The 114,317-nt window shown below is 37.4% G+C and overlaps 1 protein-coding gene across 7 annotated transcripts; it reads left to right on the plus strand.

Moving 5' to 3' along the window:
• Positions 1-30,710: 30,710 nt before the first annotated feature.
• On the plus strand, positions 30,711-113,111 carry IRAG1 (inositol 1,4,5-triphosphate receptor associated 1). 7 transcript variants are annotated; one of them, XM_015888273.3, is made up of 23 exons: positions 30,711-30,833; positions 39,781-39,898; positions 42,132-42,282; positions 50,726-50,813; positions 59,265-59,456; positions 62,866-62,966; positions 65,685-65,755; positions 66,419-66,592; positions 68,039-68,116; positions 69,743-69,789; positions 74,958-75,557; positions 79,514-79,592; positions 80,292-80,412; positions 83,201-83,231; positions 87,555-87,695; positions 91,262-91,393; positions 92,278-92,419; positions 93,201-93,250; positions 94,518-94,616; positions 94,985-95,049; positions 100,855-100,974; positions 106,403-106,531; positions 109,452-113,109. In XM_015888273.3, exons 3-23 carry the CDS (start codon positions 42,176-42,178, stop codon positions 109,699-109,701), a joined length of 2,817 nt encoding a protein of 938 aa, XP_015743759.1. In that variant the 5' UTR covers positions 30,711-30,833; positions 39,781-39,898; positions 42,132-42,175; the 3' UTR covers positions 109,702-113,109. The 7 variants fall into 7 exon arrangements, with proteins under 7 accessions (XP_015743759.1, XP_088002063.1, XP_088002062.1 ...); XM_025167379.2 differs by lacking the exon at positions 39,781-39,898 and having other exon boundaries at positions 30,772-30,833; XM_088145935.1 differs by lacking the exon at positions 39,781-39,898 and having other exon boundaries at positions 30,772-30,833; positions 50,729-50,813.
• The last annotated feature ends 1,206 nt before the right edge of the window (positions 113,112-114,317 follow it).

Consider the following 114,317-nt stretch of genomic DNA (forward strand, 5'->3'; position numbering starts at 1 on the left):
TTGAATTAGTTATCTTAATGTAAATACAGTATATGTACACGTGTATACATGGGCACATACAGACACGGTGCACTTTCCCAGGGTTGCTTGTAACAAAAATCTGACACCCACAACAGTTCAAAAAACAAATGGAACGAATCAAACTAAACTCTTTCCATTCTTCGTAAACGCTGAATCTGTTGGGAGTTAAAATAGCGTGGTCAGACTCTGTTGGTGGAGCAGTTGATCCATAAAAATCCTGATCAACGTGCCTCTCATATTGTTTCCAAAGCTGTGTAGGATTGGTTATTGCAGATGCAAGACGAAGCCCTCGCTAATGTTTGAAAAGGGTTGTAGTTGCTTGAAAATTAATCCCTGACTGAAAATAGGAATTATTTAGTATATCACCATATTCCTTTTTTATCTTGAAATATTGGAAAACGGGATTATTGTGTAATTAGCCTCTGCAAAAAGATTTGTGGATAATAAGATATGTGAGCTGTAGAAATACGTATATAAAAAGCTCTTAATGCTTTACTGGCCTCTAGTGGCTATTTGGAGTTTTGCATCCTATATATAGTAGCCCTAGTGGGTAATACAATATGATTAAAGTGGCTTTCCTACTCTGTTCCAAGAATTAGTAATTATTAAACAATAATTAAGTAGGTTAATCAGATGTGAAGATTCTGTCTGTAGCCAGTATAGTAACCAGTATATCTGGTGAATGATTAATATCTCTATTCTCAGCTGATTAAAATACAGATTTAAGGTGCTCTTAAATAACAATTACTGGTAATCATCCTACCTTTCTCACAATATTTGACCAGATTCAGGTGATGGCATCTTTTATTTGCAGCCTATCTGCATTTTCCAAACATTACTTCCATTTCTTATCATGAGGATTCTGTTAAGGATGGAAAGAAAGAATAGCTAACAAGGATTTGCGACTGGAAATATTACAGGTTTTCCATTGGGAATCATCTGTGTGCAACATTAGCTGCTGAGAGTCAACAGCCCTAGTTCTACAAAGAGGTTCAGCACTATGTTTTAAGTAAGCAAGCGTCTTAATGTATTTAGACATTAAGACTTTTAGATCAAAAGTAAAACTTTAACTTGGAAGGAAAGTAAAACAGAAATAAATGCATGATTGAATATTTACTATCAACCTTATAAAGGAGCCTGTGAACTACATTCTGTTAATTGTAGAAGCATCCAGGAAGTCTAATGTAATAATTTAATAATGCAATAAAATATAGTGCTTGGACTTATTCTAGATCAACATATATAAGACTGCACTGCAGAGTAATTGAAATAGAAAGATATGAGGGACAAATATATAAACATATACTAAGAAAATGTGGGGTTAGGTAAACAATTTTGGACTGAATTTGTTAATTGGTAGTTAGCAGTGTATAAATCAACTATTATCAGTTTCTTGGGAAGTAATGTATGCAAATAGTAGGTGGCAAAAGCTATTTAGCTTTACATTTGCAAGAAAGCAGTTTGGAATTTCTATTCTGTTTTAAATATTAAAATTGCTTTTAGCAAAAATAAATTTGGCACCATTACATTTTAACAATTATATAAGATATCTAAAATGTTCTAGTTGTTATATATATGAAATTGCAATTCTTTCCTGTAGACTGGTCCTCTAAAAAGCAAAGTATGAAAAGAAGAGGAAAACAAGCAATAAAACATCCATTCCTTCTCTGCTTGGCAGAGGTAACTTAAGTTGACTTTTCTCTTGCCATGATACTAACCCTAACATAACATCATTTTGACTTAGTAACTGATGTTGTAAATCTCTTACCCCTCACCAAAAAGTGCCTTTTTGAGGTTATAGTGAATAATTTCAGTTAGGAGGGTTAATAATACAAAACCTTTCTAAAATTACTTATATACCTACTTTCACATATTGATTTAAATCATAGTTGGATTACCAGTGTTTACTGAATAGACCATAGTTGATCAAATTCACCCATCATGCAAAGCCAAAACTAAATAAAGCACATGATGGCTTAAGATATGTGAACCAGACCACATTGTATGGTTAAGATAATTGCTGCCTTTGAGAATACTGTTTTTCTGTAATATCTGTTTTAAAAGGAAAATATTGACTAAGTTCACCCATAGTGCTATACCCTGTTATGATTCCTTTGACTTTGGGTTGGATTGTTGTGTGAATTTAGTCATTATGTTTCATAAACCATGGCTTATGGTTAGCCTAACAGTCTTTTGGGCTTTGTGGCATACTTGGAATTTTGAGAAAATGTTCTTGGAAATAACTTATGACAGGAGCATGACTTGTCTGTACACAAAATAATTAATAATTACAGCCTGCCAGATTTTCATTTTTATAGTTGACTGGAATGTATGGTGGAAAGAGAGCTAAGGAAGTTCTCTGCCTGAGGTGCCACACTGGGAGTCCCTAATTCAATGTGTGAATTCAGTCACATATTTTAAAAAAACAATACAGCTTTATGTGTAAACACAGCCATTGTGTGGAATTATGAAGGGAGTTTTATTCTGTTACTGTAGCATTTGCAACATATAAACAAGTATTTGTTTACCCACAGCTTCAAATTTAATTGAACATCTTTTGCTATATGTGATAATTACATAAATTACATAATTGTGGTGTTAGACTATTAATGATTATTTTAGCATCAAGTTACTCTCTAACACTCAGCATTAGGTTTAATTTAATTTTAAAAACCAGGGGAAATTATTTTTCTGTCTTAAAGTAGACTATTATGTTTGTATACAAACCAACTTAGATTTGTGGATGTAAGATTCCTGGGGAATATTTTATGTGGAAGAATGGCATAAAATGAATATAATTTAAAAAAAAATCTCTGCTTTTTTGAAATACTTTGGAGATGCAATTTTCTTGGAAATTTGCATCTCCAAAGTATGAAAAAAATCCAGTTTCTTCCTGATGTTTTCTGACTTCTCAGTTTCATCTACAGATCTAATATTTTCGACTTTCTGTAGAATGTGTGGTCAGTGTTTTACAAATATGTGAACACTGGGCTGGAATAGGTAATAAAAGAACTCTGAAGTCTCAGGATAATGCTCCATGTTATCTATGTGATTACATATTTTCAAGGTTTCCTTTAATTGTGGAAGGGTTGGTGGATAGGCAGAGAGGGAAATCTGTTTAATATCTCCTACATTCGCATGTAATTCCTGTAAGTCAAGCTCCCCCCCCCCCCCTTGGTGGCCTTGTTTTAGTTTTGGAGGTAAGCTTGGTGGTTGGATTTAGAGCTGTGGGGAGTCATTTTACAAATACAGTACAAGGAAGAAAAAGTAGGCTCAGTAACATATTAAGTACTCTCAATTTTTTTTCAATTTTTATATGTTTTCTTAAATCAAGGTTGGAAACAAACTTGCTCTTAATGTCATTTCTTACTTGTTTCTCAAAACTATCTATAAGCCACTTACTTGTCTTCCATTTCCCACCTTCATAGCTTCTCCTTTCATAAACAGCTATTGTAGTGAGTTAAATTCTAAACCCTATAAGGTTACACATAAAGGAACTAAAGAGTACTGGGTTTTAAATGTTCTTTTTCTGGTTTAACAGATTATACAACTGTTGGCTTGGATAGAGTTGTACATTCAAACCTTTTTTTCAAGGGGTGAGCTGGTAGGCATTGTTCTTAGGCATACAGTTTCTGATAACCTGATCTTTTCGTGAAAAATAAAGAGATTATCCTTCAGGATATGCTATATTTTTTGCTATCTTTGTTTTAGGGAATGCCAGTTCTACAGTTGGCGAATGAATAGCTAACAACATGTCAGTCTTTGATGAATTTTCAGAAGACGATTTAATCAATATTACTTTTGAAGTTTGTGATGCCCAAGAAAAAGGTATATTTGATGCTATTTTAGATGTTGAACTTGAAGGCAATTCAATTTCTAAATCTTGCTGATGTGAGTGAAAGCCTTTGCATGTTAAGCTTTTTGGTTGAACTTTTGTAATATGTAATAAAGGCAAGTCTAGATCACTGTTTATCTTGCAGCTTCTTCTTCTCTGCCCCCTCCCCTTCTTTTTCTAACAGGAACAGTACCTGCATCTGTTTTTATAAAGTATTTGGAGGATGTGACAGGGCATAGCCATGATAATGGTAAACTTCTCTTGCTCTACAATATGCTGGATCCTAAAAGACTGGATGTTCCTGTTGCCCAAGAAATTTTTCATGCTACTATGAAAAAATGGATCGCCATATGTAATCAAGACTGGTAAATGAAAGTTCACTTTTAATCTGGTTGTGCTTCTGTAGATATTAATGGATGTAGATAGTCCACTCTAGTCACTGGCAAGATTACTGCCTTGAAGTACATCTTTCTAAAGTAATCAAGTTGTGGAAAACGATGAAGCTGTTCCTTTTATCTTTTTCTCATTCAATTCATCCCCTATAGTCCAAAACGTTCTGTGGGGCCAGAGCACAACAGGGTAGGCAAAGCTGCTATTAATCCACCTTTTTTTCTATAGCCAAAGATTTTTAAAGCAGTATCTCATTTGTAGCCCAGCTACACAAGCCAGGGCAAATCTAGATCAGTGGAATTATATGTTACTAAACAATTTCATATTTTCCATGTAATGCTAATTGGATGTGAAGGGGGAACATATTTATCCTTCCTAAATATGATTTCCTAAGCATGCTATACTTTTGAGTAGGTGGGGGGAGATGTTAAGCAATTTTTTTCTAGCTGGACTCTGAGGAGAAGAACAGCTGGGGGAGGGGATAGGTTGGCTGAAAGTGGATGCCTCTACTTTCTGAAATATTTTCCCCCTGTAATTGTCTTCTATTCTTACACTTAACTGCATTCAAATCAATTACCAAATGTCTATTTGGAATATCTATGCTTGTTTTTAGTATACAAATTCAATCGCATTTGAACTTAAACTTCGTGTATTTTAAACAGTAACCCTTGATCAATATGTTTACTACTTTAGGATGGATTTTTACCATCTGAGAAAGAAGACAACAAGATAAATGATATGCTGTATAGTGCTTCAGTGTGTATGTTATTCTCCAATAAGGCAGGGTAAATCCTTCAAAAGAAGTCCTTTGTCATTTACAGGCATGCATTTGAAGCAGCTCTTTTCAAATCAAATGTTCTTTTAAAACATCTGCATCTTTTTCTGGGCTGATACAACTGCTTTTTCAGAAGTAAAGTGGTTGCCTGTACGAGAGAAATTTCAGGAGTAGCTGTGTGAGCCTGAACTTTCATGGGTGCTTTAACGATTTCAGAAGATTTGCCCAGACTTCTGTCTAATATGTAAGAAGAATTAGGACAGAAACAGAAGAGTACTTTCTATTCAGTTCTGTGCATGTTCACTTCAAAGTACGCTCTGCTGAGAGCCAAATTATATAATAATAGTAAACCTGGGGCTCTTCCTTCTGTGACTGCTATTTGTAGCTTTAAAAACGGTATTCTCCAGTCCAAAATCCAATCAAAGCCTGCCTGGAAGCCTGTGTGTGGAAACAGGATGCTGTTAATCCAGTATAATTTTTAATTGGTTGAATAGGGTATGGGATGTAGCTTCTGCCCTACTCTAGTATTTCTCAAGAATCTACATGGGTGGCCGCCTAGGTATGTTTGCCGAGAAGAGGGCATTGTCAGCAAAAATTCCTTGCCCCATTTATGCCAGCAAAATATTCTTTGCTTTGAGGATGCTCCCAGTTGCAGATTAAAATTCTAGAATCAGTTCTATCAGTTCTTAACTGCTAATTTGACAGAGCCACTCTCCAATAAGGGTATTTTCTTATTCTATGTGTGGAGAAAACTGTAAGCATTCCAAGACTGCTGTGGACTGAAATACAGCCTTTATATCATTAATAACTAGAAGACCTTGATGACAGCCTCCTTTCATTATATTGCATCACATTATCTCTAGGTATTCTGTCTGATTTATATAGTTTATGCTCAATCTAATTTAATAATTACACTCAGTAACAGAAATATATGTTTGAGAGACTACGTTAACACTATAAAATGCACTCAGCTGGAATGAGATTTCTTTTTAGTATTTCAGAACCAGAAACCTACAAGGTCAAGGCTGAAACCACTAGAAACCAGCAGTACAAAGGTGTGTACCATAAGATAGGTTTTCTTCTATCATGCCTAATCTCCATAATTCCCCACTAAATAATAGAGTTGATAGGGTTAGTTTACCTAAGATTGAACTGGTTGTTATCCCAGAAAATATGGTCAGAACCCTTAGAGGGTGCTGTAATTTAAAAATCTAATTTGCCACTATTTCTATAGTCAATGTGAAGATCATTATCTAGAACCATTTGGATACAAGCAACATAACATTAAATTTAAATCAGCTGAAATATAGATTAATTTCTCACTGAAATTGAAATTCATTGCTTGACCACAAATGCCTTTGACATTTGAAGTTGTATATACATCTACTGGAAATAGAATTCAGTGGGATTTATATATACCTGCCTACTTGTAAGAATATGTTATAAGTCTCATACAAGCACTATATATCTCTTCTACCAGGTTTTACAAATACAGAATGGAATATATATGTGATGATTGTATTGAATTTTTATTTTATTTTTGAAAATGAGACAGTAGGATCAAATTTTTAAAACTGTATCTAGCCTTGTGGTCAACATCTTTATATCATCACTTTATTACTCCACTTTTAAAGCAATACTTCCACCATGGTTTCATTATGAATTGCAAACAATATTTTATTTCAGACTTTTTTCCCTCTTTCAGATTCAAGGTTGTTTATATCTGATGAAGATGCTGAGATATTTGAAGGAAGAACCGAAGATTATCAAATGTGTGTTTCCAGGCAATATTTATAAGTATGAAATCAAGGGAATCCTTAGTTTCTCTGTGTTGTGCTGATTTGTTAGAGTGCATCACTTTTAAGCTATGCTTTGCCATGCTTTTAAAAGAAACATTAGCAACATGTAATGTGACTTTAAGCATTAGTACAAAGGGGTGGAGGAGCAAGCACCCATCAGCCGTCACTGCTTTTTTCAAAAGGCTCAGTGTATACTAGCTTCAGAAGTGGCATGGTCACACAGGTTTGACACTATTTAAATACTAAGCACATTTGATTAGCAGATAATGGCTTGAAAATTTTACTAAGAACAAAATGAATACTGAAAAACTACATTTTATTTCATTAAGGATGCTTGACATAAATAGCAGCATTGAAGATTTAAAATATTTGAATCAGAAAATGTCTGAGCAATTGATGGGAATGAAGAAATCAATAGCATCTGAGGAAATTTATCTACAGTTGACAGATGATATCGTGGAACTGCGAGACAGATTAATGAGGTATTATTTTCAAAGTATATGTATCTTATTTCTCATACTCATACATACATATACATATTTGTATGATTTTTTAAAGCAGACTATTGTAAGAGAAATGTTTGGATTTAGAGAAGGGGGAGAGAAGTAGACCCAACAGTTGATAATGAGATATGCTGTGGTTTAAAATAACATGTGTAATTGTGTTGGTTCTGTATTATTCAGTTAGTTTCTATTCTGAATTTAGAAATTGGTAGAATTAATTGTGTGCATGATTTCTCATATTTATCTATTTTGGCCTGACATTTTTTGAAAAAACCCAAAGCTGGAAATCTGCCTAAGATTGCAGTTTGCTGGTATTATGTAACGTATTATTTGTAATGTATCTTCTACCAAGTCTTAAAACAATCTTCTCTGATCTTCTGTAAGTATGTTGAATACACCACTGAGCATCTACAGCCTATATAATCATGACCTTTTGTCTGGGAGTGCTGGGAGTTATAATTCAATATATACTGGGGATATCAAGTCAGAGTAAGCAGGCTTAGTCTTGGCTGCAAAACCTTTTCAAATCTCTGCTACAATTTTTCTAACTCTTTTTAAGCATGCAGAAGCCTCTAGGAAACTTCAAATACATCTGGAAGGAACTTGAAGATACCAAAAGTAAAATGGCCCACATGCATGAGGAGAATGATCTGATCTGTAAATGCATCACAAGTCTGGTATTTAAAAGTTGGTTTTTGTTACCAAGAATGCTGTTTTAAAGATATGATTGAAATCTAATACACCCAAGTTTGTAGCCTCTTAATTACCAGTTTTTTACCATTGCAAAGTAGTGTTTTATAATGTCAAAGCAGAATGTGGTATGATCACTGAATATGTATTCAAAATATTCAAAGTCTGAATTCAAAATAAGCTTGTTTGTAAACTGTATAAGGATTTCTAGAATTAGCTGTCATTGCCTTCCTGTGGAATTTGATAAACCTGGGTTTGTTGGCATATAATACGTGAAATTGCTATTGATGGATAGAAGTTGGTTTCTTTTACCAATGTGTCCACCTGCCAGTTTTAGTTGACTTGATCTTATATACTGTAGCTAGATTAAAATTATTTGTCAGTAGTTTTGCTTTTTGCTAGCCACCCAAGAGCAAACTGCTACTGAAGCATAAATAGGTATGTTATGTGATGCTGAGTGTCTACTAGTCAAGAAGCCAGCCATTTTGAACCTGACTCTCTCGCATAGAGGATAACCAAACTTGATGTTGAAAGTTACCAAGGCAGTGTCTGTAATGGTACACAGGCCAAATGCTAATGCAATTGCTTTAGGGCATTGGGATAGTAAATCAAAATATGAATCTCAGGAAAGAAAAGCAAGAATTTTACTCTTGAATTGGGTAGGGTAATCAGTTGATATTGGGGAAGAGGAACTTTTAATTCCAATTCTCACGCTGCATTCTGTAGACATTTATAAATGCCCTTTGGCTTGCATTTGACATGGGACTTACTTCTAAGTAGACATAAGATTGCATCTGTTATAATGCTATGGTTGTCTACCAGGAATCCCTTCTGCATTCATTTTTCTCAGGTAAGAGTATATAGGATTATAGGCTTAATAAAAAAGAAAATTGATTGATGTATTTATTGATTAATGTGGTTTTCCTTTTTTTGTCATAGAACAAAAGCATTGAATCACTGACTACTAAACTTAGTTTTCTGGAAGAGGTATGTTCAGTATTTCCACTTAATGAAAGAGGCTATTGAAATTATGATTTATCAGATTATTTTAATTCAGATAAGAGCTTTTGTAATAGTAAAATCTATCTCTGCAAGAAGCCCCTGACATTGTCCCTCACCTCAAAGTCTAATATATTCTCATTTTGTATTCTCTATAAATCATAATTCTCAGAAATTTTCCCCATGTTTCTTTCCCCTGTCCTTTTTTAAATCTTACTTTTGGAATTTTCAACATTTGGTAGATAAGGTAAAAAGTAAGAAAGAACAATCTGGTTGACATAAATAAGTTGAAAATTCATTCTAATAACGAAAGATGCTTGTTAATACTTGCTGATTTTATATCTAAATTGGAATTGAACATTATTTTAGTCTGTTGCATAATATCTACCATATTCTGGGAAATTATAGTAAATCCACTTGTCATGGGAAATACTGTATATATGTGTGCATATACAGTGGGGCAAAAAAGTATTTAGTCAGCCACCAATTGTGCAAGTTCTCCCACTTAAAAAGATGAGAGAGGCCTGTAATTTTCATCATAGGTATACCTCAACTATGAGAGACAAAATGGGGAAAAAAAATCCAGAAAATCACATCGTCTGATTTTTAAAGAATTTATTTGCAAATCATGGTGGAAAATAAGTATTTGGTCACCTACAAACAAGCAAGGTGTCTGGCTCTCACAGACCTGTAACAACTACTTTAAGGGGCTCCTCTGTCCTCCACTCGTTACCTGTAGTAATGGCACCTGTTTGACCTTGTTATCAGTATAAAAGACACCTGTCCACAACCTCAAACAGTCACACTCCAAACTCCACTATGGCCAAGACCAAAGAGCTGTCGAAGGACACCAGAAACAAAATTGTAGACCTGCACCAGGCTGGGAAGACTGAAACTGCAATAGGCAAGCATCTTGGTGTGAAGAAATCAACTGTGGGAGCAATAATTAGAAAATGGAAGACATACAAGACCACTGATAATCTCCCTCGATCTGGGGCTTCACACAAGATCTCACCCCGTGGGGTCAAAATGATCACATGAAAGGTGAGCAAAAATCCCAGAACCACACGGGGGGACCTAGTGAATGACCTGCAGAGAGCTGGGACCAAAGTAACAAAGGCTACCATCAGTAACTCACTATGCTGCCAGGGACTCAAATCCTGCAGTGCCAGACGTGTCCCCCTGCTTAAGCCAGTACATGTCCGGGCCCATCTGAAGTTTGCTAGAGAGCATTTGGATGATCCAGAAGAGGATTGGGAGAATGTCATATGGTCAGATGAAACCAAAGTAGAACGTTTTGGTCTAAACTCAACTTGTTGTGTTTGGAGGAGAGAGAATGCTGAGTTGCATCCAAAGAACACCATACCTACTGTGAAGCATGGGGGTGGAAACATCATGCTTTGGGGCTGTTTTTCTGCAAAGGGACCAGGACGACTGATCCGTGTAAAAGAAAGAATGAATGGGGCCATGTATCGTGAGATTTTGTGTGAACACCTCCTTCCATCAGCAAGGGCATTGAAGATGAAACGTGGCTGGGTCTTTCAGCATGACAATGATCCCAAACACACTGCCCGGGCAACGAAGGAGTGGCTTCGTAAGAAGCATTTCAAGGTCCTGGAGTGGCCTAGCCAGTCTCCAGATCTCAACCCCATGGAAAACTTTGGAGGGAGTTGAAAGTCCGTGTTGCCCAGCGACAGCCCCAAAACATCACTGCTCTAGAGGAGATCTGCATGGAGGAATGGGCCAAAATACCAGCAACAGTGTGTGAAAACCTTGTGAAGACTTACAGAAAACATTTGACCTCTGTCATTGCCAACAAAGGATATATAACAAAGTATTGAGATGAACTTTTGATATTGACCAAATACTTATTTTCCACCATGATTTGCAAATAAATTCTTTAAAAATCAGACAATGTGATTTTCTGGATTTTTTCCCCCATTTTGTCTCTCATAGTTGAGGTATACCTATGATGAAAATTACAGGCCTCTCTCATCTTTTTAAGTGGGAGAACTTGCACAATTGGTGGCTGACTAAATACTTTTTTGCCCCACTGTATATATGCATATATAATCATACACATTGTGCTCTGAATAATATCTGTTAATATTTGCTTTTGGTAATTAGCATTAATTTGTCTCTGGAATTAGAATATAAAGGCTCATGAGGAAAGATATACTTCTGTATTTGAAGCTTTATTATTTCTCTCTATGTTGGAACCTTTCCAGAATTTCTTTCAAGAAACAGAAGAAATAAAATCTCAGAAAGAGAACATATTTCAAGTGCTTATGGAAGAAATAGTAAGTATTCCTCTAGAGTCAGCTGGAGGTCAAATAGCAACACTGAATGTTTTTCTTGGCATTTCGTATTGTGAGGAATATTTAGCATTTAACATTCATTCTCCTTTCTTCTCTCTGTCCTTTTTAAACTCTGCCTAACTAGGCTTAAACTGAAATATTTCATATTTCATTCAAGACTTGTACCTTAAAGGGCTGAAATAATAAAAAGTTGAAGAGATATAAGCGCATGCATGTCTGGGATATTGCAAAAATTATAGAAATAAAGCAAATTTTAAAATTCTATTTGTACAAAAAATTCATGCAAGCTGTGTCAGAAGAGGGCAGCATCAAGTTATATTGTCAAAATAGAAAAGTTAATAAAATTGTAACCATTTAAGCTTGTGTCTGCCCATTTAAGCTTTAACCCATAATAGATTAAATTTACCAGAAAAATAGAATTTAATAACCAATGAATGCAAGTAATTTAACACTAAACCTAGAATCCCATTATAGTGCCAGCAGCATATAAAGGGAAGGAGCTTTATTTATTTAGATTTATAGGCTATCAAATAAAAAATCTCTAATGCATACAAAATTAAAACAACTTAAAACAGGCAATGCACTGGGGAGAAGAATAGGTATAAATGCCAATTAGCCATCATTCACAGCTCAAGATCACAAATCATCCTCTCCTCTGGCCTGTTTGAAAAGCCAAGTTTTTAGGGCTTTTCTGAAAGATAGCAAAGTCGGGGCTAGACAAATCTCTGGAGAGATGGTGTTCCAGAGGGCAAAGAATCATCAGAGAAATCATGGCTACAGGATTCCATGCAATGGCATTGTTTAGTCATTGGGACTGCACCTGCCCTCTGGAACACACCATACTGCCCAAGATTAAGTTGGCCCCAACTCTGTTCGCCTTTCAGAAAGACTTGAAGACCTGCTGTTTTCCCGGGAATGGAGATTGGGAGAGTAATTGAGCCCACATTATTGGTGTATGGTGTCTTCAGCAGCCACTGTGTTTTAGTTGGTTGTGGAATGTATTTTTATATTGTATATTTTTAAATCTTTGTCAACTGCCCAGAGTCACATTTGAGAGATGTGTGGCCATATAAATCAATATAAATAAATAAACTCTTGAAAGAAACTACAGTATTTTTCCTATACCATGACTTTTTTAGGTCCTGAAACAGAAAACAGGTCACTTGCTTGCATTTGTATTACAGATACTGGCCAACTTACGCCCATTCATCAAGACCTGGAAAAAGGTCCTACAGAGATTAGAAATATTTCTGGAGAGTTCACAGCATTTGACAAAATTATCTTGGTATGTTTTGTTTTTTGTAAGACTGTAGTCTTACATATATGCAATTTTATATGTGTGATTAATCGGAAACAGCATCTTTAACATGGCAAACCTGATTGTCAATGTTTACACACTGTTCCAAATTGTAATATTATTATTGTTTTTTGGGTTTGGGGGTTAGCATGATCATGAATCCAGTCATTGCAGTTTATAATCCATAATTTAATTAAGTTTATGGTGCTGGGTGAATAAAGCCACTAAGACTTATTATGATTGTTATGATTATTATTTTATTATTTATTTGAATTTATAAGCCGCCCATCTCCAGTGGTCTAAAGTTTGTTCAAGAAGTCATGATTTATATCTACCAGAAGCAAGATACAAAGTATGGAAAACAGAATTATTCTGTTCATTACGGTACTGTCTACATTTTTTTGCTTAACTCCTGTTGTAGACAAGTATCTTGTAGAAGACAACCAGACATTATTTAACTGGCAGATTTAGAAAGTAAGAGACACTATTAGGAATCCCTAAGTTTAACTGTTGATTGTCATGATTAAATTGCTTGCTGTACAGCATGGCTCACCAAATGGCTCAGGCAGAGAGATCTGGATACTTCGTTATTCCTGGTTTTGTACAAGGTCCAGGCTGATAATTACATGGAGGGGGTTGCAGGTCACAGAATCAGGCTGAACCTACAAAAATGGCAGGTTTTTAAAATCACAAATAATGCTTGATTGAAAAAAGCTAGAGAAGTTTGAAGTGGGATATAATAACAAATATTTCAATCTTTAAAAAGATGGTGCACAGAAGCAGGTTCAGACTTGTTTTTGGTCATCTCAGAAGGCAAGCCACAAAATAATGGTTAAAGTTGTGGGAAAGAAGGTTTCAGTTAAATCTTAGGGGAAAAAACCTATTACCAGTCAGAGTGGTTTGACAGTAAAACCAGTTTCCCAGAAAGGTTATGATTGAATGAGATTATCTGTTGGGGCCCTTTTTAATTTGGATTCAGTAATTTCCATTTGGGCTAATAATTCAAGATTGCTATTGATTCATCCATTAACCATTCAGCTTAAACTGATTTAAAATAAATTGATTGAAATAATGCATTTATATAATAGACTGGAAATAAATGGGCAAACTGAACTTAAGTAAACTTGAGTAGAAGCCAGAGATTTTAAAGAGCAACAGTTATGTTTCAGATTGAGCCAAAATAGTATTTAAACCACTCCAGTTTCTCTGAGCTTTTAAGGGCAGCTATTTATAAGTAAAAGTACTCTTTTTTTTTTAATTTTAAAGGTTGTGCAGCATATTTTTAGAATATTTACTTTTTTTAAAAAAGTAAGATTTTCATCTTTCGGTGGTTAAGTAAAATAGGAAGGGGAAAGAACAGAAACAATAGCACAAAGATAAACCCTTCCATCCGGGAACATTTAATCATATGTATATTTTTCATCTTTTCTAGGCTTGCACTCTTGTCTGTATTATGGATAGTGTTTTTGAGTTTCATCTTTGTCTAGCATTGGACATAATTCATTAGAGAATCCATTTTTAAAATATAAAAAAGTTGTGTTGGATGACAGTGCATTTTTAGTTTGAAAAGAGACACTTCTTAGTGCTGTTCTCTTGAGCTGATAGTGGCATTCATGACCCCTAATTCAAGCTCTGCATAGAACAGTGTATTGATGATATAAGGTATTGTTGTTAATCGTGATCTTATATGTATGGAGTTGCCCATATTATTAGGACATTTGATTTTACCATAAGATGCTTTAACAACATGAGCAACTGAATGGTACCATAATAAAATAAGCTCATTAAACATTTGTAGTAAATGCACATGAGGTAAAACCGTTCCTCCTAATCTTGATATCACCTCCTTCATTTGTTTTTAGCCTTAATATTGAACACCATGAGGCAGAACAAGTGGATGAAACAGAACACATGGAACAAAGTTCACTTGAGGAAGAGATGAAAACTTTCTCCAACTATATGGTAAATTGTTATCATTGCTGCTTGAGTGAGCAACGTGGGTGTTCCCAGATACCATCTTGGACTTCATTTAAGCAAAACAGCTTTGTAAATGTTAATGCAAATGTTAATACAACCTGAAGAAAAAGACCAAATATTGATACATCTGGGAAAACTGTTAATGAAAAAAAGGGGAAAGACATGAAGTCATATCAGAAATGGTTAAGAATCTGGCATGAGGGAAACTGTCAAATTAAATTAAATAGGCTTCAGAACATAAAAATCAATCTGAGCAGTAAAAAGAAAATCTGGTTGCTGCTATAAAATTTGAAAGAATCAGTTCATGTAATTCTGTGAGACTTAATTGGAAATAGTAAGAGAAATATTCAATGGTTTATGAAAGCACTTCAGTTCTGATTTCTGAAGGTAAAAGGATATTTTCTGTTTTAAGAAAATATTAATCCTACTTCAAAATGAGGGAACACAAAATTTCATGCAACTGTTGTATCAAATACAAATATTTACTTTAATGTGGAAGCTTGGCATCCAGTTAAGATTATAATCCAGTGAGTAACTCTCACTGAGTTTATTTGGGAAGAGAAAATATATTTAGTTGAAGAAGCAGGCAGTTCTCATATGCTCCAGCCAATATGACAATTATTAGAGATTTGAGAAACTGTAGTCCACAATATTTGAAGTGCACAAAACTGCCTATATCTGCTTCACGACATTCCATTCATCTAGCCTGAATTAATAAGCAACATTAATAGTTACCCAATTTAAATGTTTTACAATACAATTGAAGTGAAGATCATCTGGTCCTCTAGATATTGCTGAAAAACTCCAAGCAGCCCCAGCCAACATGGCTATTGTTGAGGGTTAATCCGAGGGTTCCTGAAGAGGGAGGGACAGAATCTGTAATCTGTAGCCTTGTAAGCAGGCTACATTCACAATGCTGTCTCTCTCTACCCACAGAGTTATTTACACCAATGAGGATATTTGATTATAGAGTTGGAAGGGGCCATTTAAGCCTCTGAACCCAATTCCTGCTCAAAGCAATAACACAAAACATACCAGGTGGATGGCTAGCCTCCATTTGAGCACATCTAATGCTGGGGAATCTACCACTTTTGTGGATGGTTGATTCTACTATTGAACTACTCTCAGTGTTAGGGTTTTTTTCTAACATTGAAATCACCCTTTGCCCCCCCCCCCCGCCATGGCAGCCACGCACCCACCCGCACTCCATAGTGCCTGCCTGCAGCAACAACCCCCTGTGGGCACCTGCATACTCACCCACTGGCCTGTTTGCCTGGGAGTCCCACCTCTTCCTGCTTAACGACCCATGTGGTCCTGAGGTTATGACAGCAACTGGGACTGCTGGAATTGCTGTGCTAAGCAATGTGGTCAAGTGACGTTGTGTTTTACGACCACATTGTTTAGCGACTGAAATTCCGGTCCCAATTGCCGTCATAACCCAAGGACTACCTGTATTTGGTGTATTTCTGAGGTCAGATTGCACGTATGGATTTAAATTACAAGGAAGTAATTGGAAGGTTAGACATCGTGAAAAATATCTTATCTGTAAGAGCTGTTCAGAAATGGAACAGCCTGCCTTGGGAGCAGAGGATTCTCTGCTGGAGGTGTTTAAACAGAGGTGCTGGCAGGGATGCTGTAGCCCAATGGATTTCTGCATTGGGCTAGCTAGCCTCCAAGATCCCTCCCACCTCTTATATCCTATGATCTGGAGGAGGGTTTCTAATGTACAGCTAAGGCCATGTGGAAGAGGCTAAAATTACTTAACAGCTGCAGAAAAGACTATTATGCTGCACAAGCTATCTAGTCTCAGTTTTCATATTTACTTGCCCTGTGACTGTTACTTGAAAGTACTATGGTATGTTTTTGTTTGTCTGTTTGGGTTTGGGTTTCATAGTGTGGTTGTATGCTCTGAAGCAATCAGAAGGTTTGGCTGAACTTTGATGAAGGGCCTTGACCTCCAAACTAAACAAATAGAACTTATTTCTTCTGAAGTTTTCACTTTCAAGCTTTTCAAAATAACTACACTAGTACTGTACACTATTTTAAATATTTCTTTCAGTTTGCCTTTATGGTGCTATGAATGTATTACATGTATGTTTTCACCTTAAATTGAAGAGTTCTTTGGGGCAGAAACTGACTTACACATTTTAATAAATAAATTTCGATGTGGAATCCAGTTTTTTCAGTATTTCTGATCACGTAAAAAATCTGAGCAGTACTTTCCACATGTACAGTTACAGGTAGCGCACATAATTGTGATGCCTTTGCCTGTGTAGACTTGGGCTACTGTTTTTGTTAAAATGATTTAATAATGACACTGTAATGAGGTTGAAAGCCTAGATAAGAAATGATTAATGGATCTAGAATGGCTACTTTAAATTGCCTTAATAAATGACAAAAGATGGGACATCTTGGTACACAGTTATTAGATGGTAGCATCTGTAGAAGGTAACAGTTTTTGAATTTGTAGTTTTTGAGTTGGACAGAGAAAGAAGCAGAATATTGGCTGTTGGGGGGGACTAACTATCTGGAGTTCTCATGCTGAGCAGTAAATTTGGTTTGTTGGAATTTTTAAACCATTTGTGTCTATCCATTTACATCTGTAAATATAGTAAGTCCAAATTACAAATTGCTAAGGGTGCTTAAATATGGTTGGCTTCTATCACTACCAGTAAAGCAATAGTGTGAATCTGTTTCATCTTTTTCATTTTTATAGTAGGAAAGAAGTCTGAAGAAGTGGTAACATAAAAATGAAAGGTGACCTCTACACTCCCTCCCCACCCCTCTCTGTGAATATGGAAGCAGTAGCAAAACAAAGAGGGTTTCTGAAAACACACCATGCTTCCAGTGAGCTTTCATTCCAAAGAAAACCAAACCCAGATAAATAATAGTCTTTCCAAAAACAGAACCAGTGCATTTGTGTTATTGAGAATCCTAATCAGTGAGATCTTGAGGCAGGCTATCTTGCACTGATTTAAACTGAGTATTTCTGAATTAAGTAGGTCTGATCCAGACTAGCAAGGTTGGTACTGGTGAAATCCTAGTTAGATAACATAGGACAAAACAAGTGAATTCACTTCCCAGTGGATTCCAGCAGTTAGTAATTAGGCTTGTAAAGAGCTGGCTGGGCAGTCAACTGAGGTCTTTAAAAAGTTAGCAAAATGTGGTATTCCAACGGTTTCACCCCTGAGAGATGCTGGCTGCAATTCTTAAAGGGCTTATGGCTGCTTCTGAACTGTTCCTATGGCAGACCAATAGGAAAAGCTGCAGGGATGGGGGTCGTCTATGGAGTTGGAGGTTGATGGTGGGATGGGGTGTTTTTAAGGTTAGAAAGGGAAGCTGAGGTAGTCTGTGACCTATTTAAATCTTAATCTTTTTCAGAGTGATGCTGGATTCTGGGAGCGTGGGACAGGTCTCTAAATGCTTTCCTGCCTGCTAGATAGATAGCATTTTTTCATGGGAAAACTACTGTCAGCTATCTTCCCCTTCTCACTGAAAAACCAACTGTAGAGATAGAGCTCAGTGACCCTTTGGATGAAGATGGAAAGCTCTCCACCAGCCCCAGTTGCATGGACAGTGATCAGAAAGGCCAGGTGTGCTAGTACATCAATATTTAGAAAGCAGAAGTGCCCCACTTCCCTTCCTAGGTGGCTTTTATATTCATGATGCTGTAGCTTTACAAGTGACACAGACTACTTTTGGACAGTGTCTAGAAGCTTAATTACTAATTGGTCCCTTTATATGCCCTATTTATGTTTCTGAACTAAAAAAAAAACTTGTGATGCTGCAGAAAATAGAGCACTTCCTATTTTCTCCACTTGAATCAAAGCATGAGAAGATTACACATGAAGGTGGCAATGCCCAGGCCTCCTCCCCAGTGAAATCTGTGAGTAAGGCGGGATGATTTTACAATAAAAGCCTTGTTTGGAAACAAGGGATATGAAACGTAGCTCACTGTATATTTATTGAGAAAAACCAACTTCATGATTACTGTTGACTTCAGAGTTAGTAATGGTGTCAATAGGTTTATTTAGATTATATATATTTAGAGATGAGCCTTTTCTTCTTTTTATCTGGGCTTCTCTTTTTATGAGATGCTTAAATTTCCCTGTCTTCTAATATTCATAATATTAATAAACTATGTATGTTTAGTCTGCAGAACCAAAAAGTGAAAGGAATTCATCTATGAGTATAGTGGAACTAAAGCTCTTGTTAACATGGAAATAATCTATCCCACTGTTTTTTAGTGGCTCAAGAATGTACAATACATGAAGAACTTGACAAAAATACTGGGTGGGTGTTTGAAAACTATTTACCAAGAAAAGGTAGACTATGACAATATCTGCCTTTCCATATTAGCTTTAGCTTGCTTGGTGGGCTGGGATTGCTCTTTAATCTTTGACCACAGCTGATCTTGCAAAAACTAAACAGGGATTACTTTACTGCTTTAGTGATGTATGGTCATAGACCAAATAAAGAATATAACAACACTCTGATGTACAGTATAAAACAAATAGCAAGACTAATTAATGACAGAATTCTAGGACTGTTGTTGGTAACTCCTCCACTAAATGGTCATCAGGCCCAATGGAACTTGATAGTAATGGCAATTGAGCAAACTTCACTACATTCTGGGAGATTTCTGGTAAGAGGTCTGCAACTAAGAAGTATGTAATTGCTGTATCTGACTAACCCATGCAATAGGAGAGAAGCAGGCCAGACTTGGTTAGTACCTAGATGGGACACCGCTAAGAAATCCCAAGGCTATAGACTAGACTCAGGAATCAAAAAATATCCTGGAAGAATAATGGCAAACCACTTTTCTGTTGCCAAGAATGCAACAATGAACATGTCTGTGTAATTATTAGGAGTATCTGTCTTGGCTAGATCCTTAAATGATCTGTACTCTAATACTGTGAGAAGACCAGGAATCTCTGATGACAGTTGACAGTGATCTCATAAAACTATAGTGCCTAGAATTCCTTGGCAGAAGGAATTTCGAGTTTTTATGACACTGACTTCCATTGTATTTCATCAACATCAAATAGAAATGAATATGACATGATTCCTTAATGTTGTAATATAAAACAATCAATTTCTATGACAAGAATAAGGAATCTTTGGCCCTCCAAGTTTTACTGAGCTGCAACCCAGTACTTTTATAATCAGTTTGAATTATCTGAGTAGGAAGATGAGTGAAACTGTTGCTAGGTATAATCAGACTGGATTGTTAGATTTCTTCTGAAGGGTTTTGGTTGCCAAGCTATTGTTGTGTGAACTAGAAGACAAATGCCAAATCGGTATTGTTGTAAAGATGGTATTGGCGCTATTTCCACTAAATTGTTTGGTTTCTCGCGTTTATCATCTTAATAATTCTTCTCTTACATTTTTGAATTATCCTGATATGAGCAGAAGACAGATATTCTTTACAGAAAGAAGTCATATTGGCTATGAAAAACAAAATATCCAATAAGGTAAGAAAGTAAGACTGAAATAATCTTGTTGGTGTTATATATTAGAATGCATTTAGATTCATTTTAATGTAAGGCAGTCTTTGGATTTTCTTACGGTGGGATAATCTGCATCTCTAGGGGAGTCAGAATTATTTAAAAATTTACATCTTGGAGAGTAAAGGTTATTCTTTTACAATGATGTAATATATCTGAAAGGATTTCTTGATGTTGACAGTAAATACATATTGTAGGGATTTAAAAAAAAAAAAAAATTAACAGTAGTAAGAATGACTCTCTTTAAGACATTCACAGCATAGCCTTAAAGGCAAATGAGCTCTGCAAGCTGGATAACACTACGGAGTAGGCAGTACTTGATAAGAAACTACTCATGGATCATAGCTGTGCTTATTTATTTATTTATTTATTTAATTTATTTATTTATATTTATCCAATTTCTATGACTGCCCATCTCATACCAGGTGACTCTGGGCAGTGCACAATAAAACCAACTATTAAAATAGAATGTAAAGTACCAGTTAAAACAATTAAATAATTCACATAAGTAAAAACAAGATTGCGGGAGGGTTAAATTAAGATGTTATATGTGGTGCAACCAATGTATGGGCTCTCTGCTGCCAGGGGATCCCCCGGCCTGTTGAGAAAACCATGTTTTGAGGGCTTTCCAAAAGGCCATAAGAGTTGGGGCTAACCTCACCTCAGGGGGGAAGATGTTCCAGAAGGCTTATACTCTTATACTTAGTGGCAAATGGTTGGATATACTTTGTTTGTTTGTTTATTTATGAAATTTATTTATGCAATTTATATGGCTGCCCACTTCACTCACGGTGACTCCAGGAGGCTTTACAGGAATAAAAATCCCAAATACAAAACCCACTACGCCCCCCACTCCCCTGGTGACAACAGTATAAAATGGCTGATAGTCCAAATATCATCACCAATAGGAATGTTTAGTGGTTTGCAGAAATGATTATTGGATAAGTACTAAATATGTAGGCACACATTTCATTTATATTACTATAATAGTTCTCTGGAATTATGCGTTTGTTTGCTTTTTCCCTGAAGATTTTGACAAATCTGCAGATATAGTAGTAGACATCACTCATATCTAGACACCATTGCGTTTAATATATACCAACTTTAGAAGCAAGAATTTCATAATGCTGAAGAGAAATAACTTAAGTAGAGAAAAGAATGGCATATAAGTGACAGTCACTCAGAGCTCTGGTGTTAGGAGTTGAACTAGGAGATAGAGAAAAAGCCAGAAACGAAGATACAGGAGATGCCTAGATCAAAGGACAATTTGGGAGGTAAAACCAGAGATCACCAGAATTTGTGAGTAACAAATTGCTGAATAATGAATAATCAGGCATAAAACCAAAATAAATATCATATGTTCCTTCTGGTGAAAGATTCAGTAGCAAATTTATGCAAGGCAGGGGTGAGTTTTGTCTAGTCATCCTTTACAACTGTCATGCAGAATAAGATATCATGAGAATTCAAAATACAGGTTGCCATGTCCTAAGCAGAACAGACTGGTAGTTTGTTTGCATATTAAACTAATCAGATCACACAGAATTCCCATTCTGATTCACAGAAGCATTTGGCAGAAAAAAGAAAAGGGAAGGAAAAATATTTTTGATTCAAGCACATTGAACTTTTAGGGCTACCCCCCATCTTTCATCTAAGGTGAGTTCTCATACCACATAACTTTACTATATTTAAAAGTAGGCTATTTGCCTATAAATTCTACACTATAATTTAATTTAATGGGTGATCAGCAAAACCAAACAGAATATCTAAGATAGATTGTGGCATATGATACTGACAATTGGGCAATATTTAGCAACAATAGAGTCAGACTGTGGGAGATAAAAAAGCCTAAGCAACCAGAAGGTATGAAAGTAACCCTAATAATAGCCCGGTAAGTTAATTCCATTATTACTACCGTGTTTGCAGTTGGGGCATAATTTCTATCCCGTACGCTGCACCCAGAAAACTCTGTTGGTATCCTGTAGTTCATATCCAGAGTTTGTTAGTATGGTTCCAAATTAGGTCAACTTCCGATATTGTATGTAACTTTGAGTCCTATGGAACTTTGCGTCCCACCCTTCCACCCCCCACCCCCATCTTTTTAGCACTGACAAAGCCTCTGCCTCTGGCCTATTTTAAAACCAAAATGCAGTCTAAGATTTATTATCTTTTTCATTTAAAATGTGACTATAAAATTAATAGCCTGATCAACAGATAAATGATTGTCCGTACTTTACTAATGTACGGTAAAATCATCCAAGCTTCCTCACATCAAGATTTTTAAAAAGTTAGCTGTTTTCAGCTTTATTTAATTGGAGTTTTAGCTTTGGGATAACATTTGTAATTCAGCTGGCATGACTTTTCCCTGGGAATAAATTTCCTTGCTAATGAACGGTGAAGAGTGATCTCTTGGCCCCCGTGAGTTGGACTAAGAATAACATCTGTCAAGAATCTCTGTGTAAAATTAGAATTTCTCAGGGCAGATTGAGAACCAGATTTGTTTATGCTTGTGCTTTTAAAATAGGATTTCATTGCAGAGCTCACTTTATTGTTAGAATGTACTTTCTAGGCATGTATGGAAGATTTTCTACTGATTTTTTCCTGTTTCACAAAGTCTCCACAATATTCTAACTGGATAAACTAGTTCAGGTGGCAAAGTTGGATTGAAAGACAACTGAATAGCTTGAAATCATTCTCAGAGTGCTCATCAGTGATATGGCAACAAATTGAAGTGAATTGCATTGAGTGGGCTTCATACCTAAGTCTTGTACTCTTTTATAATGTGAAATACTTTAAACTGATAGTAGCATTAACATAAGATTGAGTAGAAAGAACTTTTAACAGACCTGAACTAGAATTAAGCTCATGATTTAGAAATTTTAATTTTGATGTTTTACAATGTAATGTCTTGAAATGACCTCATACTCTTTCTGTCTACTGCTATATGTTTTTTATAGTGCCATAACTTTTGAAGGATTTGGTGTCCTAGGCATTTTTCCATGTTTTGAACTCTCTGAAAACCTGTCAGATTTTATTCTTCTCTTTGTGGTAAATTTTCTTTAAAGTAGTTGGTGGTTTATTTCTTCTAGGTTCTTGAGGAGATACGTTTTCTTACTCTGTAAATAACTACTAAAATGTTACTCCTAGTGATTGCATACAGGAATGCTGAATTGGCCCATACCCTGTGTTTACTTTTGAAATGCAATACACCTTTGGCGGGCTATCTCCATTTACAGGGCACAGCAGACTACCCATACGTGGATTACTGTTGTTTGCTGACATTGACATTTCAAGCTTCATCTTCAGTTTGTCACTCTTTGGGGATCTCAAGTTCATGATGAACTATGTGAAGTCCTATCTTTTCTCCTTCCAAATGTTCACTTTTACTGGAGCAAATTTGTTTGAATCCCATGAAAGGCCTTTCTTCCATCCCATAGTACAGACAGACTTATTTCTGGAACTTTCTGTACATCGAAATACCAGTCTGCTTCATGTTCTGCACACTAGGTTGCATTCCTTCCACCCAAATGGACCCACTATTTGTGCAATCCTGGTATATCAGTTCAGGATTAGCTGACCTCAGTCTCTCTCAATTTCAGCTCTCCATACCACAGATGGCAAAGGATTGCTTTCAGTAGTGGACTGTCATCCTCTGTCTCAGTAGTCTTGATGTATTAGCTTTGCATACATATCCATCACGTATTCCTTTTGCATAAGCAGTGTTATACCGAGCTCAGAAAAGAAGTAAGAAACAGTAAGACAGAGAACTTAATGGCATAGTATTAGAAAAAGAAAAGGAAACAATACTCAAACTAATCTATACCAATACTATTCATTATTTTTCTCCATATGTTTGCATCTTTGCAAACCCTCAAGCTTCCATCGCATGCATGTACTGATTCATACGTTGCCTTTTGTTCTTTATACCTCTCTCTTTTTTAGGATCTCATAAATTCCCTCCAACCACAATCTTCTTGGTTTTCGCCTTCCTCTTGATCCATTCATTCCTCCTTCATGTATTTATTTTGCAATTTGATCCTAAATGATTTTGTTTATACAGTATGACCAAACCATACAAATCACTCACTTTTGTATTCAATCCCCATTCACTCAGCAGTAATCCAATATATTCTTAACCCTTCTCTTACTTAATCACCATGCATAATTCTTAATGCCTTCTGCATTCAACTTCTGTGTTTATATAAAGAGTAAGGATGGAGATATGCAAGCTCCATTCCCAATGCAACAAGGGGTTAACCATGTTTTAAGTCCAGAATGTCCAGATAATATTTGGAAGCAGCTCAGATGGACATGTCCCTAATTCACTGAATGGAAGAAACAGAAGGAAGAAGAGATACAGCAAAATCAGACTTGCAAGATTTTATTATTTGTCAGGTTCAGCCCAAGAACAAGAACAAGGCAATCCAATCCAGCTGTTGTTGTTGTTTAGTCGTTAAGTCGTGTCCGACTCTTCGTGACCCCATGAACCATATAATCCAATCCAGTACAGTTCCTTTATTAGCTTGTACCTAATAGACAGAATCTTGCCAGACTAAACCTATGCTAAAGCAACTAGTGGCTATTCCCTGTGAGACTCTAGGGAGGGGCTAGTCTCATCCTTTTCTTCTTCCCACGTTCCTGCTGCAGACTGAGAAAGTGCTTGTTTTGGAATGTCCCCCCTCCCTCCTGATAACCTTAATCCTCCATTCCAGTATCTTCCTGGATCAAGCCTTCCATTACAAATACAATACAAATACAAAATACTTTAATGACCAAGTATAAAATATATACAAGGAATTTGTCTTCGGTGACGAACAGCAAGATCAGCGGTGCATTTGGATAACAACAGAAAATTAATAAACAGTAACAATAACACTGCCCAGTAAAATAACTTTTCCAAAAGAAGAAGCCACTGTCCAATGCATATCAAATCATATAGTATTTAACAGAGCAATGGCACAAGGGAAAAAACTATTCCGATGTCTAGATGTTTTAACATATGGAGCTCTATAGCGCCATCCTGGAGGAAGAAGTTGGAACAGATTATATCCAGGATGAGAAGAGTTTGCAGATTTCCTCTCTGCCCTCCTTTTGACCCTTACAGTATACAGTTCTTCTATAGAAGGCAGGCGGGTTGCAATTATCCTTTCTGCAGACTTAACTATCCGTTGGAGTCTGAGTCTGTCCTGTTTGGCTGCAGAATCAAACCAGACAGTTATAGAGGAGCAGATAACAGACTCAATGATTCCCCTGTAAAACTGTACCAAGAGCTCCTGGGATAATTTAAACTTCCTAAGTTGCCGCAGGAAAAACATCCTTTGCTGTGCCTTTTTAATAATGGCTGTAATGTTAAACGTCCGTTTCAGGTCTTGGGAAAGTATAGAACCCAAGAACTTGAAGGACTCAACCACTGATACTAGGCTGTTGAGTATGGTAAGGGGAGGAGTATTAGAAGGATTCTTCCTAAAGTCCACAATCATCTCCATGGTTTTAAGTGTATTCAATTCCAAGTTACTACAACCACACCACAAGACCATTTGTTGAACCTTCTGTCTATAGCCAAGGCCCGTCCACGCCTTCCATTACACCATTATAGCCAATCTTAATAAAAGTAGTTTAGATATCTTATGGAGTTGATTTCTTGGTCTGGTCTACCCAATAGGGCTGACTGTCTTCTTCCTCCTCCTACTGACGAGGCGTGCCCAGACGAGGCAGCTGCTGGCCCTTCATGAGACTGTCTGCTGGCCATGCAGAGGCTTTGTGAAGGCCCAGCAGCTGCCTCAGCTGGATGTACCTCATCAGCAGCAGGAGGAAGAAGATGGTAAAGATCAGCTGGGGGTGGCAGGGGCAGCAGAATGCATGATGGCCAAAAGGGCAGAGATTGGGGGAAGACAGGCAGGTGGGAGTTGAAACGGAGGCGAGTACAGCAAGGCAGGAGAAGTGTGAGGTCCTCACCTAACAGCCGCAATGGGAACTGCCATCTTTAAGCGGTGTAGTCACATGATGTTTTGCCTAATGACTGCTTTGCTTAGTGACAGAAATTCCAGTCCCAATTAGGATAATTAAGTGAGGACTACCTGTAGTTAAATGTGGGCTGTATGATATGATAATCAAATGGATACAAGCTGGCTCAAAATTCCTATTCAGAGTGTGCTCATCAAAGTACCGAATTAAGTGCCATAAGATTCAGTTCTGGGCTCTGTAGTTCTTAATATTTTTATTAATGATTTGGATGAAGAGATGTAGGGAATGTTTATCAAATATGCTATTGATGTAAACTGCAAGGATAGCTAATATCTTGGAAGGCAGAAAGTTAGGACCTCTAAAATGTTGTCCTGACAGCTCAGAGAAATGGGCTGAAAATAATACAATGAAGTTATATTGAGACAAATGCAAAGTTTTTTACTTATGAACCAGAAATCAAATGCAAGTTTGCCAATAATATTTGTGAAAAAGATCTTGGAACAGTAGCTGATCATAAATTAAATATGAGTCAGCAGTATAATGTGGCAGCAAAAAGCTAAATGCAATTTTAGGCTGGGTCAACAGATAGTTTCCAAATCATGGAAAATTGGAATTCCACTTGGTCAATCCCTACCACAAGTTTGTGTTCAGTTCTGAGTATCACGCTTTAAAAAGGATTCAGACAGTCTGGTTCAAAGAACAGGCTGATCATGGGACTGCAAGTAAAGTCCCATAACGAGACTGAAAGAATTGGGAATATTTAGCCTTGACAACAGTACGCTGATAAGGAATATGGTAGCACTCTTCAAATACTTAAAGTTACATTGAAGGAGGTCAAGTTCTGTTCTTTTGTGTTCCAGAGCACAGGAAACAGAATAATGGATTTAAGTTACAGGAAGACAGATTCCATTTGAATGTTAGAAAAAAAATCCTAATAGTAAAAGCAGTGTAAGCAGTTACCCAGAGAGGTGATAGGCTTCCTTTTTCTTGATATGTTCTAGTGGAAGCTAGATAATCCTTCACAAGATGCACCAATGAATATTATTTCTATGCATTTGCAGCCCAAAAAGATAGTGGATCTGACTGCTTGTGGCTAGGATTATGCCTCCTTTTTCTTCTGTCTCACAGGGTTAAAAAAAAAAAAATCTTATTGATGAAAGCTTTACTGTTGGCTGTGAGTATGACTGTTGAGGGTGTAACTGCCTCCTCTTACCTTATAATGAGATTTTTTAAAAGATTTTCATAACCAATGTCCCTCTCCTTGGCCATTATTCTGAAGCTTCTTGTTAATTGTGGCTATGTTGATCAGACACCCTGTGAACTGTTAGCCCATTGTACCAGCCCTCCTAGAAGAAGGCCACCTTTACTGCAGTCATCTTAGGTAGGCATTCTAGTAAATTGGCTGCACTGAGGCCTAACCTTTCTCCTTGTCCTCCATAAATTTAAATAAGTCCTCCAGTCTGACAACTTATTGGCAGAATTACTATGTGCTTTTCACATCAATCACGGCATCATTCTTTTGACCTATTTTCAGGATTCTGCATCAGCATTAGACCAAAGATTACATGCACATGATGTTAGGGACACAGTTGCCTGTTACACAGAAGATGACCTTGTTTCTATCTGATCAGTGCCTTTTTCTCATTTACTGGAGCCCAAACTGAAGTCAGTTCTACCATAATTCCTACCACTCCATTAGATATTTTAGCTTGCTCTTTGCCTGTAAATCTGGTTTACAGAGACAACAGTGAAGAAGCACTGGTTACTTACTAGTAAATGAAATCATTTTCGTGATTAACTGTGAATTCACAGAAATACCCCTCCTTCCCATTTAGTAGTTTTTCACTGGTTCCAAGGATGCATTTTCACAGTGTTAGGAAATGAGAAGATAGGAGCCATGGCTATCGAGGCAGAGGTACCCCACAAAGTTTTTTCTCTCTTGTGCCTTAAAAATGATTGGATGTCTGATTGCCTTTCTCTTCCTCTTGCTCTCTCTATATCCTCCTTTTGTATCTTGTTCTACATGATCACTGTTTTTCAGCAATAAGATAAATTACAACTAACTTTTCATGCTTATGTTGGATCTGAACTTTATATTTTTACCCTGCCACAATCCGACAGACCCTCAAGTACTTACAAGTACAATACAGGTAGTCCTCACTTAATGATAGTAATTGGGACTGGCAACCCTGTTGCTAAGAGACATGACTGTAAAGTGTGATGTCATGTGACCATGCCAACTTATGACAGCATTTGCAGCAGTTCCAGTTGCCATCATTAGGCAAATTCCGCACAGTTGCAGCATCCCACAGTCACGTGATTGCCATTTGCAACCTCCTGCCAGCTTCCCCATTTACTTTGCTTGTTGGAAGCCAACTGTGAAGCTCGCAAATGGTGATTGTATGACTGTGGGATGCTCCAGCTGTCATAATTGCAAGCCAGTTGCCAAGCACACAAATTGCAGTTGTGGGGATGCTGCGATAGCCGCAACTATGAGGAATGGTTGTAAGTCCCATTGTTCAGCACTGTTGTAACTTTGGTTGCTGAATGAGTGGTTGTTGAATGAGGACTACCTGTAAAACAAAAATAGAAAAATACAAATAAGATTAAAAGCCCATAAAACATATGATACAAAACAAAGAGTCATCACAATGCACATGCCTTCTGGAACAGCTCATTCTTCAACATCTTCCTGAAGGTGGTTAGGACCATCCATGTTGTGGTGACATAAGCTCTATTTAGTCTCTTATCCCATGTGATTAATATTGTGTGGAGAGAGACAAGCCAGTTACACTCATCTTGCTGCTACCATTCTTATTCCCACTCTTGTCTATTGAATAAAGTTCCCTAAGAAGCCTGAATTTAAAAAATTGATAATTAGAAGACAAGTGTGCTAATATTGATGTGAAAAACAAAGGCAACAATATTGGTTAGGGAAGGAGGGAAGATTCCCTCTAGTCAAGTTTGATTCCTGGTGACTTCATAATCATGGCCATGCAGTTTTTTTTGGCAACTCTGTGGTGTCTGCAGGGGCATCAAAACAGGCAAGATGACAGATGGGGCATTGCAATGCAAGTTCCACCTTTTTTGTATGTATGAAGCAGATCTTGTATTGCAGCACCATATCTGCCCTCTTGCGTGTTTTGACCACCACTCATACCCCCTGCCACACACACATATGCATACACTATGGGCATTACTATATTGCAATAATACAGAAATGGTTTGTCACTGCCTACCTCCAGAAAGCTTTTTCAACTTCCCAGACTACCTTACAGTCCTGGGACTTCCTGCTAGTCTCCCATCAAAACCCTAGCCAGGTCTGACCCTGCTTAGCTTCTAGGATTTTTTAATTTTTAATGTTTTTGTGCCTTCAAGTCAGTGTTGACTCCTGGCGACTGCTTAGACCACTTGCTGTAGTTTTCTTGGCAAGGGTTTTTCAGAAGTGGTTTGCCATTGCCTGCTTTCTAGGGCTGAGAGGGAATGACTGGCCTGGGATCACCCAGCTGGTTTTGTGCTCAGATGGGATTAGAACTCACAATCTCCTTGTTTGTAGCCTGGTGCCTTAGCCACTACACCAAACTGGCTCTCACTCTAGGATTCTAGGAATCCAGAATTTATATTAAGGCACTATCTTTATCAAATCAACAGATTGTTTACAAGATAGTGTAAACATTTTCACATTCCCCAAAACCCTTTCATGACAAAATGGTTAAATTTATCAGAAAAAATGTTTAATATGTGGGAGAGAGAAAAAACATGTCAAGTATTTTAAGCCATGTCTGCAGAATGGGTCAGGGGAAAAAAGTCCATATAGGCAAATTAGGTAGGGTTACTTAGTAGTGGGAAGATATGCATCTTCAGACAGTACAGTCCCAGTGTAATGTTATAAAGTCCGTTTTGTTTATTAAATAGCTCAATTTGGAATTTATCCAACTTACTTAAAAACAAAAACAACCATATTAACAGGACTGAGGTATTAATTCCATCTTTGATACTGTGATATGGTAAATAATGGAAGATTTCACTTATTATATTGTCTAAGGCCATAAAAAATAAGAGTTTATGGATCATTTGTGGGGCTGTAAGTAACTTGGAGACTCCAGATTTTAAAATCTGGTTTGTGCTAGGTGAGATCCATGCTATAAAAATAAACTATTGCTTGTCTCTCTTCTTCTTATGCAAGATGCAAATAGCAGCCTCTTGAATATACATTTTTAGTTTACATTATTCTTTTGTAATAGGGGAATACAGTCTTAATCTGGAACTGGGTCAGAGGTTTTTCCTAAACATGTAGGTGTACTTAATATGTTCTTGAAAGCTTTGTTCATAAGAAGCAGCGGAAAGAACATCCCAGAAAAAATGCTTTTGCTAATGTGTACACCTGTGTTAAGAGTTAACACAATCTTGAGATTTCATCTGTTTCCTATGTGCCCATTTTAAATTTAGTTATTCAGAAATGAGTAATGTCCTCGTGTTGTAAACTGTGAGAGAATGCTAATGGGGATCTGCTTCTTGTTCTCAGCATTTCTGCTAAAATGAGGGAAATCTTTCACTTGGCTTTCTGAATAGTTTCTTAAAATCCGTTTTGAATGTTAGAAGCTTGGCTAAGTCTAGCAAGTGCTTTAGCTTAGTTAAGGGAGCCAGATGTTACACATTGACCTTAAATGGTAAAAGCTCCCAGAGTGAGTAGAACAGAGAAAGAGAGAGAGAAGGAAGCTTTGCTGAATGGGGAAAACAAGAGGAATGGCTCAGTTTTAGGTAAGTAGTCTCTGTAAACTGAGAGTATAGCACTTTCTTCAGCCAAGGAACCTTTTTCTACCTTAAAGGTACAGTACCTCATTGTTATGCTTTAGTGAAGCCTTATCGATTGTCCTGGATTTCAGTTTCCTAAACAGGAGTATCTTGGTAAAGTACTTAACTTAAACCCCCTTCCTTCTCCTGTACTAGTTTGAATGTGCATACAAAACCGTGCTCAAGAAATGTCAGTGTAAGTCCAGGTTAAAGCCTGATGTTTAATGAACTAATTTTATTGGTAAATTGTGCTCTTACCTTAATTGTTAAGTGAAGCTCTTCTTGGCTCACAATTTGAGATGTTTAGCTATTACTCCACTTATAAATGAATGTAAAGTGAGCTCATTGCAGCAGTAATGCACAGCTGTACGGGCTTCTTTGCTATATGCTCACTTAGTATATAGTCAAATTGCGTCCTTTGATGAGATATCTGCTTGCCTTTAGAACCTGTCTTTTCAGAAGATGTCTCCAGAACTGTGTCTTTGGAATGATGGTCCCTATCTATTTTTCAAAAAAAGCTATAAGCATACTCAGGAGATTTCTTTAAGGATTTCTAAAATTAAACACAAATGATCTTTAAAAAACAATCTTACTGGAAGGTAGGATTGGATTGTAATTGGTTTGCAGGTAATTAACATTGTTTATAAGCAACCATTTTAAAGTATACATGCCTGATACTTCTGTTCAATTTTTGTTAGCTACCATGAACTGAAAGTTTAAGATTCTGTTGATAGCCTTGATATTTATGCAAGCAAACCAGGGCTGGTTTAAAAGTATTCCATAGTAACTCTTTTATTAGAATTTGCCAAGAATTCTAACTTCTGGAAATATTTATTGTATATTTGTAATCATTTTAAGGGTTATAACCCAACCCTTTTCAATAACTATAGCTCAATTAAAAAATATATTTTGTATGTTATTACAGCATTATAAAAATATGCTGAACAGCACTGTTCTATTTCCATTGGAAGTGCATTATTTCTGTTCTTTCTGATTGATCTCCTTTCAGGAGATGTTAAGATTCTATATTTGCTATATTTGTTTCTGGTGCTCCAGAACTTACCTAGACTTATGTGCATTCTTCCCTTAAGTCATGGCTATATTGGAATGCATGCTATGTCTGTTTGTTTGTTTTTTGTCTTGTTCTTGTATATTCAAGAGCTTGAGTTAGCTGTAAGCTCTAAGGACAGGAAAATAGCTTTGATAAAGAATATCCAGTCCTCTACATCTAGTTTTTGAGACTCAGGACCAAACTGTTCCTGAACACCTTTGATATGTCTGACATTTTATTCTAAACCAAATAATGAAAGCAGGAAACTTCATACTTAAATGCTCACATTTCAACATCTCTTGCTGTTGTATATGTGACTGTGTGAGAAAGAATGCAGAGCACAATAGAATTAGGTGCCTGAAGATTTTCTGAAAGGAGAGAACTTAGTTGTCTCCATTGTACACTATTAGTTAACTCCTTGAAGACCACCAGGCTACCATTTTGCTTTCATGTCTCAAAGGCTGGATGATATTTAATTTGGAACAAGTTTTAAATCACTCAGGAGAAACAGGGGATATTCTTAGCATTTACAGTAAGTACTATACTCAGCTATAATTTATATATTGATAAAATACAACATTGTTTTATCGGCTATAATCTGTTTTATATTCAAAGTATATAGCTTGTAATGCTTATATTTATATTGAAGTGTAGCAGTAGAGATGTGATGTTCTAGAATGATGAATAAGAAAACATTCAAATTGCACTTATTTTCATGCAGGAAAACGAAATTTATTTGGGAGTTGTAATAAGACCTTTAGAAAGGGTCTAATTCTTAATTTCTTTTAAACTGGAATATTTGCTTTGGATCTTATTTTCAGCTGTTTTTAAAGAAATATAAGTGATGGCTTAATGATATAAACCTGGCTTTTTGTGGAAGAGCTCAAGACTGAAAAATGTCTTGTATGCAGAGAAATACTCCAAACAGAAATTAACTCACCTGTAACATCTAAACCATGATGTACAATCAGGTCACCTGCCCTAGTAACCCCAGCACTCATTTATTATTTACTGAGAAGATGTCTTGCTAGCTCATGTAATGTCTGTGTTATCTTTCTGCCTTTATTTGGGTTTTAGGTCCTTTCAATTAGTCCTTTCCATTAGGATTTATTTCCCTCTTTAAAAAGCTGTTGAATGCCAGTCCTTCCAATGAGGATCAAAGGATCTGCAGATCAGTTATATTTCCATTCAGTTTTATTGACAGTAGGAATAGGGGAGTTTCCCAGCCCATCTTTATTTTAAAAAGATTCTTTTCAAATACATGACCATTTAAAATCTGCATGTGGTTTTGTTCACATCTTCTTTCCTATAGAGAATTTTAAAGAGACCTCTCAAGAGGAGTCACAGTGAGTGAGGTCTACTCCATGAGATAAGTGATAGGATCAGCCATGTGCAGGCAGTAAAAAAGTGTGCTGGGATGGAAAAGAAAAAGCCAGGAAGGTGCCCCCCCCCAAAAAAAGTGAGTGAGGTTAGGAAAGGGAAGAAAGCCTCACCCAAACTTCTGGTTCCTGATGTAATTTTTAAAAAGATAATTTTGTTTAAAAACTTTTTTTTTAAAAAAATGTAATCACATATTTTTCAAATTCCTTCCAAAGCTTTTGTTTCATACGAATCTTTCAAAATCTTTTTTTTGGAGTGGGGGTGTGGGGTATGGAGAGGTCCAGTTTGTTGACAGAACAACACTATCTTGTTCTGCCCAGGAAGCTATTATGTGCAGAACTTGCAAAACAAAACCCTGACTGAAATTTCAGGGGAACCTGTGCTAAAAAACCACAATATGAAAGACTGAATTGAAATAAGCCAATTTATGGATACAACTTATTGTTACTCTCAGCCTACATTGTACGGTAAGAACAAACTAAAAGTTGGATGAGAGAATTTATAAATAAAACGTTTTAAAGAATTCATAACTGTTTAGTCATGTTAAACATGCATTTTGTTAGGGGAAGAATGTTTTTGTTTGTTTCAAATAAATAGCAGTTGGAAGACACAGTAGAGCACAATGTGTAGAATCATGGGATATGCTATAATGAAGCTACAGCCTGGTCCTTTGTACTACAGTAATAACAGTTGTGTATTATTTAACATTTGTCTCTCCATCCCTCTTCACTGTTTTAACTGCAAATTCCTACTGATTGATTATGTGCCATTAAGTCAGTGTCAACTCTTATAATAATAACATAATCTCATATAGATTTTCTTCATGACAATCTGTTCCTAATTTGGTCCTTTAGGTCTTCTAATGGTGCACCCATCACAAATGTAACCTAGCCCAGCCACTTTGCTGTTGGTTGTCCTCTTTCCTTCCACCTTTCCCAGCACTAGAGATTTCTCTAGAGAGCTAGGTCTTTGCATCGTGCCTCCAAAGTATGGCAATTTGAGCCTTGTAATTTGTGCCTCATAAATTTTTTAGACAACAAAAATGTCAACATAGTTCTTTGTAAATCTGTAATACACTATATGCTGCAATGGTACAGTATAAAATAAAAATAATAGCATTTGCACATCAATATTTGAAGGCTCAAATTCACATAGATTGACTAAAAAATCAATCATGGGAAGAGCTTCAATAGCATTAAACCCATATTGATGATTAAAGCTTGAACAGTTCATTAAAATGCCAGGAGATATTTAAGCCAGAAACTATTTCCTTAGAAACATCTCTGTTCATATCTTGCTGTATATCCTTATTTACTTCCATCTTGAACCAAACAAATGGGATCCTATCATGTTTATTGCTGTGGCAACTTTTAAAAGTTTTTCCTATATAGGTCTTGATAAAGCCTTGCAAGCTGAATGACAGCCAGGACTTTCTTTTATAATCTGTTTCCAGGTCAGAACCAATGCTCAGCTCTGTAAACCATGAAGTGACAATCGGTATAGAAAACAAACCTCAGCAAATGCAAAGTACAGTACCCTTCTCCCACTACTTCCCATCTGGGAATAGGCCTCCATTGCAGACATGACTTGCAATTAGTAGGGACACTGTACAAATACACAATGTTTTCTCAAAAACAGTTTGGGAGATCTGACTTTGAGAGCAGATTAGAAGTGCTTGTTTGGCAAAAACTTTGGGCTAGATGAGACATCTCTAATGGCTTCTCTCTCTAGAAATGAATACTACTCATTCTTTTTTTAAACACATAGATAAAATATAACAGTAAAAGTTCACACTAAAGACTTTGAATGCTTGTAAGAGTCTGCAAATCATATACCATATCTTTGACAAAGATACCCTCTGTAATTTCTTCCATTCATATTTGACTTATAAGCCATCTTGTATCTGCTCTGAATCTAAAAGCACATGCCAGTTTGACAACCAAAAAGATGCTATAAAAAGTCTGTTGCTCTGTTTAAATGCCTGCACTGTTACTATGGCAATTGCATTCTTTAACTGATGTGAGAATTGACAATAGTTCATTGCCATGCCTCTGATTACTTCAAGGAAACTTCCCATTCATCATATTAGGACTTTATTCTCCCAAAACATTTTGCCTGAAATGCCATAGGTTGCATTTTAGGTCCAAAGTGTGTATACTTGTAAAGCTCATTGAAGTTACTAGGACTTAATTATTCTTAACAATGTCTAGGAGTGGAATATGTACTGGAGTCTTCTAGCTCCAAATAAAGAAATAGGGAAAATACATGATATCCAGATATTTTCAGGATAACAAGAACATAAACTAGACTAAGACCATATTCATAAATGGTTATACAATTTGCATCTTAAGTATTTATATTGAGCTTTTGCCAAACCTGTAACAAAACTAGAACCAGTGACAGACTTGTGTATTTCCCTAGCAGTATTAGTGGCCAGAGTTCTCAAAGTTGGAGGCTCTGGTAGCATAAGCCAAGCATTTTACCTTCTGTCCTGTCATGATTGTTTGCTATATGAGAGAGTTGCTAACCTCCTCTCTCTTGTACATTAGTTCCCCTGGAGATTTTGAGAAGGTAGTTTTGAAATGAAGACTGCTCTCAGGTTTTCTCTTTCTTGCTCCACCACTTTACTACTTGTCCAATAAATAGATACAAAAGATTTCATCAACCTGGTGCTGGATTTCAATTCTCAGAATTCCCAACACTTCTATAGGTTGAGGAAGGGTGCCCTCAGTAATATGCAAATGCCATTTGGAGAGTTGATTGTCATATATTTGAAATGCATTAGGCCAAATACATAATGTTTTGTCATTGGATTGATAGCTTTCTGTCTGTGTTTATTAGTATTTTCTTGCCTTTAGTCTGCCTGGAAGGAAATTTTTGTATGACCTCTTGTTTTTTCTAGAGCAAAAAAACCATCTCCAGTGCCCTGAGCAACAAGGAATATGGGAAAAGAATAGGTATTTGTAAGGCATGTACAATTAGGTCTCCATCAAGATAGCTGCATGTGCAAGTAGCCAGTGAGTTTTGTCTGGGCTTGGCTAGGATCAGGCTTGCCTAGTACTTGGATGGGAGATCTCCCAGGAATGCCCAGGCTATAGGCTAGAGTAAAAACTCGAAAACCATCATGGAGGAAGTAATTGGCAAGTCATCTATGTTACTGCCAAGAAAATTATACGGTTGTGTCTGTGAAGCTATCCAGAATCAAGCTTAACTCAAGGGCATCTTTATATGAAGGCATTTGGCACCCTAGAAAGAATGTCATTTAGTCAGGCTTCATTAGATTTTCTACAAATATAAAAGCTACTCCATCAAATTGAAAGCACGTTTTGGAACGCTGAAGAAGAGACTAAGCACACCAAGCTGTAAACGGTGCTGATAACCACTGGTGCTTGGGATAAGATTCTCATTGCAGTGTCAAATTAATCACTGCTTTTTCTGTTGAACAATATGTTGTCCAGCAGAAATAGAAACTGACCAAACTTTCTCTGCATGAGGAATGTTTAACTATTAGATAGATGCATGTGATGGTAAGGCAGGGAGGCATTTTTTGGCGGAAGACTTTGCTTCTGTGGCATCTCATTCCCATATTAGCACTCAAGGACTTGCTGAATCATGGTTGGTTTAAGATTGCAGTAGGCCCAATAGGTAAATGCTGGAACTTTCTTTAAACAGTAAATGCTGAAGTATTAGAAATTTACTGTCAGGGGTTCCTAAATGACTTTATTGCCTGTAGTCTCATTTTCTTCAAAGCAGTAGGATCCAATGCACCAAAAAGTGTATTTTACTATTTATTTCATGTACTTGAGTTCTTTCTCCCCGTCGGCAATTTTGGCTTTCCTTCTCTTTCAACCACACGCTTTGTAAAAACTAGGGGGAAGGAACAGAATGCTGTTTCTTTTTTCAAATAGACATTAAAAGCTTATAGAGCAAATGGACAGAAAAATCCTAACTAGAATACTATGTGAGTCTTTAGACTAAGTGTTGGTACAAAACGAACCAAGCAATTTGTCATGCAAACAGCCCAAACTTTTTGTAAACAGGCCTATGGTCAAAGAACCCTTGGATGAACTAGAATTAATGCCACTAAAAATAAATAAGCAATGTGGGATAACTATTTTAACATTTTCATTACAATCCCAATGGTATTCCCAAGTGTCTGAACCCATGGGCAGCTAGCCAAATTGCATATTCTTATATAGCTGGCTCTCTCAAATGATCTTTTCAAGTTTGGTGTGTGCTTGCTTCTATGTAAATTAATGTATTTTTGGCAAAGTCTTGGCTTTTAAGTTATATACACACACACACGCATGTATGTATGTATGTATGTAAGATATGTTATCGCTTTGCTCCATCATAAAACAACAGTCATAGAGTTTATGCCATTTTTTCCTAATAAGTGCCTGACTGGAATATTATGAGCAGTTCTCAATCCTGAATTTGTTTCCTTGTTTTTAATATCAGAGTTTCTAACTGGCTATCACTATTGTTGTTAAATACTAGGGATGTTCACAGAAGAGAGGATAAACTCACTGACCTAATTAGGACTTGGAGCATTTAGGTCTTTCTGCATTCCTATATTTTTGTATGCTGTGTTTCCTAAAAATATTGCTGCAGCTTGGGTAGTAAATTGGTTTTCCAAGTTGCAAAATATAGTTGACCATGTACAGTTTCAGCTGTTCTTTATCCAGTACTTAGAACTGAGCCTAAGAATTAATTAGCAGGAATGCAAGAAGAAGGATGGTTTCTTTCTGAAAACCATGGACCACATTTTTTAAAAATTAGCAACATGGAGCCATAGTGGGTAGATTTTTGATCTTTAATCATCATATTCATCCGGATAGGTTCAACACTTGAAGCAATGATGCCAACACATGTTACTAGTCTGTTGGAATGCTCTTCCAAAGACACCACCCTGCGTCTCCTTTGGCTTGTCCTTTGAAATCTCTGTTGGTTGTTTCTAAAAGTGTTAAAAGTAAGGTGGTTTCCTCCTGAAACTAGCTAGGCCTGGGAGAAGTGCAAAGCCGACGTTTCCAAACTTTGCCTGCCCTTTGTGGTAGAGTGTATACATTCAATTTTTTGTGATGTTAGGGACTATTTGGTTTTTCTCATATTTTGACCTTGCAGTAGGGTGTTTACCACCACCACTTGGAGGCTTCAACATCAGTGACATGAGTAGATTGTTGATTAAATTATGTTGCTGGATAGAACAGAGGCAGTGAATTTTGACAGTAAAATCTTGAGCAGTCTCTGTCCTAAAAAAGATGATGCGGATTTGTCCATAGAGCACAGGTTGCCCACATCTATGATAGCTTTCTCCTATCTTGCTAATTCTACTTCAAGTTCATCAGTAGACAATTTTCAGATATTTTCTATGAGCTGAAGTTTCTGAATCATCTCCAGAGATAGTCTGTAGAGTGCACTGCAGTGTATTCACCTGAAAGCCACTGAAGTTTGAAGTAGACTTCTTGTGGAAAAACAATAACTTGAGAGACAGGAAAAGGAAAATTCAAGCTCAGTTCGTAGTGACTTACATAGATTCAGCCATACAGTTCTCTTGGCATGATACAGAACTAGCTTACAGTAGCCTTTTCCTACATGTTTTTTCAGCTTCCAGGCTGAAACTATAACTGGGCATCCCAGGTCATTTCCCCAGCCAAGTACTGATCAGGGCCAATTCTACTGTACTTAGCTTTCTTTTTTCTAGAACACTCAAGTTCATCTTGGTCAGGGTTCTCCAAAGTGGTCAGTATTGACTCCCAAGGGTCCATGGAATTTTGAAGGGGTTGATGTTGTTGTTATTTGTAGTACTATTAGTTAAAGTAGAATTAAATTATTTTCATGTAAAGTTTGGGGGATGATGAACAATCCAAAACCTTATGAAAGGGTTGATGAGCTGAAGAGTTTGGGGACCCCTGATCTAGGTGAACAGTGCTGTATTGTTTTACTATTTCATGCACAGGGAGACACATACTTGTATATGTGTTCATGTGCATGCCCCTGACAAAACTGCAACTAACATAAAAGTATGTTCTGATCAATGACAGCTTAAGCCAGAAGAAATCTGCAAGTTTTTAAGGTGCCACAAAGCTTGGTTCCAACAGCATTTAGAGGAACTCACCACTATCATTAGAAAGATAAATGCTGCATTGCATCACAACTCTGTCCTTTTAAGCACGCGTGTAGCATCATGGCACACGTAGAAAAGGGGTGGAGCTTGCATCACGCTTCTGCTGACGTCAGTCTAATTTTCCATCACATCCCCCATATTACTGCTTGGTTCTGACAGATTAATTTGATTAATTTTGGCAGTATTTGTACAGATGATATTCGAGGGGGAATTAGACTTTCAATATATGCCATCAAAATTATTTAGAATGTATCATGGAGAAGGAGTAGCATACATCTATGAGTCTAACTTGTAAAAGCTGATACCTGAATAAAACTGAGTTTTGTTCTAATAGGTTTTTGTCTTTTTTAAAATAGGAGGGTACCACTTGCTCAAAATCAGCATTTCTGCTACCGATTTGTTTTCCCTTCTTGACTTCCAGAGCCATATTTTCTCTTGACAATGATGATTTCAACTTTCCAACATTACTGATAGGTATGAACAACTGCATTTCTAAACAGTATGTAATATACAAGTGAAAATTAAACAGTTTTTGCTTGTTGGATTTAAAGTATAAAATATCTCTGAATAACATAGTAGTTCTTATACTTGGGGTTTCTTTCCAGTAAAATCATAAAGGGCTACCTGATTACATAATTGGCTTTTTATAACTTCTTGGTTCTTTGTCTTACATTTTTATCTGGATGAATACAGATTAATTAGGGTCTTAGCATTTTCCCAGGTTTTTAAAAATAAAAAAAACTTCATAAACTATATTTTAGCACATTGGCTTGATACCAAGAATACCAGTGACTTCAATCATTCCTCGGGCTTGGTGGTCTTTACTGTGTAGGCTTCAACACCCAGAATTCTCAGCAATAGCTATGCTGGCTGGGGAGTTATGGGATTGAAGTCCACATATCTGGAAGATGTCCAAGTTTGGAAAGGCTGAACTGGTTATCAATCTCATAGTGTCCAAGGCTTTAATTGTCACATGCATTGTGTTTACTCGTCATTTAATTGCATTGTAAAAAGCATATTCTTTTCTGAAATTAATGTTTGTATTTAAATTAATACCCAAGTTAAAATTCATTTTTGTAAATGTAAACGTGCACCTGTAGTTAATTTTATTTCCTCACTTTCCTTACTTTCTTTTCCTCAATTTAATATATACTAGGACTTTGATTTATTCATCAGAGTTGATGCTGCAAAACTGTAATCCAGAATGATAGTCTTTCCCTTTCTCAATCCTACTGTTTTGTATCTCTGTGTGCACTCTCTTTCTTATATGTAGAGAAGAGATTCCATGTGCTCTCTTTATCAGAGTCATATGATAGGCACAGGTCTTTTCTTTTTATCCTTCAACATACATGTTGTGATATAAATGGGTGAACTTTGGTATGCCTTGAAAAGAAACAGAAGATACAGTGAACAGCCTCTTCTGATGTCTCTTTTGGCCAATGCTTGTTATATTCTGGTGTGGTATTCCAACTCCTTTTGACTCTAAATTCAGCACCTCACTTTGGATGACAGTGGTGATTGATTTGTAGTGTGGTACACTTAATGTACACCCTCACATCTAAATGTCTAAAAATGGATGCTGAATTGAGGGCTATTTTCCTGAGATTTCATATGTAAACAGAAGATTTAAGCATGCTACTCCAAAAAGTGAGAAACAGCTATTTCTAATGTGGGGAATAATTTCAATTATTCAAGTCTGGAGTTACATAATTAAATAGCTTTATTAGTACATCTTGCCCCCAGCCCAAGGATGAGTACCTTGTTTCTGTTGAGGGATACAGTGGTGGTGTTGAAGCAAGTAGAGAATGGAGACATCTATTTTCTCATCTGCACTCAGGATGATATAGGATAGAAGGATCTTGATACTTGAATTACAGCTAATTGATGGACCAATAGAAACACTAATCTACAGAAATTCGATAATTCTGTGAAGACTAGTAGCAGTGGTAGATGTGATGATGATGCTGTACCGCAAGAATGTCCAGATAAATCAGTTGGGTAGATAACTTGCTTGGAGATGGGAACGCTTCCCCAGTGGGCTATTTACCCCATCAAAGCTCTGGATTGACCAATATATAGGTAACTTTTTGGTTAGCTGGCAAGATAATGATTTATGTGGCAGTCCTGTGGGTTTAATCAGTTGAAGAAGTACATAATTTATATTTGAGTAGCATAATAGCTGGAAGAATATATACAATTAACAGTAGGTGCCTGCCATCTTGTTCACCTGGGTTTCGGTCAGATCTTCGCTAGCTATAAGCAGTGTGAACTGTATTAGCTGTAGCATATATAATGAAAAGCATCTTAACACAGTTAAAGTATTAACAAAAACTAGATTCTTCTAAAGTATCTTACCAAGAAAAAAAAAAGATGCTTTCATTAAAACTGCTACCATCTATAGAGCCTTCAAAAGTATAAGCAAACTTTTCCAACCTTTAAAATAAGATATAAATTTATTTTCAGAATTGGCTATTCCTTAAAATAATCTTCCCTCCCTCCCCCTTTCTAAATAAGCTTCAACTTGCTGTTTATCCAAAATGTCAGGTTGCATTATATTGGATTTAACGTGTACTTTTAAAATAAGCTGTAATGGAATTTTTTTTGTTAGTGCAACTTTAAGCTTTACAGCAAAAAGCATTTGCAAATTACATAATACACAGTGTTGCCTCCTAGTTTCTGATCTTCAGATATTGTGTGTTAATCATAGATGCACTGAATTTAGAACACATTTCAACTCAGAAGAGATGTTGGATGTTTCCTAATCAGTTCTTCGTGGGTCAAAGATGGGGATTCAAAGAAAATCTCTTAAACAGCAAAAGACATGCATCTAAGACTGAGTATGGGCAAAACAATACAAGGTAAATTGAACCTACTTTTTGCATGAGGATTGGCTTTATAAAATGTCTTGTAAAATTAGTACTTTTTCAAGAAATACTTTATTAGACGGTGATGTTAATGCCCTAAAAGATGTTTCATTTAAAAGAGTAAACTTCTTAAAATTACTCAGCGAGCAGTGTTTTAAAAGATATGGAAAGGAAAAGAAGCAAGGATGAAATGAGCCATTGATGTAGCAAAGTAAGCCGCTGAACTTTTGAGAAGCAAAGTGAGTTAGTATGACAAATGTAAAAAGGCATCATATTTTCCTATCTTTTTGTTTCCCTCTTAAAGTATGTCGTGAATCTGGAACACTGAATGCAACCCTAACAAGGTTCCTATGGTAACTAATTATGCAACCAAATGTTGACTGTTAGATAGAAATATGTATATTTAGATTCTTATTGCCACAGTAAATTGGCCACATTTAAAAAAAAAAAAATCGATGGAGCCTGTCTTTTGTGGGAAGGGTATTTTCACTTGTGCTCCTTTTCTATTTACATTGGCAATGCAAATGTACAGTTAAAAGCTGTTTGAATATTGGTATAGCCAATTAGACATAAGGATATACACTTCTATTTGTAGATTTAAATTCAAAACCTTTGTGCCTTCTTGAATAAACTGAATACATTGATCAGTTATTCAAATTCAAATTATATGTATAAATTATATATTCAAATTGAAAGTGAATATATAAAGACTTACCAGTTTTTCAGAATTAGGTTTACAAATTCAGCAGATACTGAGATGCAATAATTATTAAGTCTATATCTTAATATCACATCTTGTTAATTGTTTTTATTTTTTATTTATTATAACCGTCTAACTCCAATGGACTCTTGTTCAGAACATTTGTATTGTTTAGTTTATATTCATTTTTCATTTATCAGCTTTAACTGTAGATCTGTTCCTGACTGAGCAATAATCAACAGGATATGGGGAAATGAAATTTTACAGGTGATCAAAATTTTAGATTGTCAATATAAGGAAATTTGTAGAGCTAGTCAGACTTAATACCTTAATGCCTTCCAGTTATAAAACTTCCAAAATTCGTGTTGGTTGTGCTTGCTGGGAATTCTGGAGATGGTAGACCTAACATGTAGAGCATAGCTTAGGGAAGGCTGTTGTAGGCTCTATTTTCCAGTATAATGTAGAGAGCAGTAGAAAAAGAAATATGTAGGCAGCTTTCTGCCCAATTGCCAAATGAAAAGGAAACCTTCCAATCTTCTGAATTATGAGTGCACAAGCAGGACAGTGGGAATGTCTTGCCTTCTTTTCCATTCTTCCATCTGTTTCTCAGAGAAGATAAGCAATTTCTGTACTAATTTCTTTGGATATCGTTTTGTAATTGTAATTTTGTTCCATTTGGCAATTACTGCAATATTGCTATGACTTAAAAATAGGCATAGCTTTCAAGACTTCAGTAATATTTTGTAAGGCCCTAAAGACCTGGTTCTGGGGCCTGGGCCTGGACCTGGGGCCCCAAGTGTGTGGTTATCTTCTGGCTGTGCTAGCAACTGTCGATTGTAGTCTCTTCCTTAACTGCTGCGTATTTTAATTTTTCTATTTGTGATGGAAATTGTTTTTAATTTATTTTAAGGTTGTTTACCACTCAGAGACGAATGACCATACAAATTGAATAAATAAATAAATAAAAATATTTGTTAGAAAATTCAGTTCTACAAAAGCTGTTTTTATTAACAAACATGGTTAAAATGATAAAGCATATAATCCAAATTTCTTTCTGCAAAGTATTGCACTAGCAGAATCTACAACCTAAAGTATTAGAAAAGCTGGTCATCTTGAGATTGCCCAAACTATTTTACCCTCTTTGTCCTGCTTACCCTTAGAAAGTTGCTAATAATCACTTCCTGGATTCTTGTAGGTCGCTAAGGGCAGGGAACAGATTTAGCCACCTCCCTAACAGTGTCCTCAAATGTACCCAGTTCCTTTTTCCTGCTTAAATTGCTACTGTTCATTTCAACTGAGAAATAGTAAAACAACAGAAATCAAATTAAGGACAAATGTTTAGTTTCCAGAAACTAAATGCTCCAGGAACATGGATGCTATTGAAAAAGACTATTGTGCTGTCTTCTGAAGGCAGCACCAAAATTCTAGAGAAAATTAGGGTTGGTTTGTTTGTTTTTTAAGTTTTCCTAGGATAGTTTTAGAAGAAAAGAGACCAGGCAGTGTTTGATCAGGGCACTTGCCCTTAGTTACCATCTTCACCCCCAAATCCAGAAAGAGAGTCTCATGCCCCACCCCCACCGTGCCATCTTAACAGTGCTCAGTACTCCCACAAGCTGATTAGCGCTCCCTCCAGCTAAGTAAAGGAGAGCACAAACAGCAGCAGCCAGCCAATTTCCTCCCCCTCATCACCGCCTCACGTCATTTGTTTTGCAGCAAGGAAAAAATGATATTTTGAGAGGGAACTGCAAAGCCATCCCATGCTGAAGTGATAGTGAGGTGTTCTGGCACTCTGACTTCACCACCAAGCAAGGAGAACCAGGGAAACAGGATGAAGCCGGAGTTCTTGCCTATAATTTGAATACATTTTTGCCATTAGTTTGGGTTGTATAGTACCACCACTGAATACTTTTATATGGTGAAGATCCAGCTGAGAAGATTTGTATATTGTCGAAACTGTCTCACAGCCTTTATTTAAGAAAAAGATGCAATATATTGAAGCACTAGTGAAGAAAAAATGCAGATTTTTTTAATGTACAACAGATTAGAGAGACCACAAATGAGAGGATACAAACAGAATATGTTTTCAAGCAATTTGATTTTAGAAATAGTTTTACTTTTTATATTACGGCTGAAAAGTGGATACAATCTGATATTTTTTGCATTGCAATTCTGTAAATCTGTCAAAATGTAACCTTGACTGATTATCTTAAATAGACCTTGGATCCAGATTTTGTCATGTGTTCTTGACATACTTGGCACAAATGGGCCAGGAAGAAAAATGTTTTTTAAAAAACTTTCCTTTTAAAAACCATTGAAGTTCTTACTTGCATCCAGTCATCCTAACAAACAAACAAAATTAAATTCTAAACTGAAATACAAAAACATTGTTCATTATTGCAATTTGTTTTTTTAAAAAGCAAGAGATACACTGGTAAGTTTAAATAACAGTTCAAGGACTTGAAGTTTAAATCGAAGAGCTTAAGTAGGAATCGTAACTTAAGAAATTATTAAACAACAATAAATGTAGCATACTCATCAGAACAAATATCTGAATGCTAATTTCATATTGCAACACTTGGGATTCCAATATCCAATTTAAAAAAATATAATAAAACTGACCAAAATGTCATGAAAATCATAAATCTTGTGAGATCTCAATGAGAATTCTGTAATCTTATGGGATTTGGTGCTCTCTTGAAATCTCAATAATTAAATTAATTAATAAAATTATTTTTTCTTGATGTTCTTAACATTGCTTGAGATCACAGGATGGTTTTCATCAGGGTTCCTCAACCTCAGCAACTTTAAGATAGGTAGACTTCAACTCCCAGAATACCCTAGCCAGCCATGCTGCCTGGGGAATTCTGGGAGTTGAAGTCTACCCATCTTAAAGTTGCTGAGATTGAGGAACCCTGGTTCTCATGACATTGTGGTAAAAGACAACATGAAGAACAGATGTGTGAGCATTGTGATGCTCAACCAGAACTGACTTGAGCTAAGAGCTCTTTCATACACATCTATACTTGTGGCCCATAGGACCATATGTATCATTATGCCAACTGATTCTGTGAAAGAAAGAGCAGTTGTGAGCATACCTAAGATATATGCAGCCTTCTCCAAATGACAACTAGCATATCTAATGGGAATATTCTGTGGGACTGAGATCATGGTTTGATCTCCATCTAGAGGTGTATGATGTTCTCTGTTGTTTTTTGGTTTTGGTAAAATACTTTATGAATTAAATGAGTAGGCAGAACTGAATTGTGGGGCTAATATCATTTGGAACTATAGTATTGCAACGTAACATTAGAATGGTTACATAAATGGTAGGATTTATGAAAACTTTCTGAAGAAACATTTTTGAAAACTGTTTAGGGCATTTGTAAAAAAAAAAAAAAAATTGAAGATAAATGTAAGCAAGTGAGTGATTAGGTAAGCATAATAAATTCAATAGACTTACAGCTGCCCAAACATATTAAATCTTTCAAATGAGTGATAGCTGAGCCAAAGAATAAAATTATAATTGAGGCTAATAAGCTGAAATAAAGGAAAGGAGCTAAAATGACATAGCTAGGCCGAAAAAAGAAAAAAGAGAAAGTGTAGGGCTTTATTGTGTCCATTTAGAATACATTTGGTATAATACCAAATAGCCTTTCCCCCCATGTAAAAGAATAGTAAAAATGCTTCTAGCATTACCCCTCCCTTAGAGACACAGAGACGTTTGGCCAGAAGTGTTTATGTTTGCAGTATACAGCAGTCTGCAATATGCTGGTCTGTGACCATAATAAAGATTTGATTTGATGTGAGCAGTTTCCAAAAGCCAGGAACCAGACTTTTTCACATTGGTTTAATGTTGGTGTCTCTCAGTGGACGAAGAAAGGTACAGCAGGAGAGGATCAAGAAAACCATAGTGTGATAGGGCTCCTGGTTACTAAATTCACTCACTAATGTATTCACAGCACATTGAATCATAAACTAATATGCTAAGCCACAGAAAATTAACCCTGGTTTTAACTAACCAAATTAGGTCAGCAGCTGATATTGGTACACAATTTTGCTGGGGTAACTGTAACTCTGGGGTTTTAAAATTTTCTTTTGAGCCCCAGTACTAGCTCAAGAGTATATGGTACCCCTAAGTCACATTGACCGATGGCATCACCTCCCACCGATGCAAAGATTTGCATTTTTAGAATAATTCAGAAAGAGGGGCAGCGTTGGCACCCTCTAAGCATTGGTCCCCTAGCCTAAAGTTGGCCCTGCTGTGCTGTCAGACATTTGTCTTTTGGCATGCAGGGTAGGGCTTTCTCCGGCATTGTTCCCTAGGGAGTGGGCTTCCTGAAAAGCTGAACTGGCCCCATCTCTCAGTGTTCAGAAAATATGTAAAGATGTATCTCTTTTGCCAGGCTTATAAATGGTTAGATGATTTTAGCATTTTCATTTTTTTTTTTTAGTATTTTCATTGTTATTTTTAACATGCTATATTCTGCTTTAAAACACACACACACACAAATATCTTTTGTAAGCCACCTTGATTGCTCACAAGACGGAATGGTGCATAAATCAAATGAGTAATAATAATTTATGCATATATTGGAAGATCAATAGGACACGGTCGATATTTGTGTCCTACAAGTAATGCTCTTTGCTTTTAATAACTATAGGCAGCTTGCTGTAGACGGCTGTTAACGTGAACCTCATAATGCATTGGCCTTGTCAAGTCTAACATCTTGGAATTTAGGGAAGAGACCATGGGGAATATATAACAAATAGCAGCAACGTTGTTGCCAGTTAGCCTGTAGTGTTGATATGGTGGTTTCTAAATGCAGTAGTAGAAGGAAGTAACTTTATATTGCAGAATGTTAATTTACTGTTCATCTACTGTTAGTCTGATCATCTTCACATTGGTATTTTCTTAATTTCATTATCAATTTCTGCTCCCCTAACTACAGTCATCTTTCATCCTTTCTAATTATTGTATATAATCTTGCTCATCAAACCATTTTGTGTTCACATTGTTTGGCCACGGTTCAGTGAAAACAAAGAAAAATGACTGATATTATTAGCAGTTTAAAATAATGTTTCCTTCAGGCCAAGTTCAACTCCTGATAATGTTGTGGACAAACAACCCAGCAAACCAAGAAAAGTTTTGATTTGACTATCTGTGTCCTTGTTTACATAATAATATCATGTTAACTATTTCATGCCCCATTAACAGATCAACAGTTTTTATGGGGCTAATTTAAGACAATTTCATATTCTTATGAAAACTAGTCTGATCCTTTTGCATGCTTTATGTAAGCATGTTGAGCATAAGAATCTGGATTTTCAACCAAGTATCTTGTGTACGTAGTAATACTTTAACTGTTATCTCTGTTTATTATAGATTCTTATAATCTAAAGATTGGATGGAAAGTACTAATTTTATGGAAGAAATGTTTTGTCTGTGGAAATCAGCCATTCCAAAATTTTTGGTTAACTGCTATGAAATAAATTATTAATATAGAATTTTCCAGTAAAGTCTGTTATATGTAATAATGAAACTGCAACTGTTCTTTCTCAAGATTTTGTAAAAATGCTCAAAATAACAGAGGAAGCTAAAGCCTGTAAAGCTTGAACTATGATTCTAATAACATAATCCCTCCTATCTTTCATCCCAGTAGCATTATTGGATTTGAGACAGTGCCTCGTTAATAATTTCCATTGTAAGAGAAGTAGCCCTAAAGTTAGGGGTGTTGAATGGAACTAGAGCTGAAACTTTAGGGGAATTTAAAGTCATCTAGGAGAGGTTCTGCCAGACAATACCTTTAATGAGAAATCATATGAAATGATTTAAACTGGGGAAGGGGGCAGCCAGATTTTTATTGTCTTCCATTTATAGCCTTCTTACTCCACTTCTGTTGATCTTTTTCCGTACCAGAAAATAAATCCCTCAAGGAAGAAACGAGAGGAAATTTGTGCAATCCTTTTAGATTGGCAGCACTAAAGCTCCAGTCCAATGAGCTGACATTGCTTAAGGACTGGCAGACCCTGCATCTCCCTGTTTCTGGACTATATTCTATCCTTTCAGCAGTTGTACAACTTGTCATGAAATTGGAACACAGTGTTCAGAAATAGAAGGGCATTGGGCATTATGGCTGAATTTTACACATAATTTGGTTTGTGACTTGCCATATTTTGCAAACTGTCAGTGAATAAACTATAGTTTCTTTAGGGTAGTAATCCACAATTTTAAACTTACTGCATATTGCAGCCATGGCTATCTGATCTGCAAATAGAAGCACGTGAATAATTTTTGGTTCCCTGGATTATTCCTCATTTGTTTTTTCCTCTCATCTCTAATAGGATCATACTTGTACATTAGGGTTTACCCTTTTATTTTAAGGGTAAACTAAATAAATTGTTCAGTAAACTACAAACAGCCATTCAGATTTTTCTCATCTCAAGACTGGTTTGTAGAACAAAGTGCAGATAAAACAGAAACATGTTTAGCATGACAATTTGAATGCAATCTGTCTCTGGAAGGCTAATCTTTTGAAAATAATTCTTGCCTTGTAACAGTTTCTCACACAGAGTTCTGCTCAAGAGAATAAAATTTCCTTGTTTATGATACTTTAAAGATAGCAAGCCTTATTTCATGAAAGCTGATATATAGTTCAGCTTTGCTGCAATTGTATTTATCCAAATGCAGAAATTGTTTTAGCAAACTGTTTTCAAGTATGAGAACGACATTAATTCTGCAATCTATAATTATCCATTAGCAAGAAAAGTACCAATTGAACTTAATGTAATTTATCATCATGTTTCTGTGAATCTTCATTTTTCCCTGAATATCTGTTTAACGAGGTAGAGGAAGCATGTCAAACATGGTTTCTGGAATTCTTTCCAACCTCTGTACCAGCAGTGACCATAAGAAGCATCTGTATTTTCTTCCCTGTAACAAAATACATAGTTACTTCTGCTTTCCCTTTGTGTAGCATCTCTGTGTTTGTGTATACGTGTGCACGGGAAAGCACAGGGCAGGTTCCATATACTTCTTCCCCTTCAGGAGGGAGAGGGGAGGGGGCTGCTGCTCAGCTACCTCTCTTATAGGGCTTCACCTGGGAATTTTTTTCTGGATTTCTTTTCTCAGCTATTGCTAGTTGGATCCAGTCCATTTTCAAATTCAATATTTTTTCTTGACTTCTCCCACTATACCAAATTTAATCTCATTCTATTCAGGATTCAGATAATTATCCTGCCTCTTGGATAGACAGTTGGGCAGACAGAGTCCTGAGCTCTTTACCTAATTTCTTTCCAACATTTAGTTGGATAGGAAAGAATAAAAAGGAATATAACACAGAAGACCATTTTAGTAGAGTGCTTGAATTAGGGCAGGCGTGAAGGAAACATTCAACAAAATCCACAAGGGCGACTTTCCAATTCCATTTCTCCATGTTTCTGGCTAAATCATATCCCCATCACAATCTTCAATAAGAGAACCAACTTGAAAAATAAAAGTCACAGGACTTCTCTGTCTCCTCCAAATAGACTGAGAATAGATCTGGCAATACATCCTTAGGTGAACAGTTAGAGGTTATGTGTAAAATTGTTTATACCTCAGTAGGAGGGTAATGGGATAAAGCTATGAGATTGGAATATCATGCCAAAGATGCTATTAAACTGTCAATATATCTTTGCAATCATTTTAAAACTCTTTCCATTCTTATATTTTCCTCTTTTATATTTGCCATGGTAAAGCAGAATCTTTAAGGTCAACACTCAGATTAGCCATGAAAATGGAGTAAATTGCATTCATCTGCCAAGATATTTAGGCGTGACTCAGTGGGTAAGTTTACTGATTATTTGTATTCAACTTTCCTAGCTGTGGTTAAATGAGCTGTAAGACCAGAATGGTTTGAAAGCCAAGCATTTCTAAATACTTTTTCCTTTTATGGAATAGAACTCCTAGAACATCACTTCCTGGATATTGTATTCTCTAAACTGTTCAGTGATTCAAGAAAGTTCTTTGCATCCAACTCTGAGATTTGAGCCTTGGGGTAAAGATTAATATTCTGCCTCTCTATTTTAAGCAGTGAAATTCCAAAACATGAATCAACTAAACAAAACCTATTTATATTATATTGGATATGATTGGAACAACAGAATGTAGTGAGCTGTGGGTTTTCTATTTTGAATTAATTTACAATATGCGTAATCTGCACTAGTTTTATATATTTTATAAAATTCTTTATTATAAAAGCCACTCTGCTGTAAAGGCTGAATGTTTTATTCCCTGGATTTTATATGAGCTAATAGTCGGGGTTTCCTCCTTAGTTTTCTACTCCAGTACAGTCCTAGCTCATTACACTGATGCAAACTAGCATGTTCTAGCTCTATGCCTAATTCTGAATGCTATTTATTTTAAATCTATAAATCTACCACTTCCTCTTAAAAATCTTGAAGATGATTTCAGTAAAATTAATTACATTTGTTCTCTCCAGCCTTATTTTTTCCTCACATTTTAGAATAGCAATGTTGGAATTTACAGACAATTATTATCTAATATTTAGAGGAGAAGGAGTCCTTTAGATGTGATCCAAAACTATCCTTAAATTTAAAGGTGAAAGTAACCACAGAAAGCCGTGTGTTTTCAAAAGAGACCACGTTTTTGGCTCTATTTCAGTTAGGGATTAGGTCTACTTTTGTAGTGAAATGGTCTTAATTGCCTTGTGGAATAATATTTGCATTGTCCTGTCTCATCTGTTTCTGAGCAGTTTTCAAAATCATCAGTCACTTATCTTTTTAAATAGCCCCTGAGTTTTATTTATTTGTTAGATTCATATCCACCATGAGGATTGTTCGATCATCTCATTTTTTTTTTCCCCACTACAATAACAACCTTGTGAAATAGGCTGGGCTGAGAGAGACTGGCCCAAAGTCACCCTGTGAGCTTCCATGACTGAAAATGAAGTAAAACCTGTGTCTCCCCAGTACCAGTCCAACATCCTAAGCACTACAGCACACTGGCTCTCAGCTGGGTTGGGATGGGACCACCTCGCATTAATTTAACATGTGGTGCTAGGGGATCTTCCCGCCAGGATCCCACAGGGTTTCCTCTTTATCCTTAATGCAGTTTAACATTTATCTGAAGCTACTTAATGACACCATTTGGAGTGTTGGTGTGCAATATCATCACATGTTGATGGCAGCCTTTTTATTTTTCCTTCTCTTTGAAATCTGCTATAATTGTGAGTTGCTAGTCTAGTAACTTGCCGTGCTAATAAAGCAGATAAAAGCTAACCAACAGAAGTTCCATTCCAACAAGACTGAATTTTGTTACTGGTAACTTCTTAGTTCAGGTCAATGGGATTAAAGCATGTGGTTACCTTTTCCCCAGAAGAACCAGGTACTGTGGGTACACCTAGATCCATCTTTGTCATTGGGCCTTAGAAGGCTTCTGTGAGGTACAGAGTGCTTTCACCAGATTATTATTTTTTGACTTGATAGTTGATGTCTCGGCTTTGTTAATCATGCTCTCATAATCTCCATATAGACTACTAAAGATCATACATGAGCTACTGCAAAACATGGCAGCAAGAATTCTATTTGGACAAGATATGAGGACATTACTCCTTCTTTTCTCTCTTTCACTGGTTTTTCATTAAATTCTGGGCCAAGTATAAAATGTCTGTTTGGTCTATAAAGTATAAGTGGAACTCAGTTCACTCTGTGTTCTTAACTGGACCTTAAGCATACCCTTCTCAGAGTGGCTTTGAGGAAGAGAGTGTTCTTGTTGGGTGCCCTTTTGCCCCAATTACAGGATGTTCTTCCTAAAAGAGGTCAACAGCATCCATGCTTTTGTCCATTTGGCACAAGTTTAAAGAGTTATTTAAAATTATTCTGCCAAGCTTTTAAGGCCTTCTTTTGTTATTCCAAGTTGGGTATTTAATGTATGACATATTGTAGTATCATCTTGGTACAAACTGTTGTGAAGAGTATGGGTTTATGATGTTACAGTTACAAGGTTTCTCCTGATGGTCTGGACTGGAACTAATTAAACAGATATATAAGAATCAAGGAATTTCTAATAAGGAGATTTGTTGTAGAAAAGCTAAGAATCCATTGCAAAGGAATTCCAATGATTGCTGTGTGGCAAATATGACTCCTATTTATAGTGAAATCAGTGTTCAAATTTTTGTGCCTCTTTCTCCCAGCTGGCTATGAAACAGACTATGCAGCCCTCTCTTTTGGGATGAAGGTGCAGTTTCCATTGGGCTCTTGGTTTGGTAACAGACAGTTCTAATATCAGGTTGTTTTTCTCGGATGTGAGGGAACTAACTTTCATAATAAGTGTCAACCAAATGGTTGTGTCACTAAAATATGTCTGCTGAATTCAGTCTGAGGAAATTGTTCTTTTAACTTCTGGCAAGTGCCTTTGTAGAGTAGTTGCATTATCTAGTTAATGGGGTCTTGGTGTGCCTTGTATTCCAATGAATCACAAAGATTAAAGGGGCCATTTAGGCCATTAAGTTCAATTCCCTGCTCAGTGCAGGAATCCAAATTAAAGCATCCTAGACAGATGGGTATCTAGCTGCAACTTGAACACATCCAATGAAGAGACAACTACCTGGCTGGGTAATTGGTTCCATGTTGAACTGCTCTTATTGTTAGGATTTCCCCCCCCCCCCAACATTCAATCCGAATCTGCCTCCCAAGATTTTAAAAATCTGTGGTCAATGGCTGAAGCTGTTCTATACATTTATTCCCAGATGTATTAGCAGGAAGGGATAATTGTCAATGGACTTGGTAAATCTTGAACATTGTTCTGTCATATTCCTGTTCCTGGCAGACAGCACACTTCAAGGTTTTGAGTCCTGCTGGCATATCTTTGTTTCACTTCTTCATAATAATGAGTCACTAACTACCACAGCTTTTCTCTTTCTCTATTGTCCTGTCTTCCATTCTGCAATGTCAGTTTTCCTTCATCTGAAAGCTCAGAACCGACTTTATCTGCAGGGGCCTAAAAACTGTTTTTGAATTCCAGTGGTCCACAATATCTTCTGTATTTCTTTCTTGTTATTTGCATTCACTGGGCTTGCTCTTCTGTTTGATTAGCTTAAAGAGTTATTTCCACTGTCAGTTTCTGCTGTAGAGCCTCTGTTCTTTGAACTGATAAATCCTTATCTTTTCTTATCAGCTGAATTGTAGCTATTCGCTCTGATTATTTTTTGTTTTCATTTAGAGACCCCTACATTGCTGCAAAATATATTTTAGGTTGTTTTAGGTAGGAAGACAAACATTCCACAAGCATGGCTGGTTACAGTTGCAGATTCCTGTTGATTCAGCTCCACTTTGCTTCTTAAAGTACCACTAGTAGAAAAGCTTTTATTTCTTCTTATTCCCTTGTCAGAACTTCGTTAGCTGAGAGGAGCTCTTATTTAAAAAAAACATTAAAGACTTTCCCATAATCTCCTCTGGCAAACTCCTGTTAGCTTTTCCTGTTCACTGGCTTGTTCCCTGAAACCTAGCTGTCTTGTAATCAGCTTGGAAACAATTACTCAGTCACCTGCTGTGGGCAATAAGCAGCTCTCAGGACGTACCCCATGCAGTCAGAAGATATTCAAGAGATACTATTTTCGTCCCTTTAACCTGAGCATACAGTCTTTCCGAACACAGCTTCTCTGCAGCAGCAGCATCCATGGTGACAAGGGTCAAAAGAAGCAAGAGGGTGGTCCTTGCATCATATGGAACCTTCGTCCCTTTTGTACAAACGTGTGACGCATGTGGAAAGGGGAGGGGTTTCATCTGAGATGCCACAGCTACCATCTTGCCTCTTTGGACATCCCTCCGCCCCACCAGTGCCACTGCCTCTCTGGCCATTCTCCTCTCTTTTTCTTGTTGAAATCCCCTGGCAAATTCCTGTTCGCTCTCCCTGTTAGCGCATTATGTAATTCACTAGAAGCTACGGCTGGCTCTTTAAATGCAGCTTGCCATTTGCCCATTTCTACAAGATTTACAACATGAAATAAAAATTAACCTCAATTCACTGCTGTTATCTATTTAATTTCTATTCTACCTTTCTATCAAGGAACAGGAAAATCCCTCCACTTTATCCTCACAAGACTTCTATCAGATACTACCTTACCACACTAACATCTTTCTTTTCTGTAATTCTGCTTACATTTAAATTATTACTTTCTATTCACTCTGCATTTAGTGTGTTTTTTGTAAATGCTTTTATTTAAAGGGTCAATTTAATGGCACTGCCAATAAGAACAATTTCCCAAGCATAAAATTACAATGCATGTCTCCTAGCAATGAATGTTTTTTTAATTATTTTATTTTAAAAGTTTCCTGAAACTGTTTGTTTTCCAGGAAGACAACTAAAAATATCTTAAATCCCAATAGGCAATAGATGCCATATAAACTGGAATTTGTATGGAAAGGATGCTAGAACCAAACGATAATACAGTCACAATTAGTAAGCATTTATTCCATTTCTAAACAACTTTAGTACTTTAATCTCAGAACTAAATACTTAAAATAAATGTTTACATGGAATTTAATTGTTTCATAGCATAAATAATTCATAGGTCAGGAATCCTAGAGGGTTTTTAAAAGTTAGAATCATATAGAAATGGTGATTCAGGACACCACTGAAAGGATATCTTTGGGAACAGAAGTTAATGATACATAGATGTAAGTAAAACAACTTGCAAATTCCTTGTAGACACATATAAGTATACTTTCCAAGTGATAATAATGAAATTCCAGACTGAGAATCTACCACAGGGGGAAGAACCTAACTTTCTAGTCTACATCAAAGTAATCTTTTTTAAAAGCACCAATTGCCTATCCAGTATGAAGCCTGTATCATAAACTTGTCTTAAAAAGAGCTAATGGCTGTGGAAAAGATCTGAATCTAAAAAGTATCCCTTTGAGCATTACAGAATGTGTACCTGGCTTTGCTAAATAACCCAGACATTTCCAAGTGAAGAACTTCCTTAATATGTTTTAGCTAAAAGGAATAAGGTGCTATCTTTTTCATTTCATTCCCCTGTCTTCTATTTTCTTATGTTGTTGAAAACATTAGTGGACAATCTACCTTTGCCTGTGTTGTTTGTTGTGCCAAATGTATAAGAAAGCCTTAATCCAGTGTACCATTGCAACTCTTGGATCTAGGATTCTTCTGCCCTGCCATCTATCATCTGGACGTCTAGGGCTAAAAGGCAGCCCTTTCCCCCATAGTGTTGCTCTTTATCTTAAGCATATCAGAACATCTTGAAGAAACTTTGTACTTTATGTCTCTTTAAGAGTATAGTGTAGATTATTTGAGAATAAATGATACCCTTTTCTATTCTTCCTATATGACCCCTGCTTTCCTAATGTGGAATTGGATTGTATACTTCCGAAAGCCCAAATTTGTGTCTCCTGTGTACCAGATCATTTATGCTACATCAGAAGTGGGCAAATTTAAGATGAACATGGATTAATTTTTTATTTTTATATTGTATTGTATTGTATTGTATTAATTATAATAATAATTATTATATTATTATTATTATTATTGGTCAGGCAGGACAATGGCATCACATAAGAGAGTGGAGATGGCTTGCTTTCAAGATGACATTGGAAATGTTTATGTTTCTTATGTACAGTAGTTAATGTTTCTTATATAGCTCATCTGAATATTTCTTCATCCCCTTTCTCTGGTTCTTGTTAAATGGTGAGAAATGGTATTCTTAGAATCATGGAGTTGGAATGGATATTAAGAATCATCTGTTCCAACCTACTCTTAAAGATATCCGAAGACTGCTGTTATATTTCCTCTCAATCATCTCTTCTATAGTTGAAACATATCCAGATATTTTAATCATTCTTCATGAGGCTTTATTTCTAGACCCCTCAGTATCTTGGTAGCCTTCCTTTGAACACACTCCAATATGTCACTGTCTTTTTTGAACTGTAGTGCCCAGAACTAGACACATTGTTCCAAGTAAGGTCTGGCCAGGGCAGAGTAAAATGGAACAATTACCTTCTGTGATCTGGATTCGTTCAAGGTCTCTTGTGATTGTGTCATTTGTCTCCCTGTGAATCAAAAGGAATACTTGTCTGGTATTATAAGTAGCCTTGGTAAAATCTCCATCATGCTCTTGTTACAGGCAGCCACAATATTGTCATGGGACTGCACTGAGCTGCTTTAGTTCCTCTCAGCAGGAATCACCCACCACCATGACATACCTATTCTTTCTCAAGATGGCTCTTGGATTTCTTTGATCCATGGAGGCTCAACACTGTCTTCCACAGGGTTCTAGAGCAAGGTTTGTTCAGGTGACTGCGGATCATCTTCTAGGAGAGCCTGATGCTAGTCTTTAGCTCCACTGAAACCAAGTGCCCTTCTGATTATCTTGCTTCTTTGGGTCACTTGCTTCCAAGTGTTTGCCTTTGCCAAAGAGATTTTGTTTCCTATTATCTAGTATTCTTCATTTCTCAGATAGTGGTAGGATAAGAATAGGAGAAGTGTTTCCATTTGGCCTATTGTACAATGTAAGTGCTAAAATTTGCAGCAGTTGTTTTTAGCTGTTATGGACCATTATTCAATTTTCAATGCTACCTCCTAAACTGGCTTACAAGTTTTGGCATGATAAAGACCCTTTCAGTCAAGCTTGACTCCTTGGCAGCAACGTGGAAGATGTATTCATTGTTGTTCTTCAGGATCCTGGTCTAGTCTGCAGCCCTGGGATTTTCTGGGGTCTCCTATCTAAGTGCTAAGCAAGTCTGACTCCTCTTAATGTATTGGGATCAGTCAAAAATAAACATACCACCTCCTGTAGGCTGTAAGGTCAATACTGGGCAATGCATGCTTCAAAAATGCTTCAGAAGAAGTGTTTCAGGCTTACAAGAGCCTAACTATTCTCTGCTTCCCTGGAAAAAAGAATGTGACTCTTGTAGTAATGTAACTCTTTAAAAAGACAATTTGAAAATCAGGCTAATGATCAGTAGAGAAGTGCTGCACTCCCCACTCATGCAAGATACAAAGTACTTCTTCTGAAGCATTTTTGAAGTTATATACAGTGCAGTCCTAAAACATGCATTTCTTTATATCTGTGTGGGATATTATTACTTTTGTCCTCTTATTCTCTCTCTCTCTCTTTCTCTCTGCCTTGTGGCTTTCTTCCTCTTATTTTTCTATCATTTTAAGTTTTCTATCAAATTAAGTATTGATTTTTCTGTTTCATTAAAATAAAAAGATCAGTGATATATAAGATTACATTTAAAAAACATTTAATCCATCAGCCGATACAATCAGCCAATGTGATTAAAACAAATCATCTGGCATTGAAAGAAAACAACCTTTTAGGTAAATAATGATCATACAGGTAGCAAGGAAGTAAATCACATAGATGAGTTGATGATATGTGGCTGTTGAACTGAATATTTTCTGCTTCTATTGTCAGTTCTTTCCATTTGAAAAGATTACATTCGAGCAGATTTCTGGTGAGAGCCACTGCTGTAGGCAACCAAGATTTCCTAAGATCTTTCCTTATGTTAGAGTACTGAAGGCTACCCCTATGATGAAAGGGAGTAAGAGTCCTGTCTTAGTTCTGAATTGGAATTTAGTTTAAAGGATATCAAACTTGGAGCAACTGTCAAGATCTGCATGCAATCCATTCAAGAGAAGAGAAGGGCCAAGAAGTTTTACAAACTCCCAAGGAAGACAGACCATTACACTTGCATAATGGACTTCTCTGGTCAATGACATTATTAATGACTGGCCAGAATCTGCCAATAACTGCAAAGCAATCTTGATTTCTCTCCAAATTGAAGGAAGTAGTTCCAACCAAAGCAGAGAAGAAGATAATACATTTTAGGAATGTGGCAGGTACTCATTTAGAACAGGTTCACCACTGAAATATATTTATATGAACTCCTTTGCCTACACTGACTCTATATCATTTATACAGACATGCCGCTGATATAATACAATATCCAAATTTTATTCTTCCTAAAGTTTTATGAACAACTAAGGGGGAGGTCTAATTCATTTGGAAAAGGGAATGCACTCTCAAACTCGCCAGTAAACGTTTTCGTGCAATTATTCATGGAACGTTGAGCAAATTTCTCTTAATGATGTTATTATGTTACATTAGATCTTGAAAACCATACTTAATAAAACACAGGGAGAAGCATAAGTTGTTACTTTAAACTTTATTGCTGCTTGTTATTATAAAGTGATCCCAGCGTTAACAGTCTGGACTTTAAATGGATTTGATTTTATTTTTGGCATTTACTGTAGTCCTGGGATCATAACACCCCACAGTACTTATCTTCAGAGATTAACTTGAAACAGACTTTCCCATCAGTGCTTGGTCTCTTTAATCTGCATTGCATTCCAACGTGCCCTTCACCTCCCATCATGCCAACCTTACCAGAAGATGTCAGACAGCCAACTGAGACACAGCATGCAAATTTGCCTTCTCTTGTCAAAGTAAGTAATCTTCATATATGTGTTACCTTGATAGAATTCTTGCAAAATTCTTTTACAAAGGGTATGAATATTTATGTAGATGTAGTATATCTGAACCATGCATGGATGTTTACAGCTGCTGTTTTTCTAATTCAGCCCTCTGTGACACTATTCTGCATTTCCACATCATGATTTTTGCTGGGCGGGTAGACAAAACATTGGCATAAACTTCAACTTAATATAACATAAGCTTAATAAAATAATAATAAATTAACATAAACTTGGTGGTAGGGAAAGAAGAGCTATAGAAAAACCTAACTCTCTGTTTTTATAACTGTTATTTTAATATTTCTCCTAGTTTGTCCTAGTTGAGGCATTTCTGACTACAGTCTGACCTACTGAGACTGCATTACTGAATGTAGTCATACCCAAATCCCACTACAGTGTATCTTATGCCAACAACATATTGCATCAATTTTTATTTGAAAAAAATAATTGCATCACTCTAATTGATCTGGGCTAAGTCCCATTCTCAGCACAAATTTTCTTAAATATTGCTAGGTAGGGGGCTGGAGAAATATGTTTTTCACTGTTTACATTGTACTTGAAGCTTCTGTCACCTTTCTAGAAAAACTGGCTAGTATGGGGATATTTTGCTGTTAATTATATTTGGGGATTGGGAAATACTTACATTGAGATATTTCTGTTGTACAGATGGATTAGGTCTTATTACAATTTTTCACCCTCACATTTACATAAATAATACAGCCAGGGGGTTCAATGTACGAAAAGCATTCTAGCATTTGAATGTTATATAAAACTTCCTATCACTAAGAGCGGTTTGATAGTGGGGCCAGTTATCCAGAGAGTTTATAGGCTCCTCTTCATTGGATGTATTGAAGGAGAAGCTGGACAATCAGTAATAGTTACTACCAAAACTGGAATATACCGTACAGATTTGCTTTTTAATTATCACTGTTCCTTTCTTCGTACCAGTCTGTAATTTTTAAAATATTAACAATATGGCACACTGCATCATCCTGTCAAAATCATTTTTCTGTGTGTTTGATAGTTTGTTGATGAACATCATTGCCTTCTAATTTCCTCTGAAAAATATTTTTGAGAATTAATATAAAGTACACAAACTAGAGGATGTATGTGGATTGTTTAAAACAGGAAACTTTCACTTATGTGCAATGGTGAGTTAATGCATTCAATGAGTTACAAGCCTAGAAATCTGCCATATCAGCATTTATTTAGTTAACTGACTTTTTAAAAATTATCGTTATGTTCTCTGAGATGTGTTGAAAACTTTAAGACCAATGTATATCTGGCACATTCAGTTTTGCTTTTATCATTGTCTTCCAAACCTAGGACATAGTATTCTACATCTGGATGAAAACATCCGCTACTTTTCCTTTAGCTTCATAGGAAAAAGTTGAACCCTTAAGTGATTTGTCATGCTTTCTGACACAATTACACCTTTGTGCTAACAGCTAGTTTCCTGGTTGAAGATAAACAAGTCAGTTGTATGTGAATTTAGTAAGCAGTCAGATGGAAGGCATACAGCATATGTCAAAAAGATATTTTCATTCCTTTTCTTCCATGTGGTTATATACCTAAAACGATAATGAGGAATTGTTCAACTGCTAGTCCCCTGCCTATTTCATAACTTCATTTATTCAGTTACAGCTAAGAGTTTTTTGTTTCTCATAATATTAGGCATATTTAAAGTGCAAAGAATAAAACCAGTATGTTTGCCTGATGGTGTTGTAAGTGGAAGCTCAGCCGGTCAGTCTTCCAAATTTTGGGAAGAAACAGGCTCTTGTGTTTCATTAATCCCAGAGAAATTGTTAAATAATATTTTGGCTACTTTGGACCATGAAATGCTAAAGGGCATGCAGTGAAATGGTTGCACACACTTTGAAAACGAGGAAGATCTCTAGAAACTCTTACATCAAAACCCACTGGGAAATTCTCCCGTGAGGTATCCCTACATGAGTATCATGTCTCTTCTGATGCAGAAATATGTATGGGTGTCCTTGTGGGGAGGAAGATGAAATGGGGTTCATAGTCAAAGTATCCTTTCCACTCCTACCTTACACAGAAGAAAAGGGGAAAAAAGCCTAAAATATTATGTTAATAATTATATAAATGTAGACTTGTGTTTTAAGTTATTAGATTCAAAGGCAGTGTTAGCCTTTCAAATCCAATATTATGTCAGCCTGATCTGCAGTACTGACACATGAAGTGGAGCAACTTCAAGAAATGTAGAAGTATAGTCCCTTCTACGTTCTAGGTTTTTAAATAAAGTGCATTGTCTGTCAAAATATAATCCAGTATTTTCTCTTAACTCTCTAAAACTTTGATGTGTGAATAGTATACCTACAGAGTAAGTCATCTTACAAATCTAATGAGGTAGATTCTGGCCTAAAAATCATATTTTATAGTAAATGTATAAATGTATTTTAAGGTATCACAAGATCTGTCTTCTGTTTGCTCAGTAAACATCCATCAGAGAGAATGTTTTAAAAATAGGTTGCTTTCCCAAGGCTGTATAAATATTTAGAATTGATTTATAACTAAGAGGTTTCACTAAAGGCAGTCATCGTGATCAAGTTCTTGTTCCACAGAAGCTTGTTGTTAATAAGAGTCATCACATAAGAATATGTTCACCCTCGTTCAGAGATGATAGTCTGCATTCTCCCCAAGATATACAGTTGACAAGCCCCAAACAGACCGAAAACAACTAGTGCAAGTCTATTTGTGCACGTACACTTTCTTTGCTGTCCTGAATTTCTATATGCCCATCACTTCTCATTCTATTCAGTTGTTACTATTACACAAGCTAAGTGGTTGATATTCTAACATTGAACATAAGAATTCTGTTTTCAAGCCTTCACCATCAGGATAGTAATTGTAGGCTGAAATTCCTAGAGCCTACCCCCCCCAAAATTTATTTGCTCTTGTTATAGTTTTAATTTGCCCTATTATTAATGGAAGTAATTGCATGATTTATCTCGCTTGTCCGATGTGGCAGCAAATCTTCAATTAGTTTAAAAACAGGGTTGAAAGATCTTATAAAACTGTACACAGTTACTAATCAAGAATTAGATAATCCCCCCATGGTATATAAAGCTTTACCGATATTACCTGAAAGGAAAGCAGGATTTTTCCTCAAATAATTTAATTTTAAAATAAGAGGTTCATCTAAGATTTTTGTTGGAATGTGGTAATGGAGGCAGATGAGTTTTTATTTTACCTCATCTCTCTTTCTGGAGGGAAGTATTTTAGCTTCAGGGATGTTTTCCTTTTGTTAAATAGGGTACTTGTGCAGAACTTGGGGGGAGGAAAATTTAGGTTTTCGTGTAAGAATAAACTGATATTTTATTCTGTTGCAATTATCATCTGATATACTTCCCCTGTTCAGGACTCCTCTGCTGATGCAGCTACATGCAACACACCTTCAATAATTCTTCCAGAGTGTGCCGTTAGACCAGTTACAGACAGAGAGACAAATGTAGCTCTCAGGTAATTAATGCTGCATGCCATTTTACTTCCACAATCATTAATTGTACAGAGTCATATGAGAAAAAAAACAGGTTTGTTTGACAAACATTTTGTAATCTATACTTATGTGGAAAGAAAAAAAAGAGGGGTAAATGCACAGTAAGAAAAGGTTACAGGTAGTCCTCAGTTAATGATGGTACTTGGGACTGGGAACTCTGCCGCTAAGCGATGCAGTTGTAAAGTGCAACATCAAGCGACCACACCAATTTATGACAGCAGTTGCAGCAGTTCCAACTGCAGTCATTAGGCAAATCCCACGCAGTCATTAGGCATGATGTCATGTGATCATCATTTGCGACCTCTTGCCAGCTTCCCCATTGGCTTTGCTTGTGAAAAGCCAGCAGGGAAAGTTGCAAATGGTGATCATGTCACCATGGGATGCTGCAACCATCGTAATTGCAAGCCAGTTGCCAAGCATCCAAATCGCAATCATGTGACCATGGGGGTGCTGCGATGGCCACAACTTTGAGGACCGGCCATAACTCTCCTCATTCAATGCTGTTGTAACTTCAAACAGTCAGTGAATGGTCATTAACGAAGGGCTACTTGTATTCCAAAAGTTTTGGAACTGAGTTCTTAAAAGAGAATGTTAGTTCTTGACTGATCTCTGGAGAGGTAGCTTCCACACATAATGGGCAGGAAAGAAAAATGATCAAGGGATTTATGCTGGAGGACCAAGAGCACTCTCAAAAGATGATTAAGTTTAAGGAGAACCATATTTTAATCATTTAGCTGTTTTCCTACCTATGGAAGCATCCATATTTTTCTAACCAGGAAGACAGCTATATTTGCATTGCCTGCTTGCTTTCCTGGTTGTGGAGGTTATGGAGGTATTCACAGAAATACACATACCTCTTTATTACGTTTCAACTTTCCATTTAAGAAAATTAAGTTAAGTTAAGACTGATTCACATATCCATTGTAATGTCTAATTGGAGCCAAAAGATTGATTGATTGCCTGATTGATTAATTGATTTAATTCAATTTTGAGGCTGTCCAAGTCCTTAATGACTCTGGGTGGCTTACAATTAAAAGAGGAAAACAACATAGTTAGAAAAGATCACAACTGACCAGAAGACTACACCCTATCAATAAAACCCTCAAACCATGAGATTTTGCAACCACCCTATCCCAAGGCCTGGGAGAGCAACCTTGTTTTGAATGATTTTCTGAATGCCATTAGGGTGGGAGCTATACAAATCTCTGGGGGATGTCATTCCAGAGGGCAGGCACTGCAACAAAAAAGACATGATTCCTGGGTCCTACAAGGTGACACTGTTTAATTGACAGGACTCTGAGCATGCCCACTCTTCCTGACTTCACTGGATAGTTGGAGACAAGGGGTCCCTCAGCTATAAAGTTATAAAGTTGGAGGAGTGAATGTCATAGCTGCAGTATATAGGTGGTCCTCACTTACTGAGTGCAATTGGGACTGGCAACTTCATTATAAGCGGTGTGGTCATTAAGTGAAACATGACTGCACTGACTTATGGCATCAGTTCTGGCTGCGGTCATTAACCAAATCCATGGTCATGTGATCATTACATGCAACTTCCTGCCGGCTTCCCCATTGACTTTGCTTCTTGGAAGTTGGCTGTGAAGGTCACAAATGATGATCACATGACCACGGGGATGCTGTGAGGGCCGCAACTTCAAGGACCAGTCATAAGTCTCATTTTTCAGCACTGTTGTAACTTTGAACAGTCACTGAATGAGCAGTCGGTAAGCGAGGGCTACCTGTATTGATCTTTTAATGCTACATAGTTTGCTTTCATTTATTATAAGATGCTTTAAGCTTGAGACACACTGGATGAAAAATTGTGTGTATGATGTCATCTTTTAAATTTTACAATAGTCTGAAATAAATAAATTAGTATAATCTAAGTTCTGTACCATTGTCTAAGTCCCTTAACTCTAGAAAATGTTATTAGAGGAGCCAGTTTGATATGGATATGAGTACAATTTAATTTTTTTTTTAATGAAACCTACATGGCTCAAGTATATATAGAACTGTTATGCTAAATATAAAGCAACTATACTTCATACAGATAAAGGCTGTGTATATGAATTAAGGTACACACTTTGTTTTTTTCAAGAATAACACAATTTTAGAAACCTTGGATTTAAAATGAAAATAAATGGGTGCCCTCCAAAATGTGGGCTAAATCCTTCAATATTTATTTAAAGGAAGTACAGCCTCATATTCTGAATAAAGATCAACATCTGAACCTTTGGACAATTGTACTTTCCACAGTGGAACAGTTATCTTCCTCCTCTTCTAACCTGCTCATTATCTGGTCCCTTGCCCACCATCCCACCTCCTATCCTCCTCCCTACCTCTTCCCCTTCCCTACTGCTTTTCCATGTTCTCTTTTTCATCCTTTTACTGCTTGCTTGCTTTATCTATTTTTGCTTGCGTAGGTAGATAAAAACAAAAAATAGGACTGTCAGCCAGTTTTCAAACTAAATAGTAGCTGATACCTATCGTGCCACAATTTTCAAATTTTGTGCTACCCATTGTTATCTTTCACAGTACAAAATAAAGATGAATAGATTTGCAGAAACACTTTCATGCCCACACATGCACATTCACATGGATGTACATACCTGGATGCATATATTAATTTTAACAAGTTTATATTAAAAAGTTTTTCCTTATTGCTGGGCCTTTCCCCCTAGGTCTGTTAGCCCTCATCTGCGGCATTCTAACAGAAATGCTAGAAAATCAGCAAGCTCTTTGACTTCTGTAGGTAAGAAACACATGTTCTTGCCTTATTTTTTTCCTTAAAATTACATATACACATAAATTGGCAGAATTTCAAGTATTACTTCATTTGCTTCTGTGGGATTGGATCTTTTCTGAAAATATTTTATGACTCCTTATATGCAGTACACAGGTTTTTGATCTTATTTTTTATATAGTATAGTCAGAGAACATATAAGACAGGGATGAAAATAGAAGAAAGTAAATCACTCCAATGTCTTTTGGGCTTCATAGGACATCCTCACAAACACAAAATGCATTGATGTAATCCTGAATGTTGTCTATAACAGAAGATTCAGGGGTTGTAAATGTCAAAGAACAAGGAAATATACCACTATCTAACCTAGTAGATGCCAAATACCATCTTAACTTCTCACAACCTTATGTGCTATTGTAGCCAATGTAGCTTCATAAAAAACAAACATTAATATGAGGTTATCTACAGACTCAATTATAATAGATATATTTACAGATAGCAAAAATACTTATGGGGTAGAGAATAAATTGCACTTGTTCAGCTGGTTAGTTGTAGTAGACATTTACTAATACTTTATGTATAATACAATCATTATAGCAGTCAAGAAGAAACACTTCAAATGTGCAGTTACATTATACATACATCATGTTAATTCAGTACTTTCCTACTTAGATAATGAAGGTCATGTAATTGACCTCCTAAATGACCAACTGCCGGATATACAAATATCTGATGAAGATAAAAAGAAGAACATCGAACTATTAGAAGAAGCAAAGAAGGTGAGTGAGAGGTTCCTCACACGTAGAGGAAGAAAATCAAGAAGCAGCCTTTCGGAATCACCCACAGGTATGTATTCGAAAATGCATTCTTTGAGTCTCTGTGCAAATGGAACTCATTGTTAGCTGACATATAAACGTTTATGATCTTTTAATGCAAGAGTCATTGTAGAGGTATCCACAAAACAGGAAATGTGTTTTGTTTCAACCCTGAAACAAATACACTGCATTCCAGCAGTTTATTACTTATTTACATGAATTGCCTAGCTTCCCCAATTCCAGGTAGTTTACCATAGAGTTTCTACCCAATCATCCCAGATTGGCCACAGTTTGACAGAAATAAAACCCAAAACATTTTTGTTCTGGGATTGCTGGGTTCTAGATATGTACCTAAAGATGATCGTACAAGGCAGAAGTGTGTTGGCAGTGAAGAGCAGAAAAACACCAAGGATATTGGCAATGGTAGTTGTGGGGAAGTATTGGAGGGAATATAAGCGTGGTAGGATTTACTGTACTGGACATTGGCTGCAGCTGAGGGGAAGCAGAGGAGATGCTGGAAAGATCAGCAAGACAGGATGGCTTGGTGGGAAATGCTGTATTCTTAGTCAACCAAATCTCCTGTATTTTTCTTTCTATACCAACTCTGGGTCCTCCATCTTTTAATCTAAGGGATCATTTTAACACAAAGCCTACCTACTACATTCTTAAAAATGGGATGGCCCCAAGTTCCTCCATGCCTTTTTTCTGAACTTATAGACAAGGCAAAAATGGAGCTGTGTTTAGTAAAAGATTTGATGCACCAAAATACTTCATGTAGGGATCTCATTAAATTCATATTAATATACAGTTTTTTGAAGCTATGCCTTGAAAAGGCTTAAAGTAGATCATCTACTGCTAATAATACATTACAATCTATTTTTGGAGTTTCTGTTACGTATGGTATTCCATGATTGAGCCATAATATTGTACCTCAATTCAGTGGGTTAGTATGGTGATATTAGAGCTGTGGGAAGCCTGTATGTTCTCTACACTCAAACTTATTTATTTGTTAGACTTATATGCCATCTTTTGTTAAGAGCTCAGGTCAATGTTTGTCTTCCCCTTCCTATTTTATATACAACCCCGTGAAGTAGATTGAGCTAAGAGACAATGAATAGCTCAAAGTCATCCATTGAGCTTCCATGGCTGAGGATAGAACCTGGGTCTCCCTGCTCCTAGTCCAGCATCCTAACTGCTACACCATATTGGCTCTGGGATAAATTCACTGTTTTTTAAAAAATGTTTTTTCGGGGGGGGAGCATTACTAACAGCTCTATTCCATGCAGAAGGATGTTTAGGAAGTACTGTGTTGAACTAAGCTTTTTTACTCCTTCTCTGTTTTGTTCTCTATAACACTGATGTTATAGTGTCATACTAATATATGCTTTGATTTTAATTTCACCTTTATGAAAAAAATTTACTAAATATCTCACAAGTATTAACTGCTCATCACTGTGTTTGTCTTAATTTAATGCAGCTTTATCCCCATCACTAAGCCCCAGTGTTTCACCTGCATTGTCTCGGAGCAACTCGTTGACTCTTCCAAATCCAACAGGTAAAATCAGTGCTGCAACATTCTAATTTAGATTAATGCTTTTATGTTAGCTGACAGCCCCCCCTCCGCTTCACAAAGGTAACTATTAAAAGGTGTTATAAATGAATTTTCATAGAAATCAGCTAGAAGTCTCCCTGGAAAAATTAACAGGAACTATTGTGCAACAGTGTGTTAAAATAAGAAGCATCCTGTTTCCCACCATGGCCAGTCAAATGCTTTCAGCAACTCAAGAAGCACAACTGAAAACAGGGCTTAACTCTATTTTCTTTCAGTGGTATTCACTGGCATGTTGATTCTGACCCTGGAGGTTCCATTGGATCTAGCATCTGCTCATAATTAAGAGATGTCATGAATTCGTCTACAGTACAGGGAGTCCTCACTTAGCAACCATTCATTTAACAATAGTTCTGTGATGGAATGGAATTATGAAGGCCAGGCTCAGGGAGATAAGCATTTTCTTAGATCACTGCAGGAGCGTGGGAACTACAAGAGGATGAGACTGGCACCTCCCTAAGGAATTCACACTGTTGTGGCTGGCTGACTTGGGACCTGGGGTTTCAGTCTGGGAAGATTCTTGCTAGAGGTTGTAGCTAATAAACCGCTGAACTGATTTTGCATTGTCTCTTGGAGTTCGTTGGGCTAGGCCTGACAAGTTCAAAGTTACAGCAGCCTCAGAAAAAATGCTTAAAACCTGTACTCACGCTTATGACTGTTGCAAACCATGGCACCCCCCCATGGTCACGTGACCATGATTTGCAACCTTTGTTACGACAGTCGTTAAGCGAATCACCATGGTCATTAAGCGAATCACATGGTCGTTAAGCAAATTCTGGCAAAAAAGTCCATTGGAGAAGCAGGATTCACTTAACAACCATGTGATTCGCTTAATGACTCTGGTGACTCACTTAACCATTGTAAAAATGGTCGTAAAATTGGGTCAGGTCTCATGGTGAATTGCTTAACAACCGCCCCCTTAGCGACCAATTTTCCAGTCCCTATTGTGGTCATTAAGTGAGGACTACCTGTAATCACTTTTGAAACTAGCTTTCACCAACCTGGTGCCTTCCAGATGTCGAACGCTCTCAGAATTTCCAACCATCCTGGCACTAGCCTGGGGAAGGCATCTTACATCCAGTTAATGTCAACAGTTGTTTCTGCCCGGTGGTAGTGAGTTCATTCTTGTGATAGTGAAAGTTATTGATGATTCTTTCAAAGTATTTTATAACATGTACTAAATATGTTTGCAAATTTGTAATAAAGTAACCATCCTGTAAACAAACAAAATAACAAGCAACACAGGCAGATATGAAGCAAGTCGTACAGCAGCTGATTTTAATTTCTGAGAGAATATGAACTAGGTAGAAGTTAACAGGGAAATTAATAACTCTCCTTTGGGAGGATGTTCCATGACATCAGGGAAGGGCTCCACATACAACAGGATCCAGAGTAGAGCATTCTCGGTAGGTTGTGTTTAATGGAATGGCTGATTCTGTGAAGCAGTCATGCTCATAACAGAAGTCCTAAGGGGTGCAGTGATTTTGTTCAAATTGCTATAACCTCTCTGTTTGATGTATGATATGTTGAAAACAAGGTGGATACTTTTATTGCATATTTTTCATATTATAGATTCTGATATATGCACGTCCATTGTTGAATCAGTGCCTCCATTGCAGGTAAAAATGCTTTAATATCTTTTGTTCATTTAACAAAATCGGTCAGGATAAACTAAATGTTATTTTGAGAGATGGGAATTATAGGGGCAGGAACTAGCTTAGCTATGCCACAGTCAGTGATTGTATCACCAAATCTGGTCTTGTTGTCAGAGTCCAATGTGAGAGAACAGAGTCGAAAACACTATGAAAGATCACTTGCAAGGAACTGTTGGAGGATGAGTGAAAAGTTAAATGTATTTTTTCTATTCACAGCTAGTGCTTTTAACTTTCCCCTTATCTGGTTTGTATTGTTAATACAAGACAAATGCGGGGTTAGGGTCTATAAATTTATCCTCCTGGAGCAGGGAGCCCTGACAATGGTGATTGATGCTTTAATCAGTAAGCTGGCCGTTACTTATAGCTGCATTTGAGCATCACTTGGAAACTGCAATTAGTTCAAACTGCAGCAGCCTACCAGCTGGTGAATGAGGGTCTCTGTGATCATAGAACACTTGCACTGAAGGCACTGCAGTGGTTGCCCAAATGTTTCTGGGTGCAATTCAAAGTGCTGGTTTTAACCTATAAAGCCTTACGTGGGCTGGCTGCAGGTACTTTCAAGACTGCCTTCTCCACATAGAAACAATCCATCCCGTTTGTTTATTTATGAAATTAATCTAGCTGCCTGAACTGGCTAGACTCTAATAGCTTACACAGGTAGAAATCAGAATACAATGATTAAAATAGTAACTAAAGATATTATACAATTGTAAAAAATGAAGTCGCTAATACAATTAATCCTCAAAGGCCCTTTGGAACAGCTACATTTTCACTTGATTCTGGAAGGCATAGGAGTGGGACCATCCATGCTTGGTGGGCAAGCTGTTCCAGAGGAGGGAGTTGCTACAGCTGCTACAGAGAATGCTTGGTGCAGAGATGCTCATGCCATACCTCTTGGTACATGGGAACCCTTAGCAGGCACTTCCTAATTGTCTGGGTTGAATTGGCAGAAACCATTAGGTCCCCAAAATATCCGGTCCCAAGCCATATAGAATTGTATAGGCAGCAACCAGTACTTTGAATTGCATTTGAAAATCTCTTATACCCAGTGCAACTCATGCAGCAGATGTGTAATGTGCACAGCGGTACTGGGATTAACCTTTGAACACGCATGCCACAGCATTCTGGACCAGCTGAAGTTTCCAGTTGTCTTCAGGGAAAGCCCCATGTAGAGTGAATTACAGTAATCTCATCAAAAGGTGACAGGAACATAAGTGACTATCTTGCATGCCTCCTGTTCCTGATAAAGCTGCAGCTAGCATACTACCCCAAGCTGTGCAAAAGCCCTCCTGGCCATGTTTCCACTTGCTGTTTGAGCAGGAGCTCTGAGTCCAGGTGGACCCCCAGACTGCAAGCCCGCTCTTTCTAGGGGAGCAGTCTTATTAAGAGCCAAAGATGATACAGTCCTAGAATCAGTTGGCCTCTGAATCAATAGCCACTTTGTTTTGTTTGAGTTGAGTCTGTGCCTGTTCTTCATCCTCCATTGAAATCCTGGCTGCCTCCAGATAATAGACAATGACTTCTACCACATCATCCAATGGATCCAGGATAGAGATGATAGCTGTGTATCATCAGCATGTTGATGATACTTCAAAGTGGCAGATGACTTCTCCCAGTGGTTTCATGTTTTTGTTGAACAAGATAGGAAAAAGGACTGAACTCTGAAGCACTTCATCACAAAGGGGGGGGGCATCTAACCTCCTCTCCTGCAACCAGTCTCTGCGCCTGTCCACTTAGAACGGAGCAGAACCATCATGATACTGCCTCAAAACCCCACCCTTGCAGGCAGACCAGAAGGATACTGTTGACAGTATCAAAAGCAGTGAAAAATCAAGGAGGGTAAGGATGATTGTGCCACCTCCATCTAAGCCCCTCTAACCTTCATCCATGAGAGCAACCAATGTAGTTTCTTTCTCATGCCCGGGTCTGAACCAGACTGGCAAGAGTCCAGATAATCCATATCCTCCAGAGGCCTCTGCGATTGCAACACTGCCACTTCCTCAATAAACCTTTCCCCAAAGGGAAGATCAGAGATAGAACTATGCGCAGTTTTGTTGGATCCAGGCCTGGCCTCTTAAGGAGTGGGAGAATTTGTGCCTCTTTAGTGCTCCCTGGCAAATTCTTCTAATAGTTCCCCAATTTCATGGAGTAAATGTGGACTGAGGCTCACATACAGTGTTTTTGGTTGCAGCCTTTAGACACTGGAATAGCCTCCCCCTCAAGGCTGGATTAACACTCACCCCAATTTGACTTTCCAAAAGTTGCTAAAACTGGGACTGTTTTGGAAGGCATTTGGGGGCTGAAGGCAGCCACTTATTTGCATTATGTTTTTGTATGCTGTTATAGTTTTTCATTTGTTTTAATGTGTTCGATTTTATGTGCCCACTTGACCTGGCACTGTGGCAGTTTGTGAGAAGTCCTTCAAACCTCTGTAAGCTATTCAGTGCTTTTGAAGAGATGGTGCCAATGCTGAAAGGCTTTCTTTGTGTCCAAAGGCTCTTTCTTAAAAACATCAAAGTTGCTTTTAGCTGGAAAGAACTGCCAGAAAAGAAATGCAGGAGGAAGGATGCTGTCCTCAAATTCTTGAGCAGGTTGTAAAAGTGCAGCTCCCAAGGCAATATCAAAAGCATCACCCTATACAAAAAGAGGCAGGTAGGATTTGGACTTCCTAGGATGGGATGAGAAGTGAATGCCTGTTAGAGTTGAAGAAAAACTGGTTGGGATTCAGGATCTCACTTAAAGGAACCCCCTTCGTTGTAAGACAAGTCAGTGATATGTTCAATTCAGCAAAATTAGGAATGAATTTGTGGGTGGTTGTTGTTGTTTTTTTGGTGCCTTCAAGTCAGTGTTGACTCCTGGCGACTGCCTGGACTTGTCCCTGCAGTTTTCTTGGCAAGATTTCAGAAGTGGTTTGCCATTGCTTCCTTCCCAGGGCTGAGAGAGAATGACTGGCCCAGGGTCACCCAGCTGGCTTTGTGCCTCAAATGGGCCTGTAACTCACAGTCTCCTGGTTTCTAGCCTGATGCCTTAACCATTGCACCAACCTAGCTCTCAGTCAAAATTGGTAAAGACAAAAAAAAAAGTTGGTTGGGGTGGTTTCTTAGGACAGAATGGATACTACTGTAACCAGATCCATCTGAGTTCTTTTCAAAGAAATATAGTAGCTCAGATAATCCAACACAGGCAGGTCAAAGATTCATTTAAATTAGCACAGAGGCTGAAGTCACAAAGGCACTGAAGAACTGCTCAAAAGTGATCAGTGGAGGGGGTGACAGGATCCTCAGAATAAATCAACTAATTGTCTAAATAAGCAATCAGAAACAGATCCAGAAAATCATAAAAACTATAATTCATGAAGCTGTGAATAAGAGGTACCCAGTAATCCAGAAGGCATTACTATATGGTCAAAACTCTCCCAATGAGAATCTAAGGCAGTTAAACATTTATGACTCTTTTTCATGTTAATCAGGTTGCAAGCCCCTCTGAGGTTCAGTTTGGTAAAAACACATAGCTCCCACGGTCATTTCAGGAGTTAAGAAGTGAGGGAAGGAGGGTACTGATTTGTAATAGTTTCAGAGTTCAGAAATGAGTTACAGTGGGCAATGTGAAGGAAGCCATCCTTCTTGACAAGAAAGATTGGGACACTGGTGGGGGAGAAGGAAGTGTGGAAAGCCTTTTTTATACGTTCACAACAAATTCCTTTGGTTGAACTAGCTCTATATTTGACATTAGAGAGTGGTGTTTTGCAGGAATCTGGTCTATCAGAATAAAATTAATTGTACAGGCACAGAACCATTGGGGAACCGGTTTTGTGTTTTCCCCCTTTTCAAACACAATAACACAGTCCACATACTTGGCAGGCAAGTTAAGACAGTGCACCTACTGAGAGTGTACTTGATGAGCAAAGTGGGCTTGAGTCCCTTATCTTAAGGAATCAAAGATGACATCATCCTGGCGCCAAGGAATAGGTGGATGGTGAGTGGATCTACAGCCAGTCCATGCAGTTGATTTCCTATTGCAGTATGACAGTGTCAGAGACAGGTGTGTGTGTGTGTATTTGCAGTCATCCAGTCCACTATCCTCCTGCCTAAGTAGTGGTTTAGAGCAACAGGTGCTTCATCTATATTAGATAAAAAGAAGAGGTAGAGCTGAGCGTCAGATTGATGAAAAAGTTTCCTGAAAAAGTTGTGCAAATGGCTTGATTTGATACTGTAAAACATAGAAGATGAAATAGAAGCCCTGGAACCCTGTACCCTGTACCATAACTGCCTCAGAACAGAACATTAATCTCCCACTATTATTATTATTATCCCACCTTTTTAATATATATATTTGGTCAACTCAAGGCAGCAAACATATCTAATCCTCCTGGCTCCTATTTTTCTCACAACAACAACCCTGTGAACTGGGTTGGGCTGAGAGAGACCGACTGGCCCAGAGTTACTCAGCTAGCTTTCATCCCTAAGGGAGGCCTAGAACTCATAGTCTCCTGGTTTCTAGGCCAGCATCTTAACCACTACACCAAACTGGCTCTCCATTTTTCAAGCAGGAGAACAGCACCTGCAATACTGTTGCCCCACATCAAAGTCAGACAGTATCCAGAAGAATACAATGATTTTTAAGGATTTACAGTGAATCTTTGTGGAATGGTTTCAGGATGAACAGGTCTTCAGTTCTACTGCTCTGATGAAATTGTGTTATTAAAATGTGTACTTGTATTAAAACATTTAATTTGTATAAAAATCAAAACAAAATATTAGGAGATCTTATGATGAATCTCAGTAATATGCAGAAAGCCTTACAGCAGCCCTTATATATCAAAAATAATAAATTGATAAATCTCTATGGAGGTTCAGTACAGTGCCTGTATATTTTCTTTATAAAGAAACTAGGTAGATAGCAATGATATCTTCTGACTCTGTAAACGCTTCTTGATGGAAACATTTGTTTTCTAGAATCCTGACATTGAAGACAAGAGTTTTGCTGAAGTAAGAAACATAGAAGAGATTGCTTTTACCACTAGAGTATTGTTGCTGGTGCCTTTAAAAAAACCAGGGTTTTACAAAATGAGATTTTTATGAAAAAGAGAAATAGTTTATTTAATGATTTTAAGTTTGTTCGTTTACTTTCAGAATCCCACAAAAGGAATATCTAATCGAAAGGAGAATGATCAGAGAAAAGCTTCTCAGGGAAGAGTGGTTCCTCACACAGCTGGTTTGGAAAGTCCAAAGGAGAAGCTGTCTGAACAAAAGGAGAACTTTGACCCACATAAACACATGGATGATCTGTCCCAATTCTGCACTTCAGATTCTAACACTGGGAAAATATCTCTAAGTAGCAGCAAGAACTTCTGTGAAAATGAATTAGGGAAAGAATTCCCTAAAAAAAATAAAGGAAATGACTCTCCATTCAAAGGTCATTTACATGGGCCAGGAATAATTGCCCTGGGCACAAAGTTAAAGGGCTCAGCACCACTTCTGAAGGATTCCAAAGTTTCTTGCAAAACTGAACTTCATACATCTAGTAATCGCTCTCCTCTGCTCCGAGCTATGTCATGGGATCATGCAGAACCATGTGATATAGAAAAAGCACCTTTCAGACCATCTGAAGATACTAAAAACTGTGCTACGAGTAATCAGTCTGATAATATACCAACTAAGGTTCCACCGTTCAAAGACCTTCAGATACAAGTTCAGCCAGTTCGAATGCAGAAACTGACAAAGCTCAGAGAGGTGAGTTTTGATAAATTGACATGAGAAAGTTCCTTGTACGTTATATTTGTTTCAGTCTTATGTAATAGAATAGGATTATGAGGTAGTAAATTATATTTTAATACTATTTTTCTTCCATAGTTTATTACACCAGAGACCATCTTTGAAATATAGAGTGGAAGGTGGGTTAAATTAGTAGTCTGTAGGGAAGGAACAAATTCCCAGCCAGACCTCTGGGAATTCATTCAAATGAATTGCACAAAATAAATGCTTCTGTCTTGATATGGTAGACACCCCCTTCACCTATCAAATTTAACCTAGAACGTGAGCAGTGCCCTGCTGGATTGGACCTCTGGCCCATTTAGTCCAGCAGTCTGTTTTCACAATGGTTCAACCAACTGCACAAGGAAGGTCCCAGCAGATGACCTTCAGAGGCAGTCCCACTGCCATCAAGACTAATAGCCATTGAACCCCATGACTTCCATGAATTGATCCAATCTTTTTTGAAGCCAGCTAAGCTGGTAGCCAGCCCAACATCCCGCGGTTTTATTTTTGTAGGGCATAGACTCTGGAGATTGTGACTGTCGTCGCCATCATTTTTGTAGCCACTCCCAAAGTCTGTGCAGTGTCATTTGTGCAATTCTGAATTGTGGTTACCTTCTTGTACTTTCATGTAGTTACTTTTTACATTTTAGTAAATGATTTTAATATTTGAATTTCCTAAAATTATAGCAAACTGTCAACTGAAATGAAATATCTAAGACATTATGTTTCCTGTGCAACAGCTTATCAAATGTATATGGCATTAGCAGCTGTTAGTCACAATGGTTATTATTACCTTCAGTATCATTGGCAGTATGACTCCAATTTCTGGGGAACGTAAGCGGGAGGATGCTCATAGGCTTATCCTGATTGTGGCTTCCTGCAGGCCTATGATTGGCTGCTGTGAGAACAGACTGCTAGACTAGATAAGCCTTTGGTCTGATCTGGGAGGCTGTTTTTATAGTCTTAATATTTGCAACATCAAGTTGGAAGTTCATAATTATTCTGCTTCTCAGAAAAAAGAGCCTGGCCATAGGCTAGAAGCAGTACATCCGACCTTTCCATCTGCTTAATGTTTTTTTTCATCATGCCCATTTTCTTCAGTGCAGGTAAAGACAGGAAGCCATTACTGTCTACTTTTTTCTGCCTGAGCAAAAGGCAGTGCCTTTTTCCAGTTCTCAGGGAAGAACGCCGATAATGCTTCCCGCCTCTTCCTTCACACTGAGAGAGAGGCAGCCTGCTCTTCTGTGAAGGCTGGGAGCATTCATTCCCTTTCTCCCTCTGCCTGGAAGAAGGGATTGTCTTCCTCCCTCACAACAAGGCTGGGATCAACCTGAGCAGAGGAAGGATAGTTGGAGGTGGTCAGAGAACCTACCTTCTAAGATCATCGGGCTCATGAGGTGGGGATTCAGTTTCAGTTCTCATGTGTGGAATCAATTCCTTTTAAAATTATTATTAAATTAAGAAAAACATCATTAGCTCCTTTGATGAAAATGAACATAAACAATGGTATGATATTTTAGCCTTGGACAAAGTTACGTGAGACATACAAGCAGGAAGAAGCTGACAAACTGTCCTGTCATTTTAGAAAGTAATATTTGTGCATGAAATAAACCATTTTAGCTTTGGAAGATTTCTTCACAGCCAGAAAACCTTTTCCTTCTGGAAATACAGCGCTACACTGAAATCTGTAATGTTCCTTCAGGTGTTTCTGCTGTAAATGTGCTTCCTTTCCTTTGTTTTCCTATCTTGTTTTTCACTAAATTGATCTCAAGGGAACCACTTTGGTACAGCAGACAGTCTGTCTAAAATGGAGCAACATACAGGCAAAATCAACCCTGCACTAGGGCAGCAACGCAAAAATTGGTAGCTCAAAATTAGTACAATTTGAATAGACCAGAGAGAGTCTCTAAGTATAGCCATTTAGAAATTATCTAGAGCAGTTTATTAGCTTCATCTGTGGAAGTCAGTGTTATCCCCTCTTATGTCAATAAATATCCTCTTAGGTCTTACCTGACAATATATATTGATGAGCACCTGTCCTTTAATCTTTAATATTAAAATATTAAAATAATATTTAATATTATTTTAAATCAGTTTCAGAGGGATACTGTTAAGGCACAGGACAGGGGAATGGGTGTTTATTTTAAGCATAGCCTAATAGCTTATAATGAGTTGCTGTAAAATGAACACAACCAAATCACTTACTGTAGCACTAGTATGGTTTTAGAAATGTTTCAGCTTTGATAGCTTGATGGAAACATTAAAAATTTTACTGACCAAAAATGATGGTGGGTTACAAATGCGTATGACAAGAAAATGCCTTTGCAATATTGCAGTTTTTAACACTCTGAAAGGCTATAATTGTATATGTTGTTAAATACATTGTTCAGTGTATCAGTAGAAAGAGTGTTAAGTTTAAAAGTTCAATTGCACACGTGGGAGGGTTGATTTAACTGGGTTGATAGTCTTTCTGGCCGTGATCTTAAAAAAAAAAAAAAAAAAATCTTTCCCCCCCTTTCTTTTCCCCTTCTGTCTAGCTAATAACAACCTGTGTGACAAATTTGTCATTAGTATTAATGCTGGGAGGAAAAGCTAAACGGAATTTCCTGCCACCCCACATACACGTGTATCCACAGACCTGCTCTTATATTAGGAAAAAAACCACCTTGTAATACCACATGCACCATTTGAAAACTTGTTTGAACTTCAGCTTCATTCATTAATTTCAAGAAAAAAACCCTTAGTGCATAAGACTACTGAGGGTATTTTGGGTTTAGTGAATTCTTTTTAAAACTTCAGCAGCATTTTATGTCATATCCTTGGTATTCTGAAAGAAGTGTATTTAAATTACGTTTTACTGTTTTATTGTGCATTAACATATCTTTTACTATAAATTCTATAAGCTGCTCAGGTAATGTGTGGTTGGCAACCATATGAATATAGTTACTAAAACAGCAAAGAAGCAATGTTATATGTTGATAAATGTTTAAGTTTTTAAGACTGGAGCTACTTTGAGACATATTTATTTATTTATTTATTTATATTTATTATTAAACTTGTATGCCGCCCATCTCCCCCAATGGGTGACTCTGGGCGGCTCACAATAACAAAAAAGGAAAAAACACCAATCCCTCTAACAATGGCTAAAATCCATAAATAATTAAAAATAGAAACATGCATTAAAAATGTCCTAAACCCCCCCCTATAAATTTTAGCCCTAAAACCTTCAAGATGCTGGGGGGGGGGCAACCCATACGAGCCCCCATCCGGCCCCCAGGCCTTCTGGCAGAGCCAGGATTTAACCCCTTTTCTGAAGGCCATGAAGGAGGGGGCACACCGGACCTCGGGAGGCAAGATGTTCCATAGGGCGGGAGGCACAGCAGAAAAGGCTCTCTGCCTAGACCCCTATTAGAATTTGAATATTTTGTTTTATTGTTTCCCAGTCCACTTGAAGGCACAGTTCAGAATGTGGCTCACTTTTAAAAGCTCTATGCTATTTATGAACTGAGATGAAAAGGGATTTATTTGTTTGTTTGTTTTTTTGTAGACAGGTGGCAACTGGAGAGAGGGACGAATAATTGATAGTGGTGCCATGTAATGAAATCTGATGTCCTAGTATCATCATTTTCTTTTCCTAGGTTTTAGCTATTCCCACCAGTATTATTTTAGCACTATTTTACCCTTTGTATATTTTGCAGTATTGTTTTTATAGTTGTGAATCATGCTGGAAATGTCTTATAGTGAAGGATAGGATTTAAACTCAATATTGTGTGGCCACTTGTTACTAAATCAAGGATTTCTAGATTACCATCAGCTTCTTTGATATTGTATGTATTTATAACACTGTGTTTAATAGACTTTTTTCTACTACTGAAAAGTTATTTTTGAAATAAAATGTTAAGAAATAACTCAGGTTTTTTTCCCTCCATCAGGAGCACATATTGATGCGAAATCAAAATTTAGTTGGACTTAAACTTCCTGATCTCAGTGAAGCTGCTGAACAGGAAAGAGGTGAAATACAATAAAATTGAAAAAATATATATTTGTGAATAAATGGGAGGGGGCATTACTTTAGTACCCACAACGCTTTTCTAACACTGAGGCCTTTTGCTAAAAATCTTTACTAAGGACAACTTCATGTAAAATCTCTTCCTGCATAGGTGTAAGACATGAGTGGGACCGATGGAAATTGGTGTCCAACAATAGTTGGAGAACTATAGGTTCACCACCCCTGGAATGAAAGGGGAAGAGTACACTATTATGGAAATTGTACATGTGTGTACTGTATGTGTGCTATGTACAAAATTTGCAGATGACCCGACAGTGGACCCATAGTCTTAAATACAGTAATATTCAGTTGATTACAATGGTATTTGCATTTGAGATCATTAACTATTACCAAATAACCTATGAAGCAGGATATAGGGATTTATAATGTAAATAGTCCATTTGCTCAAAAATAAAAGTCTGCTTAATTTTGTACAATGGAATATTCTTTGATCATCCCTTGGAATACCTGAGTTTTACTTTAGTCAGTAACCCAGAAATTGAATTTTTTGGATTAAATTTATTCTGAAATTGGTTTCTTAGAGCAGAATGCCCTTTTTCTCCATCCAGCTTTCCAAAACATTTGAACCATTAGAATACTTACTAATTATTTTTCAGTTGTTCAACTGCTTCTGTTATATCAGTGAAACATTTTTTCTTTAGGGTCTTCACCAATTCCTTTCTCAATGGAGGAGGAGGAGTCAAAGAATAGATGTGACGTCATGCCCAACGTTCCTGACACTCTTTTACGAAAACTTCGTGTACATACACCACTTTCAGGAAGGTAAATCCATCTGTGAGTGGTATTTTACTGTCTGAACATATGTAATGAAAGAAATATTTAATCTGATTAAAGTGAGATAGGGAGGATTGGAGATTCTTTCAATCCACTTTTGTCTATATAACCATAACAGAAGTATTGTAAAGTAGTATAGTTAATGTAGAACTAAGACTATGGTGACAGGGTTTCCTCTGCAGTCAGCTATGAGTGACCTTGAGCCAGTTATCACTCTCAGATTTTCCAAGGTTATTGCCAAATAAAATATCATAGAAGTAATCTTGAGTTCATTTAAGAAAGGTTGAGATGAAGATATAATAAAATGCTGTAAAATGAAAAACCAAGTTTTAATGAAAAAATTTATAGCTCGTGCCATGTTATTTCAGAAAAAGGCAAGCTCTGTTCTTGAGCTAAAGAATGTAATTACTTAAGTTGAAAAAGTAGTTCACTCAAAGGATAAATGTTCTTGCATCCTGACCATACAGTATATTTATTGATTCTATATGGTTACTTAAGGAAGTCATATTTCCTGTTCCTTTTATAATTTTTAAACAATACTGGCCTTCACATTGTTTGAAAATAATATACTAAAGCATCTTAGATTTGTCAAAATTCTATAATTGTATGATCTTTCACACTGATACAGGAAATGAAAGAATCTTGATATAGCACAGAGCTGAAGTTCTACTTCTATATTACCTTGAATCTTAAAACAGCAGTAATCTTGCAGTTGCCAGGGAATTCAGATCATCCAATTCTGTCATGATTTCAACATTTCAAAAATAAAACTGCCAAATTATCAGATCAACCCTTTGACTTTTCTTTATCTATAGATCTTGCTTAATTACTGAAAACTACCATTAAAAGTAGTGAAAATAATAAACTTTGCAACCTATTATAAATATTGGAATTGTCAACTAGAACCTGGCAGTCTTTCTGTCCATTTTGTCTCTATTGATTCTTAGTGGTTTTCACATTGAGAATGTGTGATATAGTTGATGCTATTGAGTTAAATTTAGTTCCTGTTATCACACAGATAAATGCTCACCATCACTAGCTATCTATTGTAATAACTAGTAGCTCTTCTGAGCACAGTCCTGTAGTTTCTTGGATCTCATTCATTCACTTATTTGTTGTCTCCCCTTTTATATCCCTTAATCTTGCCAAGTATAGTCATTTTTATAGTCTATAATATGCTTATATCACAGGTTCTACTTGCTGATAATTGCCTAAAGAGAGCAATTAGTTGTTGATTGATTGATTGATTGATTGATTGATTGATTCTTCCTCCAATCCATGGCACTTTTGATAACTCTCTCCAGCTCTACTATTCAAAGGCATCTGTATTCTTTCATTCTTTCTCAACATCCTGCTTTTATAGTGATACATTATCATTAGAATGAACAGTGCTTTAACTATCCTCATCTTTGTGGTCATACCAATATCCTTAACCTTAATTATCTTATTTAAGTTGGTCATTTTTCTTCACCCTAGAAGTTATCTCCTTTTTACTTCTCCAGAGCACTGTCCATCTTTAACTATTAACTATTTAATATTAACCTAAATTTTTAATTTTCTGTTTTTATGTTCATAATGAGCTCTTTTGAATCTTCCTTATTTTTGGCTAAAAATGGTTTCATATGTGTATCTCAGTGATTAGTATTTCAGTCTATTATTTCAAGTTGTCGTCTCTTCCAATTCTGCCATTCTTAAAATATATTTGCTGTATAAGTTTAAAAGACTTGGAGACAATATGCATGTTGTATTATACCCCTTCCTGTTCTGAACCAATTGGTTTCTTCAAAGTCAATTTTATAGTAGTTTCTTGTTCATTGTAAAGGTTCCTCTGAAGAAGAATCCGGTATCCTGCTACATCTATTAACCTTAATATGTTCAGCATTTAAGTATGATCTACTCAGTTAAAGGCCTTGCTATAATTAATAAAGCAAAGAAAATGTTCCTTTAATACCCCTGTTCTCTCCAATGTCCATCATGTTAGATATTTTGTATTCCTTTGTCTTTTCCAAAGTCTGCCTGTTCTTTTGACATTTTCTTCACAAATTTTGTGGGTACTATTAATGCAATGATTTGGTAATTTGTCCATTCTCTTGCATCTTCTCCCTTCTCCAAATTGCAAGCCACAGAGTTCTGTTCCATATTTCTTGACAGAAAGCTGTTAGCACTTAAAAATGGCTCTTCTCCTACGGCTTTAAATAGTTCAGTGGATGTTTTATTATGTTGTACTTTCCTATTTTACAATTAGTCCAATGCCTGTTGTATTTCACTTTCTAGTGAAATACATTCCTCAACACATTCCCTCAATGAAAATCTTTCTGTCATTCTGTAATCCTGTCTGTAAAATGTTTCGGTATTCAGTATTGACGACATATAATCACATTGCAAATAATCATGGTTTATTCAATTATATTTTACTGTGCTTGTCATTCATCTCTAGAGATACATGACTCACATCCTATAACCTCATGAAATGCTCAGCTCACAAACAAAATAATGATGCTGGTTCTGTGGACAATATTTACTTTTTAAGGAAGCCAAGATTCTGTATCTTGCAGCACAATAATGAAATTTACAGATGATAAAATATGAATTAAAGTATTTGATTTCGAGTAAGATACATTATAGTATTTTCATTCTCTAATTACAGCATGTATACAGTTAGCTGATCACTGATAGTTGAAGAAAATGGCTTAACCTGTAGATGCTGATTAAGTGTGCAGAATAAATGGCTTTTATATGCTGGAAGCTTCATAAGTTATTCCTGTTTTTATTGCAGTTCTCCTCCACTTACTGAAAGAGAGGTTGAGGTAGGTGTTTTAATCTAAACAACATAAAAACAATCAAGTTTTGTGTGTGTAACATGATGCTGATGCTGACCAATGTTTTGTTGAGAAGCTTTTCTTGCTTTCAAGGAATGCTATGTTTTTCAGCTGAATATTTGGTGGAAATGTATTTGAAGAATGTCCTCAAAACTTCATTTACAATAAATAGAATGTAAAATGTGTATTTTATAATAATATATGTGCACATACCAGAATAGATCAAGAGGTAACAAGAATTCTGTTCAGTTGGCAATACTGAGTAATGGAATAGGAATCAAACTTAATTGAATCTTTGGTCAGGATTTTCAAGAGACAAAAATCAAGAAGCCGTGATAGAAGCAAAGCTTTGGATACTTTTGCTGAGGAAAGCTGACACAGTCAAAGTTATTTTCACTATCCGTTTCTATATCTAGCATTAACTTAGAAACACTCACCTTATCAAATGGCCACAGTGTAGAAGTTCCTTCTTATGCAGAGGTGCACAGCCCACCGGAACAAAGAACTGAAGTTTGCTCACCTTTCCTTTTACAATAAGCTTTTAGAATCCTAGTCCACAAGAGACTAGCCCCTAGGAATTATTATAGCAAAAAGCACAAGGCAGATTTTTTTTAAAAAAAGCCGTTCAAAGATACTATTTCCTGGGGCAATTTCCTGCTCAGACTTCCTTATTCATTTCTGTAAAGAAAGAATTGGCAACTAAAAATTACAGTGGTACCTCGGGATACGAATGCCTCTACTAACAAACTTTTCGGGTTACGACCAGCTCCAGCCGCAAAAATTTACCTCGATGTGCGAACTCCGCCTCGGGGTACGGTCATTTTTACGCCCTGACACGTGGTCCGCGGCCATTTTCCCGCCGCGCGGCGCCCGGCCCCTCTCCCGCCGCGCGGCACCCGGCCGCTCTCCCGCCGCGCGGCGCCCAGCCGCTCTCCCGCCCCTGACGCGTGGTCCGCGGACGCCAGAACGGATTAACGGTAATTACATTGAATCTTATGGGAAAATTTGCTTCGGGGTGCGACCAAATTCGGAGGGCGGAACGGATTAACCGGATTTACATTGAACCCTATGGGGAAATTTGCGTCGGGTTACGACCAACTCGAGATACGCCCAGAGTCATGGAACGCATTAAGTTCGTATCCCGAGGTACCACTGTAACTTCAACTTCAGCAAGTAAGTTTTAGGGTTTGAATGGAAGCCCACTAAGAAATCCTAATATAGGTTAGTCTGGGGATTCAGGGAGAAAAATATACCTGAAGATGAAAACAGCTAATCACTTCATATTCTAGTTAGAACTACCCAGACTTGTCTGGGAAACCATCAAGAGTTGATCTCAGTTTGAAGGAGACTTGACTTTACCAGTTTTTCCCAATCTGGAATTTCCAGATGTGTTGAGATTGCAGCTCCTGAGTTCTGAAAGTTGTAATTTCAACACAGCTGGAGGATCTTGGGTTAGCAAAGGCCGTACCACATGATTAAGTTGTTGACTGCACACAGAGAAAATTTATCCAAATATTAACAGTTTCATACAAATTCTATAGCTAGCTAGCTGGCTAAAAATGTTGCTGGTACAGAAAGAGCATTCATTTATTTCCATTTCTTTATAGAGGCTCTTGAGTTGACAAAATGTAATAGAAAAAGCAGAGCGATAACATGGCAATTTTCGGTCAGTAAAAATAGAATAGTACTATGTTATGAACAGAATTAATTTTGATAAAAGCAAAAAAAAATTTAGAAATTTCTGGTGCAAGATTCTGAAAATCACTACTTAGTACTACAGCTGAAGCATGAGTTTTTTATGGAAGATATACTTGAGAAGGATTGTTAGAGCCACGCAGACTGGTTATGGGTTTGAAATGACTTATTTCTAAAAGAGAAAAATTATTATTTATTTATTTTATTTAAAACATTTATATCCCATCTTATATCGAACTCTGGGCAGCTCCCAACCAACAGTTAAAACAGTATCATTGTACCATTAGTACATACATATATCCATTAAAACCACAAATAAATTAAAAAAAAACAAAAAAAACCCCAAGCCTGGCACCATAATACACTTTAACAAACAGTCCACCATAAAAACTCTTATCAGTCTCTCCCTATCCTAGCACTTGGGGGAAAAGCCAGGTCTTAAGTGCTTTTTGGAAGGCTAGGGGGATGGGAGCCTGCCGAACTTCAGGGAAGGGTGTTCCATAGAGTAGGGATGTCACAGAAAAGGCACATTTCCTAGATCCGATAAGATGGCAATGTTTAAGGGAAGGGATAAGTGTGCCCACCCTATCTGATCTGGTAGGATGGGAAGATGCCCTTAGAGAGAGGCGGTCCTGCAGATAACCTGGCCCTGTGCTTTAAAGGTAATAACCAGCATCTTGAATTGCACCCAGAAGGAAACTGGGAGCTGGTGCAGCTCATGCAACAGAGGTGTTACATGGGTAAGCCTAGGGGCACCCATCACTGCGCATGCCGCTGCATTCTGAATCAGTTGTAGCTTCTGGGTGGTCTTCAGGAAAGCCCCATGTAGAGTGTGTTGCAGTAATCCAAACGGGAAGTGATCAAGGCATGAGTTGACCATGAGCAAGGCCTCCTGGTCCAGGAAGGGGTATAATTGCCGAACCAGACAAAACTGTGCAAAGGCCCCCTAGCCATGGCTGCTAGCGGCTCTTTGAGCAATTTAGGAGGACCTCCAAATTGCACAACAACTCAGTCTGGGAGAGTGCCACCCCATCCAGAGTCAAAGATGAAATATCACCTGGGGGCCAAAAACCCAGAGTCACTCCATCTTGCCAGGGTTGAGCCAAAGCTGGTTCCTCCCCATCCAGACCCTTACAGCCTCCAGGCACTCGGCCAGCACTACCACAGCATAATCTATCTGGCTAGGGGTGGAGATATATAACTGGGTATCATCAGTGTATCAGTGATGCCGCACCCCATACCAACAGATGACCTCCTGCAGCGGTTTCATGTCGTTGTTAAAAAGAAGAGGCAAAAGGCTCAACTCCTGAAGCACCCCACACTGCAGGGCCCTGGGGCTCGACTTCTCCTCCCCCACCTATGCTGACTGGAACCAGCCATGGAGGAAGGAGGAAAACCACCGTAATGCAGTGCCTCCCACTCCCAAAGCCAGTCCAGGAGGTTACCATGTTCGATGGTATTGAAAGCTGCTGAGAGGTCCAGGAGGGCCAGAATGCTTGCACTATCCCCATCCCTAGCCCTCCAAAGATCAAGTGTGGCCAATGCCATTTCAGTGCTGTGCCCTAGCCTGAACCAAAACTGAAAAGGATCCAGATAATCCGCTTCATCCAGGGCCCTCTGTAGCTGTGCGCCAACCACCATCTTAACAACCTTCCCTGAAAAGGGAATGGATTAAAGTTGTCTGACACTGTGGGGTCCAAGGATGGCCTTTGAGAAGGGGCGCACCACCACCACCTTCAAGGCAGGCAGTACCACCTCCTCCTGCAAAGAGGCATTAATCTTCACCTTAGGCCTAGTTTTTGAAAACCAAATGGTATTGGACAATTATTTATGTTTATTCTACACTGAAATGCATAAGGTGATTTGCTGTTCTAAAGAATTCTGAAACCCATGTGTGACAAAGTAGGTGATTGTTATATGAAGTAAAAACAATATTTTTAAAAAATTAGTAAAATACAGAAGAAAAATAGCACAAGCACAAATCACCTAACTTTCTGCTAGCTGTATCAGTCGAAGGCTACAAGTAGCCAGCGTTGAACACGTAGACTTTTGGAGAGGGGAGCTTCCATCCTGTCAACACACTGATCTTATAGCAGTGGGATACAATATAGAATCTGCCACCAAGAGATAATGATAGTGGAAGATTTTGTTCTTCTTCCTAACATATTATTATTAGGTATAGGTAAGATAGAAATGCAATGTTTAAAAGCTGTTGAGTATTAAGAATAGCACTACATTCCTTACATTTGTTGTATCTATCTATTATATAGAGCGGGTAAAGATGGAAGAAAGCTTCAGACATTGCATTGGTGGTCTCTTGCAAAGGCATTGAGTCTGCAGATTTAATGGCATTTCATGTAATTCAGCCTAATGCCACCAGCAGATTCTTTATAGCACTGCCCTACATTGTGTAAAGCAGGTGTGAGTGTACATGTTGTTGCTCTAGGTACCTTGAGCCCACTTTTAGTTATGCAGGTATAATTTTTCAGAGTAAGGATCATGACTTCTCTGAAAACCCAATATCTAAGACTTTGCTTGGTGGAAATTAATCCCTACTGGTATGTTCAATTTAGGATTGATGAAAGGATTCAATTAACCTTTATTTCCCTGCAACAGAATGTATTTGTACAACTTTCATTGGCGTTCAGAAATGATAGCTATACTTTGGAATCAAGAATTAACCAGGCTGAAAGGGAGAGAAATCTTGCTGAAGAAAATACAGAGAAGGAATTAGACAACTTTAAAGGAGCAGTTACGGTAAGACAAAACATGCTGGGAACCTTTATTGTGATCTCTGTTCTGTATTTTTCATATTTTGGTAGGTTATTTATCTGTTAGATTTCTGTTCTGCCTTTTTTATATATAGAAGCTCAAGGCAAGGTACATAGAATTCCTTCCTCCTATTTTTTCCCACAAATAACAACACTGTGAAGTGGGTTGGGCTGAGAAAGTGACTGTGCCAAAGTCACCCAAGGAACTGCCATGATGATTGACGGACTAATAGGTCCAACACCATCACCACTACACCATACTGGCTCTCTAAAACTCTTTTTATGACTACTGCCAAAAAGTCTCAAAAGAAATTTTTATCATATGGTAAAATATATAAAATACTAGGCTTACTATTCATACATCAAAAATTTAACCTAAATAAAATATTTTTTAAAATAGAATTGAACTCTACAAAGTTATTGCAGTAGAGGCTTGCAAGACAGCTTGCTTTATAGACATCTCAAGTTCCTAGAGCTTTAATTTCCTCTGCCTGTTTCATTCTTTACACTTTGCAGTTAATGGACATTTAATGGGAAAACAGCTGCAAAGTTCCCTAATCTTTTTAGCAAAAGGTTTGGCATCATATATGCAAACTTGGTTTCCACATTAATTCATAATCATGCACTGTTTCTTGAAGTTTCCTTTCTAAATATGGGGAAAGAATAATTGTTGTCCTTCAGTACACAAAGGCTGAAGGACACCATCTATTGCATACCTGACGGAGCAGCTTGTAGAGGTGTGGAATGAGCACATCACACCCCTAACAAATGTACAATGTGAACACATCCAAATGTGAAGGATAAAAGTTTTCATAAGATTCTATTTTTTTTCCTCTACTGTTTTTTCCTCAGGGAAGGGGAAGTCTTCCACAATCTATTTAATTGTTTTCATTTGCTAGTTATTGGATAGGCTGAAAGTGTAATAAATGAATAAAAAAAAATCCTACATACAGAATTTGCTACCTTGTAGCGATATGATAAATGTTTTGAACTCACAACTTTTTGAGCTTAAACTACTCCATCTTGAGCTTGAAACAGTAGCTTCAAATTTTTTCAGAATTTTTCAGAGTTTTCAAGCTCAAACACCTGTTTTGAGGTCAAAACAGTTCAACAATGGTCAGGACAACCCGTTTCAAATTCAGAACAGTAGTAAACTTGAATATTTAAGATTTATGAACACCTTTACTTCCATCATTATCCCTACAATTTGTGTAAGGTCAGAAATGGCCTTCAGTGAAAAAAAAGTACATGGGGGAATGGACAGTCTGTCTGTCCATCCATCTCAGTTGCTTTGGATCACGATTTCTTGTACTCCAGCCTCCATCTGATAAAAGTAGTATCCATTTTTTTAGAAAGTTGATTGTACTGGCAGTAGTACTAACTGACATAACATTCTAAAAGTTACCATGGTTTCTGGCTAACAGTTTCCACTTGACTTTTTAAGAAATATTCTATTATGGAAGTGTGACACAATGAAGCTATTTTCTAAATTTTAGATCCATATCTTTGACTCTGTTCATTTTCTTATCTCTAAAGAAAAGAGCCTGAGAATTCAATTATTTGGAGTTAACAACTACTAATAAGGAAGAGCATTGCTAAATTCAGCAAAGCATGTATTTGCCTGACTGGAGTCAGGCAGTCTATACATTTTCTGACCTTTCTGATTATCAAGCTTTTGCTAAACTAGAATATAAGAACATTTTAAAATCTAAAATTTAATCATGAAGATCGGTAGTACTTTCAGATACAGTGGGGCAAAAAAGTATTTAGTCAGCCACCAATTGTGCACGTTCTCCCACTTAAAAAGATGAGAGAGGCCTATAATTTTCATCATAGGTATACCTCAACTATGAGAGACAAAATGGGGGAAAAAATCCAGAAAATCACATTTGTCTGATTTTTAAAGAATTTATTTGCAAATCATGGTGGAAAATAAGTATTTGGTCAATATCAAAAGTTCATCTCAATACTTTGTTATATATCCTTTGTTGGCAATGACAGAGGTCAAACGTTTTCTGTAAGTCTTCACAAGGTTTTCACACACTGTTGCTGGTATTTTGGCCCATGCATTCCTCCATGCAGATCTCCTCTAGAGCAGTGATGTTTTGGGGCTGTCGCTGGGCCTTTCAACTCCCTCCAAAGGTTTTCCATGGGGTTGAGATCACCCCCATGCTTCACAGTAGATATGGTGTTCTTTGGATGCAACTCAGCATTCTCTCTCCTCCAAACACAACAAGTTGAGTTTAGACCAAAACGTTCTACTTTGGTTTCATCTGACCATATGACATTCTCCCAATCCTCTTCTGGATCATCCAAATGCTCTCTAGCAAACTTCAGACAGGCCCAGACATGTACTGGCTTAAGCAGGGGGACACATCTGGCACTGCAGGATTTGAGTCCCTGGCAGCATAGTGTATTACTGATGGTAGCCTTTGTTACTTTGATCCCAGCTCTCTGCAGGTCATTCACTAGGTCCCCCCATGTGGTTCTGGGATTTTTGCTCATCATTCTTGTGATCATTTTGACCCCATGGGGTGAGATCTTGCATGGAGCCCCAGATCAAGGGAGATTATCAGTGGTCTTGTATGTCTTCCATTTTCTAATTATTGCTCCCAGTTGATTTCTTCACACCAAGCTGCTTTCCTATTGCAGATTCAGTCTTCCCAGCCTGGTACAGGTCTACAATTTTGTTTCTGGTGTCCTTCAACAGCTCTTTGGTCTTGGCAATAATGGAGTTTGGGGTGTGACTGTTTGAGGCTGTGGACAGGTGTCTTTTATACTGATAACAAGGTCAAACAGGTGCCATTACTACAGGTAACGAGTGGAGGACAGAGGAGCCTCTTAAAGAAGTAGTTACAGGTCTGTGAGAGCCAGACATCTTGCTTGTTTGTAGGTGACCAAATACTTATTTTCCACCACGATTTGCAAATAAATTCTTTAAAAATCAGACAATGTGATTTTCTGGATTTTTTTCCCCATTTTGTCTCTCATAGTTGAGGTATACCTATGATGGAAATTACAGGCCTCTCTCATCTTTTTAAGTGGGAGAACCTGCACAATTGGTGGCTGACTAAATACTTTTTTGCCTCACTGTAAAGGTTTTCTAACAGTACCACTAAAAACATATTGTACAGCTATTTTATATTTTCCACATTAATTGTGGTTTTGTGGAAGAAAGATGGAAAAAGTGGTGGGTAATACAAGTGGGTTACAGTTAGAAAATCACTCATACACTTTTCTGAATGAGAGTGGGGCAAATGGATGATTTCATTTCTTTCAGCTTTGTCATGGCTAGTCCTTTAGGTAGTTATTTGGATGCTGTCAACTGTATGTCCAGAATAAAATAAACTCCTTTAATGTCTGTATTGGATTTTTAAGTTTTTAGGTTTTTAGAAACAGATGGAAACTTATTCCATGGATACCATTTTATTTTGCTCACTGCAAATTATCTTTTTATAGCTTTATAGCCATAAAAGATTTTTCAGGAGATTCAATTAATAATATATTCAATTTATAACATATTTAACATGTTAGGGCATACTCTTGTTTCAGTCTTCAGCTTCCTTGTGGCATCACTCTGAACACAGAGATATGTACCAGAAGTTGTTGGAAGACATTGCTGTGCTTCATCGTTTGGCTTCAAGACTGTCCAGTCGGGCTGAAATGGTTGGAGCTGTTCGTCAGGTAAAACTATTAAAACTGGTGATGGACTATATCATTTCACTCTGACTTTATTATTGGTCAATCCATGACTGAATTCTAGCTGAGAAAGAGGCTGAAGCCTGGAGAACAGGCATGGTCCTAAAATAATATCCAAAAGTCTGAACATGTTAAGCTGGATTTTTGGTCCATCTAGACTAGTTTTTTTTTTTTTTCAGACCAGCACCAACCCCTAAGATTTCAGGCAGATGTCTTTTCCAGCCCAGATTCAAATACCAGAGTATTCTGGCTTTGTGAGAACATAGATATGAAAAAATGTTATAGTCCAAAATTGCTTATAGCAAGTTCAGACGAAGGTGTTCAATTTACTGGTACAGTGGAAATGCAGATGAAGATCCTGTCAGTTCAAACAGATGTTAGTTGTACCGATAAGATGAAATAATCAGAGTGCAAAAAAAAAAAATGTACATAATAACAAGGTAAAATGAATTTGTAGTTTAGCTGACCTAAACAACTGTTGATCCTGATAATCTTATCTCTGGAATGGAGAATCTCAGAATATCTGGTGCTTTAGGAGCTCTTTGGATCAGATTGCATCCAGGTAATCACCCTGAATAGTATAGTTGTTTCTGTCCCATTAAGGACAGAATTTGAATATTGTCACTTCTGAGGAAATATCATTTGAATATTAACAAAAAAATAAGCAAAAGTGATATTCTATTTGGTGGCATTCTTGTTGCAATGTGTGCCAACTTTAATTAGTGACTGAGAAGTTGATGAAGACTGTCCTGCAACTGGCAGGATCTCCTTTCGAGTAAAATCATATAGCTAGAAGCTGTTATATACTGCTACTTCCTTAATATTGAAACAATACTTTTATGTGTATTGTTCTCATCTATTCCTTCCAGGAGAAACGTATGTCAAAGGCCACTGAAGTTATGATGCAGTATGTAGAGAATTTAAAGAGAACATATGAAAAGGATCATGCTGAGCTCATGGAGTATAAGAAACTTGCTAATCAGAATTCTAGCAGAAGCTATGGTTCTCCAGGTAAAACTTCTTGACATTTTAAACACATGTCTGCATTGCTGTTAAACTTCTATTTGCTACTCCCACATAGATATAGATCAGTGTTTCTCAACCTTGGCCACTTTAAGATGTGCGGACTTCAATTCACAGAGTTCCTCAGCCAGCGAGTTGAACTCCACACATCTTAAAGTGGCCAAGGTTGAGAAACACTGATACAGATAATACAGGGTGTTCCAAAACTCTTAGTGCAGTTTGAAGCTTTCTTAAAACTACTAACGCTTTTGGGACATCTTGTATATATAAAATACCTGATAAATAGACTATTTCTTTATTGAATAAAGTTGTGCATCTTGATTTAGTCTCAGCAGGAGGCAGCCCATGGCTTAAAAACTAAATAGGGACAGGCTTGGTTAGTGCTTGTTTTAGAGACTACTAGAGAATCCCAGAGCTGAAAGCTAAAGTGAGAAGTGAAAAAGATCCTGGAAGAAGGCAGTGGCAAACCTGTATCGTATTATGGCCATGGCTATGAAGTCACCTGGAATCAAACTCCACTCAAAGAAGACTTTACTTTTTAAAAAAATCTTGATTTAAGTATCTTCAGAAAGACTGTTAGATTGTAATATGTTCAACCAAAATGATGATACATATTAACCATTATAACAGTATATATTATAGTTTGTAATAATGTTAAATGCTGCTTTATATGAACCTTCTTTTCAATATAAAATAGTCTGTTGAATGATGTGATCATGTTTTCTGCTAGTATGTCTTCCATTTGCTTTTGTTTTATGCTTTGTAACAGATGATGGTGTGCCCCGTACATCTAGATCCATGTCTCTTTCTATTGGAAAGGTATTTTTCCAAATTTTAATAAGCTGTTTAATCCACATTATTTTCTATAAGTAACCATTCTGGAAATTCTGGTAATTATACTAGTGCCCTTCTGTAAGTCTCCTTGTCTAATGAGATGAATCAGGTTACCACTGAAGAAAGGACTATCAGTCATGATGTCATAGGACACTTCCATCTCAAGGGCTTGCATCACTCCCAGGCCAGCTCACAGCTTGTGATCTTACTTCCAGCTTAGCGGCAATGCAGGAGGAAGGCACTGTGAAGCTGATTTTCATCTGGAAATGTGGGAGGTCTGCAAAGCTTGGGAAGACCATTTCCCCATTTGAGGGAAGTGTTGCCTCATCCCTCCTCAGTTTTGGAACATAAGCCTGAGGGGAATGTTGGCTTGACAGCTTTATTCTCCCTCTCAGTACCCAAAGTGATTGGTTGATAATTTGTCACTCTCCCCATCTCTTAGGCAGGGGATGAGCCATATGCAAATTTAATGGTATGTGGAAATGACCTTGGGGGGGAGGGTGAAGAGATGCTGCCTAGGGAACAGTCAGATAAGAGAGAGCATAACCTGCAGCTGCAAAGTGAGCAGAGCAAGAGGCTCACAAGGGACCCTCTCTAAGTTCTCAGGCTGTAAAGATGACGGTGGGAAAATTGTACTTTCAGACTTGCAAGATTCTGTTAATGTAGCTTTACAATGAAGTAGAATTAGCTTATCTGGTCATGTTTCTTGTCTGGTCTACCTGGTAAGACTAATAGCAAAGTACCAGGCTGCTTGGATTTTCCTGCTTGGATTTTCAGTTTCGTATATTTTCCTTTTGTGGAAAATTGTGTTGGGTGGAGACATGAGACTTCTATTGCTGCAACAGTGTGAAGTGGGACAGTGACTGAGAAATTTAATGTAGTACATAATTTGGCCCTTAGGAAGCCCCTACACTAAGAACTTCTAGTTTTCAGAGACAGCAGTCCTGAGACACCTAATAGGGAATTAGCTCCACTGAAGACAATTAAACCTGCTTCTGAATAAACATGTAAAATTACCCTACACTTTGCACACTATGAGATTCTTTTATAAGTGTTATGGAGCCATAGAAATTATTGCCGCACTTTGAAAGTGCAATCAAATTACTTTGTGAATTGTATTGATTTTTACTGTAACTGTAACCTGAAGTCACACGGTTTCCTTTCCCCGTTTTGCTTTAATCTGCTTAGCTGTATCTCCTGTGAAACTATCACTTGGTCTAAATAGAGATATAACATGCTTTTTTTGTTTTAGATGCCTCGAAGGAGAGTCAGTGTTGCTGTTGTTTCAAAATTTGAGCTTCCAGGCCAGTCACCTAGCCAATCTCCCGTACCTTTGGTGTCATCTTCCCTGGTAAAATTTAAACTTGTAAAATTCTACAGAAATACTCTTTTAAAGAATAAAACTTTTACTTCATTTAATTGAAAATACCATATTTTCTAAATCTGCACATTCAGATTAATATGAATATAAACTAATTATTACATTTACATACAAAATAAGCTATGTTGTATGCAGTTGGTGGTGAAAAAGTATCTTAAAACTCTCAATGAAGTATTTATAAAAGTTCCAAATTATAGTGAAATAGTTGTTCACTGAATGAATTGATTATTTGGAAAAGACAGAGGTTATATTTTTACGTGATTAGGGTAACCTCATATAGTAAATGCAATTTATGCTCTTGATATTTGAATGAAATAAATGAATATCTTTATTTACAGTCTGAATCATCAAATGGAAGAAGCAATCTGACATCAACTCCAGGCTTACCTGTAGTTATAGAGAAGTGAGTACATGAATATTTACTTCATTAAAAGTTATACAGGAGACAATTCTAACTGGCATTAAAATATCTCTTTTTTTCCAAAAAGAATACAAGGCAATAATAATACAGCTCAGTATCCTTGCTCAACTATATTACTATTCTTAAATGTACATTTCACAGAACAAATATAATTATATTTTTGGTGGAGTGTTTGTTTTTCCATTGGGTTCTTTAGGGAAAAATCATGGTTGGGCTTACATAGCTATTTCTTTGTCTGAATGTTCAGAAATAAGGCCAACTGGGCATAGAACGAGTAGATAAGATTGCATCCTTAGAATTGGTAAATGAAATAATGTCATATGCACCAAAAGCTTATGTCTTTGAGAGAAACTGAGTTCATTGGGAATTAACTGTCAAATAAATTTGTATAGGATTATAGCTTCAAACTATGATGAGACCCATGGCCCCAGAGTTTTCTATGCCTAACAATTGCATCAATTGCATCTGTTTCCTTCTTGCTAGGTCCCTCATTAGAATCCTAGAGTTAAAACGGCCCATCTAGTTTCATCACATCTAATGTTCTGCTCAGTGCAGGAATCCAAATTAAAGAGTCCCCACAGATGGCTGTCCAGCTTCTGATTGGTGGTTGGAGTTTAATATATTACATCTACAGGTAGTCATCATTTAGATCCCCTATTAACCAGCAACAATAGATAGGAATACAGACTAAGTAACTAAACCCTGTAGTAGATTCAGATGCCAAATCTGCCCTCTCCCATCACTTTCTTTTACAATATTTTTACAAAGCAGTCCATGTTGGCTGCTAATTTTCCAGTGCCTACTAGATTTTATATTAGACAAACTGACCATCGTCTATGCAAAAACACACATGGGGACAAATCTGACATAAAAAATAACATCCAAGTATCAACAGCCATCTCAGAAAATTCTGTCAGTGACCTCAACATGTCCAGTGAAAGCTTATCCTATAATACTTTTCTTAAAAGTGCCATTAGATTCCTTTTGATGAAAGATTAACCTGACTACCCTCCTGGAAGATGCAGGTGTAGTGAATATATTTCAGGTTTTCATCTGTTTCTTTGTTTGATATATATCTTGCTTTCCCAGCAATTCACTTTTCTCCAGGTTCCCTTTAAATTTCAGGGAAATACACAAATCAAAATTTTGGAGATGGGGGAAAAGAGGGAGGGAGGGAGGGAGGAAATTACGTTCCTGTGGTGGAATGTATCTACGAGGAGGAGAGTGATGTGGGAGATCAAGGCTATCAGGAAGGAGGGGGTGCATTCCAGGAGTGGGGAGGAGGCAAGAGGCAACACAGTCTGCAGGGGGAGAGTGAGAAGAGAAAGAGGTTCAGGATAGCCACTCCCTAGAATCTCCCAGGGTATATCCACTAGTTGCTGTAGTATAGATTTAGTCTGGCAAGATTCTGTCTATAAGGTGTAAGCAAATAAAGGAACTGTACTCGACTGGACTGTTTCACCATTGTTCTTGAGCTGGGCCTGACATTTCCAGTACAAAGCATGAACTTCAATAAGATTTGGGATGGCTCACCCCACTGTCGTAAGCCAGTGCACAGATTGAAACCTGCCAAGTTGAAAGCATCCCTACAAACATGTGCTATGATTTAAAACCATGAGTTACCAACTATGGGCAGAAATCCAAGCAATACAAGCAAAAACAGGAAGTTTCTCAAGCTTCTGATGGGCCACAGCATCTGGTTGTTGAGGTGTCTTTGAGAAAAGGCCAACTACCTCCCACATGAAAGTCCACTAATCCCCACTGATGAATATTTAAGACAAGGTGGTGCTTTCCACCTGGGGCTAAGGATTTTTTAATCTTGGTATTTGACTCGATAATTTTTTGTGTTTGTAGCTGCTGAACTGAACTGACTGGGACCATTTATTTAAAGGTGGGACCTTTAAATAAAATCAATTACATCACAGTGCCAGTGATAATGTTATATTATATTAAGTCTCATTTGTAATCAGTCCAAGATAATATGAATGATACAGGAGTATACTGTATTCCTGAATAAAGATGCTTAAATATCTTTATTTCCTTCATTTCCGAAACATAGCCAAGCCAAGAGTGTCATGTTTTGTCAAAAGAATTCTGTTAGGAATACAGGATGTGCTGTTTTGGAACTTAGTGGATGAACGTACTTCCTAGAAAGCCTATGTTATATTGGCAGCTATTTTCCCCAGACAAAGAATTTGTCATCTTCAGGAAATACAGCACATTTGAAAAAAATATTCTGCTGACATTTTGGAATTAGGACTAGTGATTTGTGAAATGGTACAAAATAATGCTAAAAAAGGATCCTATTAATGTGCTTTGTATCTAGTTCTTTCCATCTCCATGACAAGTTCTGGGATTTCTTTTTAAGCATCAGTTTCAGTTAAATGGGGAAAAAATACTGGAGTCTGAAAAAAAGCCCTTTCCCAAAAACGAAATAAACAAAGTACGAGCCCCTGTGGGGTAGGGGTGGGTGGGGCTGGTTTACACATTTGCCTTTGGGTCATTTATAATTTCTTGTATTTATTTATTTATTTATTTATTTACTTACTTACTTACTTACTTTTAATTATAAGTCACCCACAGCTGGGAAGCCTATAAATTGTATCAATAAATAAGAAAAAACAATTGGGCCTTGGGTACTTCCATGGCAAAGCCTATGCGTTGCTTATGGGTAGTAACTGCTTTCAGCAAACAAGGCAATAGAACAGTCAACAATGCTCCTTTAGGGATGATTTTTTGTCTAGCTGCTAACCAGAGAATCCTAAGAAGTTCCTTCATATCAGTGTAATGGCCAGTTAATGAATTGTAACTGCTCAAATCACTGGGCCTTGTGTGAAGAAACTCCAGCATTCACAAACTCTCTACGGTGGAACTAACTAAGAATGTGCAATCTGAGGCAGATCGTCATGTTCTTAGTGGGAGCGTCTAAGGACATGAAGAAAACAGGTCTAAAATAAGGAAGACAAAAGAAGTTATTTAAATCTGAACAATGAGCAACTATCTATCAAAGAAAAGTGATTGGAAAGGGAAAATTTGAGTATTTTAAGGAAACAGTAAGAACTCAGGTCTGAATCAACCATGGGAAATATAGTAGCTCAAATGTATCTGTATGTACTAGGATCATTTGTCAGACCTCTGGTGTGATTTGAAGTTTAATAGGCTGATTTACAACTTGTACTCCATTAAAAATCCCTTTCCTAACTGTTCTGGCCATTCCCCACTCTCCAGAATAGCTCTTCTCTGCAGTAGAACAGGAACGGGCAACTTCTGCTCCAGGCTTTATATGGCATATCAAGAGCAGTTTATTCCAAAAGTGGATGAAGTGAGGGGGGGTGATGGATGGGGCTCAGGGGCCATCTTCTGCAGTCCCCATGTCATACTTTCTGCATTCCTGCAATACAGTGAAGCAATCCTCTTCAGGCAATGGAAGAGATAGAGATTAACAGCAAGATATTTTAAGATTCCGTTTGGTTTCTGGTGGCAGAATGTCCTGAGGAAACCCAGTCTCTTTTCTCTTTCTTCAAACAACAATCACCTTGGTATAATTTGGGGTGTGTTTCGTTTGGGGCATGTCAGTAGTGTGAGTTATTATTTAGGGGTGGGGGGTTGAGCTTTTTTGCATGTTGGTATAAAAAGTGCTGCAGGAAGGGTGAGATGAATAATGTAAAATATGTACCTGCTGAGAATAGGTTGGCACATGGTGGAGGAGGAGGAACTGAGAGAGGAAATTTGTGGCCTAAATAATGTTTAAACCCCTAAACAGCAGACTTACCTGGGAAAAGTACTATGACTTTTGTTGTGCTTTCCAGAAATTTTCCCTTTCTTAACGCATACTTGCAGGAGACAGCCCATGAAACTGTGTAGGAGATATTCAGTACAATCATAAACTAAATCAGGCAAGATGAGAAATAGCTTGATGCTATTCTTGTTTTGTTTTTTTTTAACTACTTTTTAAATAGCAGCTGCATGAGCTATTTGTTCTGGGACAAAAGCATAGGTTATATACCATTTGGGGGGGAATTTTACTTGGACAATATGATGCAGGAAGTGGGTTAGAGTTAAGCTGAATTCTCCCCACCCCACCTCACCTCACCCCAATTGCAATCCTGATCTGTGGAGTCCTTGGGGTTCTCTGAGCTTGGTTCTTTTCTTGCAAACGTTTCATTACCCGGCTAGGTAACATCTTCAGTGCTAAAATGGGATGAGGTTTGCTCTCTATTTATCTGCTATGGCCTGCCTTGCCAGTGCTGAGACGTTTCTGATGTATGGCAGTGTGATCCTTTTCATGGCTTGTGTGGGTTGTGTTGTAGTAGGTTGAGTGGTCAGGCACTTTTTGATAAAATTCTGTGGATATCCATTTTGTTGGAAGATGTTGTATCGGTGGTCTTTTTCCTTTTTCTGCTGTTCTGGGTTGCTGCAATGCGTTTGTGCTCGCTTGAATAATGTTCTTACACAGCTCCTCTTGTGGGAGGTTGGGTTGTTGCTTTGGTAGTGGAGTACTTGATTGGTGTGGGTTGTCTTCCGATGAACTTGGGTTTCTAATTTCCTGTTGTTTCCTCTGCTGATGAGGATATCCAGGAAGGGTAGTGTGTTGTTTTCTTCTTCTTCTCTGGTGAATTTTATTCCTTTGAAGATTTGAAGTACCATACATCAGAAACATCTCAGAAACCACCAACAGATTATTACAACCATATGGCATCTCTGTAGCACACAAACCAACAAAATCATTCCAAAACATCCTAAGTAAACCAAAAGACCCAGTTGCCCAAGAAGAAAAAACAGGAGTCATCTACAACATACAGTGTAAGGACTGTAACAAACACTACATAGGACAAACAGGCAGAAGACTAACAGAACACATCCATGAGCACCAACTAGCAGTCAGAAGACATGATGAAAATTCCTTAATTGCACAACACATGGACAGACTCAACCACAGTTTTAACTGGGAAACTGTCAGCATTTTAGACCAAGCCAAATCCAAACATGCAAGAGAATTCTTGGAAGCTTGGTATTCAGACAAGGCAGCAATTAACAGACACATAGAGATAAACATCATCTACATACTATTCAAAAGAGACAAAAGACCAGAAGATTGCCTCATCAGCATTTAATCACCAGCAATCATCTCCAGCAATCATCACCCAGATAAGCAAAGGTCACCACTAGGCACACAATCAAGCAGTCAACATATGCCAGTCAGTGAACTACCAGAGGAGCAAAACAGAACCCCCACCCCCACCAGCACTGGCAAGGCAGGCCACAGCACATAAATAGAGAGCAAACCCCATCCCATTTTAGCACTGAAGATGTTACCTAGCCGGGTAATGAAACATTTGCAAGAAAAGAACCAAGCTCAGAGAACCCCAAGGACTCCACAATCCTGATCTATTTGGGACATCTTCTCTAATTTAGCTCAAAAAGTAGAAAACATGTAATGTTTGCTAAATCATGCTGTATCTAATCAAAACTGCAAAAGACATCTTTTTCTCCAATTTCAATTGGTTTAGGTGGCGTTTTTGTAAGAATATGTGAAAGAAATTGGCCTTTCCTAGGAGTACTGTATCTGGGCTACAAAAATCTGGATAACAGCCAGATGGCAGCAAAGAGATCGAGAAAACTCTGCCTTTTTGCTGCCATCTGAAACCCATCTGGATATGGTAGTCTTAGGCTTTCCACCCCAAGGATGGTTAAACATAATAAAGGAGAAGTAAGAAAAAAGATACCTCATTCTCCTAATATGCAATCTAAGCAATGATGCATCACTTTCCTGTTTAAATTTGTTAGTGGAAAACCAAATAGTGACCTGGATTGTGAACACCCTCCTTCAGCATCAGCAGTAGGTGGCCTGGAAGAGATCAGCCCAGAGGCAAAAGCCAAGATAGAAGAGGAGGCTTACAACAAAGGGTGAGAACTTGTGTCCTTGGTGAAGTAGGAATGTGCATTGTGGACCCTTTTTCTTAATTGCCTGCTGCAATTCCAAATGGATCTTCTTGATTTCATTATTTAATGTATTGTACAAAATAAGGTTTTGCAGAGACATCTCTGTTGTCTTCTTTCTCCGTACTGCAAAGAAGAACCAGGAATTGGTTGCCATTCAAATAATCACAGTTAAAAACTTAATTTGCACTGGCTTTTTTTCAATGGAAGTTAATTATCAAAGTGCTGTTTTTCTTTTGGAGAACTCGGCGCCCAAACATTTTAGTTGCTATGGCCATTTATCACTACCTACACATTATTCCATAAATAAAAGGAGAAAATACTAATTACTTTGGTATGAAACTCAACAATTTTGAGGGGCAAAAACATTTTCTCTATGAATAGAGAAATAGAAGGCACTTTACTGAAATGATTGCCATTTGTTTATCATCAGTATTTGTTGCCATAGCAATTATGCCTCTCTTTTAAAAGTGAGGGGGACAACATAATGTCCATGGTAATAGCAGTCAACTTAAACTAAGACAACCAAGTACAACTAAAGCACGACTAAATATGCATGAGTCACTGGGTGATGTTGACTCATGGATTTATTGTGTTACGGAGCTACTTCAAGAGTAGGATGGTTACTGAGATGAATAAAATACAAAGGTAATGTATGCAAGTGCTTAGTACATGAGCCACGTACTGTATACGTGCATTTTATTAATGCTTGCATTTTTGTCATAACTTCTTAGTTGAGAGTTGCCCTTTACTGGTGTATCTACAGTATGATACAAGCTTAGTAGTTTAAGTGATATAGTACCTAAGATAATGCAAATAATAGGATTAGATCAATTTTCTGAATTATAGCAAAATCCAACTCAAATCAGACTAATACTCTAAATTATACTGAAAATTCAAATGAGAATTCCCCAGAATTACATGACCTTAATAGCTCCTTTTCTTGGACCACTGGGTATGATTCTTCTACAAGAAGATAAACAGTTCTTATTTGACAATTCCAGAATCTTTTGGAAGGAAGCCCCAATATTTAAACCAGTCTGAAACTGATTCTGACCTTGTATAGTCAATACAGTTTTAGACTGTGGCTGAACTAAGAAATAATATAATTGGTTTACAATGACAGCGATGGAAAAAAGGTAGAAGCCTATATACAGGTGAAACTCGAAAAATTAGAATATCGTGCAAATGTTCATTTATGTCAGTATGGCAACTCAAAAGGTGAAACCAATATATGCGATAGACGCATTACATGCAAAGCGAGATCTGTCAAGCCTTACTTTGGTATAATTGTGATGATTATGGCGTACAGCTTATGAAAACCCCAAATTCACAATCTCAGAAAATTAGAATAGTGTGAAAAGGTTCAATATTCTAGGCTCAAAGTGTCCCACTCTAATCAGCTAATGAATCCATAACACCTGCAAAGGGTTCCTGAGCCTTTAAATGGTCTCTCAGGCTGGTTCAGTAGGAATCACAAGTATGGGAAAGACTGCTGACCTGACAGTTGTGCAGAAAACCATCATTGACACCCTCCATAAGGAGGGAAAACCCCAAAAGGTAATTGCAAAAGTAGTTGGATGTTCCCAAAGTGCTGTATCAAAGCACATCAATAGAAGTTTATGTGGAAGGGAAAAGTGTGGTAGAAAAAGGTGCACAAGCAGCAGGGATGACCGCAGCCTGGAGAGGATTGTCAGGAAAAGGCCATTCAAAAGTGTTGGGGACTTTCACAAGGAGTGGACTGAGGCTGGAGTTAGTGCATCAAGAGCCACCACACACAGACGGATCCTGGACATGGGCTTCAAATGTCGTATTCCTCTTGTCAAGCTGCTCCTGAACAACAAACAACGTCAGAAGCGTCTTACCTGGGCTACAGAAAAAAAGAACTGGTCTGTTGCCCAGTGGTCCAAAGTCCTCTTTTCTGATGAGAGCAACTTTTGCATCTCATTTGGGAACCAAGGACCCAGAGTCTGGAGGAAGAATGGAGAGGCACACAATGCATGATGCTTGAAGTCCAGTGTGAAGTTTCCACAGTCTGTGTTGATTTGGGGAGCCATGTCATCTGCTGGTGTTGGTCCACTGTGCTTCATTAAGTCCAGGGTCAACGCAGCTGTCTACCAGGAGATTTTGGAGCACTTCATGCTTCCTTCCGCAGACGAGCTTTATGGGGATGCTGACTTCATTTTCCAGCAGGACTTGGCACCTGCCCACACTGCCAAAAGTACCAAAACTTGGTTCAATGACCATGGGATTACTCTGCTTGATTGGCCAGCAAACTCGCCTGATCTGAACCCCATAGAGAATCTATGGGGCATTGCCAAGAGAAAGATGAGGGACATGAGACCGAACAATGCAGCGGAGCTGAAGGCCGCTATTGAAGCATCCTGGTCTTCCATAACACCTCAGCAGTGCCACAGGCTGATAGCATCCATGCCACACCGCATTGCGGCAGTCATTGCTGCAGAAGGGGCCCAAACCAAGTACTGAGTACATATGCATGCTTATACTTTGCAGAGGTCCGATATTGTTCTATTTCCAATCCTTGTGTTATTGATGTCATGTAATATTCTAATTTTCTGAGATTGTGAATTTGGGGTTTTCATAAGCTGTACACCATAATCATCACAATTATACCAAAGTAAGATATGACATATCTCGCTTTGCATGTAATGCGTCTATCTCATATATTGGTTTCACCTTTTGAGTTGCCATACTGACATAAATGAACATTTGCACGATATTCTAATTTTTTGAGTTTCACCTGTAGCTGTCACCAGTAAATTGTCCGTACAATTCATTTTGTATCCCATGGAAGAGATAACAAATGTGATAGTCTAGTAAGGGCTTGGCTTCAAGATCTTTCATTTAGCCATTACTGCATGGGAATCAAGGTCCATGCTTTTGCTTTCTCATACGCCCATTTCTCATGATGTATGGTATATGAGGATATCTGTGTCCCATCTGGTTTACTTTTTGTTGTTTCATATTTACCAAGGCAAACCAAGTGATAGATAGTTTATTGATTGATTCGTTTTATGACCATATCAAATAAAATAAAATAAAAGTAAAATGCATGGTCTATTTCCAGGATAAAACAGGTAAAAGAAAATATAATAATAAAATACATATGTGCTAAATACAAAGAATCAACGTTCAGATAAATACATCACCTTTACATGATACCCCAATCTGTTCAATATAATGGATTCTTAGCTGAACTGCCTTGTGTATAAACTTAGCAGTTCTGTTAACGATGTATACATTAGAGCCCAGGAGGAAATAGGACAATCTGCAATTCGGGTCCCAGTGGGCTGTTCTTTCAAGTAGGGATGTTAAATATCTACGCCTAAAAGGGTCATACAGTTGACAATCAAACAAAACACGAGCAATATCTTTGACGGCTGGGGCACTGCATATACACGTCCTCTCATGATACGGCAAATGCTGGAAGCAGTCATATCTAGCCATGGAATCCAACAACTCAAACCTTGCTCTAGAATAGGCCCTTCATCAAACTCACTGACAAGTATTTTTGGGTTTGGAAAGTGGTTTAAACCAATTTAAAGATCTATTTTTTGCCAATAGCTCCATGTCTGCTTGGGCACTGATACCTAAGACTCTGTTTAAAAATTTCCTTTGCCTGGGAGGCAGTTGAGATTAAATATTGGGTGGAAAACCCATGCTGTAAAATAACTTTGGTAAGTTGACTTATCCAAGAGGTGGGCTGAGCCATGCTTGTTTGTTCAGCAAAACATATTTTGGGTAGCCTATCAGAGTCCATTAAATAGATCCTCTGCCAATAGGTGAAAACTTTAATTATTGAGTGGTTGTGTATGGAGTGGATGCCTGTTTTTGCTCTGATCACGGGGGCTGACGTGTTTTTTTTCAGTTCCCAGGATGGTTCTTACAAAATGGGTCTGAACTTGTTCAAGTGAGGTAGGTTTTGTAAGGCTCCACAATTCTGTACCATAGGTCAAAATGGGGACTATTTTTGCCCTAAATATTTTCAATATGGGGGTCAAGGTACCTTGGTAATTGTAATTAAATAATTTAGATTTTTTTTTTTTTTGGTTCTTGCCTCAGCCCTCACCAAGTTTCTTTTAAAATTATTTGCCCATGACCCTGTGCTGTTAAAGGCTACTCCTAAATAGGTGAAAGAATTCATTTGTTCAATAGGCTCCCCATCCAGCTGCCAGTTATATTTCACACTTTTTTGCTAAATACCATCACTTTAGATTTGATTTTATTGAAGTTTAGAGAACTGAGAACGCAATAGATATTTAGCTTTTGCAACAGTCTTCTCAGGCCTATCTGAGAATATGCTATTAGAACTATATTGTCAGCATATAAAAGAATATTAATAAATTTATCATGGATCTTTGGCATATGAGTGTCTAAAGCATACAGGAATCCTGGAATATTGTTGACATAGAGGTTAAAAAGCGTTGGGGCTAGAATACAACCCTAACACCTTTATGGGTAGGTATACTCTGAGTTAGAGGACCATTTACACCTGTACACATTTTCAAGTGGGTATTTGAGTGGAGAGTCTTAACCAGGAGTAAGAATCTGAGTTCCATGTTTAAGGTGGCTACAAACCAAGTGATGATGACTTTTTTGGGGGGGGTGTCTATTTTTGTGTATTCGGGAAGCAAATTTCAGAACTTACTAGTTTTTTTTTTTTCTGTTAGTATGAAATATTATTCAGATAGTTGAGAAAAATTCAAATTTTTAATTTAGATAGGTGAAACATATTTTAAAAGTAGTTTCTTCAACCCCAGACTCTCAGGTTAGATTCTTCTCACATTAATGATACAGTATTCTGGCTGCAGACATGATCAAAGTGGATCAAAGTGAACGGAAGCTCACAGCTGCTTTTGTCCCTGAAGTTGTACAGTTCTTTATTCTGGTCCACAAATCCATACATTAGGAATGAATATATACAGCAGGAAAATTGGTTATATAGACTTTCATATACCAGGAATTCCAATGTTCTGGAAGTCAACATGAATGCAGTTTGCGGGGGGGGGGCGCTAAAACAGAAGTCACACATAGTATAATTAAGAGATTGGTTCTGCTCCTCAGTAGTCTTTTTTTGTTTTTTTAACAATGGATTTGGTGGCACAAAAGAATAGAACTGAACTGAACTCTGGTTTCCCAGGCTGTGTTCAACTTCGATGGCACTAGTAATGTACTAGCTATAGTTATATAAGTTTTAGAAAATTAGGGAGGTCTAACAGGTTCATCAGAATGTTTCCTTACCCCTGAAAATTTCCAAATTGTCTCCTTTTAGTCCTTTTAGGAATGATCTGAACTGCCCCTCCCCAATCAGTCAAGCCATTAATTTCAGGGTGATTCACTCAACTCTGATCTGATCATGAATCTATACTTACAGCTATCAAGAAGGCCTAAAGAAAACCAAGGAAAGTGAAGAGCTGAAAGAGGACAATGAAGAGAAAATGCCTGAAAAGCCCAAGGGATTTTTGGCCATGGAAACTGATGATAAGATTAGCAAGCCACAGAGGTAAAAACATTGCTTTATTCATAATGTAAAAGAGACTGTTAATTTTTCTGATTAAATAGGTATTCCTACAGGGAATGTCCAACAGTTGGGTAGATCCTGATCATTATCAAAGTAGATTGTTTCCTTTATGTCACCTCTCTTTTAAAATCCAAAACAAAGAACATGCCAGTCCTCCTTTGCATTTGTAAAACTGGAGGCTTGGCATAAACGTTGCAGAAATTTACACATATTAAGTTCTGTGTGACAGAGGCAGGCTAATTCCTTTTGCCAGATCATTAATCTGTTTTTAAGTCCCAGGATGCTTAAAAAAAGATTTGGTACAAGGGGCATTCCTGAAGAAGAAATGCATGATTCTAGGTCAAACACTGTTAGAAAAATTCTGAGAAAACTTTCAGTTCATGGTGAGGAGGGATGTGTATATGAAGTTAATCCCTATGTTGTCAGAATTCTTTTAAATGGTTTCAGTCTGGCATTCCATTTGTTTAGTATAAATCAGTAAAGAAAATGGTTATAAAGCCATAGAGATAAAGGGTGTTCCACACTTGATGAGATTTAATGCCTTTGAACGTAACTTATGGTATTTATGTTTTATAAGTAAAAAAGAAAGAGAAACAAGTCATTCTGGCTTTTGTAGTCTTGCCTTTTCATTACAAACTAATTTAGAATTAGAAGACCTTGAAAAATTATATGTGAATGCAATAGTGAATAAATCAGAACTGTACTTCTAGCCTTCTTACTGTAACTTTGAGTTGGTATAATTGTGAAGAGAAATCAAATTTAATGAAAACATTGGATTATTTTATAGAACATAGAGTGATTCTCTTCTAGCTTTAACCTGGGATGCACCTTGTTCTTCTGAGGTGCTCCAGGAGATGAAGCACAATAAGAAAGGTCTAGAGTGTCATTGGGGAAAGGCAAAGCGTGGATCCAGCCAAACATGTGTAAGAACCCATATTAGGGCTTACGTCATGGAGATAAGGACAACAACACAAAACAAAACTATTACTCTGCCCTTATTGTTTCTGCCAATACCCACCCAGTGGGCCTGTTTAAGGTGACCCAGTCCCTGCTGGGGAGGGATGAGTCACAGGACTGGTGTGAGGAATATTCTCACTATCTGGCAGATAAAGTTGCCTGGACCCACTCAGAGTTGGGAGTGGTTTCCTCATCCATGAAGGTGGCTATAGTGTACTCTCTCCTTAAGAGGCCACTGCTGGATCCAACCATCCTGGTTAATTTCCATCAAGTCTCCAACCTCCATTTTTTAAGGAAAGTGGTAGAGGAAGTGGTCAGGCTTCAGCTCCAGAGGACCCTGGAGGAAACAGATGATCTGTTTCTGTCAGGTTTTAGGCCAGGATTTAGTATGGAGACAGCATTGGTCAAACTTATCGATAGCCTGTGATGGAGTCGGAATGAGGGTGGTGTATCCATCCTAATGTTCCTTGATCTCTCAGTGGCTTTTGAACCATCAATCATGGTATCCTTTTGGATCAGCTTCAGGGGTTAGGAGTGGGAGGCACCATTTTGTGGTTCTTCTTTCTCTGTGTCTGGATTCAGTCAGCGTTGATATGAATGAGAGATCATGCCTGCAGCCCCTTAATGGTAAATTGCCACAGGGCTTGACATTCTCTCCCCCCTTGTTACATCTACAAGAAACTGCTGAGTGAGGTCATCCATTGGTGTGGGGTCAGGTATCATCAATATGCTGATGATACATCAATATGCTGATGATACAAGATGGTACATCTTGACCCCAGGCTAAGTGATGCTGTCAAAGTCCTGGCCTAGTGTTTGGAGGCTGCATGGGACTGGATAGGGAGGAACTGACTCAGGGTCATTCCTGACAAGACTGAGTGGCTCTGTTTGTTTGGTCATCCTGGTTCTGGGGATATTCCAACTTTAGTCTTTGATGGGGTTGCACTCCCCCGTATGAGACTTATGTACAATCTGGGGGGTTTCTTGGACTCATGGCTCTGCTTGTGTACCAGTTGCCCCTGTTCCTGGACTGTGAGACCCTTCAGTCAGTCACTCATACCTTGGTCACCTCATTGGAATACTGTAATGCACTCTAAATGGGATGCCTTTGATGACCACTTAGGAAGCTACAGCTGGTCCAAAATCTGGTAGTGTGGGCAGTGATGGGTGTGTCAGGGTATGCTTACATATTTCCACTTCTTTGCAAGCTGCACTGGCTGCCATAGGGCTTGGCTACTTGACAGACCACTTGTCTCTGAACGTTTCCATCCATCTAGTGAAGTCAGGCAGATTAGGCACACTTCAAGTCATTCTGCAAGATCCAGGAAATATGCCTCTTGGAGGCAGTGCCTGGTCTCTGGAATAACATCCCCTCAGAGATCCATTTTGCTCCCACTTTAATGACTTTCTGAAAACTATTAAAAACTTGGTCATTCTCGTAGGCCTTGGGATCAGATGGTTTTTGTGATATTGTGTTAGCCTTCCGGTTGGCTTTGTTTTTTTTATATATGTTGGGCTTTTTTTTTCTTTTTAATTATAAACTGACCAGAGTCATTGAGAACTTGGGTGGCCTTGAAATTGTAATAACAACAACAACTTTTGATTGTGTGCTGATTCTGTACTTGCTGTACAAATTGCTACTTTCTTCTTCTTTCTAATGCTATCAATACAAACTTTTCCTCCAAAAGAGACTCATGTACTACATAATTTCTTAGATTGGAACAAACAAGAAAATCCAAATGGATAAACCAGAATAAATGCTGCCATAACAGGGGCCACCCTAGCTTTCATATTCAGCACAGGACCTAATAAATCATGTATATTGCTAGGTCTGAGTCTTAAAGGAGATGGTAACATTGCAGGTAGTAGAAACCTATGATTCTGAATGTTTCCAAAAAACTCACTTTATTTTTTTTTTATTTACTTTTTTTTTCCAATTTTACAGCAAACTTGAAGTTGTTATCCATTATGTACAGATACTGTATCCCAAACTGCATAAACACTGGAATGTGCTCTGGATTGTAGCAGCCATTATTATAATTTTTGCAATAGTGCTGGGGACCTCCAGTTTATACAATTACTTCTTCTCCTATACGGAGGGGTCAGATGGACCCCAAGTGAAACCTGCCTGTTCTGCTGCCCATCAGTATTCTTGGGGGAATTCAGGACTACAACATGACCAGTGCACAGAGTAACAAAATCATGCCTGGGGGAAAAAGCCATTGATGAGACACCAGGAAGCACCTATTTTGAAACTTGAGATGAACAAAGCAGAGTACTGTCACTCCCGTGGTGGTTAAATGTAGTCATTAACCCACTGCTTCATTTCTTTTCTGTCATCAGTTTTGTGAATGCATTGTGATTTTTAATTAACCAGACGCACCAGCCAATAAATCTGTTTTCTCTGTTATGGTAATTGTTATTTGAATGATGTGCCTGAGTAGCAGAATAATTATATGGGAAATACAAAGATAGCAGTTGATCAAAAACTGGGATAGAGAAGTTCCTCAGTGGAATATAAATTCCAGTCCTTCTAAAGAATGTCACAACAGCCTTCCTGCTATATAAATGTCAGCATTAATTCTTCCTATACATTTCAGTTTGGCACTGTTCAATAACATCTTAGAGATCTGCATTTGACTTCACAATTATAGGGATGAACTAATGGTAAAACTGCAAAATACTGATACGTTGGTTACGAGCAGATTCCATACTTATGAGACAAGTCCCTTGCTACCCTCACCACAAAAATAGGTGAAATATAGACTGGAAGCATGTGTTTTTGTTATTCTTTTTTTAAGATGAAACCTTACAAGAACTACATACATAAAGTTCTACCATGTTCCAGTAAGATGAAATAGTGTCGTAGCAATGGTTAGGTTCACAGATCATACTAAGCCATATTTATTTTATTATACTTTATTGAATAAACCACAGTCAGCAGGATTTGCACACTTCTGCCCCAAAGTGATTTACTAACCAAGTCACTTTTTGGTTAGTACTAATGTGAAAGAGTTCTGCTGTTGAGGTGTGAACAGCATTTTCAAACATAATAATCACGTATACTAACTTAGCATACACGATATGCTAAGATGAAAACAAATCAAATTTTGCTTAGAGCATTTGTGAACCCAGTCAATATGTTGCACGTATCACAGTTTGTAGAACAATTGCCTTATAAGTACAGCAACCTTGAAGAACTATATTTCACATGAAGTGTGAGGGTGAGCAAGGCAAGGATCTGTGAGCTTTAAATGACAAATTGGAACACTCTTACAAGGTACTAATCAATTGAATAAAGTACTTAATATTTCCTCCCCCATTTTTGTTCCTTCAGAACAGCAAAGTAGCAGCTAAGATCTTAAACCCAAACTAAAGTAGCTTAAGAAAGTGTTTTTCAGGAAGAATGTGAAAATTTGCATAATCTTCATTCTCTTTCTCCTGGTGAACCTCTGTTTATCCAAGGTCTTTTTCCCACAAAAAACTAGGCCATGATTTGATTTGGCTTTGGCTTAGTATGATCAATGAGCCCGCCTATTATGGCTTATCATTATATACACATCAGGCTGACGTTTGTTTCTGATTTTTTAAAAATCATGATTATTATGTATGAAAATGCTGTTAACACCCCAACAGCAGAACTCTTTCACATTCTGTAATGAACATATACAATTAAAACTAAATGTTTGGAATGAAAGAAAGCCTCCTAGTAAGTTGGCAGAAGATGCTGTGCGGTATATGCCTTCTGCTCCTTGGAATCAGAATAGAGGGTTTTTGTTCTTGAAGATATAAATAGATTTCCTGACACAATTCAAGTTAGGAGATAACAAACTGCAAGCATAAGCTCACATAAATAAAAGTCAACCGGATAGCAGGATTTGCTTCCAAATAGAACTGCTTAAGATCAGGGTGAAAGAATGGCTGCGGTTCAGGCATTCCTTTCTGGTTCATTTCAGCTACCGGAATGCAAACAGCCCCCAGAATATATTTTTACTATTCATAAAGTTATTTCTTGGCAAAAGCATGATGTATGCTGAGATCACACTAGATTAGCCTTTCTCCCAATTTTATTTGGCATTCTTGGGTGTTTGAAAGGGACTATCTGACAAACACAGGATATGAACTTTTCCTTGAAGTGTATGTGTAAGTGAGGTTCTGTTCTACCTCAGGATGAGTGACCTGTGGTCCAAGGCTAGTATGCAGCTTGCAATCCCCAGAATCCCCCAGATGGTGCCACCAATCCAGAATGAAAAAACAGGCAAGTTCTAGCAGCATTGCCGGGGGGGGGGGGCTTTGTTTTGCCCCCAAAGCTGCTTAATGGGTATGTCAAACCTCTATAAGGCTTAAAGTACTTATTTTGTACCTTCAAATTTTCCAAATTTGGAAAAACAGATAATTGGACAGAAAACATTTGGCCCTGTCACCCACAATATCATCAGAATGTTCCTGCAGCCTTCAGGCTGAAGCACATCACAAAGTGCAGATTCTATTTGGGAAAAAAGTCCCCCGCTCTGTTCTGTGCCTTGAGAAGCACAATGACACAGAGCCTATGGTGAAATTTTGCCCCAGGTTACTGGTCAGCTGTCTTTCAATATAACAAGCAGGAAATAGATGTGAAATTGTTTGAAATAGAAGCTTTTCCCAGGGATAATTTGCATGTTTTATGTTAAGTAGTTTTGAGTAATAAGTGAAGTGGCTCCCGCTGATGCTCAACACAACCGTGTGTATATTTTTAGCATTGCATAAATCTCTAAATGGCTCTGGGTGGATGAAATAATGGTATTGAGCATGTTCAGTAAGGCTAGTGAGAATGTGTATCATTTGCTGTCAAACTGGAAGGGGGAAAGAAAGAGTCTAAGGAATCAAATCAACGGTTGCCTTTTGAATCAAGTAACTTCACAATAAGTAGCTACAAGACAGTTTTCATTCTAGTGTAAGAAAAAAAGGTATTGAAATGCTTCATACACAAAATGTTAAGCATACTTACTCTTATATTCAACCAAGAAATTAGGAATTAATGGGCTAATAAAAAACTCAAAGCAATGGTGAACAATTAATTCATCCTAGAGAGTGGAATATTATATTCAAGATGAATTAATGACTTTGCAAAACAAAGTACTGAGATAAACAGTTCTTTTTATCCAGACCATTACTTTTTCATAAATAGGATTTGAAGTCACCTATAATTATAATGTTTAATAATGGCTCATTAATGGTTATTGGCAGCTTGAAAAAGAAATCAATAACCATTTTTTCTGAAAAATAATTTTTAAAAACCAGAGCCTTTGTTTCGTCACAGTATCATAACATAGACATTTGTATATTTTCAAATTCATAGGATTTATACACCTACTGAGAGTAGATCATCTTACTCCATTTGCCAGGTGCTGTTTCAAGGTCTGGTTGGTTGGATTTTTTTTTCCTGAAGTGCAATATTTATTTATTTGGCTTTAACAAGACACATTTGTTTCTTGTGCACAGCACTGATGTTTTTAAGTAGGAGGAATTCAAGAGTCACTATCTGTTGTTTAAATCCTGTAAGACTTTGCACAGGTGTGCTAGTATTGTACTGTATAGCATCACATACTTGAGATTTGGAAATAAAAATATTGTTTCAGAATCTTCTGTGTTACTCAAATTTGATTTATACATTTTGTTTGTATGCGTATACTAGCAATTCCTCTAGAGAATAAATTTTAGTATGAACAGTAGTAAGATTTTTATTCTGCCAGATTTTGCTTTTATTAGTACAGAATAAAACACTGAAGTTCACAATTGTTCTGGTTTCATAGATAGGAGTCTTGCCTGTAAACCAACAAGGAAGCAAAAAATGATGATTATTCATTTTAAGATTTCCTTTGTGCTTTGAAGGCATTTTGTATAATTTCTAGACAGGGCTGGCGAAGAACATTTTGCTGTCTGAGGCAAAGCAAGTGGTGCCTCCACCCACAGGATGCACAGTACCTAAAGCAATTTTGGAACAGAGGTCAAAATTGAGCAAACACCACTCTCAGTTCCTACTATAGTGAAAAATACTTTCACTAATCATATTTGGCTACATGAAGGATGGTAAATCTGTGATTAAATGTTGCTTATTACAACTCCCAGTAGCCCCAGCTAGAACGATGAGAGATGCTGGGGTTTGTAGCTTAATAACACCCGGAGGCATGGTTTCCCCAGTCCTAAACTACAAGGTGGTGTCAAATTGTGATAATCAAAGTTGATAGAATTGCCCAGTTTTAGAATGTGGCTGAGGAGTGTAGTGTGGAGAACAGACATTCTGGCTGTAGGAACATAAAACTGATTTTTTAAACTGCAATTTATTGAACACACTGTCTACCAAAAGATGACAGAAACGTTTGTAAGGTCCACTAGCCTGGATTCCATACTTTCCAATGAGACTCCAGACCAAGTTTTTTCCAAAGAAAGTTCAGCTTTTATTGTTGGCCAAGAGAAAAGCAGGGTGAACCACTCTCTGTCCGGCTGGCAGAGAAAAGACAGAGAACGGCCACACCTAGAACAGTTTACAACAGCTTTTATACCTTTTTGTCATCAGGAAGCATCTAGGAGGAGGGACACACACACACACACACACACGTGTGCCCACCTTCCAAGGTTGTCAAAACATTAAACCATAGTTAAGTTTCTAGTTCTCATTTGCTACCGGGGTAAAGCATCTCTAAAGTGTTGGCTAAGAAAACTAACTTGTTGCAGAGGATGTGGTTACAAACAAGAGTAGGGCAAAGGTTCATGCATGCTCAGGAAATGCATCCAGGAGCTCGAAAGTGAGACATTAGTTTAACCACATCTT

The sequence above is a fragment of the Python bivittatus genome, unplaced genomic scaffold (genome assembly GCF_059951505.1).
Source record: "Python bivittatus isolate LINGU-HERP-01145 unplaced genomic scaffold, Pbiv_v1 ctg000480_np1212, whole genome shotgun sequence".
Classification (NCBI taxonomy): domain Eukaryota; kingdom Metazoa; phylum Chordata; class Lepidosauria; order Squamata; family Pythonidae; genus Python; species Python bivittatus.

Bases quoted from the DNA above. Each gene is read 5' to 3' on its own strand.
- IRAG1 (XM_015888273.3), top strand. From the start codon at position 42,176: ATGTTTCCTAATCAGTTCTTCGTGGGTCAAAGATGGGGATTCAAAGAA. The intron at 42,283-50,725 runs GTAAATTGAACC...GCCATGGTAAAG, and splicing joins TATGGGCAAAACAATACAAG to CAGAATCTTTAAGGTCAACA. The intron at 59,457-62,865 runs GTAAGTAATCTT...TCCCCTGTTCAG, and splicing joins ATTTGCCTTCTCTTGTCAAA to GACTCCTCTGCTGATGCAGC.